Source organism: Sciurus carolinensis, chromosome 3 (assembly GCF_902686445.1).
Source record: "Sciurus carolinensis chromosome 3, mSciCar1.2, whole genome shotgun sequence".
Taxonomy (NCBI): Eukaryota; Metazoa; Chordata; class Mammalia; order Rodentia; family Sciuridae; genus Sciurus; species Sciurus carolinensis.
Window position 1 is genome coordinate 115,073,171 of NC_062215.1, and position 144,179 is coordinate 115,217,349.

At 36.7% G+C, this 144,179-nt stretch overlaps 1 protein-coding gene and 1 pseudogene across 3 annotated transcripts; both read right to left on the reverse strand.

The window, feature by feature from the left end:
• Positions 1-13,574: 13,574 nt before the first annotated feature.
• Positions 13,575-65,854, reverse strand: Slc38a11 (solute carrier family 38 member 11). 3 transcript variants are annotated; one of them, XM_047545527.1, is made up of 12 exons: positions 65,663-65,854; positions 65,068-65,182; positions 63,357-63,431; positions 56,852-56,986; positions 55,834-55,899; positions 54,559-54,665; positions 47,918-47,997; positions 32,589-32,659; positions 31,753-31,914; positions 28,610-28,722; positions 25,260-25,391; positions 13,575-16,085 (listed from the first exon to the last, which is right to left on the reverse strand). In XM_047545527.1, the coding sequence occupies exons 1-12, from the start codon at positions 65,699-65,701 to the stop codon at positions 15,792-15,794; spliced, it is 1,389 nt and encodes a 462-aa protein (XP_047401483.1). In that variant the 5' UTR covers positions 65,702-65,854; the 3' UTR covers positions 13,575-15,791. The 3 variants fall into 3 exon arrangements, with proteins under 3 accessions (XP_047401483.1, XP_047401484.1, XP_047401485.1); XM_047545529.1 differs by lacking the exon at positions 13,575-16,085 and adding an exon at positions 19,492-20,352; XM_047545528.1 differs by lacking the exon at positions 63,357-63,431.
• A 12,556-nt stretch (positions 65,855-78,410) lies between these two features.
• Positions 78,411-79,215, reverse strand: LOC124979475 (60S ribosomal protein L7a-like; annotated as a pseudogene).
• Positions 79,216-144,179: the final 64,964 nt, after the last annotated feature.

Sequence of the window (144,179 nt, forward strand, 5' to 3'; positions counted from 1 at the left end):
TTGTAACCTGCTACTTTACTGAATTCACTTACGAGTTCTAAAAGTTTTCTGGTGGAATTTCCAGTTTCCTCTAAATATATAATCATGTCATTAGCGAACAGGGATAGTTTGAGTTCTTCTTTTCCAATTCGTGTCCCTTTAATTTCTTTGGTTTGTCTAATTGCTTTGGCTAGGGTTTCAAGGACGATGTTGAATAGAAGTGGTGAAAGAGGGCATCCCTGCCTTGTTCCAGTTTTTAGGGGGAATGCTTTCAGTTTTTCACCACCAGTTTTTCTATTGATATTGATATCACTATCAATAGAATGATATTGGCCATGGGCTTAGCGTATATGGCCTTTACAATGTTAAGGAATGTTCCCACTATCCCTATTTTCTCTAGTGTTTTGAGCATGAAGGGATGCTGTATTTTATCGAATGCTTTTTCTGCATCTATCGAAATAATCATGTGATTCTTAACTTTAAGTCTGTTGATATGGTGAATGACATTTATTGATTTCCTGATGTTGAACCAACCTTGCATCCCTAGGATAAAACCCACTTGATCGTGGTGCACTATCTTTTTAATATATTTTTGGATGTGACTTGCTAAAATTTTGTTGAGAATTTTTGCATTGATATTCATTAAGGATATTGGTCTGAAATTTTCTTTCCTCGATGTGTCTCTGTCTGGTTTAGGTATCAGGGTGATATTGGCTTCATAGAACGAGTTTGGGAGGGTTCCCTCCTCTTTTATTTCATGGAATACTTTGAGGAGTATTGGAATGAGCTCTTCTTTAAAGGTTTTGTAGAACTCGGCTGAGAACTCATCTGGTTCCGGACTTTTCTTTGTTGGTAGGCTTTTGATGACCTCTTCTATTTCATTGCTTGAAATTGATTTATTTAAGTTGTGTATGTCCTCCTTGTTCAGTTTAGGTAATTCATATGTCTCTAGAAACTTGTTGATGTCTTCGAGGTTTTCTGTTTTGTTGGAATATAGATTTTCAAAATAGTTCTAATTATGTTTTGTATTTCACTCATGTCTGTTGTGATATTTCCTTGTTCATTCCGAATTTTAGTAATTTGAGTTTTCTCCCTCTTTGTTAGTGTGGCTATGGGTTTATCAATATTGTTTATTTATTCAAAGAACCAACTATTTATTTTGTTAATTTTTCCGATTGTTTCTTTTGTTTAATTTTGTTGATTTTGCCTCTGATTTGAACTATTTCCTGTCTTCTACTACTTTTGGTGTCGGTCTGCTCTTCTTTTTCTAGGGCTTTGAGCTGTAGTGTTAAGTCGTTTATTTGTTGATTTCTACTTCTTTTGTTGAATGCGCCCCATGAAATAAATCTTCCTCTAAGTAGTGCTTTCAGAGTGTCCCAGAGATTTTGATATGATGTGTCTTTGTTCTCGTTTACTTCTAAGAATTTTTTTATTTCCCTCTTGATGTCTTCTGTTATCCACTCATCATATAATAGCATATTGTTTAATCTCCAGGTATTGGAGAAGTTTCTGTTTTTTATTCTGTCATTTATTTCTAATTTCAATCCATTATGATCTGATAGAATACAAGGTAGTATCTTTATCTTCTTGTATTTGCTGACATTAGCTTTGTGGCATAAAATATGGTCTATTTTAGAGAAGGATCCATGTGCTGCTGAGAAGAAAGTGTATTCATTCTTTGTTGGATGATATATTCTATATATGTCTGTTAAGTCTAAATTGTTTATTGTGTTATTGAGATCTATGGTTTCTTTATTCAATTTTTGTTTGGAAGATCTATCCAGTGGTGAGAGAGGTGTGTTAAAATCACCTAGTATTATTGTGTTGTGGTCTATTTGATTTCCGGAATTGAGAAGGATTTGTTTGATGTACATGGATGAGCCAATGTTCAGGGCATAGTATTTATGATTGTTATGTCTTGCTAATTTATGCTTCCCTTAAGCAGTATGTAATGTCCTTCTTTATCCCTTCTGACTAGTTTTGGCTTGAAGTCCACATTATCTGAAATGAGGATGGATACTCCAGCTTTTTTGCTGTGTCCATGTGCATGGTATGGGAGATCCAAGATGTCGGACTAGAGGGTGGCTGCATCTTCTGTCGCTCCAGAACCCAGAATTCAAGAAGGGGAGGCATTGAGAGACTCGGACTAACATAGAGCTGCGGGGCGAGTCTCCCCCACTGGGTGAAGCTCGACCTGGGCGGCAGGCCCACACAGGAGTGGCTTCTCAGAGCAGGGTAGGGCAGCTAGAGTCTTCCCCAGGCAGCCCTGCTCCCTCCGGCGGTGGGCTCCTTCCACAGCCAGCCTCTCGGAGCAGGCTGCCCAGTGAGAGCCTTTCCGCACAGAGCCAGCTCCAAGTCCCAGACCCAGCGGTGAGCTCTGGCCCGCAGGCAGCTTCTGGGACCAGGGCAGGGCAACCAGAGACTTCTCATTGGGATTTTAATAGAAATTGCATTAAATCTGTATAATGCTTTTGGTAGTATGACCATTTGACAATGTTAATCCTGCCTATCCAAGAGCATGGAAGATCTTTCCATCCTCTAAGGTCTTCTTCTATTTCTTTCTTTAGTGTTCTGTAGTTTTCATTGTAGGGATCTTTCACCTCTTTTGTTAGATTGGTTCCTGAATATTTTATTTTTTTAATGGTAATGTGAATGTGGTAGTTTTCCTAATTTCTCTTTAAGTGGATTCATCACTGATGTATAGGTACACATTTAATTTATGGGTGTTAATTTTATATCCTGCTATTTGCTGAATCCATTTATTAGTTCTAGAACATTTCTGGTGGAGTCCTTTGGGTTTTCTAAATATAGAATCATGGCTTCGAAAAATAGTGATAGTTTGAGTTCTTATTTTCTTATTTGAATCCCTTTTAATTTTTCTTCTAATTGTTCTGGCTAGAGTTTCAAAGATGATGTTGAATAAAAGTGGTGAAAGCGGGTATCCTGGTCTTTTTCCAGATCTGAGAGGGAATGCTTTCAATTTTTGTCTGTTTAGAATGATGTTGGCCTTGGATTTAGCATATAGCTTTTAGAACATTGAGGTATTTTCCTACTAATTCTAGTTTTTCGAACATGAAGGGGTGCTGTATTTTGTCAAATGCTTTCTCTGCATTTATTGAGATGATAATATGATTCTTGTCTTTGAGTCTATTGATGTGATCAATTACCTTTATTGATTTCTGTATGGTGAAACGACCTTGCATCCTTCTAATGAACACACTTAATCATGGGGCACTATCTTTTTAATATGTTTTTGTATGTGATTTGACAGAATTTTATTGAGAATTTTTGCATCTTTGTTCATCAGGGATATTGGTCTGAGGTTTTATTTCCTTGATGTTTTAGTCAGCTTTTTTGTTACTGTGATTAAAAGACCTGACCAGAACAACTGTAGAGAAGGAAAAGTTTATTTAGGGCTCACAGTTTCAGAGGTCTTAGTTCATAGAAGGCCAGCTCCATTTCTTATACCTAGAGGTGAAGCTTAACATCACGATGGAAGAGTGTGGCAGAGGGAAGAAGCTCATCTGATGATCAGGAAGCAGAGAGAGGTCTCCACTTGCCAGATACAAATATATACCTCAAAGCCATACCCCAATTTCCACCTCCTCCAGTCACTACTCAATTAACCCTTATCAGGGGATTAATTCACTGATTGGATTAATACTCTCATAACCCAATTTTTTTCTCTCTGAACCTTCTTGCATTGTCTAACATATGAGATTTTGGGGGACACCTCACATTCAAATAGTAATATTTGATGTGTCTTTATTTTGTTTTGATGTCAGAGTGATACAGGTGTCCCAGAATAAGTTTGGAAGGGTTCCCTCCTTTTCTGTTTCATGGTATAATTTGAGAAGTATTGGTGTTCTTTGAAGGTCTTGTAGAACTCGACTGAGAATTTGTCTGGTCCTGGGCTCTTCTTAGTTGATGGACTTTTTTGATGGCGTCTTCTATTTCATTGCCTGAGATGGATCTTTTCAAATTGTCTATGTCCTCCTGGTTCAGTTTGGGTAGGTCATATATCTCTAAAAAATTGTCAATGTCTTCAAGATTTTCTATTTTATTTAAGTATAAATTTTTAAAATAGTTTCTAATTATCCTATGTCTGTTGTGATATTTTCTTTTTCATCACAAATTTTAGTAATTTGAGTTTTCTCTCTTTATTGGCATGGCTAAGGGTTTATGAGTTTTATTTAATTTTTTCAAAGAACCAACTGTTTGGTCAATGTTTTAAAATTCTTTTGTTTCAATTTCATTGATTTCAGCTCTGATTTTAATTATTTCCTATTTTCTGCTGCTTTTGGCATTAATTTGTTCTTTTTTCCTAGGTCTTTGAGATATATTGTTAGTTCTTTTATGCAATTATTTTAATGAATGAGCTCAATGCAAGGAACTTTCCTCTTAACACTGCCTTCCTGGTGTCCCAGAGATTTTGAAATGTTGTATTGCTATTCTAATTACCTATAACTATTTTTTTTTATTTCATCCCTGATTTCTTCTGTTATCTATTCATCATTCAATGGCATATTATTTAGTCTCCAGGTGTTAGAATAACTTCTATTTTTCATTCTATCATTGGTTTCTAATTTCATTCCATTATGATCTGATAGGATGCAGGGTATTATCTCTATTTTTTGTATTTACTAGGAGTTGCTTTATGGCATAAGGTAATAAGATGTATTTTTTAAAATGTCTTTATTTGGAGCTGGGGAGATAGCTCAGTTGGTAGAGTGCTTGCCTTGTAAGCACAAGGTCCTGGGTTCGATCCCCCGCACCCCCCCCCAAAAAAAAAAAAGAAAGAAAAATGTCTTTATTTATAGTATTGTGTCAACCATAGTTAAAAAGAAATTGTTAGTGTTACCTAGAGAAAAGCTATGACTAGTGTGTTTATTCTAGGCAATGATGGAAAAAATGTTTTTTAAGTATATAATTATAAGTAGAACAACAGAAATAGGTTTTGGTGTTATAGCCAGGAATCAATGATTATTGCACATTCTCATAAGTAACAGAATCTCTGGCGTAGACACAGTATCCTCTCTAGGAACGGATTCTGTATTGAATCAAATTTCCTAGCTGATTCTAATTAAGTTCCCTTCCCAAAGGACAAGGCTTCTATTACTTCAGGGCTTCCCAAGCTTCTCTAACTTGAACATGTACACAGTTGACCTGTGAGTCTTAAAATGCAGATCTGGTTTGGTAGGTTTTGGGTGCAGCCTGAGAGTCTGCATTTCTCAAGAGTACTCAAGTGATACCCAATGTTGCTGATTCACAGACCATACTTTGTGGGTTTTATTTTATTTGCAGTACTGGGGATTGAAACTAGGAGCACTCTACCAGTGAGCTACATCCCTACTTTTCATTTTTTAAAAAAGAGACAGGGTCTCTTTAATTTGTCAAGGCCTCAAACTTGTGATCCTCCTGCCTCAGCCTTCAGAGTCACTGGGATTACAGGCATGTGCCACAGTATCCAGCATACTTTGTGAGTTTAAAGTAGTATAAGCACCTCCCAGCTCTTAATCACCAACATATTCTGCACATCTGTGAATACAATTGTGGGTTTAATGCATTTGTCTTCATCTTTTTTCTTGGTTAGATTCTGTTCTAGTTTTAGAGAATTTCCTTTTATTGAAGGATCTCTTTGCTACACTTATTAAACACTTTGTGCAGTGTTTCTTGCAAATGGTTCTCCCTTTAAGTAGAGAAGTAGAAATGAGGACAGGAAGAAAGAGAATGAGAGTCTTGCATGCTGGTTAGTTAGCAGTGGCCCCATAATTCCTTTGCCTGGGCCCAATGGCAGAATAAGTGAACCCCCATGGTTCCTCAGGGTCTCAACCCTGGAAACCTGGTAGTTTATGGTGCTGTTTGCATCTACCTGTTGTCTCCAGTGCTAGTTGGTAGCTAGCAATGAGCAGTGAGATGAAGGCAAGGTCACAAGTGTTCTTTAAGTTATTTTAGGGTCGTGTTTAAACAACTTCCAAAGTAGATGAGAAAGCAAAGAGTGGTAGTTAATTTATAGAAAATAAACAGAAGCAAGGGAGCTAGTTGGAAATCACATCAAGAAAAAAGGATTAATAGGACTAACTCTTGACAGGGGCCATTGATGTTGATGTAAAGCTAGGAATTATAGCTATAAGTGTTTCCATTTGTGTGGGAAGGAAGGGTCCTTTAGTAGCCTGGGAGCACTAAGATAGCCTCTGACCAGCTATTGACCCCACTGCCCATATTAACATGGGATTGACTTGTAGATGAAGTCCTCCTAAAGAGGATGGCCACCATGACAGTTCTGGAGAGGACCAATTAAGTTCAAAAACTCCACCACCCAACATGAAGGAGGGACTGGGGATATAGCTCAGTTGGTAGAATGCTTGCCTTGCAAGCATAAGGCCCTGGGTTCAAATCCCCAGCACCGCAAAAAAAAAAAAAAAAAAAACCAACATGAAGGAGGAGTTAAACACCTGATTGGCAAAGAGTATAGAAGGTGGTCCCCAGATCTCCTGCTAAACATCAAACTGTAATAAATTTGGAGACAGCATTGTCTCCTTTGTTGTTCTCTGCTTAGAAATAACTCACTTTCTCACTTGAGAGTGCTCTCTGCTTAAGCCTTACTTTGCTTTTACTTTATTTTTACCTATATTAAAGTTCTCTTGCATGACTTTTGGCGTCTGACTTTAGATTTTCTTTTGTGGGAGCACAAAAAACAAGACTTGGAGTTTCACCTCCATGCTTTCCTGTCACATCCAGGTTGTGCTCCCTTCCCTTTCTTAACCCCCCTTTAAAATCATCTCCCATGGGTCAATCATATATTTTTGAACATTTATTTTGTACAAGGTATTTTAAGCTCTATAAGGAACAAATGGTCGCTGCTCTTAATGTTTAACATCTACATATTTTAAAAAGACATGCAACAATAAATAACAAAGGAGTTTCATAACAGCTGTATTTTATCTCAACAGTAAGTACAGGCATAACCTAAAAGCTTAGCATTAAAGCAGACCTTAAGGATTATTACATTTAGTTTTTACATAGCACATGAACTGACCTGAACAAAGTGTAGGCAATTTTATCAAACCTTAAATTACTCCAGGCACAGAAGGTTCACTAAATTCCAGAGCAGATGTGCCAACATTGGGCAGCTCTCATGGTTAGAAAATCCTTCTTCACACCAATTGTTCCTTCTGTGGTCAAATGTGTATACAGTACCCATAGGGTACAGAAGGAGAAGTTATTGTTTTCTGGAAAAGGCTGGGGAGACCTTTTAGAAGAGGGGGTACTTGGGTGTAATCTTGCATTCTGCTGGAATTTATAGAGGTAGAGAGAGATGGGAGGATAGCATTCCATTCTCTTAGAATCACACTTCCTAATTATTAATCTAGAGCCTCTAATTTATGCTCCAGTATTAATGGACATCTCTCCTTTAAACATGGAAGAAGGATCAGCAACATATCAGACTCTGTCATTTCATTTTATAGATAATATTTGAGAAAACTTACAGATTTAGAGATGTCCCTCACTCATGAAACAGATGATGATCAACCCAGTACAGCTGGGCTTGCTCTAATCTGATTCTGAAAGGCTAGATTTATCCAGAGGGCAAACAAAGCATGCAGACACACAGCTGTTGTTTGGAGAACAGTATAGTGTTGGGGTGAAAAATTAAAATGGCTGAAAACAAACTGTTGAGGCCTGGGGAGCACAACTCAAGCTGTGTGGCTTCACTGTGTGCGGAGACCAGGCAGAGATATCCACCCCTTCTATGCCCACCTAGATGGGGTGGTTTCTAATTTAAAGCCAGGAACCCAAGTTTTGGTTTTATGCAAAGCAGAAGTCTTTTGGGCTTCCCTTTTCATGGAGAACAGAGTCAACAGAAATACAATCCAGAATGTAAATCACGAAATGCATATTGGTGAGGAGATGGAAAAACAGACATATTGACACCTCTCTGAAGTTTTCTTAGGTCAGCATTTTTGCTGGGAAAAAAATGACAAGGTGCAGGGGGTACACAGAGGTTGTGGGGGGAGAGAGAGAGAGAGAGAGAGAGAGAGAGAGAGAGAGAGAGAGAGAGAGAGAGAGAGAGAGATATCTCCCAGGGCCTAGAAGTATTGGGACCTTCCTGAAGAAGGTAGAGGGAAATATTTTCTTGTTTACTTCAAGAAATGGAATGGAGCTTTGGATGGTGGAGCCCCAAACTGGTGGAAGGCCATGCTCCTGGATGATCCTTTGTCGCAGCCATTCTAAATCTTCAAAGGCAACAAAAATGAAAAAGAAAATGTACACATTGCATGAATTAAGTGGTTTTTTATGGAAAGTAATAAAGGGATAATGTTCTGCATCCAGAGGACTGTGGAGGCTTCTAGATATAGATCAAAAGAACCATGTCTAAGGCAGCATGAAGAAGGATGATAAAGCAGCCAGAATTTGCAGAAATTAGGGGTAGAGCCTCAAAACTGTGGAATGGGGATTAAAATCAGGTTTAACCAGACCGTTTGAGGACAAAGGGTCCTCAACTGACATTTACATGAAATTATTTGTTCTAGGAAACTTTTCACCTGAATCTAACATTTTTAATTGCTTTACTTTCTTTAAATCTACTTTAAAAGGTCAGAGTGTCTTCTAGAACAGAGACTATCTCCCACTGTGTTTTTACAGTTGAATAGTCCCTAGGACTTTTTTTACAGTTGAAAAGCCCTGTTTTTCTTAATGTTTAAACATATTTTCCTTCCCTTGTCTATTCTTACAGTCTTTTAAAAGTCTGAACTCATTTTGAAATATTTTGAGACGTAGAACACACGAAATCCAAGGTCATATTCTTCATCTTTGTTTCCATCTTTCACAGGGGAGAAAACAGTTAAAAGGTATAGCTTAACAAATTCTTAGGATTTTATCCACATTCAAAAATTATGCAAGAAAATTCCAAAATTTTCCAAAGGTTGCCTTTCTGGGCTAAAATGATTTTCACTTTTACTCAGAAGATTCTTTACTGATTCTTCCCACAACCTAAAGAACTGAAGAACTATGTTGTTTTGTGATGGTGGTTGACTTCAAGAAGCCTGAACTGAATTCCTTTTTCTGGAACTGGCCTTTCCATGCTCTGGCAAAACAAAACTAAAAACATGACAAATGCATAGCTGCCACTGTACCTTGGAAACAAAAATTCCAAAGTTTCAAATTTTAAACTGGAGACTGAGATGTTGCCTGAGGTGATTTTCTTAAATTGTTCCCTGTGTGTTCCTAAACCACCTCCTCTTTTGGTGCTTTATCAAACTGCTGAGCCGTCTGCTGAGGTTAAGCAAGGTGAAACTGTACCTAAACCAGAAACACAAACTGGCTTTAAGACTTGATTCTTTCTTTATAAGTAATATTAAATAAAGGAATTAACATACCTTTTTTCTGGTGGAATATAAATTTAAATATGCATTAAACATGTGTAAATTAGATAACTTCAAGCCACTAAATGTTTATTGAGCATATTGAATGAATAAGATATGTGAGCAAGTGGTGGCAAAAATAAAACAAAGTATGACATGACTTTAGGTCTCAAGCAGCTTATGATTAAGAAAGAGACAAATAATGTTCATTTATCAATTAAGCAAGTGAAAAGATAAGTGCTGATTTGTATGTATTTTTGAGAATATTCCACATGCTGGGTGTGGTGGCACATACCTGTAATCCTAGCAACTCTGGAGGCTGAGGCAGGAGGATCAAAAGTTCAAAGCCAGCCTCAGCAACTTAGTGAGGACTTAAACAATTTAGCAAGACCCTGTTTCAAAATAAAAATAAAAAGGAATGGGGATGTGGCTCAGTGGTAAAGTGCCCCTGGGTTCAATTCCCAGTACAAAAAAAAAAGCCACATCATTTCTCAGAAGGTTCTATGCATAACAAAGCAAAATAAGAAACCCAATTATATAAATCAGCTTGTTAGATAAATGACTTTATCACATTAAAGCTCTGCTTTACTAAATGACAACCATTACAGCTGGGAAAAATCCAATAAAGTGTTTGGTATTGCTCTTGGTAGAAATATCCAATTTCTCTTTTGCACCATAAATCTCATGTTAAATACTTAAGTATTTACTATATTCCAAGGCATCATGCCATGGGCTATAAAGAATAAAAAGAGGCTTTAAAACACATTCTCTGTTCTCAAGGAATTTTTAGTGTGGTTTTTGCCCCACAAGGTTCCTACATGTAACAGTCTCAGGAATTACAAAATTCCAAAGGAGGGAATTTTGTAAATTGCAATTAGGTTGCCAAGGATGGTGCATGGAGAAGACAGAAGGATCGGTAGAATTTCCATGGGAATTTTGGGCATTAAAGATGAGAGAAAGACAAGAATTCAGGGGCAAAGCAAAAGGCACACAAAATATTTTCAGTGTAAAGACAAGCTTTCAGTTATGGTCTAGTAAACTGTTCCTTCTTGCAGTGATGGCCGATAAGGCCAGACCAGCATGTTGAGGCCACATTAAGGAAGCTTTGAAGACAGGCTATGGAGTTTATACTTTATCCCACAAGCAGAGTTTCATGGAAAGCTTTTGAGTAAGCAAGTGATATTATCAAAGTTTTGCTTTAAGAAGGCGATTCTTGAAGCAATACAAAAGTCATTTTGGAGGACGAAGAGCCTGAAAGCATAATGCTCATTTTAGAAGTCAGCATAAGCTTGGGTACTAGCTGGTGAAGACCGGAATCAAATGAGAGTTAGGAATGCGGAACAGACTAAGTACTAGTTCTGTTTGTTTTAATGTACATCCACTTACATATTGCTACAAATGCATAATAAAACGAAAATACTAAAACTAAATGTACTGATAATCTTCACTGTTGAGTAGCAAACATCAGTGGAGTGATCAAGTGTCTTGTAAAACAGTGTAGCAAGAATTCTTTACCTGCCTGATGCTATCAAAAACATTGTTCAAGCTGGGCGTGGTGGTGCATGCCTGCAATCCCAGTCTCCTCAATTTAGCAAGACCCTGTCTCAAAATAAAAAAATAAATAGGGCTGAAGATGTAGCTCAACGGTAGAGTGCCCCGGGTTCAATCCCTAGTACTGCAAAGGGAAAAAAAAAAAAAAAAAAAAAAAAAAGGAACATTGTTCACAACTCAGTTTTATTCATGTTCCCTGAGTAATACTCCAAGTAAGATATTCTGTTGAGAGTTTATCCTCAGAAAACTTGGTGTTCTCTTGAGGAATTGGTATACGGTCTCCCTTCTCAGTGGGGGCTGTAAAGCTGAGTCCCTGAATGCTGGCAGGCTGGGAACCAGGTTTTCAGTTTAACCACCACAGCTGTGTTGACTTTAGGCTATAATCTCTGTTCTCCTTTGTTCTTAATTTTCCTCCCCCTCCTTTCCTACATCTTGCTCCAGTTTTGCCCCAGTCTCTAAGCAGATGTCCCCATCTAGCACCTTATGTCCAACTTCCAAATTTATTAAAATGTGTTCCTTTGAACCAACAACATTTTTAGAAATGCAATTCTCAGGCCCCACGTTAGAATACTGAACCATAAGCCCCTGGGAGGGGCTCGGGGAGGCCCAGAAATCTGTGTTTTCTCAAATCCTCCAGGTGATTCTGACACATGCTGAGGTTGAAAAACCACTGCTCTGGAGAATCATTACTCTTTCCCTCCTGGTCTGTGGGTTCTCTAGCTCATGGAGTCTCTGATTCACTCGGCATATTTGCCCTGTTATACTGGTAACTTCTTTATACACTTTTTAGAATACATATAAATTCCTAAAAGAGCTTATCCAATTGGTAAAGCTAATTATCTGGCCACAGTCTGTGAACCATTTACAGGAACCCTGCCTCTTGTTATTCGCTGACCCATGCTTGAGCTCCTCAAGGAGTACATGGCACCCCCCCCATCCCGTCAGTGGCCACCCCTCCTTAAGAAACAGACTAGCACTGCTTTCTCGAGCAGCACGGGCAGCAGAAAATAAAACAGAAGGAAGCCTTCTCCTGTTCAAGAAATTTGTCATTAATTAAAAGTATGCAGCATGACCCCATCGAAAGACTTCCTGGGGTTTTCTTAGTTGGATATACTGGATTTGGATTTCTTTTGGGAACGACAAGAGGGAACAAATATTCCTTGATATTAGAAAGAGTCCTGAGGCAAGATAGTTTACCTGTTCTGATTTTGAAGATGATTCATGTAAGGTTGAAATTAAAATTCTAATGAAGTGGACAAGGATGCAATTCCTAAATTACACAAATGCTATCTAACTAATATCTTTAATGGAAGCATATGGCTAGATGTTTGCATTAACACATACTATTGCTTTCCACCTTTTGTTTTTTTGGTCTGGGGATTGAACCCAGGGGCACTTAACCACTGAGGCACATTCCCAGCCCTTTTTATACTTTATTTAGAGACAGGATATCATTCAGTTGCTATGGCCTAAGTTGCTCAGGCCAGTTTTGAACTTGCGACCCTCCTGCCTCAGTCTCCTAAGGTGCTGGGATTACAGGCATGTACCACTGCACCTGGATGCTACCACCTTTTATTATTATTATTTTTTTAATTTTAATTTTTTTATTTGTTCTAATTAGTTATACATGACAGAAGAATGCATTTTGATTCATTGTACATGAATGGAGCACAACTTTTCATTTCTCTGGTTCTACATGATGTAGAGTCGTACCATTCATGAAATCATACATGTACCTAGGGTAATAACAATCTCATTCCACCATCTTTCCCACTCCCCAGCCCCCTTCTCCTCCTCTCACAACCCTCTGTCCAATCCAAAGTTCCTCCATTTTCCCCTTTCCCTCACCCCATTATGGATCAGCATCCACATATCAGAGAAAATACTTGTCCTTTGGTTTTGGGAGATTGGTTTATTTCATTGAGTATGATATTCTCCAACTCCACCCATTTACCTGCAAATGCCCTAATTTTATTCTCCTTTAAGGCTGAGTAACATGCCATTGTGTGTGTGTGTGTGTGTGTGTGTGTGTGTGTGTGTATATATATATATATATATATATATACACATATATACCACAGTTTCTTTTTTTTTTATTGTAAACAAATGGGATACATGTTGTTTCTCTGTTTGTACATGGCGTAAAGGCATACCATTTATACCACAGTTTCTTTATTCATTCATCTATTAAAGGGCATCTAGGTTGGTTCCATAGCTTAAGTATTGTGAATTGAGCTGCTATAAACATTAATATGGCTGCGTCACTGTAGTACGCTGATTTTAAGTCTTTTGGGTATAGTTGGAGGAGTAGGATAGCTGGGTCAAATAGTAGTTCCATTCCAAGTTTTCTAAGGACTCTCCATAATGCTTTCCACAGTGGTTGCACTAATTTGCAGTCCCACCAGCAATATATAAGCTGGCACCATCTTTTTAAAACTAAGAAACCCTTTGGAAATTTTAAAGTAGTAATAGCTTCAAAAACTGGTTTACATCCTTCAAGTTACTTTGTTAGGGGCAACAAATAGTAGGGAAGGAAAAAGTTTCAGTGGAAATCTCTGATTAAATTGAGGCAGAAAGTAGATAGGGGTTAGGGTTCTGCTTTGTTTTGCCACCATGCTGTTCTGTTCAGTGAAAAACAAATAACCAAGTATTCTTGTGAAACAGTGTGAGTTCCCAAGATTTATTCACTCATCAGTTGAAAGAAGTTGATAACCCAAGCTTCTGGTAATTAGGTCAAAGGCAGTCTTGTTCACAGTTGATTAATAACAGACATTTATTGGATTTTAAAAGGTGCATTCAGTTCCTACCAGGAGCTTTTCAAATACTTGGAGAATCAAGGTTAACATATCCAAAAGTACAAGATAATAGATTGTTAAGTACTAAATGACGTTATCCTTGACGTGCCTCTCTGTACACTTTCCGAAATCTCATGTCTTGTGACTTTCTCTAGTAACTGGATGGAAATTTCTCAGTCTGGAGAATGTAGGAATAAACTGTTGCAAAAATGTTTCACATTCCCTTACTATGGAATGAAAGTATTTTTATAATAGCTTTACCTAAGCATATACCGATCTAAAACAGGCATAAATGGCTTAGACTTACAACTTAAAGAATATAAGAAACACATTTACAAGTTAAATACAGAAAAGCTATACAGTTAACAGCATTTTAATTAAATCGGTGGCATGAAGGATGTTTGATTGAAGCAAAAATCACCTCGGAAGATCTAACCTGCCAAGGTTCAGACTACTGGTACTCTTTAGGACTTTCTTACTAGGAGTCATGTGATGACAACTCAACTCTTGCTACTTTATTCAAACTACTGTGAAGCTATTTTTTATATAGATCCTATGTTTTTTTTTTTTTTTTTTTCTGTTCTGCCTGTGGAATTTTAAAAGTACATTATGTATGTATTAACTCTGCTTGTCATATTTTTCATTATTTGGCAACAATCAACGTAGACCTATGTATGCTCAACCTGACTGAAATAGAGATGAAAGTTAAAGGATACAATTTGGGTGCCACTTGATATAAGGAAGTCATTCAGATGGCCCCAATTTTCCTTGTTACTTTTTAAAGATTATCATTAATATGAAGATGTGAAATCCTCATCAAAAGACATAGAAATCCTCACTAAAAATTCAGGGTGTCTGTGATAGACACAGCTTTACCTTCCAGACCTCCCCTATCACGGAAGCCTGTGGTGCCTGGGCCATCAGCAGAGCCTAGCTTCCTGCTCTCACTTCCTGTCAAATACTCGGCTGGCTGCGGAAAGCTGCCTACCCCAAGGGCTCTTCCTTCCCCAGGTGTCCACTTTTGTTACCTCTGATGGAGGTAGCAGTACTAAAACTTGGTTATTTCCTCTGAACAGGGACCACTCTGATGGGTCCTATGTGCTCCAGATTCCCTGTGAACTCGACTGAAGCTTTGTCAGCTTGCATTGAAGTTCCATTTTCTTTTCTAAACTTGTTTCTCTCTCCCTCTCACTAGTTATGATTCTTGGTAAATACCCTGAAGGACAAACGACCCCCATTTCAACATACTTCCATAGGACCCAGCCAATAAGAGCTTCCAACATATCTCTGAGGAGAGTAATGATGCCTCTTGTGTAGCTCTGATTGTTACTGCAGTTTCTTGTCTTAAAGTTCAGCTTCTCATTGTATCTTCCTGCCAGCACGGCAAATTCAAGAGGTTCAAATTTGAGGCACGAATGGTCTTTTAAGTCTTGTATCTCAGAACAATATGTGTGTGTGTTCTGTTTTCATAATAATGTGACCATCATATTCCCACAACATCAAAAATTGGGAGGTGATTTTGCTTCCTCACACACCTTGCTCTGCACATCAAATCTGTTATTCATGCTTCTTAACATGGGGAGGAATTTACTCCAGGGATCCACTTTTCCTAAACAAGGGATGCTACTGATGTTACAATAGCTTCTGTTTGTTCTTCAGATAGTCATTCTTTTTAATAGTTTGATTTCCCCCTCACTTCAATTCTTTATACTTTAAAGACATTTTTTTTTCTGTCCTGTAGGATGCATACACAAAATTCCAACTCATAATTACCTACTTATTTTGGAACACAATATCTTGGCTCACACATTAAGTAAAAAGAGTAATGCTTTGATGGGATTGCAGCAAACACTAAAGTCTTCATTTTTCTTTTCCCAATTAGCAGTAGTGTACTGCGGTCAGTAGAATGAAGCATTTGTCCTAGTTTACAGTAAAAGACATCCAGTTTTCTTTATCTTTTACATTGCACTAAAGAGTAAAGAAATGCAAGTCTTAATAAATGCCAAAGTGATAATTTTATATATAAATAGAGACTGAGACATGGATATTATTAAATGGTTTAGATGTCTGTGAAAACATGTATATTTTTAAAGCAGTCAACTCACTGAAAGATACTGATGTTTAAAATGGGAAGTTGTGTTGTCAGTTGAAAATGAGAATCTGAGATGTTTGTGAGGGAGACATTGTCAGGAAAGCAGTAGAACATTTCCTGCCCATGGGTACAATCCTGAGGATTTGTGATAGCCATGATGAATCCAAAAATCATCACCACGGCACCAAGGGGAAGCATGACACAGGACACAATCTTATCTGAGTGTGTCCTTGGTTCTTCCGACACTTTCAGATAACATGCTGAGGGGATGATAAAAATCAGAGGAGCTGCACAGAGCACACCCTGTGAGTTGAAAACAAGAAACAAGATAATGTTAAGATGGAAACATTCTTTGGACAGTTTTTAAAAACATTTTCAAAATGTATTTTTCATTGCGCATGTTGAAAATATGATAAATTCAGTTGAATCAAGCAAAGGAAAGAAAAATAATCCCAAGAAAGACACAGAAATAGGTTTTTCCTTTTCCAAAGGAATATTTAGCAATGAAAAGGTAATATATAATAGTACATATTCTTCATTTATGTATCCACTATGCCTTTCCAACCTGAGTGGTCTGCTTGTCATTCGTGTACAAATGGGGACTTTGGGAAAATGTATGGACATATTGTGTTTCTTCTAAATCTGTCCTTGTATGAAAGTAGTGCCTGTCTGTGCTGAAAAAGAAAAACTGTTACCCTAAGGGCACTTAACATGGAAGAACATTTCTACATTCTCTTTCAGGCAAAATGAAATGCATTAATTACCCTAGAAAATTGACAGTAAAATTAAATGACTATAACTTGCCCTCACACTAGCTATAGATAAATTTAATGTAAGGCAGAATGTCAGATTGAAAATAATGGGTAGGGCTGAGGATATAGCTCAGTTGGTAGAGTGCTTGCTTTAAGCACAAGGCCCTGGGTTCAATCCCCAGCACTGCAAAAAGAAAAAGAAAAAAAAAAAATGGGTAGTAGAGTTAAAGAAATACCTAGTTATTGACTTTAAAGGAAAAGAGAATTCCCTCTGAATAGTTCTAAATCACACTAGACACTTTGTAAATTATGTAAATGTTCAAATCTAATGTATTTTAGGTAATATTTTTCTAATTATGTTGTTTTAATTATATATTATGTAGAACATAAAATTAATAAACTGTTAAAATTTATGACAAATTTTATTCTGTTAACCCACAAAATAAAAGTTTTCCTTGAAACTGTGTTCTTTTTGTGTGTGTATTTTAGATTTATCCATAACATAGTGTCACAGATACATAAGGATAGTGAAATGGTTACCATAGTAATGCAAAGTTCAAGACTATCATTTTACATAATCATTTTTTTCATATGTGAAAAGAGCAGCTAAAATTTATTTAGCAAACATCCCATATACCATACAATTTTATTAATTATATTTCTTATTTTCTACATTAGATTTCTAGACTTGTTTATCCTATCTGCTGCTTTGTGTCCTTTGACCTACATCCCATTTCCTCCCTACTTTCTGGCTCTGGGTAATCATAGTTTTATTTTCTGTATATGTATATTTGACCTTTTTTTTTAAAAAAAAAATTCCACATATAAATGAGATCAAGTAATATTTTTCTCTCCGTGTTTGGCTTGTTCACTTAGCATTATATCCATTAATGTTGTGGCAAATGGCAGGATTTCCTCCTTTTAAAAGACTGAATAACATTTCATTGTGTATATATGCCACATTTTCCTTATCCATTTATCCACTGATGGTTATTTAGGTTGTTTTCATATCTTGGCTATTGTGAATAATGCTACAGTTGACATGGGAGAATGGAAAGGCAGATATCTTTATGAGATGGTGATTCTACTTCCTTTGGATATAAACCCAGAATAGAAATTGCTGGCTCAAAAGGTGGTTCTGTTTTTAGTTTCTTTAGAAACCTCCATAATCTTCTTAATAGTGATCATACCAATATACATTCCCACCAATAAAGTTCTTGGGCTCCCTTTTCCTCACAGCCTTGCCAATATTTGTTAACACTTTTCTTTTTGATACTGTTTATCCTAATAGCTATGTGGTGATATCCCAGTGGTTTTGATTTGTATTTCCCTGAAGATTAGTGATATTCAATACCTTTTATTATTGGTCATTTTTATGTCTTCTTTGGAGAAAGGTCAATTTAGGTCATCTGTTCATTTTTTAATCTTTCTGTTATTTTTAGTTTTTCTGCTATCAAGTTGTAAGAGTTCTTTAAGAATTTTGGATATTAACCCCTTCTTGTAGTACTTTCCCCCTAGTCCATAGGTTGCTTTTTCATTTTGTTGACTGTCTCCATTGCTGGGGTAGAGCTTTTTAAAGTTCAACATGGTTCAACTTGTTTAGTTTTTCCTTCATAGCCTGTTTTTGCTATGGAATCTAAAAGTAATTGCCAAAGCCAGTGTCAAAGACTTTTAGCCCATGTTCTTTTAGGAATTTTATGGCTTCAGGTCTTACAGTTAAGTCTTTTAAACCTTTCCAGTTGACTTTTGTATATGATAAGGGTCCAATTTCATTCTTTTGAATGTGGAAATCCATTTTCCCAGCACTATTTATTGAGGAATTACCTTTCCCCATCATGTCCTCTTAATGACCTTGTCAAACACTGATTTGACTATATGCTTGGATTCTGTTCTGTTCAACTGATACAAGTTTCTATTTTTATACTAGTGCCATACTGTTTTGTATATTATAGCTTTGCAATATCATTTAAAATCAGGAAATGTGATTCCTCTAACTTTGTTTTCCTTCTCCAGTGTTGCTTTAGTTTATTTGGGCTTTCTGTGTCTCCATATAGGTTTTAGGATTATTTTCTATTTCTATGCATTATTCCATTTGAATTTTGATAGAGATTGCATTGAACCTATATATTGCTTTGGATATGGACATTTTCACAATAGTAATTTTTCTAATTCATGATCACAGAATATTCTTCCATTTATTTGAACTGCCTTTAATTTCTTTCATCGGCATCTTACTTCCTTGGTTAAATTTATTCTAAGTTGTTATTTGTGTAAAGAAATGCTCCTGAGTTTTATATGTTCATTTTAAATCCTTCAACTTCAAATTCAAATTAGTGCCAAATTCATTTATTAGTTCTAGACTTTTTGTGGAAACTTGGAGTTTTTCAACATTTGCAGAATTGTGTCACCTCTAATTATAATTTTACTTCCTCCATCCTGATTCAGATGTCTTCTATTTCTTTTTCTTGTTTGATTGCTCCTGCTAGTACTTCCAGTAGTATGTTGAATAGAAGTGCTGAAGGTGGGCCTCCCTCCCTTGAACTGGATCTTAGTGGAAACATTTTTAATTATTACCTGTAGATTATGATCTTAACTGGGAGTTTTTCATAAATGGTCTTTATTTTATGAAGAAACTTCTGTACTTAAACTATTAAAAGTTTTTGTCACAAAAGGATGCTGAAGACCTTGTCAAATGCTTTTACTCTGTCATTTGAGATGATCATGTGGTTATTATCTTTCATTTTATTAATGTGATATATAACATGTTATTCTTTTAAATATAAAACAAGTAAAAAAACACAGTCAATAACTACAAATGCAATACTGGTTTATAATTAAATACAAGATTTTTTGAAAATGTTTTTCTATATTTTAAAAGGTCATTGTAAGAATTTGTAAGTGTATACAAGCATGGTATAAAGAAACTCTATGTATCTATAGCCAATATTTTATGAGCTTTTTGGAAAACTATTTTCACAGATTTTTTTCCTAGGATCAACCAAAAGATACTGAATTTGAGGTTATATGATGTAAAATAACAGATTATACTTTAAAAATATTTAAAATAACTATTTTCTCAATGTCAACATTTAATCAAATTACTGTGTGTTCCACACTAAGCACCATCTCTATACCAAAAATATTACAAGTATGATTTCAATAATACACCTCTTTTGGTTTCTTATAAAACCAAAAAACAAATCCAGAGAAATGATAATTATAGGTTTCACATTACGAAATTAGACTAATCAGGTAGTATCTAAAGGTCTGGGGAAGAATAGTAGGGACCACACTGCATGGAAAATATTTCAACAATAAGAGACACAAGAATGAGGAAAGAGTAAGAGAAACAAATATTAAATTCCAAGTTGAACCAAATATGCAAAGTACTTTTGCTATTTATAGTGCCTGAATACAAAAGAATACCTATAAAGGTGCACAATAAACCAAAGATTAGCTGTCATACGGCTAAAATTCAATGAGTGCTAGGCAAGCACCTATGATCAAGCTGCATCCCCAGCCTACCAGTGTTTTTTTAAGTTAAGGACAATACTATAGAACTCAATCTATGCTTATGCTCTGTGATTTCTTTTGAAGGAACGATTTCTGAAACAACAAAGTAATTCAAATCCATATATACACTGGTTTGTATATGCAGTCTCTTCTCATCATAGGAACGAAACTGGAGCTGTAGAGTCTGAAGGTACTAACAGGGTGACAAACTGCTGTCAGCCGCTGTGGAGAGGCTGCTGTCAGCCCTTGAACTCTTCCAAACCTAACTTGCTGGGCAGGGCAAAGCAAGGGGTATTCTGTTTATGCTGTAATTCAGAAGAATTGAGAAAGTAACAATTAGAGAGAAAATTACGTTGCAGATGTTTGTACTGGAAGGAACCCAGTTGATTATCATGTCTTGATACCAATTACTTTCTGGTAACTTGAAAGTTCAGTTTTGCTAGAGGTTGTTGCAGAAATTCAAGATCATCAGTAAAATTATAGTGCATTTCTATCTGATCTATATCCCATAAATTAGTCCAACTTCTTTCCTTTATTTAGTGTAGACCTGTTGAGGATACATCACTGGCTTTGGAATGATTTTTAAAATTGCTTGACATATTGTAAAACCAGAACTCCTTATTAGAGAGACAGTAAAACATGGTTTTATTATAAAGGCAGAACAGTGCTCTCCACTGGTAATAGTTCAACTGATGCAAGGACATTTTACCATTTGTAACAGGGAAAGAACAGAAGGTGTTGAAGAGTTTTATCAATGATATGGATGGGAAAAGTGTCTAAATTCTCTTGCTGAACGAAAACCTCTCAAATGGTGCAAGGAAAGCAAAAAATAAAAGAATACTTATGAATATTTTAAATTTCTAATTTGTAATCCGTTCAGAATAATGGAAGTTATTCCTATACTTGAAAAAACAAAAACTGTCTCTAGCTCAGGAAGTCTTTGTCAACTTAGACTTATGTCTTACTAACCCTGACGACTGTATTTCTGTATCTGGGCTCTCACTGGGTATTTGGCTTGCTTTATTACTTCCATGCAAGCTTCACACAATGCCTGTTGAACTGGTTACTCTGGCCACGGGCACCAGCTGTTTCATTTTTCTTTCCTCTTTGTGCTGCTGCAAGTAGAAACCCATAGGGCCCAATTACCATAGATGCCTCTTTTTTATAATAGCAATGACAAGTGCCAAGAAGCTGGATTCTTATTACCAAGAACAAGATTTATATTCATTTTATTTGCTTTTAAAATTAATCCTTTAAAAGTGAGGGCACATTTGCTTTGGAAAAATATTTCATTGTCCACTGCCATGAAAATGATGAAACAAAAGTAACACTCTAAATGGGGTTTCTTATTGAATAAGTAATATAACCTCCAATAATTTATCCTGTGTTGTTCAATTGCACTAAATAACATTTCCCTAATTTTGCAAGCTCTGATTTTTAATATGTATCACATTTGTAAAGTTCATTGTTCTACTTAGTGATAATTCAGAAGCCACAGTAGAAAATAATTCCTAAAGTACTATAATTATTGATGAAGATGACAAGGACCTGAGTTCAATCTCCAATAGCCTCTACCCCAAATAATAAACTAAAATGAAAGCTATTAACTAAAACTTAAGATGAAGAAGTTTTAGTTTTGTTTTATTCCATCTTCTGATATTTATTTTAAACTAGTATTAAAGTCAATTCACATGTACTATGCGTCACTCTTAACCTTACTTGCAAATGAATTCAGTGCATAGATTTTTAATTATAAAATGGAAAATAGAACAGAATTATTTCACATAATTTAATGCCTGAGATGTAGGAAATCTCAGATGAGTACAGTGATTAAATATGTGGGTTAGAAGAGCCCAACACCTGTGTTCAAATCTTGATTCTTCTACTTACAACTAGTATGGTCTCAGATTGATTATTTAATCACTGGGCCCCAATTTCTGCATCTGTAAGGTTAATATAGATCAAGGAAGATAATGCAAGCAATGCATCTAGCACACCATATGCACATGCACATGTTAGCTCACATTATTCCCATGCAGTGGAACACAGCATACTTTAGATACTCCTCACATGTTGCGTGTTCCAGCACGTATTATTTACTGACAGAAATGATGCTAAATTTGACTCTATTACTCATGGTCAGTGTCCACACAAAAGGGAGGTAGGTAAAGAGCAGAATATGTTATTGTGCATACCAAAGACTTTTACTGATGAACGAAACACATATTCTCAGGTGATGTAAAGAGAAGACATTCCAGATTTTGTTAATTTCTGCAAAGTGCTTTAAAATGAGTGTCATTGTCTTGGATTATTAGGTTATAGTCAACAATATAACACTTTTCTGTAATTGTTTTGTATCTCTTTATAAGTAGATTTAAAAAAATCTAAGAATCAGAATCATGTTTAAATTTTTAAAATGGTCTTCCACAGCCAGCTCAGATTTTGACTTTTTAATATTCACAAGGTATTTTCTACCTATACTAACCAGGATTCTATCTTAATCACAAATGTTTTTAATGTAAAAACAATAGTGAATATTTAGTGTTAATGTGCTTAGGATTTTATTGCACATATATCATGAAAATGAGTAATTAAATCTACATAAAGCAATGGTTAGATTTACAAAAATATATCATTCCTAAAAAATGAATGATATGTGTGTGCTTGGCTAACTTGAGGTGAACAAAACATTTCTTTATTAAGATGTGGTTGCCTGTTCAGGCAGTTGATAGATAAGATTTCCTTCATAACAAAATCCTACAGCATTAAAAAACAGAACTTGAGAACTCAAATGAGACATTTCATAAAATAAGGAGAAAACAGGGTTGGGGATCATGTTGGTTGTCTCTACAGCATAGTTAAAAGATTACTACTCCTGTCAACACCAGCACTTTTTGTCACACTTTATTTCCTGGTACTACATTAAGAATGTCACATGTGGAAATATTTATGGAAATAGGTCCTGATCTTTGGTCTCAGGAGACAATCACCCATGCAGGAATGTGAGCACACTGTTTGTAGCTCTATTCTGAGTATCAATGGCTAAACATAGGTGGCTAAACATTGTCTTCAAAGAGTTTACAACTTGATAGGGAAGACAAATTTGTGGATGGTTCAAATAGCACATGATATGAGAATATACAAATGAAGTTACTTCATTAAAGTTACTGCATCAAGGTTGCTATATGAAATAATATTGAGTGGACCTACTAGCCCTGTCCTATGCAAAATGTTGCCCAGGCAATCCTTGAGCTCCCGGGCTTAGGCAGTTCTCCTTTCTCAGCTTACCCAATAACTGGGACTTCAGGCACACCTCACTGTGCCCTGCTGAGCTTTGCTTTTCACCACTAGTGGAAGGGCGATTTCCTAGGGCTCTGAGGTTTTGAAAAGCTGAATATTCTTCACTTTTCATTTACTTTGTTGCCAGAAAATTCCCAGTAGTGTGTTCCTGATGGAATCTCCTACGGCCTTTGTTAGAAACTCCATGTCATAATGGCATCTGGAGGGAAAAGTGTCTTAGGCACTCACTATAATACCTTCTTCGAGCCTAACTGTCAATGTGATGTGTGAATGATGATTTGGGATCCTACCTATGAAAGTCTGCCCCCCATGGTGCATGACCCAATAAACGCCAAATGGTGTTGTGCTAATTAGAAATCTATTCTGTTTCTTCTTAGAAATGAGAACCAAGGAGTCATGCATAATGTGCCACTCTATCCCTCTGTCCTTCTAATTAAACCTGTTACCAAATCATGACATATTTTCCTCAAAAATGACATCCCATCTACTTTCCTGACATCTTCATCACCTACATAGCAGTTGAACTTTTATGTTTGTGAGAACGCATAAATCCTTTCTGATTTCCTTTCATCATTCCTGTTTTGTGTCACATAATAATTAAACAATAAATAAATGATCAAAGAATAAATGTGTTATAATTTGTGCTTGATTGTGAAGTCTTTGTCATATATTGAGAGAAATAAAAGGAAAATGATCATTATAGGAAAGGGAAACAGGTAAGACAAAGGACAAAAGAAAGAACTGATTTGGCATACATACAAGCCAAAAAGAAGGTTGACGGGTGCTGAGGGTAGATTTTATGAAGTAAAGGGGAAATAGCTTCTCATAAAGGCAGGGGTCGGAATATAGGGGTATCAGAGTTTATATTTGCTCTGGTAAGAAAGTAGAGATATTTGGGGTAGGATGCTGTTCAACTGAAAGTAGAATCTAAATATGTTCTATTTGATGCAAAAAATAGGATCAATTCAGATGTGCTCTTATGAGGATCTAGATTTAAATGGTGGCAATAAATACTTTAAAAGAAAGATCTGAAGATGAAAAAATATTAATAGAAAAAGAAATTTGGCCTGGGTAAGTGATTGTATAATACGGATATAACTATTTCATATTTTCAATGAATTTTATTAGATAATATATTTTTACTCAGCTAAGAAAATTCCAGGTCCATTTAATTGATAGTTTTTTTTTTTTTTTTTTTTTTTAAATCTACATATCGGGCTGGAGAGATAGCTCAGTCGGTAGAGTGCTTGCCTTGCAAGCACAAGGCCTTGGGTTCAATCCCCAGCACTGCAAAAAAAAAAAAAAAAAAAAAAAAAAATCTACGTATCATAGTAATGAGAATCCGACCTTGCTCTATTGACATTTTGAATCAGTGGATACTTTGCTATGAGGGTGTGAGGGGCTCTGCTGTGCACCGTGGGATGCTGGCAGTACCTACACCTTCTCACTAGATGCCAATAGCACTGCCCACCAAGTTATTAATTGCCTCTAGACATCGGCGGGGAGAGCAAAATTAACCCCCATTTGAGACTCACTGCTTTAAAACTACATAGTCCTATGAGGTACAGATGGTATTGTTGTTATAAATATTTACTGTTGTATTACAACGACATTTTCATTCTACTTCAGAAAGTGACAATTCTGTTAGGAAAATACAACTTATGTTAAATGGAAACATTTTCAACCCCTGAACTGGGTACTGTACAACTGAGTTATATCCCCAACCTTTTTCCTTTTTATTTTGAGACGGTGTCCTCTCACTAAGTTACCCAGACTGGCCTTCAAGTTATGTCCCTCCTGGCTCAGCCTCCAGAGGAGCTAGGATCAGAGGTAAATGCCTCATCACTCAGTGGAACCATTATTTTAAAACAGTTTTTTGTGTTGAAAGAAGTAGATCTTTAAATGTACTTACATTGAGTTCTAAAACTATTCCAAGGCAATCAATCAGCAATGAAACCAATGTGGCTATAGTAATGATAACCACTGTTATAACCACATGGAAAACCGAAGAAAGAGTTCCTCCAAAAAACACGTTTGCAATGACCTGTCAAATAAACAGATCATTTTGAGAGGTAGTCTTGAGGCATGTAGGATTTATTGACAGAGTATTTCATAATAGCACATAGGGCTGTATATAATACTGCCAATAAGACAATCAAATCTTGTCACTATGAATGTTTTATCTTTCCAAATTACTTACACATAAACACACAATGCAATAACAAGTGTTTTTTGTGGTGCTATTAGTCAGTCAGTGGATTATATTAATAGACAGAGAGCATGAAACACCAACATTTGAATACATGCATCTCTCAAGCATAAGTGACCCTTGGGAGGTTACCTTATCCTTCTTCTTGAGCCTAACAAGGTTACTACTAAAAGAAACTGCAGATGCTATTTAGATTACTTGAATGGCCTCTGAGGAAGGCATTACCACATTTCCTTTTAATGATGCTGGATGTGTAATATCTTTTACTAAGACAAAATTGATTCTATATAAATGAAATCCTATTTGTTACAATTTAAGTCCATGTTATGTTGCTTTTACTCAGCAAAAATGGAGAAGAGTCTATCACTATTTCCCATTAATACTCAAATCAGAAAATCAATCAACAGTCTCCTATTTAATATATCCCACACTGTGATATAATTTATGAAGAGGAGATGTCTGGGAGATATTGCTTCCTATTTTCTGGAATTAGCATCCTAACTGGAAATCTACAACCAATCTAAAGAAACAAACAGATCATTTTGTAACAGGACAAAAAACACAAATAAATTTTAGAACTTGAAGGAGCTTCATTTATCCAGCTCTGTCTTAGAGTAATTCCTTTACAGCATTCCTAAAAAGTTCTGGACCCACCTTGGCTTGAGATAGGGATTGAAACATGGATAAGATTTGGAGGTGAATTTCCAATTGAGTCAAAAGCATGCAAAAGGGTAAAGAGGCGAGAGTAGGAACAAACCCATGGAAGACAGGAGACTCTGAATATAGTAGTAGTGTGTCCCTCTGCAGAAGATCAGGAGGCAGAAGTTGGCATGATAGGAGAGGGTCAAATGCTTGGTGTGGTAAAGAAGCAGCTCTCTAAGCTCTGTTACCTTGGTAGGCCACGTTCCCCAGAGGCCAGATGCCGCCATGGTTCTGCTAAAGAATTGTACTAATAACTCTAACTGATTATAATTTGAACTGTCTTCCCAAATATTAACTTATTGAAAAACCATTATTATCAATACTTCTAAGGTGGGACTTTGAGAGTGAAAAAAGTCTGAGGTAGGCCAGTGAGGGGTATTTATTAGGGGCGTACAACCTTTTTGTTCCCTTTATATGTGGCTGGATATCTTACCTATGAATTGAAATAGTTTCTGTTATATTGGCATGCTCTTTCTCTGTCTCTGTCTCTCTCTCTCTCTCTCCCTCTCTCTCTCTCTCTCTCTCTCTCCCTCCCTCTCTCTCTCTCTCTCTCTCTCTCTCTCTCTCCCTCACTCTCCCCCGCCCCCCTCCTCTGTGTATAGAAAGAAAAGAAGTGAATGGGTAAGGTATATATGACATTCCTCTACCTAATATTTGCTAACATGGCAAAGATCTTGATTTAGTTCTGTCTTCCTATCATGGCAGCTAGAAAGGAAATTCAGGTCCAAGTACCGAAGACAGAAGCTGCCCAGGTGAAGTGACTCAGACGGTCCACACACAGTTTACCAGAAACCGCATGAGAGTGCACCATCTGTTCTTTCTGTTCTAGAGATCAAATCTGAACCTCAAGTACTGGGCAGATGCTGAAAGAATACCATTTCCTCCATCTAATAATAGTTAGCAAATTTCTAAAAGGCTCTTAAATTTTAAAAATCTGTATAAAGTAGCAGTTCATTCGACTTCTCCCTTCTAGTCAAGGTAGAAAACAGGCCTGTGAGTGCCACATTTGCAAGTGAGCAGAAGTGCTAGTGGCAGAGGACACACAGGGCTGCACTCTTCCCTCCTCCAAGTCCCTGTGCTCTTCCTCACCCCATACTGCTGGGAAGGGAAGCTCTGGCTGCCCTGAGAGGCCTGCTGATTACTGAGTGCATTTAAGGCTCTGTGGACAGTTCACTTCATACATTAGACCCATTCACATAGTACACTGTGTAAATAGCCCTAGGAATAGGAATAGATCCTAAGACTAAGCCCTTTTCAGTGCGACTCCTGAAAGAACCACTGTGTCGCCGGATCATGTTTTACTGCTAACCAGTGCAGTGGGTGTTGAGCTGACAGCAAAAGGGATTCCTGACAAGCCATGCTATCCCATTTCACAGCAGAACTCATTCTCTTTCAGCTAATCTTCCTCCACAAATCCAAGTGGACTATACAATTTAATGTGGAAATGAATTTATAAACAAAAACATTGTATGGAAATAATATACTTCATACATTATTAATATAATTTTTGGACATCATATATAAATGTATACATATAAATATATAAATGAAGTATCTGTAAAACTATAGGTTTAAGTTGTATTTTGATTCCCCAGGGAATATAAGACATTTTAGTTTTTAAAAAATAGCAAAACCAATTAGAATCTCACCTATGATTCCTTCAATGCACATTGATTTATAAACTATCTTCCCCAAATGACAATTTTGAAAATACTTTTTAAACCTTGGTACTTAATTTCTTAGTAAGAATACTATAAAAGAAAAGCCAATAATTAAACCAGTTGTGGTGGTACAGACCTATAATCCCAGCTACTCCAGAAGGCTGAGACAGGAGAATCACAGCTTGGAGGCAAGTCTCAGCAATTTCATAACATGAAACCCTATCTCAAAATATCAAGGACTGGGATGTACCTCAGGGTAGAGCACCCTGAGTTCTAAACACAATATTGCCAGAAAAGGAAGAAGGAGGAGGAGGAGGAGGAGGAGGAGGAGGGGGAGGAGGAGGGGGAGGAGGAGGAGGGGAAGGAGGAGGAGGAGAAGAAGAAAAGAGCCAACAGCTTTAGTTTGTAATAAAGGCTGGCATTTATTTTGGAATGCAGTTGTATAAATATTTGGGCTTATGGTAATATAAATACAATTTTCAATTCTAACTTTTGGCTAAAAAAATTATAAGCATTTAAGTGTAAATTAATCTTATATTCTGATATTTTATATTTGAGAAAGAAAATTTTATATTACACCACTTGTCAGGTACTTGGGAATTTTCAGAATAAAATTATTTATGAATCTTCCTAATTTAAATGTAGTAGAGAGAGAACCTGGACAAAGTATTGAAAAAGAATCATGCTTACCTCTCTAGTCACAAAGCATTCGATTGGGTATGTCAGAATGACAGTTATGCCATAGCAAAACCTTCCAAAGGTTACCAGGTCATCACTTCTACAATAATTTTCAAATAAGTCCCCTAGAGCATAATATAAAATGAATTTATTTATTAGATACTAGATTTTTGAGGTACATAACAAATGAGATACTTATTATTATAGGTCAAACTCTATAATCTTCATTTCATTTAATTAAGGGAATAGATTACCGGGTCTAAATGTGTTCGCATTCAGTGATCATATAGCTATTCACCTGTCCCTTTTGATTAGAAATTCAGCACTAATCCTTTTTCTATTATTCTTATTGTTTGTTTTTGGTGGATTTGCTTCAAATTTGTATCAACTTCTGAAAAATACTTTATGCATTGTCTTCTTACATTAGAATCAACTCCCTAAGTTCTTGTGTACTGGCTTTGTAAATTTGCTTCTGGCCTTTGTTTCTGGTAAGTGACTGCATTACAATAAAAAAAAAAAATCTGTTAAAATAAACAAATTTCCCTTTGAAGTGCTATTCTTAGATCAAGAACAATCCTGAAAGGAAGAGTAGCCCAGTACATCTGGGGAGTTGAATTTCCTGCACATGATGCTGTAGGGGTTAATCACAGACTTGGGACCACACCAAGGAATTCTAAACATATATTGCCTTTTATGTCATCTGATGTACCCCAATATAACTGCACTGTTTCCAAACTGAAAATATAGCTGTTTCCCAGAAAGAACATTAAATTTAGTTAGTTCCAGACTACATAATGAACTGTATACCTTGAACAAGTTAGTTCTTACTTAGATCCCATATGTTTGCAGAAATTGATGAAGAAATACAGGAATCTAATTAGGACTGAGAAGTCATGTCAGCCCCAAACACTCAGCCATGTTTATTTCCTGCCTAACATGTTTATTTCCCAAATAACGTGCATTTGGACTCACTTATTTCCCAAGTAGCATGCTTAAATTTGAAAACTACAGTTGCCTTTTTTCAACTGCATGAGCAGATAATTACACCAAAGTCACATATTTCACTACGCTGTTTAAAAAGAAGAAAATGAAACAATATCTTTTTACTCCTTTCATTAAAAAGCTAAATACCCTAAATGAACTGCCTCTTCTGAAGCCTCATTTAAATGACCCCCCCACCCCCATCAAGTAAAACAAACATACATTCCTTTCTAATGTCCTTTTGGGGCAGAACAAGTTTACACCACAAAGCAGCAGTGAGAGGGAACTGCCTGAAAATTGATTGTAAAGGTTTCAGAACTCTGAAAATAAAAAGGACTGAAGTTCCCCTTTCACTAACCTCCACTAATAAATGGGCCCTGCCCCTTTCACTAACCTTCACTAATAAATGGACCCTGCATCTTATCAAAAGTCAAGGAGAACGTCAGGAATAATCCAGAGTTCCTACTGCCTCAGAAGCTGGAGTTTATCTACTCATCAAGGGGAGAAAAACAGCACACAGTTTGTACAAACAAGACCAGATTTGCCTAAGGAGAAATGGCTTGAGGTACCAGGGTCAGCTTATTCCAGCTTGAAATGAAGTATATTTTAGGGGATGACAGCCCAGGGAAAAATAAAGACAACCACCACCACATCGAACACCTGTCAGCTTTGTTACAGAAAGATTTAATTATAGCTGAGCAATTACCACAGATTAAAAAAAAAAAAAATACCAGGAAGGTCTGACTAACAAAAAAAGGTTTATGTTTTACTGAAGAGGCATTTAAAACCCAAGGTCCCAAGCAGACCAGAGCCCTTAGGCCATTCATCTTGACAAACTGGATAGCTATAGTGACACATGCCAATGTTTTGAAATGGTTCTTATCAAGACCTTCAAGGTCACTTTTAACTGCTCTCTATGAGCACACACTGGTATTATATTTTGACTGCATTGGTATCATGTTAATCATTATTTATTAAACCATCTTTTTTCAATTTCTGAGAAATATCTGTGTGCAATCACAGTGACCGGTAACCTCTGTTTAAAACAAGGCAGCCATTCTCCCAAGAACACTCTAGTGTCACAGAAAACTAAGCCCAGAGGAGTTGGAAGTGAAGAGACAGCTTTTAGTGGGTAATGATTGACCAAGATGGAGGAGGCAGGAAAAGAATGGAAAGAAAATGGAACTTGGGTGTCAGAAGATTTGTTCTCTAGTTTGTCACCAACCAGCATAGGCAAGCTACTGCACCTCTTTGTGTCTTAAGAGGAGGTAAAACTAGTTATTCCACTTACCTTCAAAGGGTTGTTTGAAGGTCAAGTGAGATACCAGAACTTCAAAAGCTGTGAAATACATGAATCACAGTGTTTGGTCTGCTGTCAGACTACCCTATGTATTACACTCATTGGAATGTAATGAATGAATGAAAGGCTCAAGGGCCCTGTAAGAGAGGACCACTCAGTTGCTGGGTCTGTGTGGAAACAAGAAAAGAGAAGCAACTTGGGAGGAAGAAAGGAAAGAACTGCTTTTATGGAAAAGATGATGTTTTGTGATTAAGACAAGAATGGAACAATTCAATAAAAATGTCCTACAGGCCAGAAATGAAAAGTCTAGACCAGAATTGAAATGATGAAAACATCCAGAGAATTTGTTAACAGAGAAGCAGGCAACTTGCCTCAACTAATCATCCAGGTGGAGTAGGGGAAGACGGAGGTCAAATTAAAAAAGAAAGAAAAAATATATCAATAAGAAGAAAGAATAACAATAAGAGAATAGTAGGAAGAAAGTTGAGCAAAGGGTGTTCATTGCTGTTAGGTAATTCGGAAAGATCCAGGAGTACCAGAACCCAGAAGATTATTAGCTTTGAGCACCAGGAGGCCTTTGGTAGTTTGGAGTTTGAAGGTTCAGTAGAGTGTGGGAGGACCTGAGCCAGGATTCATGAGCCAGGAATGAAGATGGAAGGAGAAGGTATGGGTTACAGAACAAAGTTTAGCAGTTTAGAGGGAAAAACAGGAAACAGCACAGAGGCAGGAGGGTAAAGCAGAGAATGGTGGAAGACTGATTATTTCAAATGTTAAGAGTGGACAAATTTGTGCTAAAAATTAGTAGAACTGTGGGTATATTGGTACCAATCCACATGAACACCAAAATACCATGGAACTGAATCTCTCATTTTACCTTGGGTGAAGCCAGTGAAAGTCAAGTAGCCACATGTAGCAAAGAGCACACAGATAAATACAGAGACCAAGATGGACATATGGATGATGCGGGACCATTTAGCTACTGTGGCTTCTTCCAAAGAACCATAGACTAAGAAGCAGTTATGGTGGCAAATAAATGCTGTAATACAAAAAAGAAAAAAGGAAGCAAGCATTATTGAAGTAAGCCTGGGGTTTTGTTTGTTTATTTTGAAGTTGAGAGATGAATACTACTTTTGAATGTCAATCAACTGATGTTCAAAATATTATTTTATTAAATATGCAAGAAAACAATTTTTCTAAGGGGATCTAGAAATGAGAAACTTCATTCATATCAGGCTCATATTGTAGCTTCAAGTATTGACATAAACCAGACTATCCAAACTTCTCTCCCACTTTCCTTTTCCTAATGATCCTTCCCATCTAAAGGAAAATCTAAACAACACCATAATTATCAATGCATGACTTCCTTTGCCATCTGGGACACAGAGTTACTTTAGACATCCAGCCAATTCTCAGCACATTGTGTGCAAGTTTTGAAGAAGTCCATAACACTTGCTAGACTTCCAAGTTAAGAAACAAGATAACTATAAGGAGTTTCTGCATGAGAAACAGATTGCTCCAAATTGAAGCAAATTTTAGTAATGTGTGAGAAAAGTTTGAGCCTAGTTTCATATTGGCATAAACTAGATCATATGCTGCTAATAGGAAGTTTAAAACTAAGGATACCAACTGTTCAGGCATAAATATGAAATAGCTCTTTTTCAGGGAATAGGTGACTCATTGGGAAAGGGCCTTTTGAAGCCACGCACTCACCAAAAGACATGACCCCAATAGCCTGAATGGCATTGGGCTTTGCAAATACCCAGGCATCTTCTGTTTTTGGTCTAGAAGAGAATCAGTCAACTTGATAAATTATCTTTAAAAATGTAAACATGAATATATCAAAGATCAAGAAATGGTGTCACAAATAAAAATTAGGAATCTGTAAGCCAAAAATAAATAAGGGACCCCCATGAATCTTATTTAGAAATAAATAAATTTCCTGGGAACATCAATGCTATCTCAACTTCAGTCCTCTAAAATGCGTGTGGAATACTTGTACAGATTCTAGTTTTATGTATGTAAAACATCCACTGGCTATGTAATTTTGTGGATCTGTTTGCTCATTGATTTAGCAACAAGGATTTATTATGTACTCATCAGCTGAGACACTCATTCAGGGAGATATAAAATTAATAAAGCCCCGTTGCTGCCCTTTATTCCCCTCCTTATTTTTCAGGCTCCATCTACCCAAGGTAGATTTAGCTAGCATTGCAATTTCTTGAGAGAGGTGCACATGAACTAGTACTAACTGAGAATGTACTGAATACGTCCTGGAAACTCTGCAATGTCATCTCATTAACTTTTAGAACAACCAGTATCACTCTCATCATTTAACAAATGAGGAAAGTCAACATCTGGGTGGTGACATAACTTGCCAAGCTCACACAGACAGTAAGTGGGGAAGTTGAGGTTAATTTTCTTGGTAAACCTCATTCTCATCAAATATCTCTCCCATGCTGAACATGCTGCCATTGGCTTTAAGTTTTCACCTGCAGTTATATCCCTCAAGAGGGATTTTGGAAATATATACACTTAAATAACTTGAAGCAACCTGTATCATAGCAGAATTAAAATATTCAGTAAGAGCTGGAATTTGCCTACTCGATTAACATTCTCTCATCCCCTGTTGGCAATGATGAATAACACAGGCTCCAAGATCAAATAGATGACCGGTCTCTTCTTTGGACCTCTGCTATTTATTAGCTATGTAACCTTAGACTAGTTACTTGACCTTCCTGTGATTTGATTTCAACATATATAAAATGGGGATAATGGTATAAATAATTCATTGAATTATTGTTTAGATTAGAGAAAATGTGTAAAACTTCCAAAAGAGAGACTATGACAGCACATGTTTAATAAGTGGTCAGTTTTATCATCAGTATTTATTAATAATTTATTATTATCTACAGTTATTCAAGAAAAGGTGGCAAAAAAAGCACTGAGCATGGTGGCAGACACCTACAATTCCAGAGACTTGAGATGCAAGAGGATGGCAAGTTGGAGGCCAGCCTGGGCAACTTAGAGAGACCCTGTCTTAAAAAGAAAAAAAAGCAACAAAAAGTATGAAAGTATAGCCAGCTTCCCTAGGATAATGCATGAAGGTAGAAAAGATGGGCACAGGAAGAATCCTATAAAAAATGAAGGCACTGTGGGGTTTTAAATTAAAAAAAGGAATTCCAATGATTAAAATCCACCTTCCATAATTTTGTTATTCATTCTTTATGTAAAGAAGACTCAAAATAACCCTGTGCGTTTTTCTAAACTTTGTGGGATTTGTGCATGATATCACCTTTCTTTCCACAGAGGAAATGAGCAGTGATGGACCCAAAGGAACTATGAGGAGCAACCACTGCGAGTGAGGCTTCAACGGTGGTGCCTTGACTGGTCCGGATTCCACTTCTTGGAGCGGGAGCTGCTGCCACCTGCTGCCTGCAGGGCTCTCAACTACAGTCAGCGTGAGGGATCCTAGCACGCCTGTCCAATTCCAGAGTTTATGTGGAAAACACATGCATTTTTTTTTATCATCCTTAGAAAATAATTTAGATCAAGGACAAATAACTATTGTGGAAATCTGAAGATTGTATAAATTTCTAGTATGTTCTAAATGATATGCTTTTTTCTGGTAGGGTTTTTGCATGTGAAAAATACTCTTTCTTTTCAGAACAGATTGTAATGGTACCCTGCTTTTAAATCTTCTATTAGTAATGAAAATTTCGGAGTTTGAGTTTCCTTTTTTTCCCTTTCATTCACTTTTTTTCAGGTTCATATGGTTCTTTGAACATATTCCTGGAGCATGCAATAATACCTAAAGATAATTTTGGATTTTCTTTCTTTGTTTTAATGATGGTAATTTTTAAAGATGGGAAGTGCCAAAGAAGATTTTAGAGATAGAAAAATGCATGTTGCCCAAATCTAGAGGAAGAGAAGAGATAATGAATATGATTTTTGAATCATTTATAAGCTAGTAATCTAGGATTGAGTACTAGGAACAACCATTTTCACAGGAAAACACACACACACACACACACACACACACACACACACACACACAGAGGCATATTTTATGTGATTGTTACATAATCACAAACCTGAGTGCTATAAAGCAAGTGTTAAATGCTAAATGCATAAAAATGAAAATATATGGAATACAATATTCAGGGAGAATAGTAAGTTATAGAATAGAATGTAAAAATTATTGCTCAGTAATCATCAATATTTATTTTAAAAACATTGACTGGTACTACATATTGTTGTCAATAATACTATGCTGTGCATAGTAAAGGTATAAAAGCATGAACATGAATGAAGCTAATCTTAGCCCTTAATAGTTATCTCTGGGAAGAGAGAAATGAATCAATTTTAAATATGATCATCTATTGCCCATCAGGATTGGCTGCAAACATAAAAAATGATGTTCTTGCCCAAGTTCCTGCTTCCCAAACTGTAGGTACATATTCAGTATTTTCCACATAAAACCTCTCTTGAAAGGATGGAGATGTAGTCCAGTGGTAGAGGGCTTGCCAAGGAAGTGCAAGGCCCTGGGTTTGATCCCTAGCACTGCAAAAACAAAACCTCTCTACATCTTAACCTAATTTTTAACCTTGAAATTCAATGACTATTCTAGAATAGAAACTAGATACTTCTTGTTTTCTAGTTACTTATTTAATTCATTTAACATTCAACAAATATTTGTTGATCACTATGTGGTAATCATTGTTACAATCACTGGGAATACTGCAAAGAAAAAGATTAAAGAAAGGTAAATTACACATTAACATTTAAAAAATAAATGCTATTGAAAAAAAGGTGAATTATTTTGGTGTATATTTTGCATTGTAGAACAACTCCGCCCACTGACATTTTCTATAATGATGGGCATGTTCTATATGCATGTTGTCCAATATGGTTATCACATGTGGCTACCTTAGCATTTGAAGTTATGGTTAGTATGACTGAGGAATTAATTTTTAATTTTATTTAATCTCATTTAACTTAAATTTGCATAGTCACAAGTGCCTAGTAACTATTGTATAGGAAAGCACAGATATAAAAGGAGTCATGTAGGAAGTCTAATTATCTTCTAATAGCCCAAAGGAATTATAGAAATTACCTAAAGAAGTTTCATTTTTCCTGTAACATAGTTTGTGCATTAATTTTCCACTTACTATTTACCATTTGAACTTTCCACGTGACAACTAGAAGAATGAAGTTGTTGGGTGTAATAATAACTAACAAGTGTATTTTGTTAACTTCTAAAGAACCATGGGTATTTGAGAATTTGTTAAAAAAAAAGAAAGAAAGAAAAAAGGAGGAAACATAATTTGAAGTGTCATTGAGATATAAAGGAAAAGACAGTATGTACATACGAGTCAGACTTAACTATAAAATATGCATGAAATTATTTCATGGTTAAAAGATTAAATTATGGAATAAGTGCTTTAATTTAATTAATTTATTTATTGTTACTGGGGATTGAAACCAGAGGTGCTTTACCATTAAGCCACATCCTTGGTCATTTTAGTTTTTTTATTTTCGGACAGGGTCTTACTAAATTGCTTAGGGCCACACTAAGTTGCTGAAGCTGACCTTGAACTTGCCATCCTCTTGCCCTCTTGAGTTGCTGGGATACAGTCATGTGCCACCATGCCTAGCTAAGTTCTTTATTTTAAAGAATAAGTCACAAGAAGTTACCTTTTAATAAGGAATGATTTTCAGTTGATTATTCAAATTCAACCATATTAATTAACCTAGACTTACCAGGAGTATTTTTTGCACAAAAAGTCAGAAGAAACCCCCAAATAAGAATTTCTATTCGATTTAATTACATCTAGATTATTCTGTTGAAATTCATTTCCCTGAAGAACTGAAATCAGCAGCACTTGCTGGTGTGTGTCTAGAGTTAAAACAGGAGCCAATAGTTCTGAAATTGGCCCATTGAGCTCAGTGTTGTCTAATCTGCAAGTGTGAGTGTTACCTACCAATGAAGGGAAGCTCTTTACCCCCATCTGGCTCCTCCTGCTTCTTTCATTTAAAAAAGTACTTGCTGGGTAAAGACCAAATAGTGATTAATAAAATCAATTAAAAAAACTGAAATAAGAATGAACTTAATTTTCATTGCAAAGAACACATTTTTTTTTTTTTTGGGTGCTGGGGATTTGAACCCAGGGCCTTATGCTTACAAGGCAAGCACTCTACCAACTGAGCTATCTCCCCAGCCCAAGAACACATTTTTTTTTTATATGACTGAGAAATACCATATTAAAAACAGCAGACTATAATAGAAAAAATATGGACTTTGGGCTCAGAGAGACTCAGATTTAAATTTTAACTTTATGATTCATTAGCAGGTGACTTTTGGTGAATTACTTTGTAAGATTGTTCTCAATATTTATAATTCTATTTTATATATTGATGTAAAACCTAAATGAGAAGATGAAGGAAAGAATGTGGTACACATGGATGATCAGTGTTAGATGAGACTCCCTCCCTTTTCGTTGTTCTGTTTTCCTGGCATTACATTAAAGTAATAATGCATATCTAAATCTGGGTGTAAGGATCAGCAAATATGGGGAATGAAAACCTCTTTATGGTATTTATAATCTTTTCTTTAAGAAAGAAGGGACCTCAGGCAATGCAAGATAGCTTATTTTAAAAAAAGAAGGGACTCTGGGAAGTAGAACACGTCTGGTTTCTGTCTATCTCCCTACATACACAATAATTGTACTAGTACAATCATTTTAGAACAACCATTTTAGAACTCTGGAGCCTATTGAAGCTTGAAACTTCCAGAAGAAGCATTAGATGGTAAATTGAGGTTAATTTTAATCAAATTCACTTTTCAGCAACCACCCAACTCCCAAACCCAACCCTCTGGCAGGCAGCCATACACATGTTCTAGGAGGAATTTACCTGTAGCTTGTGGGAGCCAGGGTGGACAAAAAGGCCCCATGTGTTCAGATATGGAGGATCTATGCTCAGTTTTCTGATTGTTGTTTCTGATTACAAAAGTGCAGACAAAAAGGTGGCAAACCATGATTGCTGCATCTCCTCCCACTGTGGCAAGCCACCCCCCGCCAAAGGACTTCCATAGCATTTGAAGAACTAGCACCCACCTCCTCTAAATTTTTATGTGTCAATGAAAAATATAAAGAAAAAAATTATCCAATTACTGGATTATTTATTTATTTTATCTACCTGTTGGTTTGTAGCTGCAATTACTCTATTTCATCAAGATTTTAGACAAGAAATGAAAAAGGCATATATTTTGTGTAAAGGAAAGCTATGCTATTGTGGCAGTTGTTGAGAATGGAAGACATTACAGCCACATAGAGGGAACTCATGATGAGAAAGAGCTGATTTGTTTTACAAAACCCTGCTTCCTCAGAAACACCAGGAAGCTAAGGGGATGCTCCAGAAAAAGAAGAATATAAGAAAAATGGAAGGTCTGAGGTCCTGGATAGAGGTCAGCTGAGGTAAGATAACGGAAGTCCTAGGATGACAATAGGGAGCAAACTGAGACTCCAGTCTGTCTGGAGAGAAGCAGCACAACAGAAGGCTTTGGGAGGGAGGTCTCCAGAAAAAACAAAATAATCAAATTAATAGGTTATCCATAGGTTTGAACATTTGGAAGAGGAGTAACAAAAAAGATCAAATTTAAAAGGTAAACTGGACACCTAGCAAAACTGGTCAAAAATAACACTGAAAGCAAAGTGTTCACTGTAGATAAAAAACTAAAAAGAGAGAGGTAAATAAAAGTATTTAACTTTAAAAGCTGTGGTATATCTCCATGTATTGTAATATGTATAATATGTATATGTAAAAAGGGGAAAGATAGTTTAGGGACTGGCTTATAGCAGTTTGCAGCCTTAGTGTGGCAAATACCTTTAAAAGATTGCTTCCCTTACTGTCCAAAATCTATGCATATACTTGGGTTTTTGTTTCATTTTTGTCTTTGTCTTCTGTTGTTGTTGTTTAGTGCTGGGGATTAAAGCCAGGGCTCTCATATGCTAAGGACAAAGGAGTTTTAGCTTTGAAATACACCCCAGTCAGCCCCTTGTGTTTTTAAAAACCCTTGGTGTGTGTGTTTAGCAGGGTGCTGAAGGTGGAGAAGTTGGGGAAGTTGAATTCATTCTGCGAAATCGACTCAGTTTGGATACTGGGATTCAGGCTCTCATCCTGTTTTGAAATTTGGACTCCTCCTTATCTAAATGCCAGCTGAATAGTAATAAGCCCAGGTAGTAGGAAGCAAGTTCTATCATATGCTTCCAGTCTGCACCCACTCAGGAAAATAAGCTTCACGGTGACTACTCCTGAGCCTTGGAACAGGAGACCTCCTGTGATCAAACGACCTCAGGCCTCTCTCTGGCATATGCCCACACTCTTTCTGGTTAAACAGAGGCTACTTCCACATTATACAGTCCTGACAGAGCCTCCATACTGGTTATAAGTTTTACATGTTAACCTCTTCAATCACACATCTGAGAGTTAAATGCTCTGGATGGCACAATTAGGCTCCAGTTTCCTGTCAGACCGCAGGCTACTCATGACAGGCAGATCTGCCCACTTCCTGCAGCTCTGGCATCAGCTGATAGCTCTCTGCCACTTCCTTGCTCTGGATCGCTTGTATTCTATTCTATAGACAGTTGTAGTTTACATGAACATACAAGTTGACTGGGAAAATTCTCCTTGGGAAACTCTAACATCAAAACTGGTCCATTTTTAAAAAATAAAATTTAAAAAGTTGATTTTGATTTAAAATTTACATAAAACTTCAGGTTGACTTTTTGCCACAATATAATTTTGGTTTTTAAAATATGAATCATGTAAAAAAATCCATAATCATTGAAAATATTTATTTTTTTTGCCTTTGGGAACATCAACCTCTTTTGCGTCTTACTGTCTATCATCTGCTGCTGTTTTTCCTCTATTTTCTCCAATTCCTCTGTTAAGCCTTTAATAATTGTCTTTACCTGTTTACTGTTTTTCAGAGTGATCAGTAGGAATCTGGGTAGGAAGGGGTGGAATTCACTTCTTTAATATAATAAAAATTTGTTAGAATTTTGGATGTTGTTCTTGGTTCTCTGTTGTGTCTTTCCACAAAACAATTAAAATATGATGTGAGTATACATTAAAAATAACTGTAATTTCAGATGTGAGCTCCTGATAATTATTTTCACTGAGGTTCTATTCATGTAGTAACTACTTCATCTTATATACTGTCCTTATATAGTCTTGCCCCTACCAGGCCCTCCAGAAATTCTAAAGTGTCATTTCTAAAACTGGGTGAATTCTCCTTCTTCCCCAACTCCCACCCCAACAAAAGTTACACAATATTAAGATATTATAATATTAAAAATATATTAAAAATATATTTTCCCCATATCTGCTTCCTTTCCTATCCTGGTAAGGAATCTAAAAGATCCTGTCCTCTACATTCATACATCACCCTGCTTACAGCCCTATCCATTGAGAAGCTGGGTATCGTAGACATGCCTATGGTCCCAGCTTACTTGGGAGGCTGAGCAGGAGGATGGTCTGAGTTCAACAATTTGGGGCCAACGTGGACAAAGTAGTGAGACTGCATCTCTTAAAAAATACATTTCAAGACATCTGTTGAAGCTCCATTTCACCATCCGTAAACTGTAAGAGAACCACAGAAAGGGACAGGGGGACATTTTCTTTTCAGCCCCAGAACCTAGAAGAGCTACTGACCCACAGTCATTTACTTAATATATGCTAATTGAACAGACCCTTCCATTTTCTCAACTTGGTGGCAAGTTCTGGACCATCTATTGATCTAGTTGTCTAAGCTGGAAGTCTTGGTGTCACCCATTTTCCCTAGGTAACTCCTACTCCCATGATCCTCTCAATTAGTCACTTAGTCTTAATAATTTCATCATCTTGAAATTACTTGAATAATTCCTTCACTTCATTTCTATCAACCTTGCCTTTTTAATGTTGGAATTGTCTTTTGCCTGGACACTTGCTATGGATAGCCTCCTTCTAGGTTTCTATATTCCTATATATCCTCACCTGTTTTAAGATAAGTCAAATTAAAATGGAGACTTGATTGGCCATTCTTCTGATTAAGAAGTGTCAATGTCCCTTCAACTAAAGAGCAAATCCCAGTTTTTTACCACTACACATAAAGCTTTCCCTTTGTGTTGGTCTCAGCTAACCTTTATAGGTTAATTTCCTTTTATACTCTACCCAAACTTAGCCCAGAATCACCAAATTCTAGTTACTTCTTAAATACAAAAGCTATATAGGGGGTGGTGATGGGTTTGTGGGGCCAGTGGATGCCATGGTTTGAGTGGTCGTGTCCGTTCTAAAATCCATGTTGTGGACTGGGAGTATAGCTCAGTGGTAAAATGTTTGCCTAGTATGCATGAGGCCCTGGGTTTAATCCTCAGTAGTGTTAAACAGATAAATAAGAAAATAAAATAGCTAAAATAAAATCCTTGTTGAAACTTAATCCCCAGTACACCATATTAAGGTGTGGGACTTTTAGGAGGTAAGTAGGCCACAAGAAACCCTCACTTTGTAAAAGAACTTGAAGAAGTATGCTTAGCCATTTTTGCTGTTCCATTCCTTCCACCAGGTCAGAACACAGAGCTTGTCTGCCTAGAGCAAGCAAAGTTCAAGGAACCATCCTGGAGATAGAAGCTCTAAGCAGTCACTGAATGCTGGTGACTTGATCTTGAGCTTAGCCTCTGAAACTGCGAGAAATACATTTCTGTTTTTTATAAATTACCCAGTCTGTGGTATTTTTGTAGGAGCAAAACGAACTAAGACGGTGGGTAAGGACAGCACCATTTTCAGAAGTTTTTCAAAAGTGACGATATAGATATTGATCATTATTATTATTATTATTTTTTTTTTGCAGTGCTGGGGATTGAACCCAGGGCCCTGTGCTTGCCTTGCAACTTACCAACTGAGCTATCTCCCCAGCCCCAACATTGGTCATTATTATAACTAAATAACATGTATTTGAGGAGCAACATAAGAGCAGATAGAGTTCTTAACAAAATTATCAGGGATCCTGGATAGAGGGTATCTGACATAAGAATGAGATAAAAAGAAGTCAGGATGATAGAACTAAACACACTGTCTAGAAAGGAGCAGCGTGAACTTTATTTGTACAGGCTAGCTCCCACAAACAATGGGCAATGTGTTCCTGCTTTCCAAATTCTTCCTAATGTTAGAACCTTGAACTTCTGCCATTACACATAGCACGTTTCTAGGTCTCACACATTTCTGCCAACAGTACCTTCCACCTCACCCTCATTCCCTTTTGATGCAACTAATGCCTATGTATTTTCTTAAATACTAGATCACATATTGTCTTATCCTGATATGTTACCTGCCTACACAGGTTGGGTTAGGGGCCCTTTCTCTGCTTTCATGGCACCAACCAATAATTCTATTACATATTATGTTGAGATTGTCTTTTTATGTCTATTCTATAAACTATAGGGATGTGATGTCAGGGACTGTACTTTCTTTATCTTTGCCATCCAAATATTTAGAAGAGTGACAGTTGTCAGTTGGCGATTTAATAAACTTTTACTGGTTCAAAGAAAAGGCTATTTGATTTTTGCTCTTTGGTTGTAAATTTGTACGAAAGACCAGTTTGACTTCTGACTGGAATAACAGAGAGGTGGTAAGCCTAAGGCAGCCATTTATAAAAATACCTTATGATAAGTGAAGGAGGACTTGACCCTGAGCTACTAAGGCTGCTCCTCTTTGCTTCTCTGATACTTGGGATGACTGGAAGAATCCTCTCTAAGCACACACCATACTGCAGATGTTTTTCCCATGTTCATATAGTCTCAAGTCAAACAAATCTGTGTGATGTTTTGTGTGGGCCTTCTGCCAAGTAGCTAGCTCTAGCAGCATGATCTAAAGTCAAATGATGTTTTATCAAATGAGTTAGCAAATTTTGTCACGATTGGAACTAGACTTAGGAGAATTTTTTTTGACATGGACTTTTTATTGTCTTAAGACAATTTTTGTTGTCTTATTACTTCAAACTTTGATCAGTCAATCCCCAAGTTGGATTGTCTAAATCCAGAAGGCATATGGATTCATTCATATATTCAACTGACCATTCAACAATTCTTTGCTGAATTCTAATTTCATGGTAGGCATTCTGCTGAGTAATAGGTATACAGTGTGAAAAAGCAAATGTGATCTCTGTTCTCATAGTACTTATGGTACATTGAGAAAGATAAAATACACACTATGATCTTCAAAATATATCCATGTTTTATTCTCCATATTCTTTTTCTACTGTTTCAAGAAATATACTAGTTCCTTTCCAATATTCTAAATTTCAACCTTTCAATGCGATTATTCAAAGACAAGCAACTTAACCACAGGTCATGATGTCCAGGTCTGTGATCATCCTGGGTCCAGCCCTTACATTAGAGCCAACTACAACTAATTCTGGGAGTGAGGATGGAAAAACCCTAAAAGAAAAAGTTCTTTCCCTGTCTGTGGTCTTGGACTTCAATGGATATAGGTTAACACTGCTGTGGCCAACTTGACATAGTGAGGAAAATCTTTCAGAAATAAGAACCAAAACAGAAAGCAGAGAAAAGATATGAGCAGCAACAACAACGAACCACACCTGATTTCATTATTTGAGATCCTACATCCAATCATACCTAATGACAAAATTTTACAGTTGAGTCAATAAATTCTCCTTTGTGTCAATGAGTTCATAATTCTCTGGTTGTCATTTGCACAACCCAAAGGGCAATGATTTATATACCATCAAAAATTTCAATGGCCAGAGTTTGGCAGAACTAATAATTTCTTTCCTCAAATGTGTATTTTTTCTCTGCCTTTACTCATATTTTAAATGATCCTTTCTTTAACCCCCTCTAGTTCTTTATATGTAGAATTAAACTGTAGAATTTCAGGGTTAAAGTGGATAAAGGGTAAAAGTAAATTAATATGTACTCAGATCCTCTGGAAAGGCACTCTATATACGTATAAATCCTTGTTAAAAGTGTAGATGCTATTGAAATTATGTTTTAGAATTCCACATTATTGATTAAAATGCTTTTAAAAGAGATGTCATCTGAAGGGAAAATAGTTTTAAGTTTGGAACTGCATGTTATTGTTCCCATTCTGAATGTAAAAAATTGAATATTAATGAGTCAATAAATGAAGGCTTTTGCAATCATAATGCCTCCCACACTAGATAGAAAAATAGGAGAAAAAATAGGAGAAATGTATTACTGCATTTTTATACTTGCACACTTTCTGGAAAGCAATTAAATTTCTTTGCCACCTCAGTTTTTAGAAAGCAAAAGGTTAGAAAACACAATAAAATTGAACATAATTTCCAAAAAGAACTGAAAGTCATTGGACTGTGAGATATTTGAAATCATATCAAAAAGCAGGATTTATGGCCCTATGAGTTATGGAAAAGGAAATTGAATTGTGTTTTATTTTTAAAACACAACCACTAAAAAGGTGTTTCCATAGTAACAAGGTCAATACCAGTGGCCATTACAGACCTTCCTCTTTTCTGATAGCGGGTTTAAAGATCTTTTTCAAATACCACTTTAAAGGCCCTATGAAAAAACTACAGCTTTTCTGATCATTCATCTGAACCAAAAATGAAGAAAACCACACATGGTGTATTGAATTTCTCATGTTTTATGGATTATAAGCATCCATGGCTGCCATATTTTCAGAAAGAATTCTGCTTGACTAGCTACTGTGCCAAACCCTGAACATGGGATTTAATTAGCCTGATCTCGAACAGGGACAAACAGAAGTTGTTTGCAGTAGTATTCAAACAGAAATAAAAGGTGGCATAGTATTTAAAAACATACTCCTTTAACATCTAAATATTGAGATTGTTAAGTAAATAATCTGTTATTAGAAAAATTTGAAAGGCTCAGATAAAATAGGATATCACTGCTTGAGGAAGAAGTTGACCACATTTTATTTATACTGCTGAATTTAAATAGCTCTTAGGCCACTAAATCAATTTATTTAACCCCACCAGGAAATGGACTCCCCTTCCTGTTTCCTCTGTATTAAGCCACACTGTTCATCTGATAGTTATTGTATAGCTCTATGTGAGCTCTTCATAGCAGAGATATTTTACTTCTCTTTATGTTCATGATAGCATCTTACATTTCATTTGTATATAAAAATACTGGAAAATAGTGGAGAATGAATCACGAAAAATAATCACACAACAGTAACTAAAATAACAAAATCTCTGGTTTAATTTTAGCAATGATGTGTCAGTTGATATACTCATGATTTTAATCTCTTTAAGCCAAGAGGCTTTTAATCCCTGTAAGCCTAGATCCTTGCTCACAGAATCAACTGTTAAGTAATGAATTCAATTGCCTGTTCTGTAAGTCAGTTCTGTCAGAATCTCTGCAAGTGGGACCTGGCAATAACAGATTTTAAAGCTATTCAGGGAATTCTAATATGAAGCCAGAGGTGGAAATCACTGATTGACACTGTGCTTCTGGGGCAAAATTGAGGATTTATTTACTTCCTTCCTAATTTAGCTACTTTCCCCCTTTAATATTGCCTCAAAGTACTATGTATACCAAATAGAGGGCTGGGGCTCAGTGGTGGAGTGGTCGCCTAGCATGTGTTAGGCGGTGGCTTCAATCTCCAATACTGGAATAAAAAAAAAAAAAAAATCCAAATATCTAAGACCTCTTGTTATAATATGATTTGCTCCTTAGAATAATTTTTCATAATAAAAAGTTTAAATTACAATACTTTGGTATCATATAATTAAAATTTTAACCCAAATTATTATTTATTATATTCTGTTTAGTGCTTTTTATTGCTATAAATGTAGATTTTGAAAAGCAGAGCTGAATATAGCACAATAGATACTAAATAAATATCAGTAAAATTGAATATATGTTTTTGAACTTTTATAGAGACTTTTCTTGGACTGGTAGTGTCTTTTATCCCATAATCTATCTAGAAAAATTCCATGGTATCTTTTGAGAGTCCCAGATTATATTTTCTCCCTCTAGGAATCTCCCCTAATTCAGACAGATCCTTATGTCTGTCTCATTTCTTTTTCCTCTTTGTTTGTTTGTAAAATAAATCCCTTCTCCATAATTGACTGTGAACAACTTGCAGCAGGTACCGATTTATGCCCCGCTCTGCTCTTTTTCTCTCAGAGAATGGCACCGTAACTGGAAATAATAGACACTCAATAGCATTTCACAACTTCTAACACTAGAGACTCAATTGTGTCCCCTCCAAATTCATACTAAAACTCTGACTCTGAGTGTGATGCATTTGGAAAAGAGAGCTTTGGGAGGTAGTCAGGGTTAGATGTGGCCATGAGTGCTGACCTTCATGATGGCATTAACCTCCTCATTAGCAGAGGCCAAAAAGACCTGTTCTTTCTCTCTGCCATGTGAGAACAGAGAACAGGAAAGGGCTCTCACCAGAATCCAACCACACCAGATTTGTCTCTGCCTTCTGCCTCTGTTTAAGAAACTCATTCCATGGTGTTCTGTTATGGCCTGACCTGACTAACACAACTATGAATTGGATTTGAAGAGAGATTACTATCAATCTGACTGACAGTTACACTTTCTTTCAGTTTTCTAAAAGATAGGTGTTTTATTTTACAAAGCAAAGACCACATTAAATATAATTAAACTAAATATTTAATACTTTCTTCCAAATACACTTGAGAGTTTTTTTTACATTTTTTTCTGGTAAACTAAGAATTTCTTCATAAATATATACAGTTGAAAATAATTTTGCAGAGCAACAATCAATCAATGGGGAAACAAATTACCTTGTGGCCTGCATATCAATTAGAGCTATTCATCAGATGTCCTTTACATTTTTTGTCATAGATCCTACTCATTGAAGACTCAGTGCCCCTTGCACTGCTTCAGACATTATGTCTTAAATTTATTTTACTTTGTCTGGTTTAATGCAGACAAAATATTTAAGGTGTTATGGAAACTCCCTAATGTATTATTTATTTATTCAACAAATACTTATTATGCATTGTAGAAATTCAGCTCTGCTTAAAGACTATTTTAGTTGGTTTCATTCCAGCAAATTCTTGGGACTACAAATGTAAGTTATGTGGTTCTTACCTAGTGAACCTGTTGTTCTAATAAGCAAAGCATAAAATGTGTAGCTTAGTTTAGCAGTATACACACTTGAATTTCAAGGACGAATAACATTTTTAAGATTTGGGAAATCAATAGCAATGTACCAACATTTTACCTGACCAAATAATAACATTTAAAACAAATGCCACTGCCAACAATCACCATTAGTTAATAAATGATGGGGCATTTTATTTAAATATTTTTTATTTTTTGGTACCAGGGATTGAACCCAGGGGTGCTTAACTATTGAGCAATATTACCAGCCATTTTTATTTTTTATTTTTTTTTGTGATAAGGTCTTGCCAAGTTGCTGAAGGCCTTGCTAAATTGCTGAGGTTGGCCTTGAACTTGCGATCCTCCTGCCTCAGTCTTCCAAGTCACTGGGATTACAGGTGTATGCTGCCACATCTGGCTGATGGAGCATTTTAACACAAAATAATTAAAGAATATAACCTTACAAGAGAATAAAGGGCAGTTTTCAAAGCAACTACATTTAATTTAATAGGAAAAAACATTATGTTCTTTATCCTTCTCATTTTGGCTTAGACTGGCAAAACTTTGTTAAAAACAAATCTATGTCAACTTTGCTCCTGTTTTCCATCATTCGAAGTTTCTTTCTTACTCTAATTCTTAAGGCTTGTCACTAAAATTTTCAGTAAATTTGCTTTAACCCCTTCAGTCTTGCAGGGTTCAACTATATAAAGCATGTTTACTTGTCTATACTTATTTTCTCTTAGTTTTTCAAACACTAAAGATAAATGGTATTTCTAATTAAATTTATTTCTGTATTTTCTTCATGTTTCTGATTACTTTATATTTATGCATTGATACTATGTCATCTAAACATCTATGTGAAGGCTATAAATCAAATGTAACAAATGTAACAAGACTTACATGTGTGGGCCCAATGAAACTGCCCTTGTCATTACAATCCCAAGAATTACAACTGTTAAAACTGTAGAAATAAAGGAGATCTGCAAAGGAAAATGTAGAGATTGTTAGTGTAGCATACAGATTATTTATTTAAAATATTGCATCTTTTTCCTTTTTACTTGGGTAAGTTTATGCACAGTTTTTTGTAAGTCTAATTCTTTAGTCATTTGTATTCTTATATGTTAGCATTAATAGCCTCATGCATGTAACTTCTTATCAAATCACAGTTTTAGTCCTTCACCTCCAAATAGATAAGTAAGTACCAAATATGACTATTGTATCTCGCAACATGGCTTTAAACATTTTCAGTGGCTTTCTTCATAAAATATAAAACTGGCACTTTTGGTTTATGAAAGTAAAAGTAAAATAATGATTTCATTTTTCTTCAGGGACCTTTCTCCCTCCCTGTGTTTCTGGGTCTGTTCTGCTTCTTCTGTTTTATCACTATTTTAACTGGTTAAAATATCAATAGCTCTGTGTGTTTATGCTCCGAGCACATTAGGTCTGTGTTTCTATTCTTAACTTTTAATTGGGTAAGCACATTTTAGATTTTTTCGATAGGTAGAAAAATATAAAATTGCTTCTATTTCCTTTCAGTAACATCATTTTCTGTTGTTAATATATAATTGCAAACAAGTTTTTGTTACATGTCCATTGATTTTTTTTTTTTTTTTTTTTTTTTTTTTGACAGTGCTGGGGATTGACACCCAGGGCCTTCACAAGTGCTACGTAAGCACGCTACCACTGAGCTACATCCCTATCCCCTGCCCCTCCACTGATCTTTTAAGGAACAGAGATCAAATAACATGACCAAGTCAACATGGCTAGAAAGTGACAGAGAGTGCATTTAAATGCAAGCAGCCTGACTCCAGGGTTCCTTACATTTTTGCTTTACTCATTGGTAGATTTAGATAGCTAATGTGACACTTTCAAGGGGCATTTAAGGGGAAAATGTTGACGTGGCAAGATGGCAGAATAGAGGGGTCACTCTCCTCTTGGCTCTGTGGCTGAACCAAGAAAAGCAGACAGGTTGCTTTCAACAAGGTGGGTAAATGATCAAGAATTAGGGGGGATGTTACTGGAATTTAATACTGGATACTCAAACAGATCAAGGACTCAGGAGATCTTGTACAATAAAATAAGGGCGAAAGATCCCCAGCCCCACAGCCACAGAGCAGCTGGAGGCACAAGCCAAAACAGTCACTAGGTGAATATAGTAAAGCAATGAAGGAATTAAAGGAAGCCCCATTCTTAAGAAGACTGAGGCATGTTGGGGTCCGGAGAGTTTAAAGATCAGAGACACTGCTCTAAAAAACAGTTAACTGTGCTGCACAGTATCCATGTATGGGAGGGAAGCTGCCATCTCTCTTGGCGGTATGTATGAAGGACAGTTTAAGTAACCATTTTCAGCCATGGTGCAGGGGCTGACAGCTAGGGGAGCCAATTACTGGCAGACCCGAGTCTTGCCTGAAAAACAAGCTGGGCAAATCCAAGCTGTATGACAGAGAGTGTGCCTCTGAGAGAAAATCAATCATGGAGAGAGATTTACACAGGGGAATACTGGTCACAGAAACACAACTTGCTTCTCCCTCCCCTCCAATCCAGCTGCTTGCAGGACTGACTGGGAAAGAAGTGCCTAACCAGGAATTTGAAAGGGTGGAAGTGGGAGAGCTAGAGCTAGAGCTCAGAGTCTGAATCAGAGATCAGGAATCACAGGGTCCACAGGTGAAGTAGTGGACTAAGAACAGGCTCCTAACCACACCAGTGGAACCCAAAGGAAATTACTGGGGTGTCGTCTTACAATGTGGACAGGCAATTGCTGGGCATTGGAGGTACACTGACTTAAAATCTCCAGACCAACTAGCCCACAGGAAAGAGACCTGAACATAACTAAGCCTACACCCTGCCTCCAGGAGCTGCACTTCCAGGATTAACCCTCTCACCCTAGCAACCCCAACCATTCTGAGCGTGGAGCTGGCATCAACCTAACTGCTGAGAAAGGAGGCTGAGAAACTTCTGAACTCCAACAAAAACAACTATTCAATTTTTCATCAAGATCCTTTTTTTCTCTTACATTTCTACCATTATTTAAAGTAAGTATTATTTAGGCATCAGTTTATTGTGGACTGGGACGTCTGAATAGTATATTAGAGTTTTGTTGAGAATTCTTTTACTTTTTTTTTTTCTATTTTTAATTTTTTAAAAATATTTTACTTTATATGTTTTTCCTCCCACTAATCTATTTTCCTGGATTCTCTTTCTCTTTTCTCCTGCTAACAGCCAACCTCTATTAATTCCACTTTCACTCTTTCTATAATTTTTTTACTTCTATCTTCTCTCCTTCTTCCTAATAAACATGAGATCCTCACCAAACTTCTGTTCTCTTTGTCCACCATTTGAAATTGTAAACCCTTTTGCAAATTTACTGTTTATATTGTAGACAATAATTGAATACATCATTTCTGTTTATTCCAACATACTGTAGATGCCTTAATAGGAGCTATTTGGTTTAAGGCTGTATATTGTTTGCATTGGGTGCTGTTATTATTTGTCTCCCTCTTAAGGGACAGGTACTGCAAATCTTCAAGGATACTAAAAACCTACAGGGAAGAAACTGTACTGACTCAGATCTACACTGCTAGATGGGTAGACACACAAACAACATGAGAAAACAAGGGAGAAAATTGCCCCAAATAAACCAAGATGCTCCAATAATAGAATCCATTGACACCACAGTAGAAGAAATATCAGAGGAGTTTAGAATGTACATAGTTAAATTGACCTTCAATGTAAAGAATGATGTAAGGAGTGAAATTAAGATAAAATTCAGATGAAAGATTTCTAAAATAAAGAGATAGAGATTCTGAAAAGAAATCAAGCAGAAATCTTTAAAATGAAGGTAGCAATAAACCATCACTAGAGAAAAGATAACCTATTCAATAAATGGTACTGAAAAATTGGAAGTTCACATGTGACAAAATGACATTAAACTTCTATCTCTCACCCAGCACAAAACTCAACTCAAAGTGAATCAAAGACTTAGGAACTAGAACAGAGACCCTGTGGCTAATAGAAGAAAAAATAAGCCCAAATCTTAATCATGTCAACTTAGGAACTGACTTGCATAACAAGACTCCTAAAGCATAAGAAATAAAATCAAGAATCAATAAATGGGATGCAAACCAAAAAAGCTTCTTCTCAGCAAAATAAACGATAAATAACATGAAGAGAGAGGCTGCAGAATAGGAGAAGATCTTTACCACACGCACCTCAGATAGAGCATTAATCTCCAGGATGTATAAAGAACTCAAAAAACTTAACACCAAAACAATACTACTACTATTCCCACTACTACTAATAACAACTCAATCAATAAATAGTCTAAGGAACTGAATGGACACTTCACAGAAAAAGAAATACAATGTATCAACAAATATATGAAAAAAATGTTGAACATCTCAATTATTTAGAGAAAGAAATGCAAATCAAAACTACTCTAAGAGTTCATCTTGCTCCAGTCAGAATGGATTATATATTCTTGCCTTCTTTTCCCAGTTGTAATGGAGAAAGGACTATGACTCATCCTTTTTACATGACTCAGATTAAAAATCCTAGGAATTATTAAACTTATAGTGATTAGGCTTTAATCCTGGCAGATGAAAGTCAACATACATTCAAACTATTTCAAATTAGACAGATACCCTGCTAGGTTTAATTGGAGTTTAATGCTTTTAATTCTTTTTTTTTTTTTTGTGGTGCTGGGGATCTAACCCAGGGCCCTCACTTTACCTACTGAGCTATCTCCCCAGCCCCCAGTTTAATGCTTTTAGAGTTAAGCAGTGGTCTCCTTCCAACCCAGATTGTGCTTACTTTGTTTTGTTTTGGTTTTATATCTGGTTTGTTTCTTTGTTCTATCCAATTAAACATAATGATTTGATTTTATCATTATTTGATTTTTATAGCTAAGACAGAATGAAAATGGTGAAAATAAATATGATGCTTCTCAACTTGTCAAGTATTAATGTCATGGATCATGATGATTTATTATTGAATTTTGGGAAGTTGGTAAAATAATCTGTGATATTCTTATAATATTTACTGTTGCTGTAAGCTAAAGATCTGACTTTTATGGTAAAGAGCTCTGAATAGGAAACTCTAACCTGTTATCTGATAATGTTAAAACATTTCCTGAGGATGAAATATTCAAATGTGCATCAATGAAATATACTTTTAGATATTTCGATCTGTTCATTTAATTTAATCATTACCCATTTGCTTTTCTAATACAATTAATGACAATGATCTAATTTAAAAAAAATACAAGCAACAATAAATGTTGACGAGGATGTGGGGAAAAAGGTATTCTCATACATTGCTGGTGAGACTACAAATTGGTGCGACCGTTATGGAAAGCAATATGGAGATTCCTCAGAAAACTTGGAATGGAATCACCATGTGACCCAGTTATCCCATTCCTCGGTTTATACCCAAAGAACTTAAAATCAGCATACTACAGTGACATAGCCACATCAATGTTTATAGCAGCTCAACTCAGAATAGATAAACTATGGAACCAACCTATGTGCCTTTCAACACATGAATGGATAAAGAAAATGTTGTATATATACGCAATGGAATATTACTGAGTCCTTAAGAAGAATGAGATTATGGGTTGGAGAGATAGCTCAGTTGGTAGAGTGCTTGCCTTGCATGCACAAGGCCCTGGGTTTGATCCCCAGCACCACAAAAAAAAAAAAAAAAAAAAAAGAATGAGATTATGGCATTCGCAGGTAAATGGATGGAGTTGGAAAATTTCATGCTAAATGAAAAAAGCCAATCCCAAAGAACCAAGTGCTGAATGTTTTCCCTGATATGAAGATGCCAATTCACAATAAGGGCAGGGGCGAGGTGCCAGGGGAGAATTGAGGTAGTTGGATTAGACAGAGGGGAGTAAATGGGGGGCCTTGAGGATAGGAAGAATAGCAGAATGAATCAGACATTATTACACTCTGTGCATATATGATTACATGATGGGAGTAACTCCACACCATGTACAACCAGGAGAATGAGAAACTACCTCCATTTATGTATGATGTGTCAAAATGCATTCTACTGTCATATATAACTAATTAGGACAAATTAAAAAATAATATATAGATCACATATTGAAATAATATTTAGCATATATTGGGATAAATAAGGCATTAAATATTAAAAAGGGGGAAATGTTCAAGTATTAATAATACAATAAATATTAGTAGCTTTATTTTCATGAGGGCTTAGATTTCTGCTCCTGAATAATATTTATGTGTACACTGAGCATGTGAAATGAAAAACAGTTCAATCATTAAGATAATTCACACACACACACACACACACACACACACACAAATCCCATTTTGTTACCCTTGTTTATTTCTGAATGACTGGTATGGATGGAAGATATGGTGGAGAGAATACTTTTCTCTTTTTTTTTTTATTGGTGTATTATATTTGTATATAATGGTGGGATCTGTTGTTAAATATTTATACATACACACAATACAGCAATATAATTTGGCCAATATCATTCCCCAGCAGTTCCAGAATACTCTTGAATACTGTCTCTACCCTCAATTTTACATGGAAAGAGAGAATTCATCATTTGGTACATAATAGCAAACTTCACATTGAAAATTAAAATTCAGTCAATTGTTTGAATTTTCAAAATAGAATGTAAAAGTATCATATAAATAGTCTTTAAAAGATTCTTCATCAGAATGTGTGGAATCATGGAGACATAGCACCAATGATATTTTGGGCAAAATACCAACATTCCTGAGAGTGAGGGTTAAAAAATACAGTTAGAAAGTCTAGTCTATGCAAATGAGCTTATGTGGTGAGTAGAATAATTATGTGTTTGGTTTCCCTAGAAAGAGTTCAGTATTTATCTTTAGCAATAAGTATAAAATATTGGCCAAATTTTCAACAAGTGATGAATCAACACATTGACATTTAGATTTACTGAATGGAAAAAGGCATAAAAGACATTATAATCTACAAATAAAAATATTTTATGCTATTAAATGGTTCATCCTTACTACTAGATTAATTAGCTTTATTTTGAAAATTTTATAACACATGAACATATGAAAGTTGTGTGTATTAATGTGGTACCATGTAATGTTCAATACAACTATATATTGCATACAGTTTAAATCAGGTTGAACATAATTATCTCCTCAACATTTTTCATTTCTTTGTGGTGCTTCATTGAGTTTTGAGTTATTTAAACATGGAACATTTTTCCAATAATTTAAACTTGCTTTAAATATAGTTCTTTGTATTTCTAAATTTAAAGCAGACTGATACCACTTACGGTATCTATCTTAAAAAAGAAACAGGAAGAACATATTTAGTTCACATTCATCAACTATTTAACCATCAGTTCCCCAAAACAAGCTAATGATTCAAGCATGATTTATTCTACCATCATCACAAATATGCTATAAGGAACTAAAAAGAATACTGTAATTAAGAGCTTTGCCAAATAGAAGCTAGATCAACAAATAAAAGTCGGTAAAAAGGTTCATTTCTATATCAATTTAAAATGTAAAACTTACCTTTCCAAGCTTTGCTATATCTCGGTATAAGGACAAAGGCAGAGTAAAGGTAACCGTGGAAAGCACAATAATGAAGTGACGACCAATAAACACATTCTCAGGATCAACTAAAATACAACAAAAATTATTTAGTGTTTGGAGATACAAGTAACACATTGGTGAAACAACTAAATAGGCAAGCAGTTAACTATAAAAAATAACTGGAATAACACAAATTACCTAAATGAAAATAATTTTAAACCTATGTAAAATAGAAATAAATTAGAAAAACAAAATAACTTACTGGTGTACCTATGCCTGAAATGATTTTATAAAATTTTATATTGAAATTATTTTGATAGACTCCTAATCGGTTTCTCTGCTCTTCAGAGCAAATAGACTCATGGTCTCCGAGTTAGTCTAATAATCATGAAATGGTGAAAAGTTGAACAGGAAGTGGGATTGTGGTGCAGTATTCTGCTTGAGAATACTGTAGCAATGTTTTTGTAACCATCCCAGGTTGCAAATAACAAGAATGTTCCTCTTCTGCGTGATAGACACATTGTCTTATGTACATCCATAAAATGGAAAGACCCCCAGAAGCCAATTACTTACACAACCTCAGACCTAGACAAATATAAAACACATCCTGCCAAGGAAAAGAAGCCAGCCTCAAAAGGGACACATTGTACAATACCGTTTGCATGGCATTCTCAAGAAAAGCAAAAGACAGGGAGAGAGGGGCTGGGGAGATAGCTCAGTCGGTAGAGTGTGATCCCAGCACCCCCCCCCAAAAAAAAAAAAAAAAAAAAAGGGAGAGAAACCAAGTCAGTGGCTGCCAGAAGCTGGAGATGAGAGTGGTTTTCACTATGGCTTTGGTTATATGACTATAAACATTTGTCAAAATTCATAGAATCTACACTAAAAAAGGGTTAATTTTATTGCATTAAATTATAGCTTGATACAAATAAGGGGGAAACAGCATTTTAGAAAAGATCGAGTATAAATAGGATGTGAAAAAAAATGTTACCACAGAGAGCTGTGATATGAAGCATAAGGAATTTAAAGTATTAACTATTCTAAGTAGTATATGAAGAATAAAAATATTTTAATTGGTTAAGTAAGAACTAGGTATAAAAATAGATAAAAAAAATTAGGATCAACATAGATCATGAACAGCAAGTAATCCAACTCTTCCACTTTCAAATATTTTATTTGTAAGTTATAATGAATATATTAACTACATATAATCATATAAAATAAATTTAGATCTTCAAAAGTCTTACTTTTACTTACCTCCAGGAATTCTTTGAAAAACTTTGCTCAAGGTATCTCCAGCTATTATGTTATAACTTATCATAGCTAAAATATAATTAAAATAATAGTCATTAATAAACTACCACATCTCATCTTGAATATTTTCAGTGTAATCAATTATTACTTTCCAAGTATTGGCATAATCCTACCTTTTAAAATATATAATATAATTACTAATATGGACAACTTTAAAATAACTACTCAACAGTTTATGGTAGAATTTATATTATGAAAAACATTCCTGTTTACAAATTGATTCTCACCAGAACACATTTAAATAATGAGTTCTGAGAGTCTTTTAAGATTCAATTTATTTTGATAGTAAGGTTCAGTTTCAAAACCTTTTTTCAGGAACACATGTACTGCTTAATATAGGACTAATAAATTTTGAGGGCAACAAAATATGCCTTTAATTGAAAATGTAAGACATTTGAGGGAAATACAATCTTGACCTTTTGTGGAAACATTTGGAACTAGTCATTCAGACAATAGCTTCTGTGATACTGATTTTAAAAAATGAAGTCTCTTTGGGCTTTGGTGTATATTAACATTTTATCTATTTAAGAAGTGCCAGGTTGCATTTCACTATTATCACAGAAACTTTAGACAGCATGTTTGCCTAGTACATCACTTTCACAAATCCTTAGGATTTCACGACAAAGAAAAAAAATGTATCAAGCCTTAGAAGAAATTTGTTATGTCTCTCATTCATGTCACTTTGAATTCCAGAACAATCTATAGTTTTGCCAAATAAGAAAAGCCCAACCTTAACTAGATGAAAATCACTGTTGTTTTATTTCAGAAAAACACTTAAAAAATTGACCGAAAGGACCAGATAATAAGGAGAATATTAGTGAAGATATGAACATTTAATTTGGAAAATATTTCAACTGCTAATTTTCTATAATGATGCTTATATCACTATTAAAATGTTTTTATTCAGAAATAACTATGTTAATACAAATAATTATAGTATTCATCTTTACAATCATCTTACCTATAAAAGGATACAAAAACTGTAGAACAGAGAGGAGGAGATACCCTGGAAAACCAAAGGTTTTGTTAACCAAAGACTGGTAGCTGTCTGTTCCAGAAAGGGCCCCTCCTTTTATCAGCAAAATAAGGGAAAAGTCTGTGGGAATATATAACAATTAAACAAATGTCAAAATACTTTCGATACAAAGGGTTTTTTAACTTTTCACTGAGATAATGGGAATTTTTAAAGAAAAGTTTAATGTACAGCATTATCAGGGTGATACTAACTTTTAAAAAAAATAAAATGTCGCCTTTCATAAACTGTCATGTTTTTAGTGATATATTTTTTAATCATACTGCATATGTACTTAATATATCCAGACAGTGCCCTATACAGAAGAGGGATACAGAGTAGAGTCAAAGGGTTCCATTTGACTTTCTCAACCAACAATAGTACCACTGTTACCAGGAGGTGACTCAACTGTTCAAGCAACAAAACACAGGTACTAAAGAGTTTCATAGGTAGTCAATGTGCAAATACTGAAAATGGAAGTACTTTAGGCATTTTAGAAAATTTTTAGGAGATTCAGAGCATTTGTTTTATAACAAAATAAATTTTTTATTTATTGTGGTTAAGAATATTTTAAAAATTTACATTTTAGGAATTCCAGTTCCAACTTTAGAATTAAAGTTAAAAATATGAATATACAGAAATTACATTTAAAAGTTAATTTCTCTATTTAACTTGATGTATTTTATTTTATTTTTTATTTTGTTTACTGAAGGACACTGCGGCCTTATTGAGTACAAAGACATGTATGAGGTGTGGTACTAGCTCCTTATTTTATTTCATTTTATTTTTTGTGTCACTACAGATTGAAACCAGGGTGCTACATCATCAGTCCTTCTAGTTTTTTTTTTTTTTTTTTTTTTTTTTTTTTGAGTCAGGGTCTCATCTTGCTAAATTACCCAGGTTGTCCTCGAACATGCTATTCTTCTACTTCAATTTCCTTAAGAGCTAGGATTACAGGCATGGACCACCAGTATGGATTCTGGCCTGACTCTCTTTAATCTATTTCTCTTACATTTCCATCATGGTGACTTCTTTTTATCTTTTAAGTAATTTGGAAAAGTATTTGAATGCAAACAAGAAAATACAGATCACTGTGGTATGGTTTCCACCTTGATTTTCTCCCCATAAATGAAGTTTCTTTCCACAAGATCAACAGTTTCCAAGCTGATGAATGTAATTTCTTCCCCCACCCCCACAATCCACAATACCACTTGCTGTTTCTGATTTTTTCCCCCCTTCTAGTTACCACTTCCCTTTCACTCATCCATCCTCGCTCAGTCTTTGTGACAGCACTTTCTCCTGGTTGTCCTCCTACCATTCTGGCATTTATACTGGTTTTCACCAGTCTCGCTTACTCTGCTTCAAACAAATCCTGTATCCCTGGGATTTTTAGTCACTCTGCAAGATATCCTTCTGTGACCTCATTACATCTCTGGTTTCAATTTTCATGCAGATGTTAGTAACACCTAAATTTGTGTTTCTAGTTAAGACCCTTCAAAATCCCACACTTCTACATCTAGTAACCTAATACAAGTCTTACCTTCAAGATCTCATAGGCATCTCAATTTTAAAATGTCCAAATGCCAATCTGTGTATTTGTTCTGGAACTTGATTCCTCATCCGTGCTCTCCAATCGGTGAAAAATATCAACAGAAACTTGAGAGACTCCTCCTAAACTTTTCAGTATTCATTGCTTTCCATATAACTTTGGTCCCCCAATCCAGTAACTATTGACTAATATCACCTAATTGTTAATCTCTAACCTCCTTTATTATAGAGCTTTGACTTTTATAATTTCTTTACTGGATTTCTCCAATAATCTCTTTATAGTTCTTTCATCCACCAATCTTGTCTCCAGTATAATTTTGACACCCACCCTCCCCCAGATGAATCTGACCATAGTTTAAATCTAATCAGTCTTCTGCTTTAAACTCTCCAGAAATATCTGCTAGTACTTTGAATAAAAATAAAATTCTTTCAAGGGCAGAAAACCATTTTTATTTATCTGTGCAACTCTTCTTGTCTATAAAGCAAAGCAATCCGCCCATCTTGAAGAGTGATATGAGGATCCTGGGGTTTAAATGTCTACCACAATGCCTGATATGTTAGACAGTTGTTTTAGTTAGCTTTTTCATGACTGTGACTAAAGGACCTGACCAGAACAACTGTAAAGGAGGAAAGGTTTATTTAGGGGCTCACGGTTTCAGAGGTCAGTTCATAGACAGTCAGGTCCATTCCTCGGAGCTCGAGGTGAGGCTGAACATCATAGGGCAAGAGTATGGCAAAGGGAAGTTGCTTACATGGTGATCAGGAAGTAGAGAGAGAGGTCTCCACTTGCTAGATACAAACATATGCCCAAAGCCACCCCCTACTTCCCACATCCTCCAGCCACACCCTGCCACTTCAATTCTGGTCAATTAATCCCTATCGGAGTATTAATTCACTAATTGGATTAAGATTCTTACAACCCAATCATTTCTCCTCCAAACCTTCTTGCATTGTCTCACACATGAGTTTTTTGGGGGCAAGTCACATTCAAACCACAACAAGAGGCTAACTAAATTAATGAAAAGGTGTGCTAATTTTACTTATTTTTAACAGATTTGCATACAGTGGTTGAAAAAAACGTCATTTTGGGGGTTGAATATTAATGATAACAACACTAAACAAACAGCAGCCAATACTTTTACAACACTTTCTGTAAGCCAGGCCTCTTCCCAAAGCTTTACATATTAACTCATTTAATCCTCACAATCATGCTAAGTAGGTGCTATTATTATACCAATTTGATAAATGAGAAAAATGAGGCATAGAAGATTAGATAAATTGCTGATTTCCACATTGCTAGAAATGGAAGACTCAGGACACAGGACCTGGAAGGCTAGATCCATAATCCATGCACCTAAATTAATACCTCAACTCTGTCACCAGTAACTGCAGACCTTGCGTAAACTATTGTGATCTAGTTAAGTCACAATTTATTCCTCCATAAAAGTAAGACATGAATACATACCTTGTGGGACAGAAGGATTTAATATTTTGGTTTCATTATGCTCAGTGTATAGCCAGTGCTTAGTAAATGGTAATGATTATCTCTACATGTGAGCAACCTCTCCAATTTCCCCTCTTTCCACTTAGGAACATCAACCCTACATGTTAGCCAAACTGAATCACATTTCTATCTGCTTAGAGTACCCATTCATTTTCTTTACTAACTTACATTTTTCCATAAACACTCAGTGGAGATATCTCCTCCTTCCCAGAATATGCTTGTCCCATTGAGACTGTGTTAACCACCATGTATTTTCACCATGTGTTATGATTCTGTGTTTTCTGCATGACACACTACACTGTGAGTTTTCACAATAGCATGGATAATATTCATCATTGCTATACTGGCTGCAGTGTCAATGCTCGGCACATTGGTGATCTGTATATATTTGATAAAATTAACTAATTCAATATAACAGGGTTGCTAATTGTTTATCTATCATTCTAGTTTAATGTGATAAATGACCTAATGAAGAGACTTTAAACTATTATTTAAGTCTAAAGTGTCTCACAAGTAATTCTACTTCCTTTTCTGAAAACCAGGAATGACTTCACTGAAGAGTTATGTAACGCCTTGGAGTATAAAAGACAGGATTTTTTGAGTTAGAGAAGGAAAGGAATGTCAGGCAGGAGAACTACCATCAAGAGGGCAGTGTAAAAGGTATTCTACGTGTGGGGAATGAGATAGTCCAGAATAACTAAAAGAGAAGGTCTGCATGTGATAGTGTCCGTGACAGGTCATTAAGCAATTGGAGATGAGACTAAAAATACAAACAGTGACCAAATCATGAAGGAATCTGATTGCAATGATTTTTGTTGTTGTTTTTATCATTAGAGTACGGAGTGTTTTGAATGGGGCAGTAGCAGATATGAGGCTGTTTTAGAAGATAACTCTTGCAGTAATAAGCAGGACTCATCAGAAAGTAGAGAGATGCTAGAGGCAGGAAAAACTGAACAGCTATTTATTGTCCAAGGAAGAGAACCAATGAGGATTCAGTTAGTGGGAGGAAGAAACCAATTTCACAGATACTGAGAAGGTTTGGGGAAAAACTGTATGTTTGAGATGAGAATGTTGAGAGTTTTGTAAAAGTTCAATATTGTTTAAAGTTAATAATTTTTAAGAATTAAGTCAACTATATATAAATGCTTTTGTCTGCTTGTAAAATACAGGCTATAAATATATTCCTTTAAAAGTTTAAGGTATCAAATATCAACCACCATAATATTTTATCTCCCTTTAAATATATTATAGGCACATTTAAAAATAAGCCATATGAATTAATGCTATTTAACAGGTGAATTTTCTTTTAAACCATTATGTATGGGTGAATAATTATATCCTATGTGTAGATTTTGCTCTTAAAAGCAAAAGAAACAAAGTGAATCATATCCTATAAATTATTTGGCTTTTGTGTAGTAATCCTTTATCAAAAATTTTTCAAGTATTTGAATCATGCAAATACATGAATAAGTTCGTAATTTCCATTGACTTTGCAATATGTGATTTTGCAAAGGACAGCTCACAGTCATTGTTATGGGTTTACATGCATCATCATTTGAAAAAGTCACTTACATTATCATTTATTCTTGTACATTATGATCTGGCTTTAGTAAACTGTTCATTCTCCTTAGGTCCTGAATTCTCAGGTGATATATAATGCTTGATTTTTCTATCTACTGGTTGACTATGTGGGTAAATGTTTATAGTGTACTTAAGCTATTGTATGCCTGGCTGGAAATTGTTTGTCAGTGCAGATTGACTGGGAAACAGGAAATTAAAAAGAAATCCCTCGAATGAGATTTTCTAGTGTGATATGTGCTTTGATAAATGCAATCCATTATTACCCTATATACATGCACGATTGCACTACCAGTGTGACTCTGCACCATGAACAGCAAGAAGAATGAGAAGTGGTGCTCCATTTGTGTACAATGTGTCAAAATATATTTCACTGTCATGTATAACTAATTAGAACAAATTTAAAAATAAATAAATAAATAAATGCAATCCAAATTTTTAATACCAGCAACTCTTACTGTGCTGCCAGGTGATGGGTCTTTAAGCTACAAACTAAGAGTTGTAGAACTGGAAGCAGTTTAGGTCTTGGGGGTGGGTGTGGGGAGAAGAAGGCAGGGAGGAAAGGGGTCCAATGTCTCTGCATCTTTGAATTAGATATGTATTATATGCTTTACTGTTTCTTTCTCAGTCCAAGGAAAAATAGCAGTATTATGGATTGGCCTTGGGAGTCTGAGATTTTATGAAGAATGGCATCTTGGGTCAGGGCTTCCAGATGCAGAGTTGAGATAAGCAAATGCTCCAGGAGGAGTGGAATGGAAGGTCAGGGTAGAGAAGACAGGTCTGCAAGGATGTACCTCTGGTGGAGACCAGCTGCACCCCAGCCCTGTGGTGGTGGAACTCCAGAACTTCTACCTTGTCACATATAGGTCTTTGCAGAAGCAAAGAGGGGAGGCTGAGGCTGGCTTTGGATTTCTATGAGTCAGCCCCTGGCTGAAGGCTGTGGGAAAGTAGGGACGGGGTTGGGGGTGGAGGTCATAACCTCACAGGAAGGTGACTCTCTTAAGGTCAGGCCAACTCTGTGAACAAGGGCATAGTGAGTTTTTTTGCCCTAGCTAGTACAAGGGTACTAGGTCACCACTCAAAGTGGTCACCCCAGCAGTGAGTCCCACAGGTGGTGTTATTTACAACAGCGCCTTTTTTCTCAATGATCCTGAGGTGGAGGAAAGATGCTGTGTTTGTCATATGGTGAGCTGGTTGGATGACAGGCTGGGATGAAGACAACAGGAAGAGGAGATGATCATGAGTGATAAAGTCTGTATTTAGATGAGGAGTGGCAAAACGAGGGTGCGAATGAACAGGAGAGGGGAGCAGAAGAGAAGGGATTCAGAAGCACCTTATTGCTGCATTTAAAGGCAGCGGTAAGCAGGGAGCACAGGAGGTGGGTAGTGGGGGACGGTGGAGGTGGGAACTCTGCTGGCTGAACTCTGGGCTTCCAGTTATACCTGCACAAACACAGCTGACAGGGCTCTCATTCAAAGCACCTACCCACAAGTTCCCCTGCCTGCACTTTGAGAGCATCGTCCTTTCTTAGCCTTAACCAACCTTCAAAATGACTTTCCCATCTACCACTTTCTGCATAAAGTGATGGAGGCACATGAATAGGATTTAGGTTTGGAAATATATAATGTTCTTTTACTTTTTCTAATCTGTTTAAAGGATTAGGATGAAAAGTAAATCTCCTCAGACATAATGCTTAAATTCTTTAGGATCCTTTGATGCACATTTTAATTAAAAAGGAAATTCAATTGCAGGGTATATTTGTGTGTGTAAAGAAGTCATTGCACAATTTAAGTTGCAGCAATAAGCAATTGTATAGCATTTTACCTGTAATATATGAAACCCAGAATAAAAGCAATATTCCCAAAGGAAACCCAGCTTGCTTCATTGAATAAGGCAATCCTGGAAAAACATAAATGCCCCAACCCTCATATTAATAAGACATGTAAAAATACAGAATTTCCCCTAATTCCTATATATAATTGGTAAAGTAAATTCCTATATTTGTAACATAGGGAGGAAGATGAGAATGCAAAAATATTTTTCATGAAGCTAAAAGTGGTATATGAAATTATTTCTCATTTTTTGGAGGAGGTAGACGGTTTAGATTATGAAAAACCAAATATTCAAAATAATCATAATTTAATTAATTCCATCCAGACATTTTATTTTCTAAAAAATAAAATTTTAAAGAGGCACTTTTAAATGTTGCTGGCATGGATCAACTTAAAGCATTCACATCAGGAATTAATTTCAGAATTCTGCCCGCAGAACTGCCCATACCTGCATGGTACAAGGAGGTAGAATTTTAAATAGGACTTAGCCTCTACTTTCTTCTGCTTCATCTCAGATACCTCCAAATCATGTATCATTTTAAGTAACTGTCCATATATAGATGAAAGTAAAATCAAGAAGGGTATCAACTTGTGAAAAAGTAAAAAAAGCAACTCAAACCATATAGGCATATAATTTAAATCACGTTTATTTTGAATATTTAGTTAAAACTTTGTAGTAAAAAGTTGTATTTTCAGTGAGTATTGCAGTTTGCATGATTTTATTTTCCCTTGCCCTTTCTGAAATGGAATGTTTTCAAACAATGAAAAAATAATAAACACTGAAAAATCACTACTTTTATTGCTATAATGCAAAACACTTTTCCCATAATTTTTCCTTGCTTCAAAAATATTGGGAAAATATGAACTGTTTATTTATTTTAATTGATTATTTGGCTCCTCTGCCAAAAACAACCAACGTACTGTGTTATTGATGAAATGATATTTAAATGAATACATCATAAGTTTGCACATTAAAATTTAATATGGTACAGATAGGTAAGGAAATATTGTATGAATTTAATTTTCATGTTTTCACATTAAACTTTTGTACCTGTAATATTTAAGAATAACTGGAGGTTTTGTAATCCTACAAGGTCATATTAAGGTGATTTGAGTAATGGTTGACACTTCAGGAATAAGAAAGAAGTGAATTTGATAATATTATCAATTGATCAAGCAGCCTATTAAGAAAAAAAAAAAAAAAAAAAAAAAAAGCCCAGCCTTGGTGACATATGCCTATAATTCCAGGCTGAGGCAGGAGGATGGCAAGTTCAAAGCCAGCCTCAGCAACTTAGCAAGGCATTAAAGCAACTTTGTAAGATACTGTCTCAAAAAAAAAAAAAAAAGAAAGAAAGAAAGAAAGAAAGAAAGAAAAAAGGGCCCTGGGGTTCAACCAACAGTACTTAGAACAAATAAACAAAAAAATTCAGCCTCTTCCCTGTGTAACACCACCATGTTTGTGGGGATGCTATCAACTGTGGAAAGAGAATGAATCTCAACTCCATCCTCTGGATAAAATAGTTGGAAGCACATTGTTACAATGGGGAAAAAAATATTTTTATGGAAGAAAATTACTAATTTCCTTATTTAAGAATTTTTTCTTTTTACAATGATCAATGAACACTAACAGCATATTAAGTCTTAGATTTGATCTTTTTAACTTAAAACCAAAAACAAAGCCAAACAGAACACAGAACACTTACCTATTATACCAGATCCTATAATCGAGTTGACAACATTAAAAACAGCAGCAGACTGACAAGATTTCCTTTTATGCTCGTGTTCAGAAACAAGGGTTTCTCTGTCATCTAGATCTCTCTATTTCAATAGATAAAATGGTGATTAACCAAGTATTTACTAGCTCGAAAAGTTGTAAAATATCAGACAAGTATCCAGTGCAAGATTCTACCATGATACTAGTAGTAATAAGTAGTATGATTAACTAAAATAAAATAATTATGAGGATAATAACGTATAACGTTTAATAGTAATTCAACAGATCTTTGCAAAAACTCCATCCTCAAGTGTCAGTTTGCAAGCTGCCCCAACAGATCCTTGCAAATCCGGAGTACAAGATCTGTGGGGAGCCAGCAATGAGATTTTGTGAAATAAAGAGGTTATTGAAAAGTGTTTTCCAAGGAGGAAAGACAGATTAAGTCAGATTAAGGAGAACATTTTTCTCCCGCCGAATTTTTCGCGGTGCTAAACTAAGACCCCAGATGAATGTAGCTAACCTGTGGCAGCGTGACTGAAACCAGAGGACCTGGCTTCAGAGACTGCCCCAGTTGCGGGTTTTACCTGCAGCGGGATGACTGCATGCTGCCCCTGGTACCCCATTGCGTGGTGATCCTGAGCTAGTGGAAGGTTCTGGGTTCTGGCACTCGGCTCTCGCCTGCCCAGGATCCCCCGCCACCTTGCAGACACGGGAGGTACCCAAGCAGCCGGAAGACCTGGAGGGAGCCGGTTCCGCTGGTTGCCCAGACTCCACCCGCTGCGGTGTTCTAGACCCGAACTCTCCCGGTCCTCACTGTCCCCGGCGGTTTCTCAGGGGAGTTTACCCAGACACAAGCACTCTCCTTCTGATAGCCGGATGCCGCAGAAGTTTCTGACCCGGGCAGCTCTCTCCCCACCCGCTCTACATCCCACTCCTCCCCTCCCACAGGGACGACTGAGAGCAACTCTTAACGAAGCTGCAGGGTACAACTTGTTCCACTCATTGCTACCCAAATGATCTGATGCCCAGCTAAGGGCGCAGTGGCATTGCTGCTCCAGAGCATCTTTCCTGTCAGCACTTGCTTCCCCTTCAAATGAAAATGAAAATTTAGGATTTTAATATTAAATGGAAATTGGAGGACTCATTAAAAAATAAAAAGGAAAAAAAAAAAAAGCTGAAAACTTTCCTAGAACTTTTAGCAAACTTGATTATTGTGCATGTTTTGATTAAATGATTCCTGGTAATTTTTCGGAAAAGGAGACTTAAAGTAAAGGAAGATGAATTGTTACTGGATTCAGGTAAGAATACTACGAAAAGAAAAGAGTGCTACTAGGGGACTGAGAAGGGAACACACTTGAGTATCTGAGCGAGAAAGAATTTTAAATGATTCTCTGTTCACCTGTTTATAGTACAGTGTTGAAACTGAGGCCCACAGTATTCAACTACACAGATGCAGACTGCAGGAGAACAGTTTCAGGGACAGTGAGAGTGGTAATAATATACAAATACTTATCAAAAAATCAAAGTGACTTTGTCATACATATTTATTTAAAAATTATGAAAAATTAAAAATATGGAAAACTAAAGAGACTTATAAAATAAATGATACAAACTCCACCATCAATGAACAAATGTTAACATTTTGTCAGGGTCATGAAAGACACTGAGCCAGACTGTCCAATCAAATTGCTCTCAAATTTTTGATCCACAGAAAATGTGGGATAATGTGGAATAGTGTGTGTATAATATAATATATATACATACACACACATATATGATAGCTAATATATGATAGTTAATATATTATTATATATGATTGTAATTATATATAAACACATACATATTTAACAGTAATTCTATTCATAATTTAATGATTTTTCTTTAAAGGACCTTTCTTATAATTTCAAAAATATTATTATGTAGTATAATTTCAAAAGTGCTATATTCTCAATGAGAAAATTTGAAGAAAAAAGAAAAGGACCCAGAGAATCACTAACAATCCTCCCATGCAGAGGTAAACACAGTTAATGTGTTAGAACCCTACAGTTTAGTCAGATTATAGAGTGTTTTGTTTGAAAAGTAAGTGCATATTCACATACAAAAACAAAAACAAAATCAGGTTTATTGAGTCTGCTTTAGCCCCAGAGGCCATGGAAACCAGACTTTCAGGAATAGAGAGAGCCTTAATTTGAGCTTTTTATAGGAGTCTACAATTTTATAGAGATATACTGAGTCCACATAGAAATATTGTTTTTCTTTATTATTTGGTTGGAGCTAAGGCTAGTTGACTTCAAAGAGCACTTTGCCTTCTTTGAAATAATCAGAGGTGACTGTATCTGGGTGGCAATCTGAATTTAGAAAGTTCTTCCTGATGAGCAATTGACTCCCTTTTAACATTGTTAAGGTTTATGTAGGGATGGAACTAAAGGTAATAACATTCAATATACATCTTTATGAGAATTTATTTTTCCTTAATCTTAGAAAGGGGTCTGTAAGAGGAGCAATTTTGTATTTTGTCAAATATGAATGCTTGATATTTTCCACAGTATTAGGATATTGGCTTAGTTACTATTACAGATAGACGAATATGCAGAGTTTCAAACAATATAAAACTTTCTTTCTCTTTTTTAACTTTCCAGAGATAGGGTTCTCTGTCTTTGGAGAGTCTGAATTTTTGCTTAGATACTTTCAGCTGATAATCAAAATGTATCCTTTCTCTTCATGAGTTAATCATTTTAAAAAGTCATTCTTGCAGTTTTCCTGGGATATTTATATTACTCATTAAGTACTATTTTAGTATTGTTGTACCATGTTATTATTATTGCAGAGTTTAACTATTTTGATATGTTTTTATTGTAATTTTAGAACCACTATAGTGATATTCCTGGTTAGAAGTCAGGATGAGAATGGGACATTGAAGAAGGAAAAATTAGGGCCACTGTGAACCCTACTTTGCCCAACCATTTTTTAGGCTTCTTGTCCCAGTATAATTATGAATATCATCTTTTTCATCCTTAAAAGTATCCTGAATCAGATGATGAGTAAGTTAGTCAGTTTTTCATTGTTGTAACCAAAATACCTGACAAGAACAACTGAGAGGATGAAAAATTTATTTTTGTTCATGGGTTCAGAGGTTGAGTCCATGTTGGGCCAATTTTATTGCTGTGGGCTGGAGTGAGGCAGAATAACTTGGGGGATGGGTGCAGTGGAGGAAAGGTGCTCTGCTCAAGGCTGAGAAGGAGGGGAGAGGGAGGGAAGAGGGAGGGAGGGAGGGAGAGAGAGAGAGAGAGAGAAAAGGAGGAGGAGGAGGAGGAGGAGGAGGAAGAAGGGGCTGGACAAAGATGTGTCCTTCCAGGGCATACCCCCAGTGACACACCTCTACCACACCCCACCTGCCCTCAGTAATCATCAGTCTGTCCATTCATACCAGGATGAACTGATTAGGTTACGACCCTCTCGATTCAATCATAACACCTCCGAACATTTCTCTATTAACACAGGAGATCTGGGGCAACGCCTCATATCCAAACCATGACAATAGACTATAATATTATGCTACAGAGGGACCTAGGGAATAATACTATTGCCTAAAATCTTCATAGTACTTCTCAGCTTTCTGTTGTAATAGCCAAGGTAAGAAAGGATGGTAGATATTAAAAAACTAAACAAAACAACAACATGGACTTTTGGTTAGTTCTTCAGTTAGTATATAGCAGATTAGAAGCCCAGGCTCTGGAAAAACAAAAACCTTTGAATCAAAGCCAGAGGAATTGTGACAAGTCATTTAACTTTTTTATTCTCAAATGTACTTTTTTCTAATAAGGGAAGACCAACATACCTTTTTCTTGGTCATTTAAGAATTAAATGAGATGACCAAATTTTATTGGTTTTCTATAGCACTAGTAATAAAGTACCATAAAACTGGTGACATAAAACAACTGAAATGTATTGTTTCATAGCTCTGGAGGCTGAAAGTCTTCAATTAAAGTAGCAGTGAGACCACACTCCCTTCCAAACCTTAGGGTTGGACTCTTGCTCTTCCTGGCCTCTGGTGGTGTGGGAACAATCTGTCGTCTCCCGGCTTGTAGATGCACCACACTGTAACCCCCATCTTCACTTGGCATCCTCCCTACATCCCTCCACACACTCCTCCCTCTGTGTGTCCCTATGTCAGTGTCACATTTTCTCATTGTGATAAGGACACCAAGCATATTGAATTAGTGTCCACTCTAAGGACCTCATCTTGACCTGACTATACTAGAAAAGACCCTTTTGAACAAGGTTACATTGTGAAGTAGTAGGGGTTAGTGCTGTACTATGTCTTTTTTGGATGTGGGCACAATTCAACCCATAAAGTCATTGTAAAGGATTTAGTTAATTTTTTGGCATATGATAAGTTCTCCATGAGTGCTTTCTGCTGCTACATCCAAAGCGAAAACCTCTGTTAGGTCAGTATTCTTTCTTTCTTTTTTTTTTTTTTTGGTGGTGCTGGGAATCAAACCCATGGCCTTGTGCTTGCAAGGCAAGCACTTTGCCAACTGAGCTATCTCCCAGCCCCTGTTAGGTCAGTATTGTATAAGGCAGAGGGAGTTTTGGTTACTGCAGTAAAAACTGCTGTTTGACTCTATCTGTTCTCCCTTCTTCTACCATGACAACCTCTGATTTTTGTCTAGACTGTGGCCACCTAAAAGAGAACTGAAATTCATATGTTCACTTCTAGCTGCTGGTTGTCAGGTCTCTAAGTCTGACTCAGAGGATGCAGATGGAAGGTGTGTCCTTAAAGAGAAGGATGATAATACCTTGAGTTCTCTTTTGTCATTCTTTTCTGCTGAAGTGCAGAGACACATGGCAGAAAATGGAGTTTTATCCCAGAGTAATCACCTTTTGGAAGCTCCATATTGAAGATGGTTAGATAATAAAACAAGGGATGGGTTCCTGGTGGATGTGCCAGGTCTAGATTGTTCATGATGATGTAAAATGGAAATAAACTTCGATTTTGCTTAAACCATGGCTATTTCCTTTGTTGTTGTTGCTGTTTGTTTGTTTTTTGTCCCTTACAGACAATTGTAACTCTTTTAGTACACTTCTTCTGAGTACAAAGTCTATTAATCTAGTAGTAAAATAGGAGGAATTTAGTTAAAGAACTTTTTTAGATGCTATTATATAGAATTATGTAAAATAGGATGAATCCTAAAAAGTTCAACTAAATTCCTTTCAGAAGTAATAGAAGAGTTCCTTGTGTTCCATCAAAGGCTATGTACATTTTACCAGTATATGCCAGGATGAAAATAAACTATCAATTGTTGCCTTACTAATAAGCTTGGCTTACAGAGAAACCTTGACTTACAGAGCTAGGGGAATACTCTCTCTGTCAGTGTGGTATGGATGCTCTTCTGTGTGTCCTCTGTTTATACCGTTTGATTCTTAGGTATCTAGTCAGTGTTGCTGTCCGGGTCTTGCTTTGGGATCTACATGGAATTCTTAGTCTCTGATCATTAGCCTGTGGGCTGTAGCTCTGACTCTGACTTGAGTATACACTCAGTGTCTTCTACTCTACTGCCTGCATTTTCTGCATTTGTGATGGGAAATGCAATTGGGAAACCTGTATTTCTGTTAGTAAAAATTTTTTTTTTTTTGTATTGTGGATTGAACCAGGGACACTACTACTGAACTATATCCCCAGTCTATTTATTATTGTTATTTTAAAAAAATTTTGAAACTGGGTCTTGCTAAGTTGCTGAGGGCCTGACTAAGTTTCTGAGGGCCTCACGAAATTGCTGAGGCTGGCCTCAAATGTGGGATCCTCCTGCCTCAACCTCTTGAGTCTCTGGGATCACAGGCTTGAACCAGTGTGCCCAGCTTCACTGGAAATCTGAATTGAAAGTAATCCTTCTTGTTTCAGCTCATATTTTCTTTGTAAGATCATGAACCACCTCCCAGAGTCCAGAAGCTGGAGATGGATGTCTGCAATGGAAGGTAATCATTTCACACCCACTGTAAAGTGAATAACATGGTATAAAACAATAGGTGAGAAAACTGAGGTTTATCTTCAAATAATACCACCTTTTATCACTCACTAATAAAAATGCCAAGGATAAGCCCAAAGTGATAGGGCTGAAGAAATGAAATTGGGGGCCATATACACTTTCATGTTTTCTTTTTTTTTTTTTTGCGGTGCTGGGGATCGAACCCAGGGCCTTGTGCTTGAGCACTCTACTGACAGTGCTATCTCCCCAGCCCCACTTTCATGTTTTCTGGTCAAGGTGATCTATGAAGTTTTACTAGTATAAATAAAACCTCATTTAATTATTTTGACCCTTATTTTTTCCTTCTGTTTTAGTAAATTTCCATTTGTAACATTAAGTTAAGTTAGGCTGGGAGGAAGGATATTGCAAACACTCAGGATAGGCTGGTTAGTGTACCAGAATTTATGAGATAGTACTTACGACAATGTCAGCTAAATAAGTTGCACAACTAGAGAAGACAGTAGGGTGGCAATGTGGTAATAAAAGGATAAAGGCAGCTGGGACTGCGCATCCTTTCTGGGCTGGAAAATTGCCTTCTGATGGGTTTTCTGGAAATACTCCTTGTCATGAAGAATGGAAAGTAGGGCAAAATGCAAGAAGTGAGCAAAGAGACTAAAAAGAAAGTTGTTTCTAGAGCCCCAAGATGGCCCTTAATGTAGAAATATGTGACTGGCAAACTGTTGCCAAATTCCCAACTCTGACTTTTATCTTTCTTTCTGGCCTTAGCTGATTTTAAAAAAAATTATATTTGTTCTTTCTTTGATATACATGACAGTAGAGTATATTTTGATATATACATGGAACATAACTTAAACTAATTATGATCTCATTTTTGTGGTTGTATATGATGTGGAGTTTCACTGGTTGAGTATTCATATATGAACATAAGAAAGTTATTTCCAATTCACTCTGTTTTTACTATTCCATCCCACAACACTTCCCTTCATTTCCCTTTGTCTAACCAAATGAACTTCTATCTCCACCCACTTATTGGATGTTAGCATCAGTATATCAGAGAGAACATTTGGCCTCTGGTTTTTTGGGTTTGACTTATTTCACTTGACATGATATTCTCCAGTTCCAGCCATTTACCAGCAAATGCCATATTCATTCTTCTCTATAGTTGAGTAATACTCCATTGTACCACAGTATCTTTATTCATTCATTTGCTGAAGGACACCTACCTTGGTTCCATAGCTTAGTTATTGTGAATTGAGCTGCTATAAACATTGATGTTTGCTTTGCTGTAGTATGCTGATTTTAAGTTCTTTGGGTATATGCTGAGGAGTGAGATAACAGGGTCAAATTGTGGTTCCATTCCAAGTTTTCTAAGGAATCTCCATACTGCTTTCCAGAATGATTTTTGCCAATTTGCAGTCCACCAGCAATGTGTGAGTGTACCTTTCCCCCCACATCCTTGCCAACATTTATTGTCAATGTATTCTTGATGATTGCCATTCTGACTAGAGTGAGATGACATTGTAGTTTTTAATTTGCATTTCTCTAATTGTTAGAGATATTGAACATTTGTTCATATATTTGTCAACTATTCATATTTTTTTGGTATTAAGGTTTTTGAGTTCTTTATATATCCTGGAAATTAATGGTCTATCTGAGGTGCAGGTGGCTAAGATTTTTTCCCATTCTGTAGGCTCTCTGGTCATGTTCTTGATTGTTGCCTTTGCTATGAAGAAGCTTTTCAGTTTGATACTTTCCATTTATTGATTCTTGATTTCACTTCTTGTGCTTTAGGAGTCTTGTTGAGGAAGTTGGTTCTTGAGCTGACATGACTGAGAGTTGGGCCTACTTTTTCTTTTAGTGGATGCAGTGTCTCTGGTCTAATGCCTAGGTCCTTGAAACACTTTGAGTTGAATTTTGTTCACCGTGAGAGATAGGAGTTCGATTTCAATCTACTCCATATGGATTTCCAGTTTTCCCAGCACCATTTGTTGAAAAAACTTGCTTTTCTCCAATGTTTATGGTGCTTTTGCCTAGTACAAGATAACTCTATTTATGTGTGTATGTCTCTATGTCTTCTATTCCATTGGTCTTCATGTCTGTTTTTCTGCCAATACCATGCTGTTTTGTTACTATAGCTCTGTAGTATAATTTAAGGTCTGGTACTGTCATGCCTCCTGTATCACTTTTCCTGCTAAGGATCATTTATTATTATTCTGAGCCTCTGATTTTTCCAAATGAATTTCATGATTGATTTTTCTATTTCTATGAAAAATGTCATTGGAATTTTAATAGGAATTGCAGTAAATCTGTATAGCACTTTTAGTAGTATGGTCATTTTGACAATATTTATTCTGCCTATCCAAGAACATGGGAGATCTTTCCACCTTCAAAGGTCTTCTTCAATTTCTTTCTTTAGTGTTCTGTAGTTTTCATTGTAGAGGTCTTTCATTACTTTTGTTAGATTGATTCCCAAGGTTTTTTATTTGTTTGTTTTGTTTTTAAGATACTGTGAATAGTATAGTTTTCCTGATTTCTTTTTCAGTTGATTCTTCACTTGTGTATAGGAGTTCTGCCTATGGAATTTCCTTTCTCACTCCAGCAACCCCACCCTGAGGGTGGAGCAAGACTGGCACTCCAGATGACTTCACAAAACACTTCTGAGAAGAGGAGCTGAGAATCTTTTGAGCTCCCTTGTAAACAATTCTTTAACTTTTCATTGAGACTCTTTTTTCTTTTTTCCTTTTGTCTGCTTAATGGTGACCTTAATGGTTCATGAACATTTATACATATTCATATTTGATTTTTCTCCTAATTTCTAGCATTTTTGACCTCAGTTATTTTTCATGGATCAATATTTTGAGGACTAGAATGTTTGACTAGTTAGTAAATTTCAGTTTTGTTTTGTATTCTTTTATTTTTAATTTAATTTTTACTTTATATATATATATTTCTAGCATTTATGTTTTCCTTGATTCTCTTTCTCTCTTATCATCTGTTAATAGTCACTGTCTATTGTTTTCTCTTTCAATATTTCTTGAATTTTTTACTTCTATCTCCTCCCTCATAATTATCACATCCTACATCTCTTCTGCTCTTTCCCTGGACACCATTCAAAATTGTAAACCCTTTTGCAAACTTACTGTTTCTATTGTAGGCAATAACAGATTGTATCATTTCTGTTTATTGTGACTATTAACGTGGCAGATGTCATAGCAGCAAATATTGGGTTTAAATGTTGTATATTGTTTCCATTGGTTTTGCAGAACTCCTGGAAGCAGGGTTTAGGTTTAGTTATACTCTGGGATCTTTACTAAAATGCCAATTGGTCTGGAGATTTTAATTCAGTGCACCTCCAGGGCCCAGCAATTACCTGTCCATGTTGGAGGACTGCACCTCAGGGATCTCCCCTGAGTTCCACTTGTGTGGTGGAAGAGCTAATTCTTAGTCCTCTATGTCACCTGTAGATCCTGCATTTCCAGGTTTTTGACTTCAGTCTCCAAACTCAATCTCTCCCCTGTCACCCACCTTTTTGAATTTCTGGTCAGGCACATCTCTCCCTGTTGGTCCTGTAAGCAAGGAGGGGAAGGGGGAGAGTTAGTTGGGTTTCCACAGTCAGTAGTCCCCTGTGAAAACCTCTTTTCATGTTTGATTTTTCTGCTGCACACTCTATGTCTTGCAATGTGGGTTTGTCAGGTCTGTATATTGGGCCAAATTTGGGGTTGCCAGGAATTGGCTCCCCCAGCTGACATCCCCCATTTCACTGTTGCAAAATAGTTCCTTCCTCTGTCCTCTGTATGCAGCCAGGAGAGATGGGGCTCCATTCCTGCACAAGGATATTTTGTAGCATGCTTATCAGTTTAGTCAGGCAGTATCTTTGATCTCTAAACTCTCTGCACCCAGATACACCTCAGGTTTCCTAAAATACAGATTACTTTAATTCTCCTATCCCTCCACTTTGCTCATGGAAGGACTACTCTGGTTGGTGCCTCTGGCTGCAGTAGTGGTTGTGGCACTGGGGATTTCTTCCTTATTACATCGCATCCTGAGACCCTGATCTGCTTTGAATTTCCAATATTAAATTCCAATAAAGTCCTCCCATCTCTCTCTTTTTTTTTATTCACCCACCTTGCTGAGAAGCCGCCTATCTGCTTTCTTAGTTTCATACCATTAAGCACCCAGGAAAGTGATCTTCTCTATCCTGCCATCTTAAAACCCCTTAGGTAATTGTTTTGCTCCTAAAATAATAATACTCAATTCTTTTACTTCATGCTACAGGTAAGTGCCAACATGTCTGTGGAAATAGTAAGCTTCTTGAGGGAAAGGTTCATATATACATTGCTGCTGTTGAGTTTATTTTTATTTAACCTTACACAGTGACTCATACAGTACTACTGCTCATTAAAAATATATCAAATGGAAGAAATGCTCTCAAGAGAAATTAGCTAGCAAAAAGCTTTGTTGTTAAGTGACAGTAAGTTTAATATGGACAGTCAATAAGAACCATCAGGAGAATATTTAAGTCTTGGAATTATTATGCTTATGTGCTTCTAGAGACTGAGAGAATGAGAGAGGTCTGGATCATCTTCATTTATTAATATAACCAGAGTATTAAAAATTAAGTTTTAAAAATAGGTGACACAAATCAAAACTACACTGAGATTTCATCTCACACCAGTCAGAATGGCAGTCATCAATAAAACACGTAATAATTAATGCTGTAGAGGATGTGGAGAAAAAGACACACTTACATTTTAGGTGGGATTGTAAGTTAATACAATCACTGTGGAAATCAGTATGGAGATTTCTCAAATCACTGGAAATGGAACCACCATATGATCCAGATATACCACTCCTTGGAATTTATCCTAAAGAATTAAAGACATCATACTTCAGTGATACATGCATACCCATGTTTATAGCAGCACAATTCACAATAGTCAAACTATGGAATGGATAGCCAACCCTAGGTACAGATAAAGAAAATGTGGTATATATACACACAATGGAGTTTATTTACCCATAAAGGAAAATAAAATTATGTCATTTTCAGAAAAATGGATGTAACTGGAGACCATTATGTTAAGCAAATCAAGTTAAACTCATGAGGTTAAGGGTCATAGGTTTCCTCTCATATGAGAAGCTAGAGAGGAAAAGGAAAGGAAAGATGGGGGCAGATCTCATGAAAATCACAGGGAGATCAGTAGAGGAAAGGGTCTAAGAGGTGGAAGATGAAGAGGGAGGGGGAAAGTGCTGGGAGTGATTTGGGCCAAATTATGTTGTCATGTTGTGTATTGTGTGCAGGTACAAATATGTAATAAAAATTCCATTAGTATATACAGCTATAATTCACCCAAAAAGTAGAAAAAAGAGAAATGGGTTACACATAATTGTGATACATTTTTTAAATGTTTCCATTTAACATTAAATTTGCTTTACTCTTAACCCCTAAATATAGTGTATTATCATTGTGTTATTGATATAATTATAGGATGTGTTAAAATGTATTTACTCAAAGCTTATGAAATTGGGTTCATATTATAGTGAAACATGAATTTGAAGTTGATTATGAATGACATATTTTAATTGTAGTGTATCCATATTGCTGCATATAACCTCATTTAGAGTTAAGGTCTAAATTTGAGGTTCTTCAAGCACTGAAGGCTCAAGTCAAATGGCCCTTCTCAATTCTGTGACAGTCACTTTTTATCTTAGAAATATTTAGTAGAAGTATATTTTTAAGAAGTAGAGTACACCCAAAAGACTAACAGTGAAAGTATAAATTGTCTACTCAATAGGATTACTCTCTCATCTTCTATAAGGAGAGGAAGAATATAGTAGGCTCCATGATCAACCTAATGTGGTCACATATTGGGAAGATCACTGGTGTTGACTAGAAAAACAGTGTAGGATCCACTGGACATACTTAATTTCATTTTGTGATCATTACTAGTTAATGGGTAAGGTTCCATATTATGACAACTCTATAGGTTCTGAAAACAAGTTATGTCACTGTACTTTGGAGCCATTAGTGGATGACTAGCTTAATTAGGAAGTGTAAATGATATACCAAATAAGTGAAATATGTATTTACTGTGCAATTTAAAGGAAGAAGTGATCATAAGAGAGTGGGGTGGTCAGAGACATTTGATGGAAGACTAGAAACAGAATTTAGCCTAGTGAAGATGAAATTTATCTTGTAAGTATTAATACCTTGATCTTGCACTTGAAACCAACTTCTGTACCCTAGGTCAACATGAGAACATGTGGGTTATTTCAACTCATTTCAAAAAGTTCTTTTAATTAGAAATTCAAAAACAATTCAACAATGTAATGGCTCTGAGAAAAAAGTCTAGTGCAAATATTAAGTGAAAGTATTTGAATAAACTACGGTAAACAAGGAAGGTGAGAATGAAAGCCATTTATGCTGGTCACACCACACGTGGACTATTATTTTCAGCTCTGGAAGACACACTTTGAGAAAGTTACAGACAAACTGGGACCATTTCAGGGGAAAGAATTCAGAAAAATAAAGTGATACTATTATTGCACCTTTTCATAGGATACAATGCTCATACATTATGCTTATGATGCTTTAAGTAGGTGAAGAAGATAAGACAGAGATTTAGTGGGTTGTTCAATTGTAAATATCTTTACAATTGAATTGCTTAGAAATGTACTTGAGTGAGAAATTCCTACTGGAAATATTTAAACCTAGGCGTGACCATTGGTCAAGAAAGTTGTAATACAGATTTTTAGAGGGTGATGAAAGATGAAAAAGGGTGCTAGGTGTTATCTTTGCTTGAAAGTAACAGAAACTTCCTTGAGCTTCCTTGGAAGTGGGGAGGGTAGCGGTTAGAAGAACTGGATCTAGAATTAGAGAAACTGTTGAGGTTCCAGGTAGTCCAGAAGGTTTCCTTTCTCTGTCGAGACAGCATGATTTTTTTCTCATGGAATACTGGCTTCACTTTGTAGGACTGCTTCATCCTTCTCTTGCTGCTGACCAGCTGGTTATTCAATTCTCCCAGGGAAAGTCAAGGAAGGGAATCTGACAGGCTTAGTTAAATACCTTCACCTCTGTTGAGCACAGCCTCTTGAGCTACACCTTCCCCTAGGAGGATGCCAGCTGTTAAAAGTTATACTTAGAAACATTAAAATTCTAAAAAAAATTATTTGAGAGTGATTCATGAATCTGGTAGTGCCAAACCACAAGTGGTTTGGCCTCTACAAAAGCGTGCAAGACAAACACTTTCATAAGATGAGAAACAAGACAAAGAAAATATTTAATGGTTTAAAGTGAAACAGTAGCTTGAGAGTCCCTAATGAGATCCACATCACTCAAATGGCCTCAACAGTAAGCATTTAACCACTTAGTGATGAGTTCTTTGACTTTGATCTTTTCCAGTTTGGCAGTATGAGTCACAGATTTTGGACCCAGGACATTGCTTCCCTAGTGATGGCGGATCTTATCATAACTGTTATTGTACTTGGTTCTTATATCTTCCACCAGTCTAGCCAGCGCTCCTTTGTCTTCAGAGTTAACTCATGTGAAGGCACAGTGATGTCTATCTTACCTGAACTAAATGTCCCAGTCTACCCTTCCTTTTGATAATGCAAAAAGAAGATAATGCTAAATGTAAGACTCCTGTCTTACAACGTAGGGAGGATAGGAAGACAGCTAGTTCTATGGGGTTCAAGCTATGTGCAGTCACCACCAGCAGAGTCTTTTCATTATGCACCAAGGTGGTCAAAGGACTGCTGGTCTCTTGATGGGGATGTTCCTTTTGCCCACAGCTTCTCCGTAGTATGGCTAATGGTTTCCATTTCTTCAATTACTTTTTATTTGACCTGTACTTGTGAGCTAGCTTAAGCAGGTAGATGAATGCATAGCCGTTCAAAATCTGGGTGAAGCAGTTAATTGCCAGAGGCACTTTCAGTTACTTATGGAAGATAGCCCTTTACTGCTGCAGCGGGATGTAGCAGATTCATTTGAGGAAAAGTGCAAGGGCCCTTTTGAGTTGCACATGCTGTCCAGTGCCATTGTTGGGCTTTTTTTCAAACAAGGAGATTTGCCACCTTACTGGTCTCCTGCTTTTTTAGGAGAGCAGGATGAGGGCCACTTTCTTCCCCTTGACCTTCTTTCTTTTTGGCATCCTGGGTGACTAGAGGAAAGAGAGAGCAATTCATTATTTTAACATAGTCTAGGGGAGAGCACTTCTTGGGCTAGGTGGCAAGCCCTCATCCAGTCAATGACTGGAACATTGGACCAGTTCCCTACAAAGCAAGGGGGAATGAATATAAGGAAATTCACTTGAGCTAAAGGTAGGTCTTGGTCAGTGACCTCCACCATGACTAGTATATATGGAAACACTGGATAGTTTAAAGTTTTTTCTTGAACTTATTTCTCAATTCCATGATAGGATGTAAACTGGACCTTGGACACTGGAAGATGAAGGGAGGGTATAGCAATTCCTGGTATGGGGAAGGAGGCAAAAATATGTATTATTAGGGTAAATAAAATGACAAGGAGAAAGAGTTGTGTGGAACCAGATAAAAGTAAGAGCTGATTAGCTTTATTTATTATTACTCATTACTTTTTGGTTTGTTATATTGTATTTTATCACATATTTATACTTTTGTTAACTATGGCAGTACTATGGGCATATAACCAAACAAAGAGTAGTAAAGTTATTCAATTTGCAAAGATGGAAAATATTTTTTAGGTCACGAAGTACTTACCAGATGTACTGCCTCACTCCTGTAATCCCAGAGACTTAGGAGGATGAGGCAGGAAGATCTCAAGCTCAAAGCCAGATTCAGAAATTTAGGGAGACTCTCAGCAACTTACTGAGACCCTAACTCAAATATAAAAAATAAAAAAAACAATGGGAAATGTGGCTCAATGGTTAAGCACCACTGAGTTCAATTCCTGGTACAAAAAACAAAACAAAAACTACAAAGCATTGTTAGAATATGATGAGTCAAAAATGCTATGTTGTAAATGACTTCATTCTTGAATGACTGACGTGTTTGAAGTCCTTTATTAAGAAATGGAGTGATGCAAGATGTTTTTTCTCTTGATTATTTTTTTTTTTTACTTTTTAATCTATTTTTAAGGCATCTTTTTAAAAAATTTCTATTCATTTTGCTTTTTTCTTAAAAATAGCTTTATTCATTGTTATTATAACCTATTTCATACTAACATGAGAATCTAAGATATTTTCTAAAAAAAATGTTAGCATGAGCACAGTGAACACTTGCCACATAGCAGACAGGAACTCAGCCTTAGTTTTAAAATACGTTTTAAAATAGTTCAGGCAAAATTTCAAAGAACCCTTTTAGATTTGTTATAAATACTGCTATCTTCTTTATCTCAGTGTCCAGAAGGACCTGAATTTCTCTCAGGGCCAAAAAAGAACAGTTCAGACAATAACCTCATTTCCATTATCTTGCTTCTCAGGGGCCTGCCTCAGGTGTGGAGGGAAGCACAGGACAGCAGATCTCTTACTGAATCTTTTCATGCCTGGTAATCGTCTGGCCTTAAATATGTCCAATACAAAGGCAGAAAAAAAAAAGTAATTAACATGAAACATATTAAAAATGAAATATAAAAAAATTACAAAAGGTATGTGATTTGCCAGTATTTTATTAAGAATTTTTGCATCTATGTTCATCAGGGATATTGGTCTGAAGTTTTCTTTCCTTGATATGTCTTTGTCTGGGATTGGTTTCAGGGTGATACTAGCATCATAGAATGAATCTGGAGGGGTTCCCTCCTTTTCTATTTCATGGAATAATTTGAGGAGTGTTTTGGGGAGTTCTTCTCTGAAGGTCTGGTAGAACTCAGCTGAGAATCCAAGATCAGGTGGAGTTCATCCCAGGGATACAAGGGTGGTCATACATACAGAAACCAATAAACATAATTCATCACATCAATCGACAAGAACCACAAGAATATCTTTTTTTTTTTTTTTGCAGTGCTGGGGATTGAACCCAGGGCCTTGTGCTTGCGAGGCGAGCACTCTACCAACTGAGCTATCTCCCCAACCCATCACATGAATATCTTAATAGCTGCAGAAAAAGTATTTGACAAAATACAGCATCCATTCATGTTTAAAACACCAGAAAAACTAGGGATAGTATAACATACCTCAACATTATAAAAGCTATATATGCTAAACCCAAGACCAATATCATTCTAAATGGAGAAAAATTGAAATCATTCCCTTTAAAAACTGGAACAAGACAAGGATGCCTTCTATCTCCACTCCTATGCAACATAGTCCTTGAAAGCCTCGCCAGAGCAATTAGACAGAAGAAAGAATTTAAAGGGATACAAATAGGGAAAGAAGAACTCAAACCATCCTATTTGCTGATGACATACTTCTATATTTAGAAACCCAAAAAACTCCACCAGAAAGCTTCTAGAAGTTATAAATGAATTCAGCTAAGTACCAGGATATAAAATTAACACCCACAAATCAATTGCATTCCCATACACCAATGACGAATCAACTGAAAAGAAATCAGGAAAACTATCCTATTCATGATAGCCTCAAAAAAAAAAAAAAAAAAAAAAAAAAAAACCTCGGGAATCAATCTAACAAAAGTGATGAAAGACCTCTACAATGAAAACTACAGAACACTAAAGAAGGAAACTGAAGAAGACCTTGGAAGGTGGAAGGATCTCCCATGTTCTTGGATAGGCAGAATTAATATTGTCAAAATGGCTATACTACCTAAAGTGCTATACAGATTTTCTGCAATTTCTATTAAAATTCCAATGACCTTCTTCATAGAAATAGAAAAATCAATCATCACATTCATTTGGAAAAATCAGAGGCCCAGAATAGCCAAAATAATCCTTAGCAGGAAAAACAGCATGGTTTTGGCAGAAAAACAAGACATGAAGATCAATGGAATAAAAGACACGGAGACATACACACATAAATAGAGTTATCTTGTCTAGGCAAAGGTGCCATAAACAAACATTGGAGAAAAGTGAGACTTTTCAACAAATGATGCTGGGAAAACTGGAAAGTCTCATGTAGTAGATTGAAATCAAACCCCTATCTTTCGCCATGCACAAAATTTAACTCGAAGTGTTTCAAGGACCTAGGCATTAGACCAGAGACCCTGCATCTACTAGAAGAAAAAGTAGACCCAACTCTTCCTCATGTAAGTTCAAGAACCAACTTCCTCAACAAGACTCCTAAAGCACAAGAAGTGAAATCAAGAATCAATAAATGGGAAGTATCAAACTGAAAAGCTTCATAGCAAAGGCAACAATCAAGAACATGAACAGAGAGCCTACAGAATGGGAAAATCTTAGCCACCTGCACCTCAGATAGACCATTAATTTCCAGGATATATGAAGAACTCAAAAACCTTAACACCAAAAACCAAATAACCCAATCAATAAATGGGCAAAGGAAATGAACAGGCTATTCACAGAAGAAATATGAATAGTCAACAAATATATGAAAAAATTTCAATATCTCTAACAATTAGAGAAATGCAAATTAAAAACTACACCGATAGTCCATCTCACTCTAGTCAGAATGGCAATTATCAAGAACAAAAGTAGCAATAAATGTTGGCAAGGATGTCGGGGAAAAAATACACTCACACATTGCTGTTGGGATTGCAAATTGGTGAAGCCATTCTGGAAAGCAGTATGGAGATTCCTTAGAAAACCTGGAATGGAACCACCATTTGACCCTGTTATCTTACTCCTCAGCATATACCCAGAGAAAATCAGCATACTAAAGTGATGCAAACACATCAATGTTTATAGCAGCTCAATTCACAATAACTAAGCTATGAAGCCAAGGTAGGTGTCCTTCAGCAGATGAATGGATAAAGAAAATGTGATACATATGCACAATGAAACATTACTTAGTCATAAAGAAGAATGAAATTATGGCATTTGTGGTAAATAGATGGAACTGGAGACTATCATGCTAAGTGAAGTAAGCCAATCCCAAAAAACCAAAGGTGGAATGTTTTCTCTGATATGTGGAAACTGACTCATAATAGGCAGGGAGTGGAGGGGAGGGAGGAGAGGAGGTTTACTGGATTGGACAGGGGGGTATGGGGGGAATGAAGGGGGTATGGGAATGGGAAAGACAGTTGAATGAATCAGACATAACTTTCCTATGTTCATATACGAATACAGGACCAGTACATGTTACAGGATACCAATACAGGATCATGTACAACCACAAGAATGGGAAGTTATACTTCATGTATGTATGATATGTGATGTATAACTGAAAAGAACAATAAATGATTTTGTACTTCACAACAAACTCTGAAATTATTATTCCATTTTTGATCTATGATAAGTTTTGCTTAGTTCATTCTTAACTGTGAACCAACTTTTTTGTTGTTTTGTTCCAGGGATTGAACCCAGGGGTGCTTAAACTTTGAGCTACATCCCCAGTTTATTTTATCTTTTATTTTGAGACAGGGTCTCACTAAGTTGTTTTGTTAAGGTGCCATTCCCAAATCTCCAAATAATTCTCCAGGTCCCTTGAAGGTAAAGACAAAAACTTTATTTCCAGCCGGGGCCAAGAGTGTAGAGAACCAAGCAGTTCTGCAACCTCGACCCTAATTGAGGGTAGGAATACACTTATAAGGCCTAAAACCACAAAGAAGTCAGGCTAGGGAAGTGATCATAATTACAAGGTACATTTCTTTTTTTTTTTATTGTAAACAAATGGGATACATGTTGTTTCTCTGTTTGTACATGGCATAAAGGCATACCATTTGTGTAATCATAAATTTACATAGGGTAATGCTGTTTGATTCATTCTGTTATTTTTTCCCTTCCCCCCCACCCCTCCCACCCCTCTTTTCCCTCTATTCAGTTCTTCCTTCCTCCATTCTTGCCTCCCTCCCTAACCCTAACTCTAACCCTAACACTAACCCCTCCCACCCCCCATTATGTATCATCATCCACTTATTAGCGATATCATTCGTCCTTTGGTTTTTTGAGATTGGCTTATCTCACTTAGCATGATATTCTCCAATTTCATCCATTTGCCTGCAAATGCCATAATTTTATTATTCTTTATGGCTGAGTAATATTCCATTGTATATATATACCACAGTTTCTTTATCCATTCATCAATTGAAGGACATCTAGGTTGGTTCCACAATCTGGCTATTGTGAACTGAGCAGCTATGAACATTGATGTGGCTGTATCTCTGTAATATGCTGATTTTAAGTCCTTTGGGTATAGGCCAAGGAGTGGGATAGCTGGGTCAAATGGTGGTTCCATTCCAAGTTTTCTAAGGAGTCTCCACACTGTTTTCCAGAGTGGCTGCACTAATTTGCAGCCCCACCAGCAATGTATGAGTGTACCTTTCTCCCCACATCCTCGCCAACACCTGTTGTTGCTTGTATTCTTGATAATTGCCATTCTAATTGGGGTGAGATGGAATCTTAGGGTGGTTTTGATTTGCATTTCTCTTATTACTAGAGATGTTGAACATTTTTCCATATGTTTGTTGATTGCTTGTAGATCTTCTTCTGTGAAGTGTCTATTCATTTCCTTAGCCCATTTGTTGATTGGATTATTTGCATTCTTGGTGTAGAGTTTTTTGAGTTCTTTATAGATTCTGGAGATTAGTGCTCTATCTGAAGTATGATTGGCAAACATTTTCTCCCACTCTGTAGGCTCTTTCTTTGCATTGCTGATAGTTTCCTTTGCTGAGAGAAAGCTTTGTAGTTTGAATCTATCCCAGTTATTGATTCTTGCTTTTATTTCTTGTGCTATGGGAGTCCTGTTGAGGAAGTCTAGTCCTAAGTCGACATGTTGAAGATTTGGACCTACTTTTTCTTCTATAAGATGCACAGTCCCTGGTCTGATTCCGAGGTCCTTAATCCATTTTGAGTTTAGTTTCGTGTATGGTGAGAGATATGGGTTTAGTTTCATTCTGTTGCATATGGATTTCCAATTCTCCCAGCAGCATTTGTTGATGAGGCTATCTTTTCTCCATTGCATATTTTTGGCTCCTTTGTCTAGTATGAGAAAATTGTATTTATTTGGGTTTGTGTCCGTGTCCTCTATTCTGTACCATTGATCCACCTTTCTATTTTGGTACCAATACCATGCCGTTTTTGTTACTATTGCTTTGTAGTAGAGTTGAAGATCTGGTATTGCGATACCCCCTGCTTCACTCTTTCTGCCAAGGATTGCTTTAGCTATTCTGGGTTTCTTATTCTTCCAGATGAATTTCATAATTTCTTGCTCTATTTCTGTAAGGTACATCATTGGGATTTTAATTGGAATTGCATTGAATCTGTATAGCACTTTTGGTAGTATGGCCATTTTGACAATATTAATTCTGCCTATCCAAGAACATGGGAGATCTTTCCATCTTCTGAGATTTTCTTTAATTTCTTTCTTTAGTGTTCTGTAGTTCTCACTGTAGAGGTCTTTCACCTCTTTTGTGAGATTGATTCTCAAGTATTTTATTTTTTTCGAAGCTATTGTGAATGGGGTAGTTTTCCTAATTTCTCTTTCTGAAGATTCATCACTTATGTATAAAAATGCCTTAGATTTATGTGCATTGATCTTATACCCCGCTACTTTACTGAATTCACTTATGAGATCTAAAAGTTTTCTGGTGGAATTTCCTGGTTCCTCTAAGTATATAATCATATCATCAGCAAACAGGGATAGTTTGAGTTCTTTTCCTATTTGTATCCCTTTAATTTCTTTGGTCTGTCTAATTGCTCTGGCTAGAGTATCAAGGACGATATTGAAAAGAAGTGGTGAAAGAGGGCATCCCTGCCTTGTTCCAGTTTTAAAGGGGAATGCTTTCAGTTTTTCACCATTTAGAATGATATTAGCCATGGGCTTAGCATAGATGGCCTTTACAATGTTAAGGAATGTTCCCACTATCCCTATTTTTTCTAGTGTTTTGAGCATGAAGGGGTGCTGTATTTTATCAAGTGCTTTTTCTGCATCTATCGAAATAATCATGTGATTCTTGACTTTAAGTCTATTGATATGGTGAATTACATTTATTGATTTCCTGATGTCGAACCAACCTTGCATCCCTGGGATGAAACCCACTTGATCATGGTGCACTATCTTTTTAATATGTTTTTGTATGCGATTTGCTAAAATTTTGTTGAGAATTTTTGCATTGATGTTCATTAAGGATATTGGTCTGAAATTTTCTTTCCTCGATGTGTCTCTGTCTGGTTTAGGTATCAGGGTGATATTGGCTTCATAGAACGAGTTTGGGAGGGTTCCCTCCTCTTCTATTTTATGGAATACTTTGAGAAGTATTAGAATGAGCTCTTCTTTAAAGGTTTTGTAGAACTCAGCTGAAAACCCATCTGGTCCTGGACTTTTCTTTGTTGGTAGGCTTTTGATGACTTCATCTATTTCATTACTTGAAATTGGTCTATTTAAATTGTGTATGTCCTCTTCGTTCAGTTTAGGCAATTCATATGTCTCTAGAAACCTGTTGATGTCTTCAAAATTTTCTATTTTGTTGGAGTATAGATTTTCAAAATAGCTTCTAATTATGTTTTGTATTTCAGTCGTGTCTGTTGTGATATTTCCTTGTTCATTCCGAATTTTAGTGATTTGGGTTTTCTCTCGTCTTCTCTTTGTTAGTGTGGCTAAAGGTTTATCAATTTTGTTTATTTTTTCGAAGAACCAACTATTTATTTTTTCAATTTTTTGTATTGTTTCTTTTGTTTCGTTGATTTCAGCTCTGAGTTTAACTATTTCCTGTCTTCTACTACTTTTGGTGTTGGTCTGTTCTTTTTCTAGGGCTTTGAGCTGTAGTGTTAGGTTGTTTATTTGTTGAGTTTTACTTCTTTTATTAAATGAACTCCATGAAATAAATTTTCCTCTAAATACTGCTTTCATAGTGTCCAAGAGATTTTGATAATGATGTTTCTTTGTTCTCATTTACCTCTAAGAATTTTTAAATTTCCTTCCTAATATCTTCTGTTATCCATTCATCATATAATAGCATATTGTTTAATCTCCAGGTGTTGGAGTAGTTTCTGTTTTTTACTCTTTCATTTATTTCTAACTTCAATCCATTATGATCTGATAGAATACAAGGTAGTGTCTCTATCTTCTTGTATTTGCTAACATTAGCTTTGTGGCATAATATATGGTCTATTTAGAGAAGGATCCATGTGCTGCTGAGAAGAAAGTGTATTCACTCTTGGTTGGATGGTATATTCTATAAATGTCTGTTAAGTCTAAATTATTGATTGTGTTATTGAGATCTATGGTTTCTTTGTTCAATTTTTGTTTGGAAGATCTGTCCAGTGGTGAGAGAGGCGTGTTAAAATCACCTAGTATTATTGTGTTATGGTCTATTTGGTTTCTAAAATTGAGAAGGATTTGTTTGACATACATGGGTGAGCCACTATTTGGGGCATAGATGTTTATGATTGTTATATCTTGCTGATTTATGCTTCCCTTAAGCAGTATGAAATGTCCTTCCTTATCCCTTCTGACTAACATTGGCTTGAAGTCCACATTATCTGAAATGAGGATGGATACTCCAGCTTTTTTGCTGAGTCCATGTGCATGGTATGTTTTTCCCCATCCTTTCACCTTTAGTCTATGGGTATCTCTTTCTATGAGGTGAGTCTCTTACAGGCAACATATTGTTGGATCTTTCTTTGTAATCCAATCTGCCAGTCTATGTCTTTTGATTAATGAATTCAGGCCATTAACATTCAGGGTTATTATTGAGATATGATTTGTATTCCCGGTCATTTGGTTCATTTTTAAAATTTTATTTATTTATTTATTTTTTTGACACAACTTGGTTCCTCCTTTATTTGACAGTTCCTTTAGGATAATTCCTCCCTTTGCTGATTTGCTTCTTTGTTTTTTATCTCTTCCTCATGGAATATTTTGCTGAGAATGTTCTGTAATGCTGGCTTTCTTTTTGTAAATTCTTTTAGCTTTTGTTTATCATGGAAGGATTTTATTTCATCATCAAATTTGAAGGTAAGCTTTGCTGGGTATAAGATTCTTGGTTGGCATCCATTTTCTTTCAGAGCTTGAAAAATGTTGTTCCAGGCCCTTCTAGCTTTTAGGGTCTGGATTGAAAAATCTGCTGATATCCGTATTGGTTTCCCCTGAATGTAATTTGGTTCTTTTCTCTCACAGCCTTTAAAATTCTGTCTTTATTTTGTATGTCAGGTATTTTCATAATATTGTGCCTTGGTGTGGGTCTGTTGTAATTTTGTATATTTGGAGTCCTATAAGCCTCTTGTACTTGGTATTCCATTTCATTCTTCAGATTTGGGAAACTTTCTGATATTATTTCATTGAATAGATTGTTCATTCCTTTGGTTTGTTTCTCTAAGCCTTCCTCAATCCCAATAATTCTCACATTTGGCCTTTTCATGTTATCCCATAGTTCTTGGAGATTCTGTTCATGATTTCTCACCATCTTCTCTGTTTGTTCAACTTTGTTTTCGAGGTTAAATATTTTGTCTTCAATATCTGAGGTTCTGTCTTCCAGGTGTTCTATCCTATTGGTTGTGCTTTCTATGGAGTTCTTAATTTGGTTTATTGTTTCCTTCATTTCAAGGATTTCTGTTTGGTTTTTTTTTTTAATATCTCTAACTCTTTATTGAAATGATCTTTTGCTTCCTGTATTTGCTCTTTTAACTGTCGATTGGTGCTATCATTCAATGCCTGCATTTGCTCTTTCATCTCATCATTCAATGCCTGCATTTGCTCTTTCATCTCATCATTCAATGCCTGCATTTGCTCTTTCATCTCATCATTCAATGCCTGCATTTGCTCTTTCATCTCATCATTCAATGCCTGCATTTGCTCTTTCATCTCATCGTTTGCTTCTCTGATCATTTTATTTTTTTTTTTTTTTTTTTTTTTTTTTTTTTTTTTTTTTTTTTTTTTTGATTGAATAACAGGAAATATTTTTTTAAAAGAGATAAATGGAAAAGAAAACAGTAACTGAATTTAATTATAGAGTGAATAGCAAGGATAACTACAATTCTTGAACATTGATTAATAATTTTAAACCTTTCATGCTAATTTAGGCTATAGCACATTACACAGTTGCTGCATACACTTTATATATACAGTTTTTGAGTACCTGGGATTGAACCCAGGGGCACTTAACCACTGAGCCACATCCTCAGTCCTTTTTATTTTTTTATTTTGAGACAGAATCTCACTAAGTTGCTTAGAGTCTCACTAAGTTGCTGAGGCTGGCTTTGAACCCTTGACCCTCCTGCCTCAGCCTCCAAAGCCATTGGGATCAGAGGCATGCGCCCCCTATGCCCAACCATGAAACTTACTTTTTTTTTTTTTTTTATTGTGAACAAATGGGATACATGTTCTTTCACTGTTTGTACATAGAGTAAAGGCATACCATTTGTGTAATCATACGTTTACATAGGGTGATGTTGGTTGATTCATTCTGTTATTTTTTTCCCCTTCCCCCCACCCCTCCCATCCCTCTTTTCCCTCTATACAGTCCTTCCTTCCCCCATTCTTGCCCCCCTCCCTAACCCTCACTCTAACCCTAAAACTAACCCCTCCCACACCCCATTATGTATCATCATCCACTTATCAGCGAGATCATTCTTCCTTTGGTTTTTTGAGATTGGCTTATCTCACTTAGCATGATATTCTCCAATTTCGTCCATTTGCTTGCAAATGCCATAATTTTATCATTCTTTATGGCTGAGTAATATTCCATTGTATATATATGCCACAGTTTCTTTATCCATTCATCAACTGAAGGGCATCTAGGTTGGTTCCACAATCTGGCTATGGTGAATTGAGCAGCAATGAACATTGATGTGGCTGTATCTCTGTAGTATGCTGATTTTAAGTCCTTTGGGTATAGGCCAAGGAGTGGGATAGCTGGGTCAAATGGTAGTTCCATTCCAAGTTTTTTAAGGAATCTCCATACTGCCTTCCAGAGTGGTTGCACTAATTTGCAACCCCACCAGCAATGTATGAGTGTACCTTTTTCCCCACATCCTCGCCAACACCTGTTGTTGCTTGTGTTCTTGATAATCGCCATTCTGATTGGGGTGAGATGGAATCTTAGGGTGGTTTTGATTTGCATTTCTTTTATTACTAGAGATGTTGAACATTTTTCCATATGTTTGTTGATTGTTTGTAGGTCTTCTTCTGTGAAGTGTCTGTTCATTTCCTTAGACCATTTGTCGATTGGATTATTTGTAGTCTTGGTGTTGAGTTTTTTGAGTTCTTTATAGATTCTGGAGATTAGTGCTCTATCTGAAGTATGATTGGCAAAGATTTTCTCCCACTCTGTAGGCTCTTTCTTCACATTGCTGATAGTTTCCTTTGCTGAGAGAAAGCTTTTTAGTTTGAATCTATCCCAGTTGTTGATTCTTACTTTTATTTCTTGTGCTATGGGAATCCTGTTGAGAAAGTCTGGTCCTAAGCCGACATGTTGAAGATCTGGACCTACATTTTCTTCTATAAGATGCAGGGTCTCTGGTCTGATTCCGAGGTCCTTAATCCATTTTGAGTTTAGTTTTGTGCACGGTGAGAGATATGGGTTTATTTTCATTTTGTTGCATATGGATTTCCAATTCTCCCAGCACCATTTGTTGAAGAGGCTATCTTTTCTCCATTGCATATTTTTGGCCCCTTTGTCTAGTATGAGGAAATTATATTTGTTTGGGTTTGTGTCCGTGTCTTCTATTCTGTACCATTGATCTACCTGTCTATTTTGGTACCAATACCATGCCGTTTTTGTTACTATTGCTTTGTAGTAAAGTTGAAGTTCAGGTATTGCAATACCCCCTGCTTCATTTTTCCTGCGAAGGATTGCTTTAGCAATTCTGGGTTTCTTATTCTTCCAGATGAATTTCATAATTGCTTGCTCTATTTCTGCAAGGTACATCATTGGGATTTTAATTGGAATTGCATTGAATCTGTATAGCACTTTTGGTAGTATGGCCATTTTGACAATATTAATTCTGCCTATCCAGGAACATGGGAGATCTTTCCATCTTCTAAGGTGTTCTTTAATTTCTTTCTTTAGTGTTCTGTAGTTCTCATTGTAGAGGTCTTTCACCTCTTTTGTGAGATTGATTCCCAAGTATTTTATTTTTTTTGAGGCTATTGTGAATGGAGTAGTTTTCCTAACTTCTCTTTCTGAAGATTCATCACTTATGTATAAAAATGCATTGGATTTATGAGCATTGATCTTGTATCCTGCTACTTTACTGAATTCACTTATGAGTTCTAAGAGTTTTCTGGTGGAATTTCCTGGTTCCTCTAAGTATATAATCATATCATCAGCAAATAGGGATAGTTTGAGTTCTTCTTTTCCAATTCGTATCCCTTTAATTTCTTTGGTCTGTCTAATTGCTCTGGCTAGAGTTTCAAGGACGATATTGAATAGGAGTGGTGAGAGAGGGCATCCCTGCCTTGTTCCAGATTTTAGGGGGAATGCTTTCAGTTTTTCACCATTTAGAATGATATTAGCCATGGGCTTAGCATAGATGGCCTTTACAATGTTAAGGAACGTTCCCACTATCCCTATTTTTTCTAGTGTTTTGAGCATGAAGGGGTGCTGTATTTTATCAATGCTTTTTTCTGCATCTATTGAAATAATCATGTGGTTCTTGACTTTAAGTCTGTTGATATGGTGAATTACGTTTATTGATTTCCTGATGTTGAACCAACCTTGCATCCCTGGGATGAAACCCACTTGATCATGATGCACTATCTTTTTAATACATTTTTGTATGCGATTTGCTAAAATTTTGTTGAGAATTTTTGCGTCGATGTTCATTAAGGAAATTGGTCTGAAATTTTCTTTCCTCGATGTGTCTCTGTCTGGTTTAGGTATCAGGGTGATATTGGCTTCGTAGAATGAGTTTGGGAGGGTTCCCTCCTCTTCTATTTCATGGAATACTTTGAAAAGTATTGGAATGAGCTCTTCTTTAAAGGTTTTGTAGAACTCGGCTGAGAAACCATCAGGTCCTGGACTTTTCTTTGTTGGTAGGCTTTTGATGACTTCTTCTATTTCATTACTTGAAATTGGTCTATTTAAATTGTGCATGTCCTCCTCGTTTAGTTTAGGCAATTCATAGGTCTCTAGAAACTTGTTGATATCTTCGAAATTTTCTATTTTGTTGGAATATAGATTTTCAAAATAGCTTCTAATTATGTTTTGTATTTCAGTCGTGTCTGTTGTGATACTTCCTTGTTCATTCCGAATTTTGGTGATTTGGGTTTTCTCTCGTCTTCTCTTTGTTAGTGTGGCTAAAGGTTTATCAATTTTGTTTATTTTTTCGAAGAACCAACTATTTATTTTGTCAATTTTTTGTATTGTTTCTTTCGTTTCAATTTCGTTGATTTCAGCTCTGAGTTTAACTATTTCCTGTCTTCTACTACTTCTGGTGTTGGTCTGTTCTTCTTTTTCTAGGGCTTTGAGCTGTAGTGTTAGTTCATTTATTTTTTGAGTTTTACTTCTTTATTAAATGCGCTCCATGAAATAAATCTTCCTCTAAGTACGGCTTTCATAGTGTCCCAGAGATTTTGATACGATGTTTCTTTGTTCTCGTTTACCTCTAAGAATTTTTTAATTTCCTTCCTAATATCTTCTGTTATCCATTCCTCATATAATAGCATATTGTTTAATCTCCAGGTGTTGGAGTAATTTCTGTTTTTTGCTCTTTCATTTATTTCTAGTTTCAATCCATTATGGTCTGATAAAATACAAGGAAGTGTCTCTATCTTCTTGTATTTGCTAACATTAGCTTTGTGGCATAATATATGGTCTATTTTAGAGAAGGATCCATGTGCTGCTGAGAAGAAAGTGTATTCACTCTTCATTGGATGGTATATTCTATAAATGTCTGTTAAGTCTAAATTATTGATTGTGTTATTGAGATCTAAGGTTTCTTTATTCAATTTTTGTTTGGAAGATCTGTCCAGTGGAGAGAGAGGCGTGTTAAAATCACCTAGTATTATTGTATTGTGGTCTATTTGGTTTCTGAGATTGAGAAGGATTTGTTTGACATACAAGGGTGAGCCACTGTTTGGGGCATAGATATTTATGATTGTTATGTCTTGCTGATTTATGGTTCCCTTAAGCATTATGAAATGTCCTTCTTTATCCCTTCTGATTAACTTTGGCTTGAAGTCCACTTTATCTGAAATGAGGATGGATACCCCAGCTTTTTTGCTGGGTCCATGTGCATGGTAAGTTTTTTCCCATCCTTTCACCTTTAGTCTTTGGGTATCTCTTTCTAAGAGATGAGTCTCTTGCAGGCAACATATTGTGGATCTTTCTTTTTTATCCAATCTGCCAGTCTATGTCTTTTGATTGATGAATTCAGGCCGTTAATATTCAGGGTAATTATTGAGATATGATTTGTATTCCCGGTCATTTGACTCATTTTATTCATTTATTTGCTTATTTTTGACACGACTTGGTTCCTCTTTATTTGAGAGTTCCTTTAGGATATCTCCTCCCTTTGCTGATTTGCTTCTTTGTTTTTCATTTCTTCTTCATGGAATATTTTGCTGAGAATGTTCTGTAGTGCTGGCTTTCTTTTTGTATATTCTTTTAGCTTTTGTTTATCATGGAAGGATTTTATTTCATCGTCAAATCTGAAGGTAAGTTTTGCTGGGTATAAGATTCTTGGTTGGCATCCATTTTCTTTTAGGGCTTGAAAAATGTTATTCCAGGCCCTTCTAGCTTTTAGGGTCTGGATTGAAAAATCTGCTGATATCCGTATTGGTTTCCCCTGAATGTAATTTGGTTCTTTTCTCTCACAGCCTTTAAAATTCTGTCTTTATTTTGTATGTCAGGTATTTTCATAATATTGTGCCTTGGTGTGGGTCTGTTGTAATTTTGTATATTTGGAGTCCTATAAGCCTCTTGTACTTGGTATTCCATTTCATTCTTCAGATTTGGGAAACTTTCTGATATTATTTCATTGAATAGATTGTTCATTCCTTTGGTTTGTTTCTCTAAGCCTTCCTCAATCCCAATAATTCTCACATTTGGCCTTTTCATGTTATCCCATAGTTCTTGGAGATTCTGTTCATGATTTCTCACCATCTTCTCTGTTTGTTCAACTTTGTTTTCGAGGTTAAATATTTTGTCTTCAATATCTGAGGTTCTGTCTTCCAGGTGTTCTATCCTATTGGTTGTGCTTTCTATGGAGTTCTTAATTTGGTTTATTGTTTCCTTCATTTCAAGGATTTCTGTTTGGTTTTTTTTTTAATATCTCTAACTCTTTATTGAAATGATCTTTTGCTTCCTGTATTTGCTCTTTTAACTGTCGATTGGTGCTATCATTCAATGCCTGCATTTGCTCTTTCATCTCATCATTCAATGCCTGCATTTGCTCTTTCATCTCATCATTCAATGCCTGCATTTGCTCTTTCATCTCATCATTCAATGCCTGCATTTGCTCTTTCATCTCATCATTCAATGCCTGCATTTGCTCTTTCATCTCATCGTTTGCTTCTCTGATCATTTTAATTATGTACATTCTGAACTCCCTTTCTGTCATTTCTTCTGCCATGCTGTCATTGGATTTTATTGATGTAACATGTAGATTTGTTTGGGGCATTTTCTTCCCTTGTTTTCTCATATTGTTCAGTAATCAGTGGGTCCTTAATATATTGCAGATTTCCTCTATCGACTTATAATGTCCCTGAAGATTGCTAGTATATCCCCTCTTATCCTTCAGTAGCCTGAAGTCTTGGAGGAAGTTGATAATGCAGAGCTCCATGAAGAAGCTGCCTCTCCAGGGGTGGTGACCTCAGGTGGTGTATATTCCCTGCTAGTGGGCAGAGGTGCCTCCACTTGTTGACCAATGGTCATCCAACGGGAAACTAGGCTGTGGGCTGAGGCAAGGCCTGTTTGTGCCTGTGTCTCTGGTTTTACCGTCCCTGTGAGAAAACCTCTCCCGGCAGGGAAGACTCACTCGGTGGGGACGTCTCGCTGGTCAGTTGCCCTCCTAGAGGTTCCCCTCAATCTACAACTACTGCCTGGGCTGGGCTGTCTTCCTCTGCAACGATCCCACGGGCCCGGACCTACCTTCTGGGCCTGGGAGCCTCACCCTTCGCAGATGAGTCTCCTTAGGCTGCCTCTCCTCAGAGAATCTGCCCGCAGTCCTGGAAACTTCGCTCTGCCCCTAGGCGTGTCTCAGTGCGGCTCTTTCAGCAAGAAGCCCATCATGGGACCCTGCTCTGCACCTAATCGCCTGGCTATATGGCCCCTCCTCTGAGCCACCACCTGGAGCCCCGTACAATAGCTCTGAGACCCAGAGACCCGCCACACACCTCCTCCTCTGGACAGCCACCCGGTTTCTGACGCAGTCACTAGGAGTTCAAGCAACTCACTTCGCGTCTCCTCCTCCCGCCAACCGCCCATAGCCCTAGGCAGTCACTCCGAGTCCAAGTGACCCACCCTGTTCCTCCTCCTCCTCGGGGTAGCCCCCCGGGTGTTCAGGAGTGATTGCTTTGAGTTCAAACAACTCACCACTCGCCTCCTCCTCTGGCAACTGCCTGTGGCTCTGATGCAGTCACTCCTAGACTAAGCCACCCGCCGCGCTCCTCCTCTTCCTCCGGGCAACCCCCGGTGTTCAGAAGCGGTCGTTCTGAGTCCAAACAGCTCCCCACGCAGCTCCTCCTCAGGCAGCCGCTCGGAGCCCCAGTGGTTGCTCCGAGTCCAAGCGCTGTGCTGCGCCGCCTCCTCTACGATGATCCCAGTTGTCCGTGTTCACCGCTCCAGCGGGTGGAGGGGCATCTCGCCGAGCAACTCTACTTCACAAAGTTCCCTGCGTTCAGGGGCTACCGCCCCATCCAGGACGCCTCCCCAATGGGAGAGACTCACCCGGCGGCTTTGAGTTGGTCCCAAGTCTCTCACTATCTCCTCTTTTGAATCCTGCGTCCTGGAGCAACATGAAATGCAGCCGCCCTCTAGTCCGCCATCTTGAAACCCCTCCAAGGTACATTTCATACAAGTGGAAAGTCACAAAAAAAAGTCATATAGTCATATTCTCAGAAAAACAATTTTGCATTAGTCCCATAGAGCAAGGATATTGAGGTCAGTGTGCAAGTGGGTGAGGGTGGAGGTGTTAGCTTCCATGACAGTGGGCTCATGTGGAAGGGGGGCCAACTTCACACAGGGTGAGGTGTCCGAACAAAATGGGGGTATGACTGGGATAATTTTCAAATCCGCCCATAACAGTTTAAGGTCTGAAAAAGTTGCTGAGATTGTCTTTGAACTTGTAATTCTCCTGCCTTAGCCCCCTGATCTGCTGGATTACAGGCATGCACCACCACACCTGGCTTGAACCAACGCCTCTTTTGTATGTGATACTGTCAGTTGATGAGATTTAAGAGAGACAACTCCTTCAGTGATTTCAGAGATAATAACAATTATTCAGTAGAGAATCGTTGTCTTTAGTAGTTACAAAGTTCCTAATACATTTGTAACATCTCATGTTCTGGTCCTTCAAGAAGCAGCAAGTCCAGGACTTAGGATCAATTTTGTTGGGAGCTCAGATCTGTGGAAGGTCACTTGGGCCACATAGTATTTATGGTAAGTTGCATTTTGGATGCAAATATTCAAAATAAATTTTTTTCTTTTATGCCTTCAGTTAGCTCAAATAGAATTAACTTCAGATAGGAATCAAGGAATTCCAATTTGTTTTTCTTTTCTCCTCCTTTATTTTACCCTGCATTCCACTAATTTTCTTAACCTCCTTTCATTCCTCTTTCTTTCAGAGACTAGATTCTGTTTTGGATGGGGTTCTGTCAAGTCTTTACTGTTTCCTGCCAGGAGAATTCTCATTTGCACAATAGAAATAAGAAAAGGCTAACTTTTTGACACTATTGACTGCTCCTTCCACCTAACATGTGTGCACAGTTTCTATTTGCTCTTCTCAGGACTCCTTCCTCACCATTTAAATATTTAACATCTACCCTTCCCACACACATACTTTAAGGAAGAGAACGCTCGCAGATGCATCTTTTAAAAAATGGCTCTGTTCCCAGTCATAACTGACTGACTGAGGTGGTGAAAGGTTCCAGATTTTCTAGGTAATCTGACTGAAGACAGAGAAGAGGAAGATGGGGGTGGGTGGTGTTACCTTGTTGGTATGGAAGTTACATCGGTATAGCAAACATGCTGTAATTAAAACATAACTTTATTTTGGTCTCTCACTTCTTCCTTTAAAATTTATTCAGGGGGGAGAATGTTCCCTTGATCCTGAATGACATTTCCAACAGCCTGCATGACAATTGTGTAATAGGCTTTAGGGTCATTTGGGTTAAAAAGTTTCCCAAGGAAGTAGGTGGGAGCCTGTGGCCTGGGAAGGCAGGAAGTAGAACTGGTTGACTTTTGTCTTCCTGGATCCTTCCACCTTCCTTATTTTTTTTTTTTTTTTTAGACAGATTTTGGTAGCTCTGGCATTTGAGAGTCTGAGAAAGGCTGCGCTTTCAAGTTCAGACAGGACTGATGCCATTATAACCAGGCTTCTTTTTTCAAAGTTGAACACTTTCTCTTTCCGTTGTGAGTTGATTTCATGGATTCTGAAACACACTCTGATATCACTGGTGGTCTCTCAATGCAAATTCCTGTCATTTTACCCAGTTTGTTTAATCCTTCAGAAATTCCTGGAAATCTGGCAAAGCACAATTTTTTTGTGTACATTCTGAGTTTTGAAAAAGCTGTGCATACTTGTACCCATCTCACCAATTAGCATAAAGACTTTTCCCACCACTACAAAGAACTTCTTTATGTACCTTGCAGTCAATCTCTCTACATCTGAGACCAGGTAACTGTGACTCTGCTTCTACCATTGTAGATTAGATTTTCCTGTTACAAATTTTCATGTCAATGAAATCACGTAGTAAATAATAATTTATGTCTTGCTTCATTAATTTAGGATAATAATTTTAAGATTCATCCAACTAATTTGTCACTAATTCATTTTTATTAGTTAATAATGTTCCATTCAATTGGACCACATTTGCTTATCAATTTGCTTATGTATTTGAATTGTTTCCAGTTTTCAGCTACAATTATAAGCCTGGTGTGAACATTCATGTCCAAGTCTTTGTGTGGACAATTGTTTCCTCTTGGTAAATACTTAGTGGTATTTTGGATCATGTGGTAAATATATGTCTTGACTATAAAGTGCTATACCCTTCTCCTCTCTCACCAGCAACGTATGAGCTACCTCATGTTTTTCCCAATATTTGATGTTGACATCTTTAAAATATTAGTGGGTATATAGTGATATGATATTTCAATTTTAATTTGCACTTCACGGATGACTTATAATATTGAGCATTATATATCTTTTATGAAATATCTTTTATATATTTTTACCTGTCACACAGACAACCCTTAATGAATATTTGTTGAACTTACACAAGTTGAATGCAGAAAATACAGTCATTAAAGGATTTCAGTTGAAATCTCAATTATTTCTTGGCATTTATGAAGTACTGTGCAAGTTACCAAAGGACAGAGTTAAAGGCAGCTTTGAAGAACTTAAAAGAAAGTGTGCATTCTCATCTGCCTACTAAATATGGCTTTAGACAATTTGTTCAAGGTCAGATAGGTAGGTCGTGGACAAGGATGAGAAACCATATTTAGTCATTCTCAATTTAATTCTTTTTATATTTAACTAAGGATAAATTTTAAAAATTGATTTTTCTATGTCATTTTATTGAATTTATGTTGTATTCAATTACTGTTTTACCACAGTTTTCTCTTCCTGTTCATCATTACTAAGTTGAACTCTTGATGAAGACCTAAGCATCCCCCAAATTTATTTTCCTTCATGAGAATGTATTCCAAGTTCTAGATACCTGAATAACAATGAATCTTAAGTGATTATTTTAGAAGACCTATGTATTAGGTAGCATCTTTGCTTCTTGCATTATTCTTTTATAAATGATAAAGTGTTAACCAATTCAGAGATGAATTGTCTTAAACAAGAAGTTAGCTGTGTAATTGTCCTGCGTTCTATAATTGCATTTAGGTGTGACTCAGATGAGCTCTCTGTATCCTGTGCGTAACTGACTGATAGGCTGGGCTACTCTTTTGCGCAAAACAGACATCATTATCATTTAATAGCTTTGTTAGGATCAAGAAGCCAGTGAGAATCAATTCAATAAAAGTCCCTGGTTTTTATACATGGAAGTTCAGATAAAATTTGCCTGAAGCAAAATGCTATTTAGGCAAGGGAATACAGGAAATAGAGCATATTAATATGGCTTATATGTCAAAAACAGGAAACTCCTGTAAGCGTCATTGATTTGACTATTTCAATAGATTTTTTTAAAACCAAAATCCCCTTTCCTTACATACTTTTTTAAAGAGAGAAAAGAAGAAGAAGAAAAAGAAGAAGAAGCCATTCTATTTAGCCCTTGAGGCACAATCTACTTATTCATTTAACATGGTATGTTATATTGACAGCTTATTTTTAAGCCTGAATTTTTTTTTATTCTTAAACATTGGTTTTATACATGCCACTTTTTCATTGAATTATAGTGAATAATGAAAAATAGCTTTCTAAAGTCACTGGATACACTCTGTGATAATCAATTTAGTTTATAGTCAATGTGTATGATTCCTCTAAGATTCTACATTTTGGTAGTTTAATCACAGTTCTTAAAAAACCGTCTTGAAATTTAGAGTAAAAGTAAGGTCTAATTTTGGTATCCTTAGTCACAAAAATAGCTGTGGAATAAACTGTAGACAAAGAAGATAAGATGTGGAAATCCTCAGATACCCTGTTTTATATTAATTGAAGAAAATTTCCTAAAATGTTTCTGTTTCTCCCTACATTTGTTGGGGGCATGGTTTCTGATGGGCATTTTGCTAGTATTACTGTACTATTACTTGACAGACACTTTTTGCTGCTACTTTTTGAAGGTCACTGAATGACCTCCTTTATATTTACCACATTTCTATGAAGGATTTAATGTTATGCCCAATTTAGAAATATTAAAGATGAAGTGCTTCAGTTAAATAGAGAAACTATCCAAGATTAAATAGTATGTACTTAGTTAAACTTGTAAACCCAGGTTTGGACGATTTTGAAGTTCATTCTCTGTCCAATACCATGGTAGAAATTTACTACATTACTTATGATAGCAGATATTTACTATTACCAAGAATTTATGATTTAATATTTACAAGGATCTCTGAAAATCCATAAGTCTAACAGAGTTTTAGTTAACATCCTATGTGTTTTTCAAAGGAAACAATTTTCAAATACTTGCCCAGTTTTTGCATAGTTAAAATTAGATTGCTAAACTTTATTTGGTTTAAATCAATAACCGTATTTAATTATACTATAAGGTCAACAATGTATTGATTTTTTAAATCACAGACACATACACACACATATGAAGATTAAAACTATAATCACAATGTTTTATGTTGAATTTTTTCCACTAGCTGGTAAAAAAGATATCATTAATTTTTATGTATGATTATTTGTCTCCATTGCTCTGGGCCCAAGCTGAGGCAGCACATCATGGCAGAAGGGCTCAGTGGAGGAAAGCAGCTCACTTTATAATAGCCAGGAAGCAGAGGGACTGAGGGGAGAAAGGGTCAACTGGGAAGAACAACTCTTTCAGGGGAAACCCCCAGTGACCCGCCTCCTCCAGCCATACCCACCTGGGCAGTTACCACCCAGTCAATCCATTCAGTAGAATGGACTGGTTACAGCTCTCACAATCCAAGCACTTCACCTCGGAACATTCCTTTATAACACAGGAGCGTTTGGGGGACCCCACACATCCAAATCATGGCAATGCTGTATAAACCTAACATATAGAATCATAATCCTTAACTTATAGATACTTGAGTATTCAGTATTTCAGTACATATAATTGTTTTAATATCTGGAATGGGGTATCAGAAAACTCAAACACGAAGTTTCTCTATATATTACCTTCTTTTTATTTGAAAGTGTTACTATGCTTTTTAAGTATTAGGAAGTTCTAGAGAAATATTTTCACTAAAATTTGTATCAATTCGTGAGTGAATAAAGTCTAAATTATGCTTTAAAATACACTGAGAAGTAGGATAGGGAAAAACACTGTAATCTTCTTATAGATTTACTCCAGGTATTTTTTTAGTGTTAATAAAATAATAATATGGAAACTGCTTTAAATCTTTTTGAAACAAAGTAGGTGGGGTATAAATAAATAATCCAAGTAACAAGATATTTTGAACTTCAGGAAAAAGGATTGACAAGGGTTTGATTCTTTTTTTAGTCCTGGTGAGCCTGAAGTAATCTTATTCACACAAGAAAAAATTCAAAGCATTTAAAAATCTGACTATAATTACACACTTCATGGTGGCAACTATTATAATAAAGCTCAGTTAATTCAATCTTCAGTCACATGTTATCCATAAGGTTAGCATTCTTGGATATCTTAAGATTAAGGTCTAATGAATAGTTTATCTTCGTTTGATTGACAAAGAAGACTAATGTTGTCCACAAAACAAAAATTCCCTTTTCCTTTCAGGATACTGCATTTATGTGTTCTTGCCTTAAGTCCTTCCTTTTCCAGATGCCCTAAAACTGATATAGGAAAAACAATCTATAGAAAATAAGCATAATTCTAAAAACAATGGGGATGTCTTATTTATAGAAAATCAATTACACACATATTAGGTAGCTTATGATGTCTTTTTTTTGTAAACAATGAACTAGGATTTCATATAAACTAGGAGTTTGTATTATACATGTTAAGTGATGAGGGTTCTATACAGCAGTTATTCCCCAGTGAAGGGGCAAGATATCACACACCTATCACAGATGTATTCTGAAATCTGATTATCGGTCAGGATAGGTTAGGTAATTGCCTGGTAAAAACTCATCCCCAAATCTCAGTGCTTATACAACAGATGTCTAGCTCTTGATCACACTGGATAACTCAGACTTGCTCACTACCCATCATATGTAGTCAGGAGATCTCTGCTTATGATAGTCATTCAGGGGATCATCTATCAGAGTGGCTGTCACCTAGAAAATTGTATGTCACTGTGCTGGAGGCAAAAATGAACCCAGTGAGTTTGTCATCAATAACAAAATACTGTGGCTCAAAAGTGGCTTGTTGCATCTGTTAATCACTTCTTAACTAAGAAGAGTCACATAGGTCCACCTACCACCAGGGAGATGGGAAGTACAATCTTACTGTGTGGATGCAAGGAGGGAGAAGAGGAAATGCTTGTGAAACAATGGTACTATCAAAATGAATATGTACAAACAACTTCTGCTTAAGTAAATATAAGTATTATTGCAATGATGCTTGCCAAAAACAAAAACCTATAAGATTGCGTATAAATTCATGTAAATTATGAAGATTGGTTACAGCTTGCTACCAGAGGTGAGATCTATAGTGCTTAATAAAAATGGTATATGTATTGTAATATCTGAGAATTTTATCTTTTATATGGAAAGGAAGATCAGAACAAAGATCAGTTCTAATCAAGCAATTGGTTACAAGGAGCTGATAGAAGTTTTGGATACTTTTCAGACACCCTGGGACAAAATTAAACAATGGAAGTGTGCACTATGCTGACTCCAGACTTAATTGGTGATATTTGGGTATCTTCAACCTTTTATTTTTGTATATCACCAACAATTTGAAACCCAAAGGACTGAGAATCACTGAATTGAAAAGGGATTCATGATAGGAGGGAACAGGGCTCATCCTCTAATGAGTACTAAAGAAGTAGGAAATTAAGTTGTCAGGAAGGCAGTGGGAAATGCTTCTGAATATAATAATCTCCCTTTATAATTCTAATAAAAACTTCATTTTTCCCATTTTCATTTCATTTTATTTACTCTCAATATCTTACTGGGTTTTTCACACAACTTAATTCAACAATGTAATGATATTAGATAAAAGTTGTTCTTGAAAGAGTTACCTTGACAAGTGCTAATTTCTTTTTCTCCACCTTGTTATTTTGAAGTAATTCAAAATCACAGAGAAATAGAAAGAATAGAACAATGGATATCCAAATACCTTTTTACTTAGAGTAACCATTTGTTTGCATTTTTCTATATTTCTCTCTTTTAAACTCATATTTATATCTCCAGGTGCATGTATGTACACGTTTATGTGTATGCATACATATTTACGTACTTACATGTATGTATATTTTTATATACATATTCTTATACATTAATACTATCCTTTTGTCTAAATTGCTTGTGAGGAAGTTTAGATACATGGTACTAAATTTTGCCCTAAATATTTCAGTATGTATTTTATAAGTACATGGATATTCTTTCACATAAGCATAATTATCTACATTAAAATTTGACTCTGATGAAATTAAACATTTATTGAAACGATTCATTTAAAAATTTCCTTTATTGTCCCAGTAATGCCCTTCATAGACACCTGACTTCCTCCTATTTTAACCCAATCAAGAATGAAGCCCTGTGTTTAGTTATAGTGGAGACTGTTATTGCTCCGAGGACAGAGATCTGCTCCTCTTAATCAGGAAATTATCTCAGGCTGCCAGAACCTGCTTTGCTTGCTGGGCTCACAGATTGCAGGAAGTACAAGCATGGGCTGGAAGTGTTGCTCCCAAGCAACAACTAATGGGACAACTCCGAGGTCATGTAATCTCCCCTGAGGCACAGAGGCAGCTCTCCGTGGGTTCAACTGATACAGACTCTGGCCACTTTTCCCTTTCAACCTAGGTTCCTCAATTCCAGGCCTGTTTTTCCTGGGAACTCCTGTAAGGAATGACTCAGTGATTTGTCTCAGGGTCTGCTTTTAAATTAGAGCAGCTTCCCTACTATAGATATACAAGTAAAAAGGTCATTCCTTTTACCGATTGTCTTCAACTTGAATTTTTCTGATTGTTTCTTCATGATTAGATTTAGACAAAACATTTTTTTTTGACAAAAGGACTATGTAGAAAATGATATGTCTTGTTTTCTGAAATTTTAAATTTTAATATTGCCTTTCTTCTAAGAAATGCATTATCTATTGACCAGATTGCAAATGAAATATAGACATCCTTTAAAAATTGAATTTATTCCATTTTATACAAGTTTTGAATTTCCTCTCTTGAGTTCCTCCTACTTTACTTACCTGTCTACAGGGAAATCAAATTATATTCTTATTCATAAAAAAAGAAAGAGAAAGTCTGGTGTGGCTAAAATTGACAAAAGTTGTTCTTCTACACTTTACTTATCTGAAGGTTTAATCTTAACATGTTTTAATAAATATATATATTCTCCTGACATAAATGCACTAACATAAATTACTGAAAACAAACGACATTATAACTACTTAAAATTTCATTTCATTTCAACCACCTAGAAAAACATTCCTAAATTCTAAAAATTCTTAGGCATTTTTCCCTTATTTAAAAAATTTCAAACCTACCATCATCACATCTGTCCCAGATGTGACACTTTTCAGAACTCTAATGGGCTAGTGGGATTTTACCATGTGTCCTCCTCCTCCTCCTTCTTCCTCTTACATTGATCCCTTTGCCTCTCACCCCTAAATTAGCAGACTGTGATTGGATGACTCATGACTAATCTGAGGGTCAGAGCTTCTCTCCTGATCCTTAGGAAGTGTCCTGAAAAAAATTCTCCAATAATTATATGTTTCAATTAAATACTTTTAAAAACCAACCACAAAAACATTCTCTCTTTATCTTTAGATTCTCTTCATTTCTTTTCTCCATTCAAACTGAGGTTTCTTTAACTTCTTCGTGGCATTACTACTTTAATTCAATGCATTTTATATTTTTAATGGATAATGGAAGTGAATTAATATTCAAATTTCAAGTGAAAAAGGAGTTTCACTAATTCCCCATAAGCGGTTCCTACCCAAATGAACTTTTATACATGTATGTTACTGTTTGCAGTTTGCAGTCCCTACAACATCTACCCTTTCTCTAGGTTCCTCTTTTATTCCTACCTTTCCTCTTCTCTCTCCCGCTTCTTCCCTTCTTCCCTCCCATTCCTGCTCCATTCCTCCCTTCTCCTTTCCAGCATGATCTTTAAGAAGAGGCTTAGCAGAAGAAAACAGGTTTCTAGCAGACTTCTCTCCTTTGTTTCTAAGCCACTACGAACAGCAGTATTAGTCATCTCTCCCGCAGCTGCTCACCGTGCTATTTAAGCATCCCTCTTTGGGTGTGTTTTTCTGTTTCCTTTTTCACTCCATAGACACGGCTGTGGAGGAAACACTCTAGGCAACGCCTCCCACACATGACCACATAAATATTTATTAGCTTTTTATTTGTATCAGTCTGTTCTGTACAACCTGTACAGTTTTCATGACCGACATTCTTGTTTATTATTTCAAATGCAAGTTCATTATGGTAGTTAAAAGGGACATATCTTTGTTCCTGTTCTGAATAGTAGAGATCTTAAACATCTCAGATCAGGGAGCAAATGTGCTTCTTTTTAAAACATTTGAGAGGCATAATTATGGCGACTCCTTTGTTTATCTTTCTTGGTAACTCATATTTGACCGGGAATTATTTAAAGCTACCTTAAGTCAGTTGATTGGCTATATTTTCTCATTCATTTGGTATTATTCAGTAAATATTGAGTGTTTCCTATGCACCAAGTGCTGTGTTAGGTACTGGCAATGATTTTGAAATGGACCCAATTCCCAAGTGTTTCACAACTTGACTTAAACAGAATAGTCTCATAATAAACAGCAGAGTCTCCTAAAGGTGTACTATATGTTGAGACCTAAAAGTTTGCTCTTTGTGTGTATGTGGGTACAGTTTAATCTCTCTGGACCCTAGATCCACAAGGAATGAAATGAAATGAAATGAAACGAAACGGTTGAATTAAATGACAAAGTTCATGGTCTAATAGTACAAAATTGTTTTAACATAGGGAATTCTGAGACTAGATCTGTTTGTCCTCGGATCCTTCCCCAGCTCCCTCTTCTGCTCTATGCAGGAGCAGGAGATCCCCCAGGCTGACACTCCCAGGTTCCATGGGACTTTTGGCAGGATGAAATCAAAGGGAGGCAGGGATACAGCCAGGATGACTGAATCATCCTTAAAGAAGAGGAGGACAAGAAGACACTATGTCCCTAGACTGCCCCTTTCATTTTCAGGAACCTAGTCAAATAAGGGAACAAGAACAGGCCTGAGCCAGGAATCTCTAGAGAAACTAGAAGGTCACTGACTTTCTCTCCTGGATGCTGGGAACTAAGCAAGATGGTGTTATCTGTGAAAAACTGCCACTGCTTCTGTTGCCTGACTTATAAAATCCCTCCTTGTGGTAATTAGTGCAGAACTGAGGGCACTGTGGGAAGGACATATGTCACCCATCCAGCTGGTAACCTCTGGACAAAATGTCATGAGGGAGAGGAAGCATTCTTTTCTGGTGGGGTCATGAGGGAGAAGAGGCATTTCTTGATGAAGTACCGTGGCTGATGGAGGTGCTCATGTCCAGCCACTGCCATTGGGTTCTGATAAAGTCATCTATCCAGCCTGTCACCATTGGACCTTCCCCATAAATATTTCCTAGTAAATCTTGTGCCTTATCCACCACCCTTGTCCCTGCTACCTCTAGGTGTCTTCTTTGACCTCTCAGCAACTTATCCCAGTGTCCTAGCACAATCCAGCAGTAGACATTGGTTACAGTGGGACATCAGAGGGCAGGATGAGGAGTGAACTTGGGGGAGTGAGAAATCAGGACATGTCCTCCTCCTTTCAGACTACAGGAACTTCTCCAGTGACTGTCTCTCCTGTGTGACTGCAGCCCCCATTTCAATTCAGGCCTACCACAGTTCCAGTTTCTACAAGTTGGTCATCTTGGTGCCCATAATTGCATGTTTTTCCTTTTGTCCCTCTAGTTTCAGGATCATAAAGAGCTCCTGCTACTGCCAGCCTCCAGGGTAGTTTAAGGCACTCTGTTAAACTCAGTCTTCGTTCACCATGGGTTCACCCCTACCCATATTTTTTTTCATGAACACTTGAGATGATTTCTGTTTCCTTAGGTGGAAGTAAACATGTATAGTTGTTATTTCTTACTTATTCTGGGCCAGTGAAAGAGCTTTAAACAATTATAGAAGCAAAATATTAGTATAGATACATTAACTGATCTACCACAAATTAGCTCTGATGATGGACATAAGCATCAATAGAAATGCTTGTTTTATGAACCTTTATTGAAATATTAAAGGAAGACAGAAGATCCTTTTTGTAAAAAAATTGCATCTGCCAACTTAAATCTCTAGCAAATTAAGGTCCATATAGATCAAGGTGGACGAAATCTTTAATGAACAACATTATTCTGAACACTTCTTTGTTCTTAGAATAAATGGCTTTATTATAGCCTCTATGTATATCATATGTCTCACTCTTCCACCAAGTGTGTTAATTAAAAATAAAATTATAATGTTAAATGTGTTAGCAACCTAATGTTTGGGCAGGAACAAGAGATGTGAGACCTCTTCTTAAAGATGTAGCTTAGGCCCCACATTTTCTTGCATTTCTTTTATCTGCATACTTTTTTTTTTTTTTTTTCATTTCTAGTAATTTCGTCAAAGAGAGAGCAACAGCCATATTGAAAAGATTTTACTTTAAAATTATAGGCAGTTAAACTTCTCTTCTGGAGAAATAATTTTATTTAATTTAGCCATTAAAAAAGAGAAGGGAATGAAAATTCTCCATCAACCTCCCCCCACTTTGGTTATATGCATGAAGAGGAGAGATTCATAGTGATTGTGTGTGAAGAAAAAGAATGGAACCATTGCTGACACAGTGGCAGTCCAGAGACGAACAAGGAGAATATTCACTGAACACACCACTCTGTAATAATTTTGTGTGGCAGCTGACTTCAAACACAAACTGGATAGTTCAAAACAAAACAAATCTGTCTACTTAGAGTTCTGAAGGCCATTTTATCTGTGATGGCCTGTGGAGACTCTATCCCTTGCCTTTTCCCACTCCTAGTGGCCGCCACCAATCCTTGGTTTATGGTCACATCACTTCAGCCTCTGCTTCCGTGGTCCCACTGCTGTTCCCTCTTTTGTGTTGAGATCCTCTTCTGTCTCTCTTTTAGAGATTGCACTGAAGGCCTACGTGGATGATACCGGGGCTGGTCTCCCTATCGCAATAACTTTAACTTCATCTGCATAATCCCCTTTGTCATGTAAGGTAACACACACAGATTCCAGTGATTAGAGTGAGACATATTTAGAGGGCATTATTGAGCCTACTATAGTCAGATGAAGTGCATGGAGAGGGTGGTATGAGTTTTATTTGCATGTGGTCTCTAAGAGTCTGATAAGACATGACTAAATTAAGATTAGATGCTATTTTCAGTGTTAAGACTTAAAGGATTGGAAAATATTGGCTACTTATTAATATCTTGGACCATATGCTGGGTATGGAAAGAATATGCCCTTTGGAATATATGAATCCAAGGGCCCAAACTTGATTGAAACCAATGTGGTCAATGTTAATTTTTGTTCCAAGGATGTTATGGAAAAAAAAATATTATCTGTATAATTCTCTGTACAATGCATATTAAAAGATATCTTCTCATTCCTCTTGAAATTGTTTATCTCCTAGATCTGTTAGAGTTAGGAAGTTTTAAGTAAATTTTCCTTTATTCCTTAATGGTTTTTATTTCATGTATTTTCACATTATATGGATTGTTTATGATTGTTCTGTTTTCATTGTGCATTGTAACTGCTGTAGGTATGTAATAAACATTTTATCCCATTCATTCATTTTTTTTTTTTTTTTTTTGCCAGGATACAGGATTCTTTGTAAAGTTCCAATATTTCTACCTCCCTGTTCTTCTGCCCCTTTGTATTCCTTTAGAATGGAGAAATTTTCTGAACTCTCTCTCACATTTTGGGGGGTCAGTTTGCCTATATGTATGCTTCTTGCAACTTGCAATAGCTTGGGTTTTATCTTTTGATCTCATCTGATTGTAGTTGCCTTTTATTGTTGTAGTGTAAGCCCTTTAAGTTTTACTGTGCCAAATGATGCAGTCTTATTTTGCCTTTTTATTTAATACTTCATGATGTATACTCACTGATTTCTTCTCTCCTATACATTATATGTCACTGAAGCTTTTCTTTTTTCCTATAAATATCTGTAGAATGGATATATATTCATTTCATATTTGTCCTATAGTGTTTGCATGTATGTCTGCATATAATTTTATTTACACATATTTCATACATATTATGTACATGTATAATCATATACATGCACACAGGTTAGTATACATATATATATACTGTATTTAATTTTCAATCAATAAGAAGAATAGGAGTCTCCTGCATGAGACTCATCACACACTTATTTTCCCTGTCTCTCCTCTCAATGTGTGTCAGTTAATTAATTTTTATAACAAATTCTTTGGTACTTTTAAAACATTTTTTTAAGTTGATGATGGAACTTTATTTTATTTTATTTATATGTCATGCTGAGAATTGAACCCAGTGTCTCACACATGCTAGGCAAGTATTCTATCACTGAGCCACAACCCCAGCCCAATTCTTTGGTATTAATAATGTGTTTATATTGCTAGTAAGCTTCTACTTGCTCTGACAAAAATACCTGTCAAGAACAACTTAGAGGGGGAAAGATTTATTTTGGTTCATGATTTTAGAGGATTCAGTTCACGGTAGGCTAGCTCCAAGGCAGAAACATCATGGCAGAAGGGTACAGCAGAGGAAAGCTATCAGCTCATGGCAGCTAATAAGCAAACAGAGAAAGAGAAAGGGGCCAGAGAGAAGATAAATCCTTCTAGGGTATGCCCTCGGTGACCTATTTCCTCTTACTAGGTCCTAGTTCTCAGTAATCCATTCGGCTATCAATGGATTGATCCACTCATGAGGCCAGAGCCCTACTGATCTACTCACTTTCCAAAAGCCCCCCTTCCAAGCACATGAGAGTTTGGGGACATTCCAGATCAAAACATGACATATGCTTTATATTTTATTTCCTCCCAAATATTTGCTAGGAAAATGATAAAACATAACTATGTTAAAATTACTAATTATTTATTAACTTTAATTTTAACGGATATAGTGCACATCATCAGTCTTAATCTTGCAAGTCATGATTACCATAGAGTTCATAGCTAAACAATTGGTCTTTCCACATTATAAGGGCATCTTCTTGGTAAGTAATTTCACCAAGATGGGTTATTATTTAATCCCATAATGTCCCATAACTCATGATTTCAGACTAGGACTTCAGGTTCTGGCTCACTCTATATGTTTATGCATTATGCTTTCCTGTGATCATTAATTTATCTGGAGCACATTTTAGTTAGAAAAAAATGCTCTAAAACCCAAATCCATATTTTAAAAAGACTGTAGCAGCAGCATTATTCACAATAGCTGAACGGTGGAAGTGACCCAAAAATCCAAAGACATAAGAATGGGCAAATGAAATAGTGCACTTGATGTGTTTACTAAGTCAAAAAGCTCCAATATGCGTATAGACAAGGAGGAGTGAGAGAAAGAGTAATATTCAAAAAGGAATAGAAAAAAATTATTTAGGGCTCAAGAAATACTTAAATTTCTAGTTTGAAAGGGCCAGTCAGGCCAAATCAATGTAATGTAACTCATAGCTTCTGCCACAATAAGATTTAAGACAGGAGAAATTGGAAGGGTAGTTTGTTACCTAGTGGGAGGGTGATGTGTTCAGTGTGCAAATGGTGAGATTTACATGTTTTGTAGGCAACTGTAGGTATTTGAATTAGGCTTGTTTGAGAGTTAAGGTTTGGGGGATCAACTGAGTAGTCACAGGTATAAAACTGAAAATTGGAACTAGATGGCAGGATCAGTGGGCCAAGGGAAAGTAAGTGGAAGGACCCCAGGAATGAGGACTGAGTCTTACAGCGAGAGGAAGAAGCATTATTAAGGGAGATGCAGAAGCCAGGCACCAAGGAAGGAGGTGCCTATCAAAATGGACCTACCAGTATTCCTTTCCTAGTTGCACCTAGATTCAAGGTTGATTTTTGTGAATATATACTAAAAGTTTAGTTTAGCAAAAGTAAATATTTAGAACATTCTGAAATGTTTGAACTCCTTTAAAAAGGCAAGTTGTTTGGGCTCCTACTAACCCATGATTAGCCTTGGGAGAATGCCAGAAGGAACTATTCTAAGAATGGGTAATTCAACATGTCAGAAATATTGAAGGTGCAAGGAGACCAAAGGAAATAAAAACTGAGAAAAGATAATATTCAACAAGGAGAACTCTAAAGTTCTGTAAAGGAGATGTGTGATTATAGTGACCAAGGGAAGTCAAGGAATTAGTAAATGGTAAGAAAATGGGATTGATCTCAAACATCCTTTAGAGAACTGGGAAGGAGCGGGGTATGGAGGATTGAACCCAGGGCCTCACACATGCTAGGCAAGTGCTCTACCACACTCTGTTCTACCACAGAGTTAAAGTCCCAGTCCCACATTGTGCCTTTTTTTTTTTTTAATCTCTGGTGTCCTGACTCTTCCAATCCTGATATTCTCCAGGGAAATGGAAACCTGGCTGAAAAACCCACCCATTATGCAGTGGAGCACATCAGGGAGTCTATTTATACTGTGGTGCCAAAAGCCAGAGGCAGATGAAAAAGTCTTGTTCTGGTGGCTGATCTTATTATAGAATCAAGTTATACATGAAAGGGCTCTTCAGAAACTAGGGGTCCAGGTTCACTGCTTACAGGAATAGGGCTGAAGAGCAGAAAGCTTCTAGCAACCTGCAGTAGAAAGAAACAAACGGAGACATCTGGAGCCAAGTATAATATCTGTGGTTAAAGTTTGGACATGCCCAGCTTGCTACTTCAAGGACAAGCAGGACTCTTTCAGAGTCTAAACCCTGCAGACTCTGGTACCTTACCTGTAATCACATCTCAGCCAACATCACCATCATTCCCAACCAGCACTGACAGAGCTCCTAACTCAGAAACAGTGCCGGAACCAGAAACTCAGGGAGTGATTTGGTTCTGTGGTGCCTTGTAATTTGTTTTGGTCATCTTTTTTGCTGCTGTGATGAAAAGAACTGACAAGAACAATTTTAGAGGAGGAAAAGTTTATGTGGGGCTCACGATTTCAGAGGTCTCAGTCCATAGATGGCTGACTCCATTCCTCAGCGCTCCAGATGAGGCAGAACATCATGGCAGAAGAGTGTAGCATAGGGATGCACCTCATATGATGATCAGAAAGCAGAGAGAGACTGAGCTCAGCTCATCAAATACATACCCCAAAGGCATGCTCCCAGTGACCCCCCTCCTCCTGCCACACTCTACCTGCCTGCAGTTTCTACTCCATTAATCCCTGTCAGGGGATTAATTCATGGATTGGGTTAAGACCCAATCATTTCACCTATAAACCCTGTACTGTCTCACACATGAGCTTTTGGGGGACATCTAATATCAGAACCTTACCATAGGCCATTGTTTACTACATCTGTGCCAATATTCCAGGGAACATTTGACTTGTAAATCTAGCTCTATGTTCAACTGAGAAGCATTTGTGTGGACAGAAGTTTGAGAAACCTGTCATAACTTCTTCTCAGGAACTCTTCTCCCCTTGTTTTGTGCTTCAGAATCTGTATAGTTATGGACACAGGAGAAGGTCAAGTCTGAGTGTCCATTTCTGAGGTCAACTGATTTGGGGCCACTCTTGAACTTCTGACTTTTATTTTCATGCTATATAATCCATGTCCTTGGAACTGGTGCAGTGAAACTTGCAAGCATCCACATTGCACAATACATATTTTTTTTTCCTCTGCTTATTTAAGAAAGATAGGGGTTACCACCACATATCCATCCATTCATCTATCATTTAATTTCCATTTAATTATTTAAAACTTAAACATTTATTTATTAAACTTAAACATTTATTAAACATTTATTAAACATTTATTAAACGGGCTCCATGTTCCCTGCCCATCTTATGCTGCTCAAAGGGATTAAATATATTACTTGCCAACAGGAATAAAACAAAAACAAAACAAAACAAACAAACAAACAACAAAACAAAACAATGCCTGTACAAATGTAGAACCAAGTCTTACTGGAATTTAGAACAGAAAAAGAACACATCCAACTAGGGACAGGAAGATATAGATCCTTATAAATTTTATGTTGAAAAATTAGTCTAAATGAATGTGCTTTCTCTAGAATGTAAGGATTGGGCTAGGATTCAAGACTACTGCATTTTAAATCAAAATTTCAACTCCTTAGGGAGAGTCATGGTTATAATTAGTTTAGGCTCCATTTTGAAACACTTCAATTTGGTCTGATTCAGAACTTGGTTTCTTGAAAGGTTTATTTCATCATATCAAGATGCTCTAGTCCTTTTATTTTCAAAGTCATTTAAAACTTAAACACTGCTGTCTTTCTACCAGGGCTTGGTGATTTTTGAATAGCAAGATGAATGTGTTTTGATCAGTTTTATACACAGGCCACTAGATGGCAGCATTTTACTTCTTTTGAGACGTTATGCAGGGAGCTTTCAAAATGCTGAGCTGTGCCTGGAGGGCTTTATGGTGCGGAAAAGCTTCAGAACTCTGCAGTGAAACCCATCAATCTCTGATTGATCTTCAAAGAGGAGAAGAAATTATTCTAGGTAATTGTCTTATCAGTTTTGGAGTATAGAACCCACTAATTTGGCCAACTTGTTAGTCTTTGTGCTTGAGAAGTTATCAGAACATTGAGATTTTAAATTCATACTTACAGAGCCACTAGTGAAGATCTGCTTTTAAAGTACGTTTTTAGTGAGTTTCTTTTCTGGTCTATATTTTCATCCTTGGGGAGAAGGCACTGATTAACGCCCACGTTTAAACATACTGCACTCGGAAATGTATATGTATCACAGAACCTTTTGGCAATGATACCAGGGCAGGTTCCACGGCCTTTTCACTGTGAATGTGCCTGTGGACCACCAGTTTCTTCCATCTGTCTGTCTGTCTTCTATCTATCATCTATCTGTCATCTATCTATCTATCTATCTATCTATCTATCAATCATCTATCATCTATCTCTACTTACCAGTCTACTTTTGGTTACCATTTATTTTTGTGCCTTTTCATTTAGAATAGTTCCATGTGTTTTTGTGTGTTTATCTCCTTAAGTAGTTCACAAGTTCTTGTGGGTGGGGACTATACATTTCCCTTTCATTCCCTACAGTGTTCAGGGCTCAGAGAAGATGGTCTACAAAAGCTTCCTGAATCTAATGAAGTAGCAAGTTACACCACCAAGACAAGCACCAAGTTAGGTGGTGAGTTACTTGAAGAGCATCCCTGGAAGCCTCTAATTGTTTATATCAACATCCTATTTCCATTCCTAGAGCCCACGATTGCCACTCTTCCAATTTTCCTATTTTGTGTCTCAGTTTATCAGGACTTAAATTAGGGGGTTACTGGAACCTTGTCCCCAAAATGTATCTGCATGATTTCCTGTAAATTACTGGAGACAGTGTCTTCTCTCTACCAATAGCAATTCTTAAACTAGCAATCCTGACAATGGCTCCTACTTTCTTTTTTAAAAATTTCTGTAGAGTTCACAAGCCAGATAATGCAGTTCACATTGTTTTTTAGAAACCTTGTCCTTGGGAAGGAGTCCATGATGAAGACAGCAGATTGCTCTTCTTCCTAACGTTTATGACCTCATAACATTGTCATTAATCACTATATTTAACTTGGTACTTTACTGTGATATTCTATTTAGTCCCTTCCAAAGAATTATGGAAGATACATTGGATAGCTTGAGTCTGGATAGAGCAAAAGGGAGGCAGAGGCTAGTCACAAAAAATTGCAACTATTGTGAATTTTTCTGAAAGATGTAAGAGCCTAACCAAGGAGAAGAAGGAATCATGGAGAAATATTAAGGAGGCAAATTCTCAGGACCTAGTGAAAAACTGGGTATGGAAAATGAGAAGGAAGGAAGAGACTGGATTACTTCTACATTCTTGAATGGTTTGAGGAAACATTGTAAGTACAGGACCAAAGAAGGAAGAATGAACCAAGGGGCAAAGTCGGAGTGCCTGGATTTATTCCTGATGTCTGTGAGATGTCCAGGTGGAGATATCAGGAGGCAGTAGGAGATCAGAAGTGCAGTCCAGAGATAACTGTATTTATGTAGGTTTGTCCCTGTGTCTTCTGTTTTGAACCATTGGTCTACATGTCTATTTTGGTGCCAATACCATGCTGCTTTTGTTACTATAGCTCTGCAGTATGGTTTAAAGTCTGGTACTGTGATGCCTCCTGCTTTACTCTTCTTGTTAAGGATTGCTTAGTTATTCTGGGTCTCTTATTTTTCCAAATAAATTTCATGATTGCTTTTTCTAGTTTCATGAAGAATGTCATTGGGATTTTAATAGGAATTGCTTGAATCTGTACAACACTTTTGGTAGTATGGCCATTTTGACAATATTAATTCTGCCTATCCATGAACAAAGGAGATCTTTTCATCTTCTGAGGTCTTCTTTAATTTCTTTCTTTAGTGTTCTGTAGTTTTCATTGTAGAGGTCTTTCACCTCTTTTGTTAGATTGATTCCCAAATATTTTATTATTATTTTTTGAGGCTATTGTGAATGGGGTAGTTTTCCTAATTTCTCTTTGCAGTGGATTCTATCTCATACTAGACAAAGGTGCCAAAAACAGGTTGGAGAAAAGATAGCCTATGGTGCTGGGAAAACTGGAAATCCATATGTAACAAAATGAAATTAAAACTCGATCTCTTAACCTGCACAAAAATCATCTCAATGTGGATCAAAGACAGGCACTAGAACAGACACCGTGAACCTAATAGAAGAAAAAGTAGGCCCAAATCAGCATCATGTTGGCTTAGGACCTGACTTCCTTAACACAACTTCTAAAGCACATGAAGTAAAATTAAGAATCATTAAATGGGATGAATTCAAACTAAAAATTTTCTTCTCAGCGAAGGAAACAATAATGTAAAGAGAGAGCCTACTATTGGGAGAAAATCTTTGCCACACACACCTCAGATAGAGCACTAATATCCAAAACCTTAACACCAAAAAAAAAAAAAAAAAAAAAACCCCAATCAATAAATGTGCTAAGAAACTGAATAGACACTTTACAGAAGAAGAAATACAATTAGTCAACAAACGTATGAAAAAATGTTCATCATCTCTTGTAATTAGAGAAATGCAAATCAAAACTACTCTAAGATTTCATCTCACTCTAGTCAGAATGGCAATTATAAAAAATACAAGCAATAATAAGTGTTGGCGAGTATGTGGGGAAAACGGTACACACATACCTTTCTGGTGGGACTGCAGATTGGTGCAAAAACTGTGGAAAGCAGTATGGAGATTCCTCAGAAAACTTGGAATGAAACCACCATTTGACCCAGCTATTCCACTCTTTGGTTTATACCTGAAGGACTTAAATGGCAGCTCAATTCATAATAACTAAACTATGGAACCAACCAAGATGCTCTTCAACAGATGAATGGATAAAGAAAATGTGGTACATATTCATAATGGAATATTACTCAGCCTTAAAAAAGAATGAAATTATGGCATTTGTATGTAAATGGATGGAATTAGAGAATATCATGCTAAGTGAAATAAGCCATTCCCAAAAAACAAAAGGTGGAAAATTTTCTCTGATAATCAGATGATGATCTGTAATGGGTGTTGGGTAGAGAAGAATGAAGAAACTTTGGATTTTTCAGAGGGGAGTGAGGAGAGGTTTAGGATGGTGTGGATGGGAAGGACAATAGAATGAGACAGACATTATTACCCTATATAATGTATGATTACACTACTGGTGTGACTCAGCAAGGTGTACAGCCAGAGGAATGGGAAGTTATGCTCCATTTGTGTACAATGTATTAAAATGCATTCTACTCTCATGTATAACCAATTAGAACAAATAAAAAAAAAAGTGCAGTCCAGAGAGAAGTTGAGCTAGACATAGAGTTGGGACCCACCAATGCATGTGGCAGCATCTTCTCCAAGCAGGTCTGGCATTGTACACAATAAGTGATCAATTATGGAACTTCAGGGAAAATCAATATTTTTGTGTTGAGAGAAAAAAGAATGGAACCAGGAAAGTAAAATGTCTAGGACTGTTTATGCCAAGGATAAAGGTAGATTCCAGAAGACTGCATGGTTGATAGGGCTCAGTTAACAGGAGTTCTGAAAGGAAGGGGAAGGTTTGAATTATGCAACCAAAGATCAGGCTCAAAAGAGTGGTAGGCAAAGAGCCTGGCTTACAGGGAGCAGTGGAATAAACCTGCTTTGGGATTCCTCCCATGTCATTGCAAGGTGATAAAGATGTACAAGGCACCCACAAATGTTCTGCTTGTTATACTCCTCTGGGTAATAGTAACTATAAAACACCAAAATTATTCTTAAATGGGGAGTGGAAGGATAAGCTCCCTAGAAGACAGCCATACCAAAGTATCTGGGGAAGTTTTAGCAAACTACACAGGATCCTCACTCATTCTAAGTCAGACCTCTGTTGTTGAACGGAGCGCAATGCTGGAGGAGGGCCTGGTACACCGGCTCACCACTACAGCCCAGATGGAGGCCTGAACACTGCAATCATGAGAAGGACTCAGTCTACACTCCGAGATCTGAGGAGAAGGGCTTTATATGGGAGAAGCGGAGCACTTGTCACAGAGGAAGCTGCTTCTGTCTTTACTGCATGTAACACTGTCCTTTATATGCTTGCAGTTAAGCTAGCTATATACCTCAAAGGGCAAGCTTTGCATAAGCAGTTACTAGCTTATTTGGCAGATTATCGGTTGGTAATAGGAAGTAACAAGCAATTTTGTGAACCCAGGAGATGACAGGCTCACAAGCCACAGAAGAACTGTTTTACTTACCACAGAAGAACATCCTGTTCACAGAGCACAAGAAAAGGGGTATGAGGCCCTAGTCCCCGAGTGGCCTTAAAAGTGTGTCTGTCTCCTGACAGAATGCTGCATAGGCCTCCTTCCAGGAAAAGGGGTCCCACACTCTGTGACCTCTTAAAATTCCTTTCCCAAGATGGGAATCATTCCAAGTAATTAGAGATGACACTTAGGGGGTGGTTTTGAATTGTACACCAAGAAGGGGATCAGAAAAATAGGGAGACCACAGAGACTCAGTGGTTATAAATGGTTAATTGTACGTATGTTCAGGTGTATTAATGTTTGTGTATATGCATGACTTCTACATTCAGCATAGTGTGAGTATGTGAAAATTACTTTCAAATTTTTTCCCAACTTACTTTCAAATATTTTGTTATTTCTTGACATACCCAATTTTGCCATAGTCCAACAGAGTCCTTTGCTAAGAGAGATGAAATAACATGCAGAATTCAGTAGTTAGATTCAAGTAAATATTGAGCACTAATGAAGTACTAATTAGGCACTGTGATTCATTTTGATAAAATAGCTCAGTCCTATAAGTAAAAACAAACTTCTTGCTCTGTGTAGAAACCTCGTTTCCTCATTCACAAGGCTGATTTCTGCACCAGATCAGATGGAACATCTTTTTTACTAGTAAGACCATTTCTGCCCACTTAATCTACAGAATGAACATCCTTCACTGCATATTATACTTCAAAGCAACCTGTTCACATTTTATAATTGTGTGCTTAGCTGTTTAATTGATTAATGTCTCTTTTACTCATAAACCGTGAACCACTTAAAAGTAAGAATCAATTCTGTTTTGTAGCATATTCAGCACTGAGGGAATGCTGGAAAGTAGAAGACATTCAGTAAATATTTGTGAAATGAATGCACAGATTATACTGACTTGAGACAGTGGGAAATAATTCTATTGACATCTTTTCAAGCAGTTGGCCTATATATTTTCTACTATGAATAGGTCATTCGTAGACATTGTATATTTTTAATTCTTATCATTTTTTAAATGCTTTTGGCTATTATATATACAGCAAATATTTTCCCTGGTCTTTAGTTTGTCTTTTTGGTTATGATATAAACAACCAGATATGCTCATCTTCTTTTAAATATTTGTTTTGTTTTCTTTCTTAAGTAAGAAGATTGTCATCAAGGGTTCCTTCTGGCATTTGTATTGCTTTATTGCTAAAATATTTGATCCACCTGGAATTTAAAGAAATACATTGTGTTAACACCAAAGTCTAAATTTGTATTTTTACCCATGAGTTTTTAATTGAGTAATACTGATTTAAAACCTCATTTTGTCGTATATAAAGATCTCACGTGTATTTAGATGTAATTTTAGATTCTCCATTCTGTTCCTTAGATTTCTTTATTCTTGTGCCATTATTGTATTCTTCTGATTATAGTAGCCTTATAGCAAGTTTTAAGATCTGTGAAACTACATTAACTTTGTATAATACTTTGGAATATATATATTTAATATCATTTTATGTCTCTCAATTTAATAATATATATATATATATATATATATATATATTTTATGTAGCCCCTGGATCTTCCTAAAAATTTCAAGGTTTTATTATTATGAAAATGTTTCATTACACTTCCATTTATAACTGTATTGATAATGAAAGTTAAACCTATTGATATTACCATAGTTATCTTGTATGCTGCCCTTACAAAAATTTCTTAATTCTAATTGTTCTTCAATAGTGTTTCTTCAGTTTTCTAGTTACATCATAGTCTCATTAAAAGTACAGATGGTTTTGTTTATCCTTTTTCAATATTCATAGCACATATTTTCATAGTATTGCAATTATTAGAAACTTTAAAAAATGTTGAATAATCCATTGTCCTAATGGGTATTTCTATATTGCTCTGGATTATAATAAAAGTAATTTCATTATTTTACTTTTCTGTGTTTGCTCATTTGTTTTTGTTAGATATTCTTTAATATATTCGGTTTCCTTGTAATATTATTTTACTTTGAGTTTGGGCATAACTGCTGGATTTTTCCAATTGACTTTTATGAGCCTTATTACAGAATCATGACTTTGTGCTGGTATTCATATATATGAGGCAACACACACACACACACACACACAGATTCCAAGGATGAATGATACTTTTATTCCTCATTGAAATTCTGCTTATTATATCATTCTTTTAACATACTTCTGTATTTGCTTGTTAGTGCATCACTTAAAGTTTTGCAATCATTATTTATAAGAGAAATTAGTCTACACATTTGAAAACTGTTTTAAAATTTGGATTATCATGATTTCATAAAACAATGGAGAGGACTTCTTGGCTTTTTGTTGTATAGAATAATTTAAATAGTAGGTGGATTATCTGAATATTAAGATTTTTAAAATGCCATTTATTTTAATACAGTTGCTAAAAAGAGTTTGGAGGGATAGCATATTTGCTAGCATTGAAGCTTTTTCAAATTTCATTTCTACATAACAGGCATGAGGGCAGACTTGAAAAAGAGCATGTTTATTTCCACTAAGGAAACATGCTGAGCATCTCCATACACCAATTTTCACAAAGTAATTTTGTAGGAAGAATGAAAAACAACAACCCAAATAAAAACAATCCATATCAGCATAATTTTCTTCACTGAAACAAAACTTAAAAGGTAAGGAACCAAGGAAGTTAAATTTACAAGGGAAATCTTAGGGTATTCCAATATGGGGGTAAAACTAAATATATTTTCTTATAAGCACAGAGTTGTCAAGATTGAAATTTCATTTGAGGAACAAAGTACAGAATGAAAATGACTTTCATCCAGATCCATTCCACCGAGACTGATAAAAAGTTATTTATTTATGAAATATTTACATGTTTGACCATAAAAAAATGACCTATACATAATTGGTTCATTCTTCAAGACCATAACATATGCGAGCATAAATGTTTACTTTGGATACCTCCCTCATTCACACAGTTTGAATTCAAAAGCACTTCTTTGTGTTTTGTTTAATTGAAAATTAATTATCTTACAGGAAGTCCCAGGACTCCAATCCAGGAAATGCTGCCTGGTAGAGTTTTTTTCTCTGCCCTAACGAATTATAATTTCTGGAATCCACTGAGATTTTTATGTTATAAAGTTAATTGTTTTGTATAATCTGGGAGAAATGTCTGATGTGATAACATTTGTTTAACTGTGATTTTTAAAAAACTATTTCTTGAATACTCTATCGTGCTGTACAAAGACTGCAGTTCTAATAATAAATGTTTAAGTTGACCATTTCCATCTCTAGTATCATACCACAAAGATCGCTGTGAAGCAAAGATATTAACATAGTCCAAAAAGTCATTTAAAATCTGAATAATCAGCACAAGGGAAAGTTAAATACTCCTTGTAGTCTTCATAATTGCTCTGAGTTAACATATCCTGAAGGAATGTGTGCATGCACACTTTTGAGGAAATATTATGAGCAGGGAATGAAGAAAGCATTTGTGCATTTCAATATCAAGGAGAAGAGATCAAGTGTCCTATTTTATCAGGTACATGATAACATTAGTTATTTAGGAGAATTACAGAGACTAGAAGAATTCCCGTACGCTCTCCATACACTTATGTTCACTTCAATTTTTAAAACTAGAAATATTGGAAATTTAAGTTTTCAACCAAAGAGATAGATATGTGTGTTTTTGTAGAATGCGAACACAGAATGAGAAAAAATGATGCATGGAGGTTTAAAGTGAATGTGGAAGTGATAGGTGAACTTTAGAGAAAAAAGACTAGAAATTTTAAATAAGATTAACAAACCAAAGAGAGGTTCAAGATGTAGCTCTATGGTAGGGTACTTGCCTAGACCATGCAAGGCCCTGGGTTCAATTCCTAGCACTGCAGAACATCAATAAAGAAATAAAACTAAAGGAAAAGAATATGTAATTATTGAAATGTTAGCTTTTCAAAAGTAGTACTCTTAACCCAATAACAGAATACCAGTTATTTTAATTTACCAAAAGCACATAAGTTAATATAAACCATATCCCATGATATCAAGCAAAGTTAACAAATTTAAAAGAATTAAAATCATATTCAGTGTGTTATTTCACCTCAGAGGACTCAAATTAGAACACAATAGATAAAAGAAAATCTCCAAAAACTTGTAAAATAAAGGTACTTCTAAACAATCTATGGGCCAAAGAAGTTTGAAAGGAACTAAATAGACATTGATTTAGTGAAAATATCACTTTTAAGAATTTGTAGAATGCATGTAAAACATACTTAGAAGGAAATTGATAACATTAAAAATATAAAAAATGAGGAACAGGCTCAAATCAATAATTGTTATCACCTGAGGAATCTTGGGGGTGGGTGATGGTTAGAAAGCAAAATATTTCAAGTTCAAGCAGAAGAAGGGATTTAACAAAGATGAAACCAGAGTTGAATTAAATTGAAACTAGAAGCAATGGAAGAAATAAATAAGACAAACAGCTGGTTGTTTGAAATGATTAACAAAATTCACAAATTTGTAGTAACATTGAAGAAGAAGGAACGAATAGACAAGTTTTAAATATCCAGTATTAAGTGGGATATCAATTGCTTTGGACCCTGAAGACATTAACAGTGTAATAAGGAAATAGTTTTACCCTGATTTGGGCAGATATAAGTTTGTCCTCCAAGAGTTTGTGTGTTAGAAGCTTGGTCCACAGTGTGGTGCTGTTGGCAGGTGGTGTGGAATCTTTATGAGGCAGATCAAGTGAAATGTGACTAGGTTGTTGGTTATCATTTTTGGAAGGGGATTAGGTAGTTCTCGTTGGATCCCATTTAATTTCTGTAGAGTGAGTTATTATAAAAGAGTGAACTGGCCCCTGCACACTCTTTGCTTTCCAGTCCCCCTGTTAGGGGCTGTGCCATGTGGGTTGTGCCAGAATGGCGCCTGGCGGCCAGCCGGAAATTGCTTTGATTACATCGGCAGTGAGGAGGTTAATTAACATAAGCACACTCAGGTAACTTATCATTGGCCGTATTCAATTAAGTCCATGCACACAACGTGTGCACAGGTGTTCCCAAATGCTCCTGCTCGTGCCTGCTCGTTTTAACCTTGCCATGATAGGGCAGCTGGCTCCTCGCCTGAACTCAACTGGCTTGGCCCTGCCCTCTGCCTCCTGGAGGGAATATAAGTGGCAAGCAGAGGCGGCAGTAAGCAGAAGCAGCAGTAAGCAGAAGCGGCAGTAAGCAGCAGCAGCTAGCAGAGAGAAGAAGCAGTAGTAAGCAGAAGCAGCTAGCGGAGAGAAGAAGAAGCAGCTAGAAGAAGTTGCTAGCCCTTGGATAGATAGCACCTAGTTCACAGGATGCAGGACGCAACTCTAAGAAGAAATAGATCTCTGATAAGTATAGCAAGCCTGTCTTTCTCTAAAACTTCCTCTAAGCAAAGTTTCTCTTCCTCTAAGCAAAGTTTCTCTTCCTCTAAGCAAAGTCTCTCTTCCTCTAAGCAAAACATCTCTTCTTCTCAAAGTCTCTCTTCCTCTATAAATTAGTGAATATAGGAAAAGTAGTTTATTTTCAGTCCACCTCCGATAAATACCCATGCAATTGTTGCCGTGGGAGGTGACACTCCCTATGTGATTTCTCCTTTGTGTTTTGGATATGTTCCCATCATTGTAATGCCATCTGCCATTGCGCCCTCCTCAGAGAGTAAACACGTGGAGCTGCTCAATCTAGGAATTTTTGCCTCTACAACTGTGGTTGGTAGTTGGCAGTTGGTGGTTGTGGTCTTTGAATATTGGTTCTTTGATTTGGGGTTTTTGTTTTGTTTTGTGATTTTGATTTGTTGATTTGGTTATTTATTTATTTATTTATTTTTACCTATCATCCTTAGTTGGTGTTCCTGCTTAGGATGCATAGCAAGAGTAGTCAGACGAGTGTAGGGTAGCAGGGGCCCAGCTCCTGTGATGAGATGGCCTCCATGGCCATTGTGAGGTTCTGAGGGCCATTGGGCATGGTGGGTTTTCCCTGATGTAACTAGCCCACCACCTCCTTATAGGGCAGAGGTGGTGGCGAAAGTCCTGTCAAAGGAAACAGGGAACTTCTCCATCCAATCTTAACCAAATGTGATGATGGGCCTGGAGCATCCCAATGTGATCCAGTTATTTCAGGTTATTGAAACCTGTAAACTTATCTACATCATGATGGAGTATGCAGGTGGGGGACAGCTACTTGACCATATCCAGTCTGGTGGCATGCAGAAGGAGGAGGCCCAGAGACTATTCAGGCAGATCATGTGTATAGTGGGTCACTGCCACAAGAAGGACATTGCACACCGAGACCTGAAAGTTGAGAACGTTGTGGTGGATGCCAGAAGCAACATCAAACTCCTTGAGTTTGGCATAAGCGTGGGCAGAAGCTAAGCAGATTTCAGGGCACTTTCCCATACCGTGCCCTGAAATTACCCAGTGGGAAGAATACAGGAGCCCTCTGGTGAATGTCTGGAGCCTAGGTGTCATTCTATATTTTATGTTGTCATTGAGAACACCCACTTATGAAGATGTTCCCTTGGGAGCTGGTGATGCAGATCACAGAGGCAAGGTACCACATTCTTGATCACGTTCCCACCCAAGCAAGAAGGCTTATCATAAAATGTTGACCAAGAACCCTGAGCAGCGGCTCATAGTAGAGAAAATCCTTCAACATCCACAGCGGAGGGTGGGTGAGGAGTATTCAGCCCGTCAACTTAGTGAGCCACTCCCCAAACACCCAGACCCCACAGTAATGACAATCTATTTGACCTGGGTTATAACCTGTACAAGACCTGGGTGTCTGTAGCCAGTAGAAAGTTGGATGATGCAATGGCTATGTACCTAATACTCAAGCACCAAAAGAGCCAGGGACAAGCCTTCAAGTTCCATGCAAAGCCTGCGGGGGCGTCTGGAATTCCATCCAGTGCTTGACAAAGATCCTCTGGAGGATGTTTGCAAAGGCTCATTCTAAAAGGAATTGCCGGATATTTTGCTCCGAAGCATGGTGTTTTCTCTGCTGTGTTTTTCTGATAATATATTACTCATTTCAGTCTGAACGGATTGCTTAAGGGGATGAGGGGAATACAAAAAAATTCCAGAAAATATTACCTACAATCTGAAAAACAGTGGGTCTTTACCACTAACAAAATTAAAAATAATTTTACAACCGTGCAATGAGTCCCTGAAAACCTCTGGAGAAAATAGTTATAGATCTGCCTTTGTCTCCAACAGGCTGGTTAAATTCTAATGATGGTGGTGGGGTAAAAGAATAAGGTTTCACAACATTCCTTCCTTCCTACAAAGAATAGGTCACCCCTATAATAAACATTGGTGCACAATGCCCTGTTCTGGAAAAAAAGAGCTACATAAGACAAGGTAATCTATTCAGTAAAAAAACTTGGCCACGAGAACCATCGTGACCGCTGCCCTTCTGTAGCCCTTAACTCAGCAATTTAGATATTAACCAGATGGGGGGGCTGGGGAGATAGCTCAGTCGGTAGAGTGCTTGCCTTGCAAGCACAAGGCCCTGGGTTTGATCCCCAGCACCAAAAAAAAAAAAAAAAAGATATTAACCAGATGGACCTAGTAGAGATGGTCACATGAGATTACTTGTCTATCGCTTTAACCGCGAGAATAATAAGAATAGTCTTAGGTCACATAGAGTTTAGATATTAAGGAAATAAACATTGTATTAACTCATCGACATAGTTAGATATTTTTAAAATAATTCTGATTAGGTAAGGATAATCTGTAAGGTTACTGTTTTCTCATAATTTTTCTGTTCCTTGTTAAAAACAATTTCTGCCTATGCTTTGGAAACTTCTTTAATATTAACCACAAGACTGCCATTATAGCCTGAAGAAAAATGTATATAAACCCAGCCTTCCCCAGAATAAAGTGGGATTGATTGCACCAGAACTAGAGTCTGTGCCTTTCATTCTCCATCCATCACCAACGCTGTCTCCCCGAGCCCCATTTACCTGTGTGGAACCCATGGACTCCTGCTAGGGCTGGACTCCGGCAGAAGCCTGAGCATCAGAGGGTTGGTCCTCACCCACAACCCATGGGTCATTCCAATTTCCCTGTCTTCCCAAGGAAGAGTGCCAGTGAGTAAGCATGTCACAGCTTCCACTTGTCCTGTGAGCATCAGCTGCCTGTGGAGGCCAAGACATCAGGGCAGAAGGGTGTCAGAACATTCTGCCTGTCTCTCACTGATCTCTGCTCCCTCTGTGCAAGGCCCCTGCTCCCTGCATTGCCTCCCAGCATGACCTGAATCCTGCATGCCCAACTCCAAGAGGTTCTTCAGTAGGTGTTGCAACAGCAGATGGCATCAGTTTCTCTCAAGATACCGCCAATGGGCAACCCCAGGACAACAGTAAAGGCTGGAAGAGGGTGACCAGGAAGATCTCTGCTTGCTTTCAACAATTGTGTTGTTGCATGCCCTGTGTCAGCAGAAAAGTAGCTCCCATCCAAGGAGGCCTGAAACCTGTTAGATTCAGAAACAGGGTGGTTCCAATGCAAATGCAGAGCTGAGACAGACAAAACCAATGGACAGCCAACCAGAGGACTCTATGCTCTGTGGATTCTTACATCACAGCATGGACTCTAAACAGCTGCAGGAGCCAGGTGTGCACACTGGCTCAGGCTTCTCTGCAAGAGTTCCAGCCAGGAGCACCTCTGGATCCACCTGGACATCAGGAGTCTCCTCTGCCACCACCTTGAGCCAGTATAGTTGAGCACTCACTTGGTTTGACCTACTGTGGGTGGAGACTCGCTCCTTGACCTGGTGTAGGCGGGGACTCTTCCCTTGAGCCAGTTTAGACATGACTCACTATGAACTGGTGACCTTGGTCAGAAGTTGAAATATTTATATCTTTGTGTGTCTTTGGAGGGGCTTTTCAAAAAAAAAAAATTCTAGTGACTTCTAGAATCTGATTTTTCTTTAAATATTTGGCTTAAAATCAGGTATTTAAATGTTCAACATTGTAGACAATTATTCTGTTGTTGAGACTGAACTAGGATATTACTGCAATCACCTAAATTTTCTTAGTTTTAACTTTAGCATGAAGCAAAATTCTGAGAGTCCTGTTTGCAGATTACACACAGGGGATTACCTGCCATCATAAATACGGTTTCTATTTCCATATCACCAATTAAACTCTATGATTGCCAACTTTTTCAGGACTTGAGTATTTAAGAGGTTTTCACATTTCTACAATTCCATCATGATATTTATAAAACTCCAAGTATATTTAATAATATGTAACCCAACACCCTTAATTGCATACCAATGAGTTTGGTTTTTCCAAAGGCCTTCTGTTTTGATCGAGATGTGCAGGTGCTTACCTTTCAAAAAAACAAAAATACACAAACTAAAAACTCCCTATAAGTAGGGAAAGGTTAAGACTTGTTAATATGAAAACCAGATCTAGTTGCTTAAAAAGGAAAAGCATGTAGGAAGAGCCTATAATTTCCCTTACTATCTTTGGGCTTGGAGAAATGCCCAGGTTAGTGACAAAAGGAACTTTAGGGGAAGACTCTAAATCTTCCACACTGTAAGAGAAAATGGAAAATCAGATGGATAGTTTTGTTAAAAACACAAGCCATGCAGAATCTTGGAGAGCTCAAGGAATAATAGCAGGAATTCTATTGATATCTTCTCTAAATTGAAACATTACTATGATTTACCAATTTAAATTATTTTGAAAATAAGCACCAATGCAGCTGTAAGCCATTAACTACAGTCAAACTCATAATGAATCTGCTTTTTGGCCAGTGTTCCTAGAACTGCAGTAATACAGCCCTGAAAACCTATTGTCCTTTGATTTTTGACACTTTGGAAGCACAGTTTCTCTCTGATTCATCTGTTCTTTTTTTTTAATCCCTCAGGTGATATATCTTATGGTATCCAGGGCACTGCTTCTCTTACTTTAATGTGTAAAAAATGTCCTCAAGATTTTGTCAAAATGGAGATTCTGATTCTGTCTTTCTGGATTAAGGCCTGAGAATCTGAATTTTAACTAGTTCCCAAGTCAGTGCTGCTGTTCTGTGGGTATCAGGGGTTTGTATTATACTACAACAGCCTCCCAAGTGATTAAATATCCCTAGAGTTGTCTTACTACAGCACTATTTTAATAAAAATTTTCCTTTTTTGGAAAACCTTCAGGATTCTACCATACCTAGTTTGAAGCCAAAATCAAGTCAGTTGTTGCCCTTCATCATTCTGAAATAACTTTCGAACTGTATTTTTTACTACTCCTTTTTAAGAATACTATATTTTGGTGAAATTCCAAAATTCTATTTTCTGCAGTGGTTTCTCTCTAACCCTCACATGGGCCTAAGCAGGCCTACAAGCTCTTACTCTGCCACATCCCAAGCCCATTACCAAATAAAGGGAGGGAAAAAGGAGGGAAGTAGGAAAGCCAAATAAAATTTTTTCCTTCCATCTCCATGGGACAATGCAGTGTGTGCTATGAGAATAGTAATTCAAACCTGGACTCAGGCATCCTCAGGAGGGAAATCAGGGCAGTGTAAGTTGCCTAGTGCCTTTGGGAAGCGAACTCGGGGCTTTCCATGCTTGGTTCCCTCCTAGCCCCAGGCAGGGTTGGGGAAGTACAGTATCTTAAGTTTGGGGGGGGGGGGTCACAATAATTAAAGGTGGTTCTATGGTATCCTCTTCATTAGGTTTAGTTAGCAATGTTATACTTCGCATTCAAAAAGTTCAAAACTCTTATTTTCTGAGCTCTCAATCCTTTCTTCCTTCCCTTCGTCCTCACTTTCTTTGTTTTTTGAATTGAAGTATAAATTTATTTACATCTAAACTGAATTATATATATAAGGCCTTTCATGGATTCACAAGCCCTCCCTGGAGCTACTTGGCTTCTGCTTTTCTTCTCTGGCTTGAAGCTTGAGGTGAAGGTTGGTGACAGGCAGGGAAAGCTCAGGATTGGGGTGGCTGGACAGGGGCTGCTGTTCAGGTCAAGCTTGCTGAACTACTGGGCAATCCATGGCTTGGCCATCAACCACTTCTTCTCTCAGGCAGCGCAGTGTTACTGATGACCACGAGTTCATTTTCCCAGATGTTGAAGATTGAACACCCGATAAACACTGAGGCAAGTGTAGAAAGCAAATTTTATTTAAAGGATAGAACAGAGACAGCCTTCTCCACAGAGAAGAGGTCCCAGAGATGGGTATACAAGGAAGTGGGGGTATCCTGCTCCTTGTATACATTTTGGAATTTCTTTGTTCTCATGACTTCTCTTCCCCACTCCCCACATTCTGCATATGTGACCCATGATTAAAGTGACTTGTGACCAAAAGGTGAGCCAAGGGCAGGAATGAAGCCACCCAGGGGACCAGGCAGGAAAGGAGTAGCCTAGGAGGCATTCATTAACAGCCCCTTATTGGGAGGTTCAATCCCCACCAGAGGTAGGTGACTTTTTGGTCACCTGTGAGGGGAGGGGGATGTGTTCTGAAGGTATTAACATTTTAATACCCCAGAGACAGGTGACTTTGGCCAGGAGTAAGGGAGATGCATCCTGAAGATACTAACATTCCATTCCCTTTGACTCAGCTTCCACCTTCCTGACCTAAACCAATCATCTGTCTACACTAACCGCCTGACTTTGTTCTGCTTCAGCAGAACTCAACAAAACCAAATAAGGGGAGTCTTTTCGGAGAGGATGTCTCTCCAAACCTAAGCAGACAAATCCCTTCTGAGCTGAAGATGGTTAGCTAAGAAGACTCCAAACCAGCCCAGGTCTCCCTTTCATACCCCTGCAGGCTTGTACATGGACAGTGAACTCCATGCTGGGCAGCTCATCTGTACAGGTCTTTGCAAGGAATTGTTAGTTGGAGCTCAGAGAAAGCAGGTTGTAGATAATCTTTTAACAGTTCTGCTGGATTGGGATGTTTGTGGAAGTCAAGACAGCCAATGATCTGAATTGTGCGTTGCTGTGAATTCAGCACTAGAGGACTCTTTCTGGATGGATACAATCTCTAACTCATTGTGGCAGGACACTATCAATATACTGGGGCAGGATTTTAGCCATGTACTCTCCAAAGGCTAAGAGCTGCTTATGAACCTCGTCATTCTGCATGCTGACCTTGGGGCACCTGTTGGCCATGTCTTTCTCTTCCTCACTGGCAGTAACAGTACTGAGTCACCTAGCCCCCAAGGCCAGCACTGAGGGCTCTGTGAGCTGAGCCACTGGACCTTGGTAGCCATGGTCCCCAGATAAAAGCCAGTTCTAATAATTTCTGTTTTTATTTTCACTATTTTCCTTTGTTGTGCTTTCTTGTGGCTTACATTGTTTTTCTCAGGATTTTGTGTTGGGATTTTAACTCGTTTATTTATTTATTTTCATTGCGATAAATACTTAAGGCTATGAATTTCCCTGACATCATTGCATTGATTATATCCTATATATTCTGATATGCTTTTTTTATCATTAATTTTTTTTTTTTAAATTGTGAACTTTCACTTATTATTTCCCTTCGTACCAAAGAGTTGTTTAGTAGTAAGTTTTTACATTTTCAGCTTAGAAAAGCATTTTGTTTTGTTTTTGTTTTCCTTACTAATTTTTATTTATATGGCCAGAGAATATAGTTTGAGTTATTTCTACTTCATTCCATGTGACATAATATATATTCAATTTATGTAAATATTCCATATCCCTTGAGAATAAGATGTATAATTTAGTACTGGTGGGAAAATTTAATATATATTTATAAGCTCTATCTTCCTCACTAGGTAATAAGTATTTTATAACTTTCCTTTTTTTGGGCTCTTGATTTTCTTGATCTGGGAATGATATGCTTAAGTACTATATTATTATTGTGTTTTTGCCATTTCTCCTGCATTTCCTGTAGTTTCTGTTAATTTTATTTCAAAGTGCTATTTTCATCACTGATCATGTCCTTAGTCATTTTAATATGTCCTTCCTTGTCTCATTTAAGGTACTTTGGGGGCCTTCTTATGGTTTGGATGTGAGGTGTCCACCAAAAGCTCACATGTGAGCCAATATAAGAAGGTTCAGAGGAGAAATGATTGGGTTACTAGAGCTTTAACCCAATAACGAAATTAATCACCTGATGGGATTAACTGAGTGGTAAATGAAGGCAGGTGGGGTGTGGCTGGAGGAGGTGGGGCATTAGGGGCATGGCTTTGGGGTATATATTTGTATCTGGCAACTGGAGTCTCTGTTTCCTGATCATCATGTGAGTGGCTTCCCTCTTCCACAGTCTTCCACTATGATGTTCTGCTTCACTTCAAGCCCCCAGGAATGAAGCTGGCCTTCTGTGACTAAGACCTCTGAAACTGTAAGCCCTCAGATAAACTTTTCTTCCCTAAAATTGTTCTGGTCAGATCTTTTAGTCACAGCAGTGAAAAAGCTGACTAAAGCATGCCTCATTTTTACCTTGTCCAATACAAAATTAACTCTGCCTCTTTATTGTTTATAATGTCAGATATGACTTTTTCCATCCATCTATCATTATCTTTGCTGAGTCTGTTTAAAGAGAATCTATCAGGAGGCCGAGGCAGGAGGCTCGCTAGTTCAAAGCCAGTCTTAGCAACAGCGAGGCACTAAGCAACTCAGGGAGACCCTGTCTTTAAATAAAATATTTAAAAAGAGCAGGGGATGTGACTCAATGGTTAACCCCTCCCTGGTTACCACCTCCCTCTCCCAAAAAAATAACATTTATAGTATGTAACATAGATTTTACTTTGTAAGCCAATTTGAAAACTTCTTTATTTGGTAAATTAAGCTCATTTACAAATATCAATATGACATATGTTTGGACTCAATTCTGCCATATTGTTTTTTATATTTACTTTATATATTGTTAGAGTGTCCATGTTTCCCCTTGTGGTCTGTTTTCTTGCTTTTTTGAGAACAGGAAGAATATTTAACTTGGCATTTTGGAAAGGTTGTATTAGTGGCTACTAATAGTGGCTACTTTTATATAAACACCTTTTTATATTGCCCTTATTTCCTTATTCATTATTCCTCTGCACTTTAGCTTGTCATTTTAAAATGATGTTCTTTTATCAGTATGAGACACTCTAAGTATATTTCACTTTTTTCCTTTTTTTCTCTATCACACTCCAATTTTGTCAGTTGTATATTTCAAACTTTGTCGGTATATATACCAGTTGCATATTATTCTTTAACCTTTCCCCCATTTTTATTCTAGTCTCAGATCTTCAATTAAGTGTATGTGTGTGTGTGTGTGTATTCAGTGTTCACCATCTGTCCTGAAACTTTCCCATTCACATCTGGCGGGAGGAAGTTTCCTCTCTATAGATGCTAATGAAGCACCCATGAGTACCAATCCATATTCCTGGGTTGTTGCATGTTTAAAATTATTTTCTATCACCTCGACTCTGTGTGCAGGGGTAAGAGATTTGGGTGGTTTCCAGGAATATTGGTTTCAGAATGCCTTTTGCCTTTGTAGTCAATTGCAGTTCCTTTAATAGATGGCACCATTTGAAGCTGATGAATCTCCTGGTTTTGACTGGCTTTGGTGTCCTCATTTTTCTTAATTTATAATATGTCTTCCTGCCTTCCCATACCACCAAGATGCCTCTCCCCTCCCATCCCTGCTGCCTTCCTCCACCCAAGAGGCCTCCTTCCTGAGCACTACCTTTTCACGGAGCACTTTTCTGTCCTTTCCTTCACTTCTCCAGGAGCCTCCAGGGACCACCAGGAGCCAGTGCCCTAATCTGCCATCATCGTTCTCAGTATTTCTCCACTCCCGGTGGGACTTCATCTTTCCAGGAGTGAATTTTTCCCCTTCATTTCCATTTTTGTTTTTAATTTTATTTAAAAATGTACTTGATACATAGTAACCATACAGGTTTACAGGGTGCAGTGTAATATTTAAACACTTGTATATAAGGTATAATAATCACATTGGGGTAATTAGCATTTCTATCACCTCAAACTTTTATCAACATTTATCATTTCTTTGTGATAAGAGCATTTGAGATCCTCTTTTCTAGCTATTTTGAATTATACAATAAATTATTGCTAGCTATGTCATCCTATTGTTCTATAGAAAGCTACAACTTACTCTTCTATCTGATTGTAGTTCTATACCTATTAACCAGCCTCTCTGCAAGTATCTTTCTGACCTTGACTTGTTCCAATTAGCATAATGTCCTTCAGGCTTATCCCTGTTGCTAAAAAATGACACTATTTCATTTTTTATGACTGAATAATATTCCATTGTGTGTGTGTGTGTGTGTGTGTGTGTTTGTGTGCACAAACCACATTTTCTTTATCTGTTCATTTAATGATAAGTAATTAGGTTGATTAATATCTTGACTATTGTGCACAGTGCTGAAATAAAATTGGAAGTGTAATATGTCTTCAACATACTGAGTTTTCTTTCCTTTGGACTTATACTCAATAGTAGATTTGCTAGATCAAATGACATTTCTATTTTTAGATTTTAAGCTGAAATTGATCACATTTTTCTGTCTCCCAATTGTGCTATAGACATGGGTTATGGATAGTTTTGTTTGCCCTCTTTTTGGATCTGTGTGGGTTTTGGAGAATGTGAGCAGAAATCTGACTTTAGGCAGTCACTATCACCCTATCCAAGGATAACAGATATCACTTCTTTATTTTAGTAGTTTGAACTGAATTATATTCTAGGAACATTGAGGGCAATCTAATACAGCATCAGACACACAATAAGTGGTAAGCATTGATGGACAAATGGTAGATATTATGGTGGAACTATTCTAATGTTTAGGATAAAATATTGTCTAAATTTTCTTAGCTGCTGACTCAGAGGCTTAATTATCCTACCAGTGATAACATATTATAGAAATTAAGTACAGAAATTGTTTCACACAATTGGATACAGTTCTGAGAGATAAAATGAAGTGAGCCCATTTCAGGATAGAAAACAACATGGTACAGATGATTTTCTCCTAATACTGCATGAAGTTAAGTGAAGGTTTTAGGCAAAGAAAGAAATTTGATATGTAATTCTGCTTTTCTTGATTAAAAAGTTTACATACATTAAACTCTCTACTTCTAGTTACTTGGAAGGATATCACATAAGAAAAACAAATACAACTGAAAAAATCCAGACTTGCCAATGATTTCAGTCAAGTAAAACTTATATACGGAAGGCAGTGTCCAAGAAAGGAAACATTATCAAAACTTTCGATGCTCACGTTAAATGGTTTTCTTATACTTAATTGTGCAGCTCTATGATGATACAAAAATAGAATAACTCAGAAAAGATGAATCCGTGCCACTCCTGGGAACAGGGTTAGCAGTGGCAGCCATCTTCTCCCAGAGCAGTTTCCTGTGATGCTGATGAACATGCTCCATATCTGTGCTGTCCAAGGAAGCAACTAGCTAAATGTGGCAAGTGGACCAAGGAGCTATGTTTTAAACTTGCTTATCATGAGTAATTTATGTTCAAGTTGCATGGCCACATGTGGTTCATGGTTATTTTATAGGGCACTGTTAGTGTCTAGAGAGACACTCATGTGCTCAAGCTTGAAGCTATCTAGTTTGAAGGAGAGAAAAATAATGAAACAGGAATTTAAGTGGAAGGTGGAAGTGGACTAACCATTAATCCATCTACCATCCATCCATCCCTTTCTCTGAGAAAGGGAGAGAGTGATTGCTTTTCATTGGGAAAAAGAAAGGAAATGTTGCTTCTTACTTTGGGGCAAGCCAGGAGTCCTTGTTATGAAGTATTGAGACCATCAGGTGCTGCCTATGCTATTTTGTATTGAGCTGTGGTATACATGTTCGTGCTCACCACTCTACTCTGCCCTGATTCAGGTTTCATATTAGTGAAATTATTCATAGTGTATCACTTAGTGAATTGAATATTTTGAATACTAAGAGATACATATTTATTTACACTAAACACTGTCTTGCCACATTTTTCCATCTTCTCATTTGCTCTTCTGTTTAGCCAAGAGCTACACACAGATTTGCTAAACAGATTTGTGATTTACTACTTTGATGGGCTGCCTAGGGTTTAGGCTAGGATTCATGACCCATGAATGCCTGCATTTGAATTCTAGCTCCTTCACATATTGGCTACATAATTCTGGGCTAGATACTTAACCTTTGATTCAGTTTCCCATTAGGGTTATTATGGAGATTGAATGAACTCGTATTTGTAAAGTATATACAACAGTACTTTGTACAGTTTATTGAACATATTAAGTTAAGATTTAAAAAGAGTTTGCATCTTACCAGTATTATGCCACTTTCTCACTCAGAGTGCATTCAACATCTGTCACATGGTGAGAAACAAATGCAACCATCAGGCAGGCCACCAACCAGGTTGGTGCTTGTTGGTGAGCCTTCTGTCTGGGAGTCGCCATCTCCAGGGTCTTAAGATGATTGCACAGCTCTTTTGTTCTCTGTCACTAGGGAGAGAGGGAGGGAGGAAGGGAAGGAGGGAGGGAGAGAAAAAGAAGGAGAAAGAGAGAGGTTTTTAATGAGGTCAGTTTGAATAGTTGCAAACGGGATAAGTATGTCTGACTCTGCCATTAAATACCTTCCGATTTAACAATCTCAAGACAGATCTGTTTTCAAAATGTGAATAGGTACCCAGGTTAGGCTGCTGGAATATTCAATATTCTGTTGCTAAGGATCTTAGCCTATTCATGGTCTCCTATTTTTAGAGTGTACAAGAGTGAATCAGAGATCTATGATTAATTATTAATGATTATGAAATAACACTGTTGGATGACAGAAAGTAGAAAGTTTTAATAACAGATGCTTTGAGGATTACTTTTTAAAAACACATAAAAGGATTTTTGAAGTTATATTTACCTCTTTGGAACTTTGCTTGTTTTGAAATAATTTTTTCCCCAAATGTCTGTAGTGCAGTTTTATCTTAAAAAGACAAGACGGGCAAGGAGACACTTTGAAAGTTCAATTGTTGCTTCTTATTTATTAGCATACAGACTAAATTCCTAAAATATTTACAAATGTTTGACAGCTCATCAAATTAAAAAGAAAACTTTTAAATAATTATCAATATTGATCATTTACTCTGTTTAGGCTCTAAGTTAGATAGACAATTTAGAGGTAGAGAGGATAACACCTGGTCAAGCTAGCACGGGTAGTGAGGGGTAGATTTAATCCCTAGCCAACTGACAAGAGACTATTCTCTCTCTCTCTTTTTTTTTTTTTTTTTTTTTTTTTTGTGGTGCCGGGGATCGAACCCAGGGCCTTGTGCCTGCAAGGCAAGCACTCTACCGACTGAGCTATCTCCCCAGCCTGAGACTATTCTCTTAACATTGATTTATTTCCTGGTTCACATTAAGGACCCATCTACTTTACTAAATATGGATTCCATTTGCACTGATTTCATTTTTTCATGACTTATGATAGCCATTCATTTGTTTAACAAATAGTGAACACACTCGATGCTAATAATGGATTCACTTCATTGAGCATCTGCTAGCTGATAGTTTGAACTGCATCATCCTATTAATTCTCAAAGCAAGCCCATTAAGTCGTTTAAGTAACCTTTCAGTGTCTCAAAGTAAGAGTTGAAGGCAGGTATTACTATCCCAGTGCCATTGCTGTCCAACACATTCCTGGCAACTTTGTTATTGGAGTATAGGAAAGCTATTGATTTTTTTTTTTTTTTTTTTTTTTTTTTTTTATGTGCTGCTGGGATTGAACCCAGGGCCTCACACATGCTAGGCAGGTGCTCTACCACTGAGATACATCTCCAGCCCTAAGCTATTGATTTTTTAATGTTAATCTTGTATCTTGTATCTGAATTTATCAGATCCAGAAGTCTTCTGGTGAAATTTTTTGGGTCCACTAGAAAGAATTATGTCATCAGCAAACAGAGATAGTTTGACTCCTTCTTTTCCTATTTCTAATCCTTTAATATCCTTCTCTTGCTTGATTGCTCTCACTGGAGTTTCAAGAACTATAAGGAATAGGAGTGATGAGAGTGGACATCCTTGTCTTGTTCCTGATTTTATAGGAAATGTTTTCAGTTTTTCTGTGTACTGCGTGATGTTGGCTTCGGGTTTGTCATGTATATCCTTTATGGTTTTGAGGTAAGTTTCTTCTGTCCCTAGTTTCTCCAACATTTTTAACATGAATGGGTGCTGAATTTTGTCCAAAGGCTTTTATCTGCATCTATTGAGATGATCATGTGATTTTTGTCCTTGGTTCTATTTATGTGATGGATCACATTTATTGATTTAAGTATATAACCAACCTGGCGGGGGATTATGTTCAGTGCTGCAGCTCATGGAAACTGCATAAATCATCAGTGTTTCCTTCAGAGAACTTGGAATTCAATTTTGCTAAGATGTGCGTATAACTCTAATGCACTCAGGAGAAGTTTACTGCTTCTAGAGATACAGACATATACTATGAAGTTCATCAGGGAGAACATTCACTTCTGACAAAACAAGGAAGACTAAACAGAAAACGATATTTGAGCTTAATAAAAAAAGAAAGTGACATTTGAAAAAGGTGTGATTTAGGAGATAAAATTCAGGCAGCAAAAACTATTCATAGGAATTGAAAGAAAAAAGTCACTAGAGTTTTCTCATTAATAGGTTGATTTCCATTTTTAAAACATAGTGTAGGAATTTTCCCCATTTTCCTTCCTTCATTCAATTAGTGTATGTTGCGTGCCTGTTGCATCCAGCTATGGCTAATGCAGGCATTAAGGATATGGCAGTGATCCAAAAGAGACAAAAATATTTCCACCTCTCTCAGGACTTAATGGTTTAGTGAGGAAAGGTTGACAACACACAGTCATTGAAGTGGATGGCTTGTCTAATAGTGATGGCAATGCCACCAAACTCAGAGAGGGACAGGAAATAACATAAGGAAGGGGAGGCTTACTGCTACTTCACATGTAATGGTGAAAGAAGTCCTCATCAAAGAGGCCACCTTTGAGCAAGGACCTGAAGGAGGTGACAGTGAGCTAACCAGTGGAAGATAACATTTAAAGGCTCACTTTAACACATGTTGCTTTAAGAAATTCCTACATGATGTAACTTCCTTTTACACACTGCCAGTCCCACCCCAGGATCTACCCTCTAGGCTTCTCAGCCCTTCTTTCTGTAAGGGGGGTGGAATGGGGCTGAACGTTATGAACCACTTCAACAGGTAACCTTGCTCTTTGGTTCTTTGTCTACAGTTTGGTTCAACTGATGGGGAGCACGGTTATCAGAAAAGAGAAGGAAGCAGGTGAGAACAGGGTCTTTACACTTCCATCTGTCTCTTCATTAATACAAGGCATAAGGAAATAGTCATTAGCTCTATTTTAAGGAGTAGAAATTGAAAGTATTTGTAAAGGTTGGAAAGATTGGGAGGATGTAATTGGGATAAGAATGAATCTTCCTCCAAATACCTAATCCTTTTCTAAACTGAAATTAGACTACAGAAAGATAGTGGTTCTCTTTACAGATCTCTTTGAGCACCAATGACTTGTTGACAATATTTTCAATGAGTGTAAGTGTGCACGCGTGCACACACACACACACACACACACACAAACACATGTTTACATTTTAAGGGGTTAACAAATTCCTTGATGCTGTTTTGCTGCTCATTCATAAATTCCGGAATAAGACCCCTGTTCCCTGGAAATGAGAAAGGACTCATATTTTCAGGAGACATGTTATATGAAATATCACAGCAGTTAACATTTAGCAACACTTATTTTTTTGGTGGGGGAGAATAAAAAGTAAAGTAAATGCTTTCCTCTACTCCTGGAGGCAGATAGGAACTTTAATGTGGGCTCTATGTCTGCTAGTGCATGAAAGTCAGGCATTGCTAGGAAGCATTTTGGAAATTAATGTCCTATACAGGCTGCATATCTTTACTACCAGCTATAACTTTAATTCCAAGAGACAATGTGTCTCCAAAAAATGTTTTCTAAGTGCATATGTATTATTGAAATGATGGTGCAGAATATTTGGGAACAGATAAAATGCTATTAGTTGTAGAACAGAAATAAAGTGTTACCCTGAGATACTAGTCAAGTGTCTAGTTTATAAAACAATTGAATGTGCCCTTTCTCTAGGGTGATCTGAGTTCCTTCATTGGTGCCACCTCATCTTCTTTTTCTCTGAATTTCTAGGGCTTAGCATAGTACTAACTACTCCACCAAGCACTGATGGCTATGTATTATTTCTAAATAGACAATATCACAAATTGTTTAAATGGTAAATGGCTATGAGCTGCCCATGTTTTGTTCTTAATAATGTCAAGAGGAGGTCTTTAAGTTAAAAATATTATAAAGATGGTGAAATAAAATTTTAGAATAAGCCAAACCCATGTTCATCAGTGAAACCTTAGGTACATTCTATACAGTTAACTTAGCCATACATGTGTACACAGACACACACACACACACACACACACACACACCACTACTGTGACTTCTTGCATGAAAATCTTTAACTGTCTATACTCCATTGTGGTAATTTGTTATATCAGCAATAGAAAATTAATACAGTGATCTAAAAATAAATCATGAAAAAATTGAGAAGCCATACCAGACTCATTTAAAGAGTAGGACAAACATATTCACATAGTTCTTCATTTGTTCCTTTACATTTTTTAGGCCATGTGTAAATTGACACAGAAAACAGAGAATAAAGCTGTTTGTGGTAACTAATGTAATTGTTTCAAGAACCCATGTCACTGACCTCTGAATCATTCACTACTTCTCCTTCCCTGACTCTGACTGTCCTCCTCTGACTCTTAAAGGACAGTTGTGATTATGTTAGACCCTCAGGGATAAGCTCTCTGTCAAGTGTCTTAATTTAGTTACATCTTCTAAGTCCCTTTTGTCATGTAAGATATCATTTTCACAGGTATTAGGAATCAGGCTAGGCTGTAACCACGTTCTGAGAATGAACTTCTGTCAGGTGCTGTTGATCTGCTTCCACATGTTACTAGCTCTCCACTGTGCCTTCATCCAGCTCTTTAACTCCTAACCACAAAATTAATAACTGGTCTTTGCCCAAGTGTTCACTAATAAATAGGGTTGTTTAGCACTTTTTATTTCTCCACTAGTTCTTTTATTCATTCAAATTAATGAAGTCAGTTTTATCAATTCTTTTTATTGAAATGTTGTTTTATTTCTAATGAACTTAGGGAAGTGTTAGCTGATTAGATAGAATTTTCTGCAGGTTACAAGGTGAAATAATCATTATTGTTACTAGAGTCATTATTTGCTGGCTAATGATAGGAATGTTACTACACAGTTCTTATTTTTGTGGAAAGATTTACTTTTATGTTTAGAGTCTTATTTCATAAAAGATTCTTTCCTTATTAGATAATAATGGGGAGGCTCCTTCCACGGGGCGATCCAAGATGGCGGACTAGAGGGTGACTGCATCTCCAGTCGCTCCAGAACCCAGGATTCAAGAAGGGGAGGCATTGAGAGACTCAGACTAAAATAGAGCCATGGGGTGAGTCTCCCCCACCGGGTGAAGCTCAGCCTGGGCAGCAGGCCCGGATAGGGGCGGCTTCTCAGAGCAGGGCAGGGCAGCTAGAGTCTTCCCCAGGTAGCCCTGCTCCCTCTGGCGGTGGGCTCCTCCCACACAGCCAGCTTCTCGGAGCAGGCCCCCAGTGAGAGCCTTTCCGCACAGAGCCAGCTCCAAGCCCTGGAACCAGTAGCGGGCTAGGGGCAGCTTTCTTTGGAAGCACTGCATTATCAAGTTCCTCCAAGACTTCAGCTACTGAAGGCTGGGAGGTGATACACTGGAAATCTACAGGGACACTATAAGCCAATAGAGGAAATCTGCAATATCTCAGAGTCCCACTGACATCTGACCAATATGAGAAAACAAGGGAAGAAAATGTCCCAAACAAACCTAGATACTATATCAATAAAACCTAATGACAGCACAGCAGAAGAAATGTCAGAAAGGGAGTTCAGAATGTATATAATTAAAACATTCAGGGAAGCAAACGAGGAGATGAAAGAGCAAATGCAGGCATTAAATGATCGCACCAATCAACAGTTAAAAGACCAAATACGGGAAGCAAGAGATCATTTCAATAAAGAGTTAGAGATACTTAAAAAAAAAAAAAAAACAGAAATCCTTGAAATGAAGGAAACAATAAACCAAGTTAAAAACACCATAGAAAGCATAACCAATAGGATAGAACACCTGGAAGACAGAACCTCAGACATTGAAGAAAAAATATTTAATCTTGAAAACAAAGTTGACCAAACACAGATGATGGTAAGAAATCATGAACAGAATCTACAAGAATTATGGGATATCAAGAAAAAGCCAAATTTAAGAATTATTGGGATTGAGGAAGGCTTAGAGAAACAAACCAAAGGAATGAACAATCTATTCAATGAAATAATATCAGAAAATTTCCTAAATCTGAAGAATGAAATGGAAAAACAAGTACAAGAGGCTTATAGGACTCCAAATATACAAAATTACAACAGACCCACACCAAGGCACATTATTATGAAAATATCTAACATACAACATAAAGACAGAATTTTAAAGGCCGCGAGAGAAAAGAATCAAATTACTTTTGGGGGAAACCAATAAGAATATCAGCTGATTTTTCAATCCAGACCCTAAAAGTTAGAAGGGCCTGGAACAACATTTACCAAGCCCTGAAAGAAAACGGATGCCAACCAAGAATCTTATACCCAGCAAAACTTACTTTCATATTTGACAACAAAATAAGATCCTTCCATGATAAACAAAAGCTAAAGGAATTTACAAAAAGAAAGCTGGCATTACAGACATTCTCAGCAAAATATTCCATGAGGAAGAGATGAAAAACAATGATGCAAATCAGCAATAGGAGGAACTAGCCTAAAGGAATAGCCAAATAAAGGAGAAACCAAATCATGTCAAAAAACAAAAATGAGTCAAATGAGAATACAAATCATATCACAATAATAACCTTGAATGTTAATGGCCTGAACTCATCAATCAAAAGACATAGACTGGCAGATTGGATTAAAAAGAAAAATCCAACAATATGCTGCCTGCAAGAGACTCATCTCATAGAAAGAGATACCCATAGACTAAAGGTGAAAGGATGGGAAAAAACATACCATGCACATGGACACAGCAAAAAAGCTGGAGTATCCATCCTCATTTCAGATAATGTGGACTTCAAGCCAAAACTAGTCAGAAGGGATAAAGAAGGACATTACGTACTGCTTAAGGGAAGCATAAATCAGCAAGACATAACAATCATAAGTATCTATGCCCTGAGCATTGGCTCATCCATGTACGTCAAACAAATCCTTCTAAATTCCAGAAATCAAATAGACCACAACACAATAATACTAGGCAATTTTAACACACCTCTCTCACCATTGGATAGATCTTCCAAACAAAAATTGAATAAAGAAACCATAGATCTCAATAACACAATCAACAATTTAGACTTAACCAACATATATAGAATATACCATCCAACAAAGAATGAATACACTTTCTTCTCAGCAGCACATGGATCCTTCTCTAAAATAGACCATATTTTATGCCACAAAGCTACTGTTAGCAAATACAAGAAGATAGAGATACTACCTTGTACTCTATCAGATCATAATGGATTGAAATTAGAAATAAATGACAGAATAAAAAACAGAAATTTCTCCAATACCTGGAGATTAAATAATACACTATTATATGATGAATGGATCACAGAAGACATCAGGAGGGAAATAAAAATTCTTAGAAGTAAACGAGAACAAAGACACATCATATCAGAATCTCTGGGACACTATGAAAGCAGTACTTAGAGGAAGATTTATTTCATGGGGCGCATTCAACAAAAGAAGTAGAAATCAACAAATAAACGACTTAACACTACAGCTCAAAGCCCTAGGAAAAGAAGAGCAGACCAACACCAAAAGTAGTAGAAGACAGGAAATAGTTAAAATCAGAGCCGAAATCAACAAAATTGAAACAAAAGAAACAATCGGAAAAATTAACAAAATAAATAGTTGGTTCTTTGAAAAAATAGCCACACTAACAAAGAGAAGAGGGAGAAAACTCAAATTACTAAAATTCGGAATGAACAAGGAAATATCACTACAGACACGAGTGAAACACAAAACACAATTAGAAGCTATTTTGAAAATCTATACTCCAACAAAACAGAAAACCTCGAAGACATCAACAAGTTTCTAGAGACATATGAATTATATAAACTGAATGAGGAGGACATACACAACTTAAATAAATCAATTTCAAGCAATGAAATGGAAGAGGTCATCAAAAGCCTACCAACAAAGAAAAGTCTGGGACCAGATGGATTCTCAGCCCAGTTCTACAAAAAAAGAAGAGCTCATTCCAATACTCCTCAAAGTATTCCATGAAATAGAAGAGGAGGGAACCCTCCCAAACTTGTTCTATGAAGCCAATATCACCCTGATACCTAAACCAGACAGAGACACATCGAGGAAAGAAAACTTCAGACCAATATCCTTAATGAACATCGATGCAAAAATTCTCAACAAAATTTTAGTAAATCGCATACAAAAATATATTAAAAAGATAGTGCACCACGATCAAGTGGGTTTTATCCCAGGGATGCAAGGTTGGTTCAACATCTGGAAATCAATAAATGTCATTCACCATATCGACAGACTTAAAGTTAAGAATCACATGATTATTTCAATAGATGCAGAAAAAGCATTTGATAATATACAGCATCCCTTCATGCTCAAAACACTAGAAAAAACTGGGATAGTGGGAACATTCCTTAACATTGTAAAGGCCATCTACGCTAAGCCCATGTCCAATATCATTCTAAATGGTGAAAAACTGAAAGCATTCCCCCTAAAAACTGGAACAAGGCAGGGATGCCCTCTTTCACCACTTCTTTTCAATATCGTCCTTGAAACTCTAGCCAGAGCAATTAGACAAACCAAAGAAATTAAAGGGATATGAATTGGAAAAGAAGTACTCAAACTATCCCTGTTCCCTGATGACATGATTATATATTTAGAGGAACCTGGAAATTCCACCAGAAAACTTTTAGAACTCATAAGTGAATTCAGTAAAGTAGCAGGTTACAAGATCAATGCTCATAAATCAAATGCATTTTTATACACAAGTGATGAATGTTAGAAAGAGAAGTTAGGAAAACTACCCCATTCACAAAAGCATCGAAAAAAATAAAATACTTGAGAATCAATCTCACAAAAGAGGCGAAAGACCTCTACAGTGAGAACTACAGAACACTAAAGAAAGAAATTAAAGAAAACCTCAGAAGA

Excerpts from the sequence above, each read along its gene's own strand:
- Slc38a11 (XM_047545527.1), bottom strand. The coding sequence starts at position 65,701 with ATGGGGTACCAGGGGCAGCATGCAGTCATCCCGCTGCAG. Across the intron at positions 63,432-65,067 it reads TATAGGATCTGGTATAATAG|GATTGCCTTATTCAATGAAG; the intron begins GTAAGTGTTCTG and ends ATGTTTTTCCAG. Across the intron at positions 55,900-56,851 it reads GTTTTTGTATCCTTTTATAG|CTATGATAAGTTATAACATA; the intron begins GTAAGATGATTG and ends ATTATATTTTAG.